Below are 114108 nucleotides of genomic sequence, written 5' to 3'. Positions count from 1 at the left end.
TTGCTTAAGTTCATATTTACTGCTCATGTTATGAGTCATGTTATTTCATTAAATTCTTCCATAAACCATAGTTTGAAACCATCATTGTCTTCTCTGATTTTACCCCAAGGTTGGGAATGACAGATCTTAGATATCTTAAATTTCAATTTCAAGAAAGTTTTTAATATTTACAAATGTCTGTTGCATTTCTAGACCTAAAGATCCATTCAAAAGTATTGTAAAGCATTTTGAGATATTTCACTTGACTTGATTTGAAAATCCCTATGTTTTATTTTGTGACATTAAAAGGACCGGAATTCAATTTCCAATAAATAATGTGATCTGTGATCATTCAAAATATACCTAGTGATCTTAAAATTAATGGCAAGGTGTTTCCAAGGAGGATCTCTCATGGCATGTATTTTAAAATAAACAGGAAGCTATTTGCAGGTATCACAAAGTAAATCTGAAATCTTCTCAAAAGAACAGGAAGTTATTTCAAAATGTCTCAGCATGCGTACGAGATATCTTAAACTAAACAGGAAATAATTCCAAGAAACTTCCATTAAATCCTTTGTGCAGTATTTTAAAATAAATAGGAAACTGTTTTAGGATATACTGAAAAGTGAAATATCTTAAAATTAACCGCAAATCAAATACTGTATATCTCATATAACAGGACCTTAATATATACAGTAATGAGGGGACATTAAAAGATGCAAGAGATGCTTGTGTTTTTAATGACTTTCAGTCTACATCTCCATATAAAGTGATAATTAGTGACCTATTTTAGTCATCTAAAGTTGAGAATTATAGTGGATATGATGATATCTGCAGATGATGGATATGATATCTCCAGTATTTCAGATACTGTATTTAGAAAGTAAAAAAATACTTCAAAGTGTTCAAGTTGTCATCAACTAATTTAGGGGGAGGATTGGCAACCCCTGTCCTTGAACCGTTCAGGAACTCCTGTGTTGTCATTCTAACTCTGATCTTAATAATTTAATTTAACTAAGTATTTGGATACAAAATCCAATCAAATGTTTTATGGACTTCATTGACAGCTAAAAATCTTTAAAATCTACAGTACTCTGACTCTAATATTGAATTTGGCTATCCTTGATTTAGAGATACCTATAAAATGTCAAGATACCTGTAGTTTGCTCAGCTTTTAATAGTAATTTGGCACATAATAGTAAGGATTAAGTATATTCTTGATGTCCTTATCTAGTTACTTGTTAGGTATCCCACATTAAAATCTGGATTTTGATAACGAGGGCAGGTCATTTTACTATAGTTATATGAGCAGCATTATCCGGTGTCTGCTTGTGTTTCTATAAAATCAATGCATATGTTTGTACTTTTATGAGCATCCTCTACTCCAGAAACATTTCCAGTATTTGAAAATAAGATGAAAATCAAGCTAGTTTTAAAAATTAAAAAAAAAAAAACAGATTGGGGTGGCTGTATGTCTGTACAATTTTTTATCTGTAGTATACAATTGTTTTGTTTGCTGTTAAAAGTCAACAATAGTAAAACACCCCCCTTCTTAATCACTGACCTTGCCAAAATGAAAAGCAATTAGTGAATCATTCCTTCGGTCTTCTCTTTCAGGAAGTGGCCTGAGGTAATGAGCAGGATAATGTCATTTCTCATAAGTGCAGACTCATGCTGGGTCATATGAAAGCTGATGTCAACTGACCAGAAATGACGGTACTGTAACTGTACAGGTATTGCTTTCTAACATTTACTCTAGCTATTTATTCAGGTATTGTTCAGCTTAGTCTTAAAAAACACACACATTTTGTTGACTATTACAAGTTTAATTGAACATTTTAAAAAAGCATCACAGATGCTGTTAGGTGTAAGAAGCTAATTACAGTTAAGATTTTGGTCAGAGAAGTATTCAACTTTCCATTGCAAATATCTGTCTGTGGTTCTAGAGGTCTAGGAAATATAATGTTGACTATAATATGACTAAAGTACTTACTATTTAATTCACAATTTAAACTCCAATGGAAAAAGTGAATGTTAAGCACTGTAGACATAGTTGCTATTTTAGAAAAATATCATACAGGGAGCATTAAAATAAAATTATATTTAAAATATTATTGTTATATGATTACATTTATTTTAAGAAGTGTATAACATTACATATTGTATTGTGAGTTCTGTATCTTTTGTTTGCATTTTTTAATGATCTGCAAAATGTGATATCTTATCCAAAATTGTTTTAATATATAGTATTCTCGGTGCTTTGTTTTGTAGTCTCAGGGCTGTAATTCACAACTTATTTTTCTTACAAGACAGCACTTGAAAAATAATGCATGGTAATATGAAAAAAAAACTAAACTATTTTAAAGGCACTATATATCCCAACCCTTGGTGCAGCTGTATTTTCTGACTTGAATACATTTTCATCAATGTACAGGTGCCTCTCTTTATACTCTATTTGTACTAACATCTTTTATACTTGTCTGTCGCTGTCCAAGGCTTAGTGGCAAAGGAAGGGAAATTGTATTTAGTAAATTAAAAGAATACTTTAATCAAGGTTTACAACACTTAATTCTAATAATGAAATGAACAGTGATAAACAGCTTCCTGTCCTGGCAAATATGTGGCAATTATGTCAAATGTGTGTTTGGTTTTCCTAAAGGGCTTATAGAATATTCTAATGGAGAATACATCAGATCTGTATAGGAATCAGGGCGCACTGTTACAGTATCGAAAGGTTATCTAAAACCGATAGTGTGCAGATGATTCAGTATGGGAATGAATCTGACAGCCCACAGTGCTGAGACTGCTGTATACAAGATGGTACAGCCCTGAATCAGCAGATTTTAATTTCTCTGGCAATCCAAGGCAGAGCTACCTCAGTGGTAAACAGAAAGGTCTTTGGTTTTACAAGTATTAGTCCACTTGTGTGGCCTTTCATTTTGGCGTGCAATGTACAGCTTTTATATGTATTATATTTACTAAGTATTAAAATAAAAAAACATCACATTTGTTTTCAGCATATTCTATACATATCATACAGATAATATGAAATTATGTATTTGGTTTTGACCTCACGTTGATAATCCAATTTTGAATTTAAAGACTATGTTTCACATAAGTATCTCTAGTGTCTGTGTATAAAGATATTGGAACTAATAGGAACTAATCTAATTTAAATGCCTCTCAGTATGTACATTTATGCCCTAGAAATGTACAATCCTGTCCTGGGGAATCAGGACCAAAAGAAAGGATAAATAAAATCACTTACAAAGATTATTCCAGTTGTTATTTTCCGATCACTTTAGGATATGTGTGTTTTTTTTCTATCGGCTGAATTTGTACTTACCAGACCAATTTCTGTTAAAATCTATAGATTTTGGGATGCCCCAAATAGCTAGCCGGTCTGCCATTTGCAGTTTTCAGAGAGGGGACATGTTTTAGCCCAAACCCCCTTCTCAAGCAGATAAAGTCCCAAAACACATAGCTTTTATTTACTCTAAGAGTTTGAACATAGCTATTTGTAGATTAAAGACTCAAGGAGCCGACATCAATGGAAAAGGTGTTTTAGAGATAAAAAAAGGAAGATGAAAGGGAAATGGCTGATGTATTAAATTATCATTTAATTTAGGTGTCCACCAAGGACAAATCAACAATATGATTCAGGCTGAGGAAAAGCAAAGTTTAATATTAATAATACTGGCATTGAAAAGGAAAAGGTGTCATCAGTACTTGATAAAGTTAAGTTTTAAAACAAATTTAAGCTTCTTTTCAGAACCTGACACTGTATTTAACGGAAAATAAAATGTTAATCATAGACCACTAGCAAAACTCTATTAATAGTCATTCAAGACAAGGAAAAAACCCACCTTCTACAGTACATATTTTTTGTTGCAGCACAAAAAGGGACAAAGGGATGACAAAACTAAACCTAGTAGTAACAGACCGATAAGTCTTTATATTATTACATATAAGGTTAGAGAAACAATCATTAGAATCAAACAAGGGGACGGTATAATGATTCTAGGAGACAGCCACAAGTACCCCATCTTCGGATCTTCTTAGATCAGGCAATAAAACTAATGGATACATATAGGGTGTACAATACGGCATATCTACTGTATATTTCTAGACGTTTTTCATAAAAGTGCCTCATTTAAAACTAATTCCAAAAAATAAGGGCAAAAGGGCATTCAATGAAAGGTATGTACTTGGGTTAAGAACTGTTTAATTGGATAGGAAACAGAGACTACAGATATGTGGTGATTGCTCATATTAGTTGATGTCAGGGATCTTCATTAGGACTATTGCACTTCTTGATTTATATCAGTTTCCTAGCTTCTGGTTATGTGAGTACAATAGTTGAGTTTGCATATAACAATATATCTGAAAATCATAAATAAAATATATATGAAAATAATGAGAATTAGCAAACATTGTAGAAGCAAATAAACATAATTTAAAACTGGGCGAACAACTGATAGATTACATTTGATGTAGACAAGAGCAGAATGTTACATACAAGAGGCAAAATATAAATTACAAGTACTGTTTGAAACAGGAAACATTAAGCTTGAAGTAAACAACTGGTCTTTATGTTGACACATCATTTATTGTTCATCTTCTAGAGAATGTGTGGAGGCAACTGGAAAAGCAAAGAGAATCTTTGGATAGGATATGTAGTTAAAATGCAGAAGGCAAATCAAGGGATGTTAAGTTACAATTGTATAGTGCACTAATTTAGAATATTCTTTTAGTCATTTAGAATATTTTGTACAATAATGAATACATACAATTTTCGAGCACCATGCTAGAATGAACATATTTCTGTTCTGGAACTAGTCCATAGAAGAGCCACCTGGTACTTTCTTGGGCTCTGAAAGACTATGAAAGGACCTTATCAAGAAAGGAACACTATCGACCTCAGAATCAGCAATGGAATGTGTTGTTAGACCGCAGCAGCTACAGTATGTTATCAAAGACAATACCATTCCTTCTTTCAACCAGTTAGATGGGTAGAATGACCTCCTCTCATTTGTAAATTTCATGTTCTATTGCATAGAGTTGAAAGACCAATATAAAGGTTAAAAATTAATAACCATTGTGTTTAATTCAAATTTTGGGACAAATAACCAGTCTGCCATCTGCAGTTACAGCCCAAGAACTAGGTCAATACACTAGTTATATTTCACAATTTGTGATTCACTGAAATTTGATCTCTAGTTTAAATATATATCATATATTTTGCATTGGGTTTGGATTGGTCAAAATTTAGAACATTTTCATGTATTTAACTCTTGTCCAAAGCAGGACTCTGAAAGGCAGAAACTTTAATTTTACGTATGTTCCTCATTAATTTTATGCATATCATAGCTGCAGTTTATTATTATATTCCTGATCAATTACATTAATAATTTCAAAGGTCATACTGTATTACAGTACAAAAACTTTAAATGGTCACTTATGGTACTGTTTTAATTATTTAGTAGCTTTAACTAAACAAACCTCTTTTACTCTGTGTGGTTGTGCCCTATGTCTGGATTTTTCTCTCATGCAATAATATTCCTTGATAATATAATTGGAAAGCAGTAGCAGACTGAAGATTCCAGTAATGTTAATGCTGATAAGCTGTTTTTTGGTCCCAAGTCTGCCTTTATCAAGATGTGACTTGAAGTACAGTATCTTTCTGATATAGCTGGATAGGTTAAACACCCAGAACAAAACTAACCAAGCTGTAAACTGCTGAAACGTTGCCTTTAATGTCAAAATTGATTTAAATGACTCTTCTCAGAGTGTATCTAGTGTCGATCTGTATTTTTGCCGATTTGCTATAAAAAGTTACATAAACAAGCAAATACTTCTTTGCAGAACGTAATTTTAATAAAATATGGAAAGTGGAGAGTTACGTCAATATTAGCTAATCAAAGGCTGCACTTAGTCTTTATTTGCTGAGAACTCTTGAGAGGGAGAATGTATAGTTATTTAGTCTTCAAGACTTAAACACCTTGTTTGTGATATCTTTTATTAATACAAGAATAAAAAAATGAATTGATTAAAAAGAAAACAAATACCTTACAGTACACATCTGTTCCTATAGAATGAAATACTGTAAAGCGTTGTTTCCCAAAGTGGGGTACGCAAAACGGCAGAACTTTTATTTGTACTTTATTATTTTACTTTATCATAGTTTATTTTTTTAGAAATGCAGATAACATTCAATTAAAATGTAATGTATGAGAATGCAGTACAGTAGAAATATGCTCGCATTTTAAGTTATTATATTTTGTACGATAACGAATGCGTTCAGATTTGTTTGTTTACATTGGAAGTGCAGAAGGAGAGAAGTGGGTGTCACCCAAGGTTTATACAGCACAACACGCAGGTTGGCTCAAAGGGCGGAGTTTCGACGTTGCACACTTGGTGTTGTCGCTAACAGCACAGCTAACGGTTCTGTTTGGAAATATATATATATAAAATGCGCGCGGAAAATACACGTGCCTTTATCGCAGATATGCAGAACTGTTAATAACTAGTGAATCTTGAACTGCAGTCTATTAACAAAGTTTCTCTCATGTGTGTTTCTTAAACCCTTTAATATGGATCGCTTGCTAAAAAGGGGGTGTTTGAAACGTACAACAGAAAATAACCTAGGAAATGCAAATGTTAGTGATAACTGTAGGAATGGACGTGGTGATATATCTGCATCAGACATCTGCAATGACTAAAGAGTGTGAACCCTCTGTAGGTTTATTAAAAGGGCCAGCTGCAAAGAAAATGAAAAAAGTCCGCAGATACGATGAAGATTATCTTTAAATTTGGATTTTCATGGACTGGCAATGAAGAAGAACCTATTCCGCTGTGTGATTTGTTACAAAACACTCACAAATGAAACTATGAAACCATCCAACCTCGAACGCCATTTTGAGACAAAACATAAAGAATACCAGGCAACGCTTGTAGAATATTTCGACAACAGACGCAAAGATTTCCAAAACTCCTAGAAAATAATGTGCAGTGTGACTGGGGGTGAAAATATGAAAGCTTTGGAAGCTTCATATCGTGCGGCGTACTTAGTAACAAAATCCGGAGCTGCTAAAGTGATTGGCGAGACATTAGTAAAACCTGCAGCCAAAGTAATGGCGCAAGTGAAGATTGGAAATAAGGCAAGCAAAGTTACAGATCGTTTTCCCCTCTCAAATAACACTGTTCACCGCAGAATCGTAGAAATGGCCGAAAATGTAAAACAGATATTATAGTCACGAGTCCGACAGAGTCGGTACTACGAACTACAAGCTGATGAATCCACTGATATTGTGAATTTTGCTAATATTTTAGTATTTGTCAGATATAAGACAAATAAAGAAGTACACGATGGTCTTTTATTCTGCCAACCTATGTCCGGACATTCAAGTGGGGAAGCTATTCTTAAAGTTACTGACGATTTTATTCAAGAAAATAATTTGGATTGTAGTCAATGTGTTCGAATAAGCACGGAAGGAGCAAAAGCCGTGATTGGTTCTAAGAAAGGACTTGTTCCACGTATTCAGCTTGTTGCGCCAGAAGCAAAATCAACACGTCGTATACATAGAGAAGCACTCACCACGCACAACGTGCATGCAGATCTAAAAAAGTACTTAATAAAGCCGTTAAAATTGTAAATTTTGTGAAACGCCGCCCTCTGAATGCCCGGCTTTTTGCTCAGCTTTTTGACGAGATGGCCAGTGATCATACTCAGCTCCTTTTTCACACTGAAGTGCGGTGACTTTCGATTGGAAAAGTCCTCAATCGCCTTTGACCTTCAGGAAGAACTTCGAATATTTCTCGATGAAACCTTTAACCTTTGCATGGCTGGAAATGGCTATGTAAATTAGTATACATTGCAGATATCTTTGCACATTTAAACCATCTCAATCTGTCCTTGCAAAGGAAACACATTTCTATATTCCATGCTCAAGACAAACGTAACGCCATGATCGCAAAATTGGAACTGTGGCACAAACATGTTAGTAGTGGTGAATTAGATTCCTATCCATCTCTTCATGAATTAGTTATAACTTTGGCTAATTAAATTGATAGTGATGTGCTGCAAACTATGAAGCTACATTTGAAAAGTCTGCAGAAAGATCTTCGTATTTCCCTGAATCGGACCACACCTTTGAAAGGATAAGGAACCCTTTCATTTTCAGTGTTCAAACTCAAATAACCTCTCACATTCAGAAGAACAGTTCTTGGAACTGGCTTCAGACGGCTTCCTGAAAACATAATTTGAGCAAACTACACTGACAATTTTGGTTGGATGTTTGTTCTATGTATCCAGCTTTGTCGGATAAAGATGTTAAGTATCTTTTGCCCTTTCCTACTTCGTATTTGTGTGAAGTTGGATTTTATGCACTTGTTGGCATGAAGACAAAAAAAACTAAACGTCTGATTGACGTGGAGCCCCATCTGATGCCGGTGTCGTACTACATGACTTGACACGACTCGTAGTCAGAGAGCATATCAAATTTAACAACTGCAGTTGCTGAATCTCGCTGCCTTTTCTGTCCTAGAGGGTGTCAAATTATACGACTAAGAATCGCAGTGGGCGACTAATTACACGATTCCCTTACGACTTTTCATCACAGTTAAAAATCTCGTATTGCACTGAGAAAGTACTGCGAGATCGCCTCATTTTGTCAGCCAATCAACGTTGAGCACACCGGACTAAGAAGAGGAGCACCACACGAAAGTAACAAACAACATGGAGAAGAAGCATGTAAACATCTTGAAAAATGTAATTTTGTCTTGAACTGTTATATCTACTCTTGTTTGTATTGTAATTTGTGTTATTCTGTTATGCATAAATAAAAATAAATCTTGAAAAATCTAACACAGGCATTGTTTTCCGAAAAATAAACATATTCATAAATATAATTCTTCTTCATAAATATAGAACAAATTTACAAAAATAAAACACAGTTAAAAATATAAAACACAGTTAAAAATATAAAACACCTTTAAAGCAAATATTATAAACAAATTAGTATTGCGCTATAATGTAATATTATAGGCACATTATCTCACAATTACCCATCTGGCTCACTGCCCCCCCCACGACTTGCGACTCGCTATGAGAAAATCAAACCGGTTTGATTTTGTCATAAGAGTTGCAGAGAGCTTAGGGGCTGTTAAGAGCACTATGACTGAGTTGCTGGGGGTGTCACACTACACAACGGACAGTAACGGGCGCGCGCTGCGACTTTCTACGATTCTGTGTGATTTTCTTAAGATTATGTAAATGAAAACTACAACTGAAAATCGTTGTGTAGTGTGACGCCAGCATAAGTCTAAAAATGACAAATATCGAACCGGATATCTCCACACTAATTTCATCAAGCAGTTCCAACCCTCACATTAAACAGTTTGTTTTATTGAAAATTTCAAAATTATTATTTTACTTGATCATTATTTTAGTTTAGTTTTTTTATTTAACTATTATTTCTCATGTAGTATACATGTTTAACGTTTATAATATATTACGTATTAAGAAATAAATACCATATTTGCTCTGCTCTAGTTGATAAAATAGTATTATTATTACTACCCCCCAAATTACCTTTGCCCAAAAATCTCAAAAGGGGTACGCGATTATTGAAGGTTTGGAAAACACTGCTGTAAAGGAAAATCATAATTAACTGAGTCCAACTGGAATGTCATCAATATCAAGTTGCAACGAAGGGCAGCAATTCGATATGGTGGAATGAAGAAAACAATATGCTTGCTTTAATCTGGTATGTCTGTCTTTAGCAATCACCTTTGGTTTTTAGCTATTTCATTTGTAGTTGTGTTCAACTTATGTAAACAGTAATTCTAGAAGGCTGTCATGAATCAGTGCTCAGAATTAAGTTCCCCAAGGGTACTTCCGAATTCTGAGAGATCCTCTCCTTTTCTGTCTTCAGTTCCACACATGTTTCTTTGTTGTATTGTGCATGTTTGTTTTTCTTATCCTAGAAAAAAAAATGTCTCCCTGAAATCTAAACAAGCCTTGCCCTGAATGTTTTCCAAAAATGGCCTTCAACAACATACTTTAAGACAATAAACCTTTACTTATTCCTCTACACTTTAAGACAAGTTCTCTCATCCAAATCCAAATCCTACTATGATAGTCGATAGCCCATCTTAGAAGTTCAAGCCTTGGAAAAAACTATTGAGGACTGAGGCAGTTCTAGAGACCGAGAGTAGAGACAACCACAGTCTTGTGTCCTTGAGTCCTTGCGATTCAAAGGCAGGATATTGGAGATGGGGTCAATGAGAAGGCAACAGTGACCACTTTCTACATGCCCATGCCATGTGCCATGTGCCATGTGTTTCAAACAGGTGTTTGGCAAAATAAGTGTGGTAACAGACTAAATATACTCTGCTTTGTCAGTGGGATACAGTGTCAAATCCTAATCAATACTCACTCAGCCAGAAGACTTGCTCTAAATCTTAACTGGACAAGTTATGACCAAATTCAAAATAAAGCACCTAAACATTTAAGCATCTCAGTAGATACTGTACGAGGTCTAGTTGACTGAAATTCATGACCTCAGTGTCTTGGGTCTGATCTGTCTGAAAGCTGTCGGGGCTACTCAAACTAACATACAGTAGCATTGCAAGTGTTCACAGTGGTGAAATCTCGGATTCTCCTTAGACCTAGTGGTGGAAGTGGAGTATCAGGAGCCAGGTAGTCAACCCTTAGCAGACAGCAAGAAAGGTTGGGTTGACAACTGGCAAATATAAAGACGAGTCTTTCACCCAAGCTTTTGCCAGCATGGGTGGTTCCATATAAATTGCTGGAGAAGCTCTGCCATGTGTCCCTTCAGGTTCATCTACCCCAGAGGTACAGAATGGTTTCACTCTGCTGGCATGAATACTGGTTACTGGTTCTGGGAACATTTTGACTCTCTCTGCAGTCAGACAAGACAACTGAGGGGCAAGAGGAGCACAGGACTGCTGGCTTTACCCAGGAGTCACCTGAGAACCCTGTTGGCTCCCTTAAGTTTGTTTCTGAGCTGGGCTGTGAGGGGAAAACAAGGATACTTTGATTTCAGCTGGAGACGGTGTAGAAACATTAGTTGACACATGAAGGCGTATTGCTTACACAGTTGGAATACTAGACTTCAGTTTTTCAAGGATGAGGGGAAGAATGGCGAAACCATGTTGTGCAGGGCTACGCTTCATTTACAGTGTTGAACACCTAGTTTACAGGTTCTGTACCTTGTTTATTTGTGTGCTCCGGATGTGTCTCCACTGGTCATCCATTTTCTTGAAGACCTCTTTTCAAGTGGTCACTCTCAGTACGGACCCAGACTTCTCTATTAAATTTGAGAATTAGTCAATTGTGAGCTACTTGAAGTGGAAATGTACATCTTTGAGTGTTGTTTTCATATGCTGCTGGTTTTGGGGAGGGGGGGGGTACGTTTATTTTTTGTTTTGCTCGTGGATTTCAGTTTCGGAAAATACCCAAGGATTTGTACACGTATGATTGAGAAGTACAGCTGCATTGTATTATATGGTGTATGCCTTTCTGTGGGCGTCTGTGGTGCGCTCTGTTTTTAATAGAAAACAGCGTTCAAACAGAGCATGTTTCCCTAGCTTGCTTCCTGTTTTACAACTTTGTCGGTGTTCTTTTGCATTGCAATACAACGGCTACCTAATAAGCTTTTATTGGCTTGTACGGCACGTGTAGGTATTATTCTCCAACATTCATTTAAAGCATTTGAAAAATATTTAATTGGAGACAGGATTACGATATAAAACCATCTCACCTGCATTTGACCGCATAGAATGGTTTAAAAATGTAGTTAATGGTGTCAAATGGCAGTTCAAATGTAGGCTACTAACAAAGGATTTGCTCGGGTTAAACTGAAGACGCAAGATGCAAGCAGGCTAATGTAATGAAATTAAAACATGTACTGGTACATCTCACAATGTTTAAATGTTGTTTTCAAACGGCACTTAATGCAAAAAATAATTTATCAATTACAGAATCAAGGACTACGGGAATAAAATGTTCTTCGTGACGAAAAATTCCCGTTTCAAATGCAATCACTGACTAAATCCCGACATTCGCCTGGCGTCATCGTATTAATAGTAGGAATTACGTAATCTAAAATTCGGCAGATATTCACATCATACACGCAAACACGTCCTCAGAAATACTAGCGAAAAAACGATTCATATCACTTGTTAAAAAGAGTTAGGAAGTGACATTGACATATTTCTTCAGCACCTACACGTTAGAGTCATTTGTTTAAAAAAAAAGTTTAAAAATCACAGTTTTGGAATTTGGAACAATTCTAAAACTACTTTTTCTGGGAAAAAAGCATGAGGGATAATCATTTGTAATTTGTTGTTGAATATAAAGATAAATTGAAATCTTAATAAATCTTATTTTAGCGAAGATTTCACATAACCGGGATGGATACAGAATACGGGCGTGTTATGTGCCTCACACACTACCACTCTGGCTGCAATTGTTTCATAGTTGCACCGCCTGAGCTCAGCTGCCGGTCCTGTATTGAGGTTGTTTCTGCATAGTCACGTGGGTGGCCCTTTAACTTTCCATAGAGAGGCCTCTGTATGTCACATGATGGACATGATAAAATGAAACAGCACAAATAGAAAAGCGAAGTGTGCCTTGGGCTACAAAAACACTGCGAAACTACGCAGTCGTCTGCAAACATCCCACACACGCACACACGGCGGAGCTGGGAGGCCGTGGCGAGGCGGGAGCGAAGGAAAAGCCCACGCGTTACGCCTCATCAAAAGGGATACCCGTCTTCGCATCACTGGAATTGCACCTGCCCGTTGTGATGTTTTGAACGAGGAAGATGAACTTTATGAGCATGGGTTTTATTCCATTTGAACCGGGAAGCGGAATGCCTGCGCAACAGGGAAACGTAAGTTTAGTCATTTATAGGATCCAAGCCGGTGGGCTAGAGTGTTTATGTTATGAATCTCGGCAGGTCGGTGCAGTGTACCTGTCTTTTTTTATTTAATAACAGGCTACAATATTCAAGCGGATTCGCCACTTAGTTTATTCGACTGATTTTATACTGATATATAAATGTCTCCATACAATTATTTGAGAGGTGGAATTCTGTTATTAGGAACAGAAGTTGCGCCATGTTTTTGTTGCTAAGAGAAGATTTTTGATCTTTTGCCACATGGCTCTGACACTCTTGTGTGCTTTTTCAATGTCCGCATTCCAGCTAATGTTGCGCAGATAAAATTCAAAGTTGAAGTAAACAGAGAGGGGGGGAGGGGGGGTTGAGATGATCTCTTTGCGTCTTAGAACTGTAGACGGAACTGTTGGTTTCTTGAGGACTGTTTAAACGTCGAGCTGTATCTAAAAGCAGCCGTGTGGGTTCTGAAATAGATTTTTTGAACGCTGGTTTCTAACATGGAATCGGTTCAACTAGACCTCTCTGATTTTAAGTGAAGAGAAATGGAATAGTTCTGCTCGCATGATGGGCTGGCTATATGCTATTACGTTGTGTGTAGTTAATTCTGTGAGTTTGCACATGCTTATTGATTGATTCAAGGTTCACCCAACATCTCTGTCAGATTACGAGGGTGTCATGAGGTTCCAACTGACGCGAATGCATTCTATACATATATATTTTACTTGAAATAGTCATATTCAAGATCGCAGCTGATAAAATACGAGCTGAAAGCACACACGCACCCCCCACCATTAATTTACCATAATTTGCTGTTGACATGCGAGTGTGTAAATTATACAGTATGACAATGAAATCTGGAAAATATATGGACATTATATGAATTCCCACGCTTACGAGCTACGATTATTTGTGATTTCCTGTTTTTGTTCCGCGAATAACAATGTTTAAGTTACCCTGCGTCACAATATCACTTTAGGGAATCTCGGTTTACGATGATCTTGATTTCTGCATTTTTTTTGCCCATTTCTAAGTTTTATGGACTCAACCAAGCACGCCTAGTTTTCTGCAGGGCTATCCTGACAACCTGTTTATGCTGTCGGATGTTTAGTTGAATTTCTTAATATTAAATAATATTTACAGTGATTTTGTTTCAGTAGTGTATTATTACTGTCTTTATCATACTTTGCATTTTCCATCGGTTCTCAACATCTAATTAAATATATCTAAAGTATCATATTAATTATAGAGCTAAATCAACATATACGGCTTTACAGACTTTGTTTGAAAGCAGAAATCCTATATACCCGTAGCAGTATTTACTACCGTACCCTAGGTGGGGCTGCTCTTTATTTTTCGTGTCCTAGATCCATCCCCCAGAATTAACAGTAGTTGCGGGTGTGTGGCAATAACAGACGTCGTCATCATCAGCTCCTGGTTGGAAAGGTACAGTGCGCCGTGATAAAAACAACAGCACCTGACTTGCCTTATGGGAGCGCGCATTTGAGCTCATGCACGCTGGACCAGCGCGAGCATCATCGTTCACGTGAACGTGCAAAGAACTGCCTAGAATGGGACATTATCCGTACACGGTATGTAGTACAGTAACACAGCAGATGTTCAGAATGCGAAGACTTTAACATCGGACAGCATTATTGGTGGTGTTTAGAGATGTGGTCGACGCGGTTCAGTTAAAAAAAAAAACGGCACGTTTGTTATTATAGCTTTTTTTTGCCTAGTCAAATTTGGATGAAAATACAGATCTTCTAAAATTGTATTGCCTACTAAGGTCTCTTAATCGGGATTGGATTTAACGAATGTGCAAGCCAGTGCCTAAAGAGGGAATGTGTACTTACTGTGTAGTACTTGAATGGGTTATATGAAGTAAAAATAACTCGACAGAGTTTATTATTCAATCTGAGCTTTTTACATCTTGTTTGGATTTCAACTACAGGTACTTGATGTTTTATGTTCTGGTTTCTAAGATGTTGAAGGTCAATTTCAGTTTGTAAATCTGTATTCTGACATTTAGATGAGGCTCAAAGCGTTATTTTTACCTTGTATAGCAGCACTGTGTATAGAAAAACAAAACGTATTCTTAATTCTTCTCAAATTATTAACCCATTAATATCTAAACTTTTCTAAGAATCTTGTTTTGGTAGAAAAACATAAATGAAGCTGCAAATAAATGGCTTTGGAATCCTGTGTGGGCAGTGGGCCTTATTATTAATATATTGTTTAAATAAATATTTAGTTTTTAAGAGCTTAGTTGAAAGCGAGGTCAGCTTGTCTTAGCAACTGTATGTTATGTAATGGTGTTAAATGCTGTATTTTGAGGAGTGCATGGTTATAATAACATCTCTGCTTTATACTTTTGAAAATGTTCCCAGCATAACTGCTTGTATACTCAACATTTATGCATTTTATTCATTTGGGAGATTCTATGAATATTTGTATTTGTTCACATGAATGTGTTAGCGTTTCCATTTTTCTAATGCGGAGGTGTTTGTCATTACTTCAGAATAGCAATCAAAATGTCTTCAGCCGTCTAGGGAAAATTCTCTGTGGGAGAATTTTACGGCTTTTAGTTGTTTTTCGTCAGTGTGCCCAGGAAGATAACTTTTCAGGCCTTCATATTTATGAATATGTCAGAGTCAGTAGCCTACAGTATAGTGCAGTTGATTTGATTATGCAGTGACTTGTGCATAAATTGGGCAGGGCAACAGCCATTAAACTGAACTGTTCGACGCTTCTGATCAGTCCATATTGCCGTCTTTGCTAGTAGGCTGTGCAGTTGTGCTGAGCTCTATGTGAAATGCAAGAGGTTCAATAATATGGCAATAAAGTTGCACTTTTATCAGCCCACCTTCTGATAATTCATTCAATAAAAGCATGGCGATGCAGAGATGGCGACGGCGAAGCACATACTGTAATTGCATTCATGTGAAGGTGTGGGTGCATAACTGTGATGTGATACGTTTGAAAACATTAAACAAATGCTCCATCAATATGTAAGCAGAAATGAGAAAAGAATCACCTGGGAGGACCGAACATGGGGAAATGTGTTAAATGGCTCTTTATATACATGATGTATAACAACAGTAGCTATCTGTCTCTGTCCATCTGTTACTGTTAGAGTTGGGACATGTTTTTGGACGGGTTGGTGTATGGCAGTCTATAATGAAATGACGGTGAACTTCTAATGATTGTACGTAATTATTCCTCATAGCTTATTTATTTTCATTACCTTATTAGCCTTAAGACGCGTGCGCTGGACTAACCAGCAAAGATGTCTGTCAAATGGAGTAACTTGTTTTCTCTTACGTTTGAGTCAAAGAAATTGAATTGTGAGGTACTGACTTGGCTTGTGTCAGACTCACAGAGGGAGGCAGTGGATGCGTTGGAACTGACAGCCAGATTTTACTGGGTGACTGCCATCTACAGCCGTTTAGAGTTTCTGGATTCATAAAACTACAGATACAGACTTCCACCCACACACATGCAACTCGTTTAACTTTAAAAATAAACAGTTTTTATAGGAATATGACTATTGTTAAGTTTTGGCACAGTGCTATTTTGATCTCCTTCATTCCTAGACAGGTGTGCATTTTTCTGCCTGCTCAGTCTCTGCCTCTTGCTCCCAGGCTGATATGTTGGTTTTGCTGTGTGTTCAGTACTTCTCGAGTAATACTGACAGGTTCAATTGAAATGTTGATGCTGTGCCCAACGCGCAGATGGAAGCAAATCTGTATGCAGAAATACATCATATTATTTAACTGTCTCAATTATTTATTCTGGATCATAACTGAGCACAAACACATACAGAATGTGAGGTCTGAACAGGCGTTCATTTATGTAACATTTATTTCAATGCTGTTCCTTGCCATGACAGTGCTGACAGTTTCTGTATTGTGGGGTAGCTGTTGGAACTTTGGACTGGTGGGTTGTGGTTTCATATTCTGCATGGGATATTGGTATATTGAACCTTTCAGTATGATATTTCACACTGAATGTTCCAGGAAATGCCCATCTGTCAAATGAGAACCTTTTCAATTAACCTATCTTGTTAAATAAAGGATTATAAATACATCCTGCACCGGGAACTGTTTTTTTTTGACAGGATAAATCTTTCACTGGAATTTGTGCATAACCGTATCAAGAGCCTTAAGAAATCACTGCTGTACTTGTTTAGATTATTTTGTATTGTTATTAGTCTTTGTCTATATTTAGCAGACTTGCTATTTATTAGCCCAAATCTTAATAAAATATTAATTTAGCAAAATCTCAAAGACGGTGATTTTTAGGTACCCCATTAATATTATTAATAATTATGATAGTTCAGACACAGAAGTGCTCAGAGTGTAGTTAGTAAGCACAGAAGTGGTTCAGTAGAAATTCAGTGCTTTGATTTTTAGGATTAAAGGCTATTTTAAAACCTATGGAGTGTTAGTCATGAGTAGTGGAGGTCTTGTAATACATTACTAATTAGTATTTATAATCCAGGTTGGAGTGCTGCTTGTTGTAGTAAAACGGAAAGCGGTTCATATTTGCAATAATTAGTTTTCCTCTCGCATGCAGTTATGTAAGAACTTCACAACACTTTATTCTAAAAATGTTATCTAATCAAGTCTGAGTTTTTATATCCCATAATGTCTTGTAGAATAAAAAGAGAAAAACAAACGAGAAAGCTAGACTCTAAATTGGGGGTGTCCAAACACTGGGCCTGAAGAACCACAGTACAGCAGGTCTCTCCTGTTCCCACAAATTTGTGCAGACTTGGATCGTGTTGGTTTTGATTAACTTTGCGAACTTGATTCACTTTAAATCAAGAGAAACCAGTTGGGGTTCTTAGATCTCACAAATTTAACTCTCCATACAGTTTGCGACAACTTGGAAACTTGCAGTACTTTCACAAAATTCAAGACTTTGTGCTTAATGTAAACTTTTTCTATGATGTCAATGAATGTATTTTGTTATCGAGATTTAATAACTGGTCTGAAAAATTGGGACTACAGTTCCCCTTTAGACAGTGTCCTACTGGCCACTGCGGGTTGTGCAGAATTATTCATTGATACCATCTTCAGTCTAACTACAAAAGCCTGCAGTGATTGTAAGGATATTTTTCTTTTTCTTTCTTTCCAATTTTTTAAAAAATGGCTTTGGCCGAAGACTACAAGGTCAAGCATCTCCAAATTTTGGCAGATGCACAAGGACAGAGAGATGACTTAATATGTGACAAAAGTCAGCGTTCCATGTCAACAAAGTCTGACTCTCGCATTTGAAAACTTCTTCAGAAACTTAGCAGCCTGTTACCACCTTGACGTTTGATCTTGATGTCGGTACCGAGGCAAGTTTGGGCCTGCCTCGGGTGAGAGACATCCAAGCCAGGTTTCTACTGTACCTGTAGGTGGTATTAGTGGACCAGTAGGAAGCGCTTTTCCTCCTGGAACAGAAGTTCCAAGGCAGTGCCCCATTATGGTGACTGGGGGCGACTGTGTGTTTTGAGTTGCCTTCTTTCAAGTGGAATATTAAACTGAGATCTTGACTGCTTGCTCATTAAAAGCCTATAGCAGTTTTAGAAATGTTAGGCATGTTAACCCTGGTGTCCTGGTTAAATTCAACTAGGGGCTTTTACAATCTGACTTGTAAAACGTGAGGTGATTATTGTATTATCATCTTTAAGAATTTAACTTTAAACTTAACTTAAAGTTTTTCAGGCATCATCCTTGTCATATTACTTTTGAATAGGTGTGATCGTGTGTGACTAAATGGCAGCACATAAAGCGATCAAGTTTAAGTGTAAACGTCAAACACTGTACTACAGAAACTGTACAGTCAGCTAAGTTCAAACTTAATTAGAACCATCCTGGAAAAACTAAAATTGGAATTCCAAAATATAATTACAGTATTATACAGTGGAATTTGTGTGTTGACCACCACTGATCGTGATCAAACACCATATAACTGATCAACTTTAAAATTGGCAAGTACCATATCAGGCACTTGGTTCTTAGCATGTGCATAATATAGTAATTGACCTTCTACATACTGTAGTTTTACTGCAGTATTTCTTTGTGGGGCTTTTTTTAGCATGTCATGGTTACACCTTCGGAGAACACACAAATAATTATTGCAACCACATTTCTGTATACTGTGCGTTCTTTCTCTTTTGTGAATGTTGTATACGTTTTTTAGTTTTGTTCTCTACTCTTTCATTCTGTGCTCGAGAGATTGTATTGTGCTACACAAAATGCTGTAGGTAGCTAATTTTTGAAGGTATCTTGCTTTCATGCTTGTATAGGTAAAACATCATGCTTATTATTTTTAACAAAGTTGCATCATATTTTTCCACATTCATGATGGGTTCAAAAATTGACATTGTTGTTATATCAGTAAAATGTTCAAGACTATTGTCAGAATGCACCTTGGAACACTACTGAATGGATTTTTACAACTGTGGTAAAGCAATAATACTTTAGAAAATGCTGCAGTGTTTTATTTTTAATCTGTGGATCAAAGGCTGTGCAGCAAAAATGGCTATAATTGAGGTCAGTGGTTTCAAGCTTGTATAGAATTTCCTGAAGAAGAAAGAGAGGTTTTTTTTTTACAGGGTTGCTTGACATGCATAATATGGCAATTCTTAGAAAAACCCAGCTGTGAATATGTTTTCTCTTAGCTTTAGTGATGTACCTCAGGACATGTGACACTGTTTACATCTCACTGCAGAGAGGGGGAAACTGGAGTGACGCACACTGCAGTCAAAGTAGCTGGTGCAATGCAAGTGTTTCAGCAAATCTCCTGTCCGAAGCACATTATAAAAGGATGCATAAAAATATTGACCGTTAGGGAAAAATTCCTGGGCATGTATATTTTTATACAATGTTAGCAGCTTATGAAACTGGCGTTTTAATAATGGAAATATTCATTACGAATTGTCCTTCTCACTAAAACCTTCCCCAGAGAGACTGTGAGTATGTCATACATTTAAAACCAGGCAATCTGCAATGGAAACACTCAGTATAGTTAATGCAGCTACAAATTAAAACAGCCGCCCAGCTAAATTAAGATGTGTGATTTCATTTATCTTTACATCCTGTTGTTCGAACAGGAGAATTTCTATTTTTGTTCGGAGTATAATATCCTGAATTAATTAAAAAAAACATACATTGCAGTGAGGGGATTGCATTTTGCTCTAAAAGCGTTAGGAAGAATTATTGTGCTTAATTAGCCAGTTATGTGTTCTGTTAGTCAAATTAATACATGCTGTTCAAGAGAATGTGCCTTGTAAGTCATGAGTTGATTTTGCACGTTATGACGCAGTTTCGATTTACAGTAATGATTGTACTCTGTAATTTCTATGGCTGTTTTTGGAGATGAGCTGCACAAATATTATTTAAATTTAATATAGCATCGGTAAAAGAGCACAATTTAGATATACAAAAGCTGATGTCTTTCTTAAAATAAATAACTGCAGGCCTCTCAGTTATGTTTTCCCCATGTGAACTGATCCCTCACATCTCTGCATCACTTAAAATAAGTTTTGTGCCGGGAGAATGTCAAATTGTCAGATACCGTTGTCCTGGTAATAATCTTGCACAGTATCCTGTAAGAACTTGTTGGATCCTGTTGGATCTCCATCGTGTCCTGGTCGATATCCTGAAGGAGGAACAGGATCCTAGCAACAATCTTGTGACGAATATGATCCTATTGCATTACTATGTGAACCCTGAATGCCTGGAATATTGATTATGGATTCTGAGGAAATAAGGACACGTTTCAAATTTGTCAGGATTCTGAACTAAATACCAGCATTAAAATCCTTAACTATCAAGAGAGTGATCTTACAAAAATATTTTTTTAAAAAAGCAGTCACGTTACATACTGTATTTTGTGTTTCTTTAGCAGATCCCCTTATTCATGGTGGCTTACAGTTCATCTATCATTTCAGCACATTTTATGTTATTCGCATAGGAAGCTCTGACATTTTGAATAAGTTAATTAAATGGTGCTTGTGAACAGGAACTGCTTCTCTGCAGTGAAATAAACCTTGTTGGTTTAAAAGATTGTGCTAGTTTTTGCCTATGCTGTCATATAGAACTTATTTTGAAAGTTTATATGCAGTCTTGCACAGCATTTACCTAATAGATTGTGAGAATAGTTTTTGCCCAACAACCTCATAGATTTTATTTGGAGTGGGCCACCTGAACCTGTACCAAAGGTAAACAATTAAAAACTTTAGTATTTTTAAACATGGGTATAATAGCATTTTAAAGATAAAATATTTCTGATAATAAAAGTGCTTGAAATTCTTGCATGCTAAAAATAAAATATTTGTTATTAGAAAAGTGGTTACTTGTAGCCATTTAAAATTACACAATAATAACATAGAATTTGATTGGAGACTAGAAATGTAAATACAAATAGCATCTTCAATTCTGTCTTTTACAACATTTACTGATTAAATCAAACTTCACCAGATATCGGATCTTACAGGGTCTTATATAGACTCCTGTGCCAAATTCCTAAAAGGGATTTTACAGACTCCTGTGCAAGATCCTGTGGGGATTTACGTTTAGGACTGTAATTACAGATGAGGACATTAGCCAGATTGCTCCAACAAACCTAACTATATACATTTTGTACCATTTTTTAAAGTGGTAGTAAGTTGCTTTGGATAAAAGTATCTGCTTAATTATTAAGGAGAATGACACCTACAAAGTATTTGATTATACCCCAGCTTGTTCTCCATGAGACAGACACAGACAGGGAGAGAAGCTTGGGATCAGGGGTGCAGGGTCAGCCATTGTACAGCGCCCCTGGAGCAGTTGGGATTAAGGGCCTTGCTCAGGGGCCTAACAAAGTAGGATTCCTCTGCCAGCTGCGGGATTTGAACCGGCAACCTTCAGGCCACATCCTGAAATGGTTCTTGGAGGATTCTGTAGGTTCCTACAGTATGTGGGATATATTCTATAGAAACGTAAGTTGAATCTTGTTTAACCCTATTGTATATGATCCAATGCAGAACCTTACAAGATCTTTCAGGATTCTGCATGAGCTATTACAAAATCTGTTGGTAAATGGTAAATGTATATTTTAAAATATCAGTATTTCACTATTTTGATTTACAGTTAAAATTGGAAACAAAATATCAGTATTGCCACTTGCTGTGCTTGCATTCTGCCCCCATTCAAATGAAGAAATGGCATACATTTTTGATAAGGTTAGCTTCCATTATTTGTAAGGTCTTCACGTTCGATCTGTACTCGTTTAGGGCTCACAATCATCAACTCCTATGCTGATTTTGCAGTTTTTTTTTTGTTTTATCTGGCGAAAGAAAGTTCGTGAATGATGACGGTAACTCTTCAGCTATCTCTTGTCCGACACTTTTTGAGCCATGCAGAAAAACATTTTTAAGGCTACGATGGTAACCGAAGACTGAAGTGCATGCAAAGTAACTATTGTTCTATAGGTAGTGAACATTGAACCACAACTTGGGTCCAATATGGCACTCTAATGCGCTATGGCAAGAAGTCTGCCAGTGTCTGGAATTGTACAGGAGGGATGCAACACCATTCTTCCACGAGAAAGTCAATTAGCTATTACCTGGTTGTTGAAGATGAAAGATACTGTCTTGGGCATCATTTCAGAATTGGGTTTAGATCTGGAGACCAAGAAGGCCATGACATATGGATAACATCAGTGTTGTATTCATCTAACCATTGCACGACCACACATACCTTCATGGATGATGAATTCATTCTGAAAGACATCCCTCCCAGTATGGGAAAAAAACCCGCTGCAACATGAGGTTATCACTCAGTACAGTTAAGAAGCATTTACCATTGACCTTGCCATCTATGGATGTGGGTTCACCCCAACCATGCTAGGACCATGCACCCTATGACATTGTTACAACCAGAACCCCACATTGCTGAAACCAAGCACTTGTGGCTGAGCTGGAGTTCTTTAGCCCCTGCTAAATCCACCCAAATAATCACCCTTCTTTTAAAGAGTGAGATCTTCTCTTGCAGCTGTACTAACAAGAATTTGAGGCAACCAGGTCTGTTCATAATTTTTCTACCCAGTGCATGTTGGGATGTTATTTGCTCAACTAACACATGAAAGCACTTCCACGCAGGTGTTGTTCTTTCAGTATGTGTTTGTGTCCCTCATTTAGCCAGGTTTATCTATTTCCAAACCCACTACTTTTTTTGCAAGAAATGGCATTAAGTTGCAAAAGATGAAATCCTACTGGAAAAGTTGTTCTCGCAGTGAGGATGTTAATTGAAGTATTTAGAAGATCATAGTAGTGGTTTTCTGTCATTGTGGGGACAAGCTGCTGTTGTTGTGATTGAAAAACGCCCATCATGGAGATTTCTGCTTGGCATACTTCAAGTACTAGGTTGCCTTCTTCAGAGCCACACGTTGCTAAGAGGGGGGACAAAAACTACTTCCTGGAGGGTTGGTTCCTCCTTGTACAGCAGATCATGATTAATTGTCAAAGGTAAGAGTCCCGCTTCTAAATTCCCGGACTTGGACTAAATATGAAGAATTCCCAGTGGGAGAGTCAGTGTTGTTCAGTAGTCTGTTCTGTTGCTTTTGCATTTAGAATTTCTGCTGTAAAATGTAAAATATATTCATGTTAGGTTACCAGCATTGTAACTGAGTTTGATTACTTTACATTTTAAGCCTTCTGTAAACATGTTTTCCAATTAACATGAATAAAACAAACACCTCAATGAGTGATGATAATGACAATTACCATTCTAAATTCCCATTAGTATGTTGTTTAATTAATCTTTATAATGATGGTTTTGTATCATGTTGAATAGTTTTGAAATGCTGAGACACTGCTCAGTGAGATAAATAGGCATTTGTTGTAAGGTTGATAAACTTTCAGTTCACATTTTCATTGCCTGAATTAAAAAAAGTAATTGGTTAAATTGGGCTGAAAGCTAGAATTCTCTTATGCCTCTTATGCAAGATACTACTGTAGGATCCTATAGAGTCGTTCAGGATGTTATATTGGATACTATTAAAATGTTTTAACTTGATGGAGAATCAGACTGAAACAGTGCCCAGTGGAATTATATTTCTGATGCATGTTAGCATACATCTAAGGAATAAATATCCTCCAAATCTAATAATTCTTTCTTAAAGAAATGACTGTGACATGTGCTTTGAAAATAAAAATGGGTTAATGGCTCTATACCGGTTTTAAATCCATACATTTCTTGAATTAAACCATTTTAAAATCGACATGAGCTTGTTTGCCATAATGAAAAATGTTGGAATTTTTTTAAAATCCATCCTTTGTAAAGTGCCCAAAATTCTTCTGGAAATGGGTGTTGCAGTTGTCCAAATTCCTTAAAAATGCGCAGGAAGGAAACGTGTACTGCACCCTTTTGAAAAGAGTTGGTTGTTGAACACATAGGACATGCCAGTTCTTTATAGATTTAAGAAATCTAAGTGATATGTCCAATGTTCAGGTTTGTATGCAACTTTGCATAAAAACACATTATGCAATTTTTAATTCAAGGCAAACCTTGCAGGATTTCGAATGTAAAATTAAATCGGAAAGGTTATGGCTTTTAAATTAAACTAAAATATACATTTATTTTAAAATTCCAGCTAAGTTAATTTATTTAATGTTTATTTTACACAAGACTACCACGCTACATAATGTGCCGGTCTTGTGAAATTAACTCTTGTAGAAAAAGTTCAATATATATTCACATAGTGGGCTCCTGTGCTAGAATTAATAAGACAAAGGAGCTCATTTGTTTTTCTTAAGGGAGGATCAAGGAAAAATACAAATTTCCACTTTCCTCCCTTTGGGAATGTCCTGAACTACAGGGATGCTTTTAATTCACTGGTAAGGTGAGAAGAGAAATTTAGAGGTCATATTAATCTTTCTTCAGTTTTGATCTGATGCTGTATGGTTATGTGTCAAAATTGTGCATTACACTTTTATCCTGTCCTGACTCATGTAATGGTAATAAAAAAGAATTGTGAAGGATATGTGTTACAATTTACAGTTGTCAGACGTATTCCTTCTATTTGTAAAAATGATAACCTGTGGTAAACAAGGAGGATGTAAAACGTTTGTACCTGTTGCACTAATTACTGTGCTGGTGATACACAAGGTGTGGTCTGTGGTCTGTCCTTTTCATTACCATAAAAAACATTTCACATTCCCCAGAGGGTGTTTGTACAGACATGCTATATTTCTAGCTTTTGCTTCTGTACTGGTATACCAAATCAACAGGAAGTCTAACCAAATGGGCAACTCAAGCAGAACAGTATTGTATTCATGTAGTGCAGCCTGTTACATAAGGTCACGCGTGCTCTGAACTACAATTCCATCAGTCATCTGAATAGCTTTCTTCAAAATGGTTTAATTGTGCTCTTTAACTCCTAGTGGAAATCAAGATTTTTCCTATGGGAGAGAAATGAAACCAGTTTTATTTTTCCCCTCTAATGTATTGCAACAGTAAGCAAAAATATTTTCATAGTGATAACATTTTAAAAGAACAATTTATTCCTTAGGAGTTTTTTGAGGAGGAATATGGGAAGAAATCTTAATTTTTGTGCTAGTTTCTGAAAACAGAAATGCGTTCTTAAGCGATTTTTGAAAAAATGTTTGTCTCTTTTACATGTCATGTCCTTTGCCAAACCGCTTTATACCATACAGTGTCACGGGAAGCTGGAGCCTACCCGGCAAGCAACGAGCGCAAGGCAGGGTACACCCTGGACAGGGCGCCAGTCCATCACAGGGCAAGTGCAAGTCAATCATACATGGGGACAATTTTGGAGGCCATGGTAAAGGCCGAGGGGGGAAATTTGGCCCGGACACCAGGATAACTCCCTTCTCTTATTGAGAAATGCCCGGGGATCTTTAATGACCACTGAGAGTCAGGACCTCGGTTTAACATCTCATCTGAAAGACGGCGCCTACTACAGTATAGTGTCCCTGCCACTATACATTAGGACCCACACAGACTGCAGGGTGAGCACCCCCCACTGGTCCCACTAACACCACTTCCAGCAGCAACCAGAGCTTCCCAGGAGGTCTTCCATCCAGGTACTGACCAGGCTCAACCCTGCTTAGCTTCAGTGGGTAGCCAGTTCAGAGCTGCAGGGTGATATAACTGCTATATTTATATTTAGTTTAAATATAAAGCATGTAAAGGATACTGCAGCTAACTGCAGCAAATGTTCACAAAATGTTATATTTTTTTAGGGAAGCGTTAAAGGTATTCAAAGGTGGTGAATATTAGTTTCTGTGTTTTTCTTTCTTGATTTTCACTGGGCTTGAGTTTCAGCAGGTTAAATTACCTCCACGTTTATCAAATCAAATCTCACTAATAAAGTGTTTTGGTGCACATGCAACAAATATGAATAATCAGTATCGAAAATGTGCATATTGTATATATTAAAAAATAAATAAATAGAGTAATGTAATTCTTTGGTTGCCCGTTATGTATTTTCTAAGTAAGGTAAGTGTAATTCCAGTTACAAACACTAGGAGGACACAAAGACCTCCAAGAAGAGCTCCAAGTATGTTATTCATGCTTTTTTCATGTTTTAAAACTTAAACATAATAAACCAAAACAAACAGCACAACGGCAGATTAAAAAATAATTTAGATCCATGTCTGTTTTGTTTCTGCCCTCTTTTTGAAATGTAAGGTCCTGCGTTCACCTAACTGGAGATAGACAGAGAGAACAGAGGGGGACTGCACTGGGATTCTTTTTCTACACTGGACAGAATCCACTCCTGTTGCCAAACTGCTGCACAGTGCAAACAGCAGGCTGAAAAACAAATGGGTCAGCCTCTGTCTGGCCTTCAAGAGTACCTTTCCTTTAGGATTACCCATGGGAGAACAGGGGCAATCAGATGTAACATATTCTTGCTTCACCCACCAAAACCCCATGGAAACCACACTGTTTTTATTCTATCTGTTGCATTTAATTGTTTCAAGCACCCTAAGTTTAAAGCTCTTTGAAAAGAGCAGTCCTTTTGGTGAGGATGCAACACACCATTACATTTAATGCAACTTTCCAGAGATAGGAACATATAACAATATTTATTACATTTCATATTGTGCTCAATTAAGGATTCCTTTAACACATCGGTAGCAGGTATGGCTACAGGATGATGTGGGTTTACAAACCTCGGTATCTACTGATGGTGTAGAGCTGAACTCATCTGTAACCTTGGCAGTTGTTTCTTCATGAGCAAAATACATGTATTTGCATCCTCTTGACAATGGGCTTCCCAGTGTTTCTTTCGATCGCAGTCAAGGCTGTTCAGACCAAAGATGTGTGTCGAAATCATTGATGCCTTTGGCCAGTACATTTTGTTCACTTCTAAATGAGACCAAGAAACGCAATACGCTTGCACAATCATGAGCTCTTAAGGTCAAACTGCAATCATGACAACTGCCACTCCACGGACCTGTGTGACATCAACAGCTTCATTTGAAAAGACTGTCATCTCTATGTACTGTACAGTACACTCAGTAAGGATTCATTTTGGGGGGGAAAAATACAAACCACATAAAATCAGGTGAAAACGTAGGCTTAAAAGGACATGAAGGAAGGTCATTTCCTGCAAAGGTTTAGTGTTGCTGAAGCCATAGATGCACCAAGACTGATTTTAATCACCCGTTTAATTAGACAGTGTTGCTAAATTTGGTGATTCTTCAGTTTGGACATGAATCGGGTACAAGTCTCAGCTTTTAAAAATGAGTATTTGTGTGGAATTTAGACACTAATTAACTTTTCTAATCAAGTAATATCTGCGCAAAACCTGGGTCATTGTCCTAGTATTTCATTGTCCAAAAACTCGTCTATGTTTGGAAGTTCTTTATCGGTAATAAGGTAGGTACTATATCTTATGTAGTTTTACTAAAGATATTAAAAAGTTAATCTGCGGTGATTTTACTTTTTTTTCCATCTTAGTGTTTTTTTTTTGCTTTTGACCAGCACTTTTTGCCTAGACTTTCACTGGCAATATATTTTTTTAAATATCTCCATTATTTAGTATGGAATATCACATATCTAATTCACAAAAAGTGAGACATACAGTATCTGTGTGGATGCCACTTGATTTTATCAGTGAAAAACAGTGTTTTTTAATATAATGTTCACTAGAGTTCCAGAACCCTGTCTGTTAAAGGTTCATAAACACGCTGAAGGCTTTTCATGTTTTTTTGTCTGTAACTGAATGCATTCTTGAAAAGTAGACTGCGGAAAATAACTGAAGTCTCTCACCAGTCAACAAGTATTCAAAGTAGCAGTGTATGTTCTGATTTTATCCTCATATTATCTATTTAGAATAATCTTAATTAATTACTCTGGAATCCTGCAAACAATTTGTATTGATTTCTATGGAAACGTACTCTATTAGGTTTTCTAACGAGATCTGTATGAATATCAACTTGGTCGTCTGTAATCTTTCCAAGCTGTTAACATGATGTTTTAGAAGTGCAGTATTTCAAACTTTAATAGAAAATAATCCCTTGTTCCTGTCAATGCGAGCATATGTACAGGGAATAGGAGGTGTAGAAAATCATTGATGGCATGGTGGCGTGACAGTTGACTTTATTGCCTCTTTTGTGGTCTTGGGTTTGATTCTGGATTGGAATACATTATGAAATATGTATGGAATCTGCAGGGTCATCTAGTGGGCTTTCTCCACATAACTCCCTGCTTGCTGTAGATGTGCAAGTTGAGTGGTGTCTCAGTGTAGTGTGTGTGAGAATGTCTTGCAGTGGAAGAAGCACTTTCCGCTAAAGAGTCGGTGGTGTGTTAGTTATAATAGCCTGCGGAAAAAGATGTGTAACTGGGTAATGAGAAATCAACATATAGCATATAGTTTTTGGAGAGGAAAAAAAAGTCAAGAGTGGGGCAATAAACTTGAAATGGTAGGTATGCCGCGACCTGTGATACAACTAAAGTATGAAGTCTTTAAGTTACATGACTAAATATTAAAAATAACCAGATCTTTGTCAGTATGCTCCTTTTTTAACTTTGAAAAGACCTTTTAAGGCTTTGCTGACATCTTGATCTGTTTTAAGAAGATTAGTCTTTTTGGTATGTTTAACCTGAGGAAAAAAGTCTCTAGGTTTCCTTAAATAAAGTGAATATTATAAAGCCATAAAGTACTGCATAAATACCTTGGGTAATCAAGGGGTGTTTGGAATACTAACTGAACTGATGGGTGATATTTAACTTTCAAAAGCATCACAGTTCAGGCTTTTGTTGCAACCAGATCCTTTATTATAGATTATTGAAGGTGTAATATAAGATCTGTTCATACCAAAAACCTACAGTATAAACATTGAACCTTCTGGGAGTTTCCAGATGGGTGAATTAAATCTTCAGTACACATGATCACCCAGTAGATGTCCCTAGTGCTGTATTTGTGACATATTCACAAGAACATTAGGGCTTGAATTGTACATTATGGTTGGTGCTCATAGAGAAAAGGCATTCAGAATTATTACTGTGTTTTCAACCATTTAAATATTTGTACAATCATTGGAGCTCTTCAATTTTACATTTAATGGACACTCTATCCTCTAGATCCTCAGTTAAAGTAAGCTTTTTTGTTTTTATTGAATGTGGAGCTGAATTAACCTTTAAATCTGTCCAAACTAGCACAATTTCTAATGGTACTCTCAGTAGTAATTCTAAACTCATTGTAAATCTGCAAAAAGCCCAAAAATAATTCAGAAAAAAAACAGAGATTGTAATTCTTAAACGGATAAAACACAATTTAAATGTTTTTTTCATCTATATATCTACTGTATGTGAATCTATATACTGTACAGCAAATAGGACTAGAGACAAAGGAAGCTTAATGTTTGCCTGCATAAAAGCGCTATTTATGAATAAAAAATAACATTTTAAGTGCTGAACATGTGCTTCTTCTAATTCTAAGAGATTTATTTATTTGCACTGAAATGTTTTTAAAATTGAACTACTTATCTTATGATGCTGTTATACAACACTTAAGTAGAAAATATGTTTGTATTTTAATACTGTGTACTTATTTTCTAGCCGTCTTCCCTGCAAATGTAATGTACAATCTGTATTGCCTCTTGAAAGTTAAGTGAGGGTAAAACATTTGTATTCTTATGTCAACTGACATACCATTTAAAGTGTTGAATTTAAATTTTGCTTAGGTCACAACTTTTTTTATTTTATATTTTTAAAGCTTTTATTCTGTTTATTGAAAATATGCAACCCTGTAGGTACTGTATGTCAGGAAATTGTTTTAAATATATTAACATGAGAATTTTAGCTTTCATAATTCATTTTTTCAGTTACATTACTGTGCTTTAAAGCCCTGGAAATCACTAGGTTTTTAGGTGCTTTATGTACACATGTGATAGCAGATAACTATATTAAGATTATTTGAAAAATAACCGTGTCTTGTTTCTCTTGCATTTTTGTCCTTTTTATGATTGCACTTCTTTTCACTGGTGTACCATAGCAATTCTGCAGTAAAAAGGTGTAAACTTTAGAGTAGACTAAATGGAGATATTGTTAGTTGATCTTAGATAAATGTTCAAGAACCACATAATGGACTAAATGTAGAAACTGGAGGGAGAGAGTTCATTTAAAACACCGTAGCAGCACCTGGTAGGTTACCTTCTGCTTTCAGCATCAAAGTGTGTGGTGGAGCCCTGAAGTACAGTATGAGACAGGCTTATGATTTCTCGGGGTTCCTCAGCCATTGGAACCAGCTAATGGTGTGAGCTAAAAGCTAGTTAAATCATCTTTATATCATTATGCTTAGGATAGAAATCATGGTTATAGACCATACTTCAGTTTGAATTATCATCTTATGTTATAGTGGTTCTTTTCTTTGTGTTACAGTGCAACTAGGCATTTTAACTGTAGTGTTCAACGCCTGTCCATGTTTAGCTAAATACTTCTACACAAGGTTTGCATTGTGGCCTAAATCATTTTGTGTAAATCAGCTCCTGTGATTTTCTCACACATGATGTAATGCAAAGTGTATTCTAGATTTCCAGAATTTGTCTTGAAATCAGAATACTCCATTTCAGTCTTTTTCTTCATGCCTTCCTGTAACTCATGTTACAGTCTGTTTTGGCCCCAGTCAAGTATGTTGAATACATATTTATGTTAAGACTTGCTTTGCAGTCCTGTGGGAAAATGTGCCCTTGCAGTCCTATTAAAATGCTACAAAACAGTCATTTAGTGGTTCTGCTGGTGATGTAATTAAAAACTTTGGATTTTCATAATGTGGGCTGCTTCCTTACACAATCTTTAGTTCTCGGATGAGATATGCATTTATACAATTTCATATTGTGAAACAGACATAAAGATTTAAACAATTCTTGCGCTGTGGATTTTTTATAACCTTGTAAAAATTCTAAAGAAACGCTCTGAAGCCCCGATAAAGCAGAAATGTTGAATACAGCTGAAGAACGTGTCTCTCTTTATACTCGCAGCAACTGTGAGCACGTCAGAGCCCAGCACCTACTCTGTGAGTGGGCCGAGAGTTCCTATTGAACTGGAAGTTCAGTGATCACTGCTGTTGATGCTGGGGACTCCTCCTACAGACTAAATTAATTGTGGAATACAAATCCATGTCTCTCCATCAGTCTCTGTGTGTCCATGCTTTTACAGTTGTTTCATTTATTTCTTGTATATGTGAGGAGGAGTCCTGAAGAGCAGTGGTCATGGCCCCTGTGAGCATGAATTTGCCTGTGGCCCTGAAAGCAGGCCCCACGCAGCAGCTTACACTGCATGTAGTTGTTTTTATCCGAGAGCCTTAAAATGTCAGAGAGATGGGCTGTAGGATGGGTAGGGAAATTGCTGGGGGTCTGACTGATGGGAGGCAACTGTGTGAAATACATTTAAATGGTCTGGCACCCCTTTTCATGGACTTTGAACTCTTCACATGGGAGAAAATAAGATCAATTATCTATTCGTAAACCATGAAGAATATTGTTTTTACATTTTTGCTCAGGGTTAGCAAACTTAAAACTGCATGTTTGTGTGTGTGTATATATAATTTCTCAAGCTTCATTGAAGTTGTCCTAGTAACATGACAAAGCCACTTGCAGCACAATGTTAAAGTAAACAGATCTGTACAAGTTATACATTTCCATTTTTAGTTTGGTGTTGATTTGGTAAATAGTTCTTTTTGCCACAAATTGCCCCCAGACTGTTTTACAATTCATTATCGGCACACCGCAGAATGCATAGTACCACCGTTAGGCATAGAGGAGTGAAAAACGAAGGAGAGAAATAAATCTTGGGGATGCAACACCTAGAAGTTTGGCACCCCTCCAGGCAATAAGCTGTGAGAGTCAGTGACTTGTAGTGAGGTCAACTAGTTGGAATTCATGGTCCCTGATGCGCAGTAGCCTAGGCACTCATTTTGATAATTATAATCAGATAGTGAATGGGCAATAAAAAGTTATCAGTCTGTTCTAGTGAACTAGTAGGCTCTACTTGTATACAGGTTAAAAAATTTAAGACTTGTAACAGACAAACATTAGTATAATGTGCCTGTCTCTAAAAGGGTGAGCAAAACAAATAAATACAGAACCAAGACTCTACTGCATGGAAGGTGCAAACAATAACAATAATAATGAAAACAATAATCAGAATTAAACTGGAGAATTATCTGTATGAGTTGGATTTTAGGTGTGTAGTCAACATAGGAAGAGCAGTGGTCCTAGTAGAGATCCCCGTGGTACTCCACTAATAACATCACTAAAGACCCTAGTGTTCTTGCCAGAAGTGTTGAGTATACGTGTATTACTCTGTAGGTGCTCATTTTTATGCATTGTGTGGAGAAGATAAAAATGAAAGTTGCTTCATAAAATTGAAGACTGATGTGATAGATAAAAATGCCAGATTACAAAAAAAAAGCATGAGAAACTATTGGAAACATGATAGAGATTTAGTGTTAAGAACGTAGGAAAATATGTTAGGGGAGTTTTGATCTACTGTAAGTACATCTTCAGGGTTCTTAACATGTATTGATATTCATTAATAATGTCCTTACTGCTCTTACGTAGATGCCTTGATGAGCCACCTTTGTGATTTAAGTATAAGCCTGTGTCTGGGGCGATAATGACCTGTTTTGATATTATTGATCTTTGTGGTCCATTGGAATGTTATTGACAGTTGGTGACAGTGTCCATTAGATTGATGATAATCAGTTAATTGCAAATGAAACAGTGATATGTAAATAAGCACCTGAGCAGTTCGTTAGCTACTAGCTACCAAACAAGTTACATGGGCTGAATGGCTTTCCCTCTTGGTAACCTTCATTGTCTTCCTTCTTATTAACAAGTGAGATTCAGTCACGGAGTTGCTTGATTGATCTCAACTGGAAGCTGTAAATCACGTTTATTTCTTCCATTTACAGTTAGCATCTTGATGGTTGCACGGCACTGAAAGAAGGCATCCACGTCATCTATCAGGAAAATCCTTACATTTTCAAAATGTTTTGAATTTTGTTTGTTCTAAATAGCAGGTCAAACGTTTTCTGGGCAACATAAGTAAAACAACGTTTACTGAGGCAATGTTGTAAAGCCAGTTTAATTTAATCAAACTATCTCCTGCTCAACTTTCAATTACAACTTGAAGGGCAGACAGATCAGTTAGTCAATCGCTAAAACTGTGAGCTTCCCAAATTAAGCAAAATGGTTTCATGTAATCTTTGAGCCATTTGACCATTAATGTTTGCGGTAATAGTTTCGTGTAAGTATTTCAGAACTCATGTTTTAGACATCTCTGCCTTTTAAAAAAATCTTTCCATTCTAATAGCATGTAAAAAGTGGTGTGGTTATTTTCAGTTTCAAGGGTCTTCAGGTCATTTGTTTTAGTTTAGGAAGACCAAGCACAAAGCGAGATCAGTGGCGTTTGTATTTTGTTTTACAAAAAACTTGAAATACATTTTGTACCTGATACAACGATGGATTATTTTTTCCTCTGTTTTCATTAACATGACTATGATGTCCTAATAGGATCTGTTACAGGTATTGTATATCGGTGAACTTTTAAAATAAAAGAAAGGGCTGCGGATGTGAACACTATCACATTTGTACCCATAGACCTGGACTGCTTGAATGCCTGTTTGCCAGTGGCTGTGATGAGTCACCAAGTGGGAGAGGACATTAGTTGTAACTCATTCCCTGAGATGTAGCGTAAGAGCTCTATTTCTACCTCTTCAGGTTTCCAAGGCAACCACCTGTGGAACAGAGAACTAAATGCAGCATTGTACAAAAGAAAATCCCACCATTTTCATTATATTGTTTTTTTAAAACCTAATACACTCCTCCACAAAGTATACTAGGCTCTTGTGTTTTTATATACAGTACTTGTAAAACATTTTTTCAAGGATTTTCAATCATGTGAGCTTTGGTATGTGTAATATCCAAGTATGATCTGCTCTCGTTAAAATCAGGTTTTCTCAAATTAAGATCTCAAGATATTTTGGTTGTGGTACCTGTTCTTAGGCAAACATGCTAACTCTGTAAGCCTGTACCTACTGTATAAATACTGTATGTTTAAATTAAGAATAAGTAAAAATGAATCGAATGTAGCCCCAGCAAACCCCAAAGATTGGCAGTTTAATTAAAGATGTTAGTGTTGAGAAGAGACCAAAGCTTATTTTTACAGCTGTAACCTTAATATAAGATTTATTGTGCTACATGTAGCAATGAAGAAACCAAAACGGACAATAGTGCGGTCATTCAGTTAAGCAAAACGTTTGCTATGAAAACCATTATATGTATTTGTGGCTACTAGTTATGTTTATTCAAAGAAAACTGGTGAAAGCAATTCAACCCCACCCAGTCAGGAAATATAAAGAGGCCACAAACAAGAGGCCATTCATCTGACACATTTGGCAGTTGGTAATGTGTTGTTCCAGGGCCTGTTCCATACTCTCACATTTTAATTCAGTTTATTTGTCATATACACAAGTGCAATGACATGCTTATTTGCATGTATGCTCCAATAAAAACACATTAAAGGAGTCATCAATAACGCAGAACAGCAGCAACAACAAAACCAAGTTAAGATAAAAGTTAAAAAAAAAAAGGTCTGAGAAGCAGTGTGAGGGGAAAAAAAGTCAGTTTGAGCTAGGGGTAGAGTTCGGAGTTCACCCATCCCTATGAGTGAAGAAATGCCTCCCATTCTTGATTTAAAAGGCACTGCTGCATGAGTTTCTCTTGACTCCACTGGTTCTTGTGTTCATTCTGAACAAATGCACTGGGTAGTTAAGTCTTTTTCAATGTACTGTAAGTGTGTGGGCCACTGCATTTCTCTACAATGCATCCAACTCATTCCCATAGTGCTGTCTAGAGCTTATTTATACATCGGCAAGAAATCGTGAAATGACCAACGACTGCCATTATGGGAAATCCTGACTGTAACTAGACCATTTCTGAAAAAGGTTATGCGAAGAAAGGAGTAGGAGGACTAGTGTTCTGAGATACAGAAATGTAGTTTAAATATTTAAAATGATTTTTTTTTACAAGTTGCTGGACATGGAGATTAATTTGGTACGCACACATGATGAGGTTTCAAAATGTTTAGTAAGTGAACCTTTGAATGCTGCCCGACATTCTTGTATTAATTTTTAAATCTTGCACTAAAGAACATCAAACAGTATTCAGTTTTTTCAAACAAAATTAAATTGCTCTATAATTGCAACTAAAATCCTACATGCATAGTAGTTTCACATCTTGGTTAGGATGTATGTTGTCTGTCATTGGCTCTTCTATATCTTTGGAAGAATTGTTAGCCTCAGTCCAGTGAAATGTTAAGTGAGCAACTCAAGACATTTGGGTTTCCACAGATATTACTTTAGATATGAGCATTGCATTCCAAAAGAATTAAGTGCATGTGATTATGATGAGTAGTACAGCCTACTGATTCTTATCCATTATATACATTTTACTGATTAATTGGATGTGTGCTTTACACAGTTGACATACTGGAATGTGAAACTACATTCATATTTCATTCAAAAACTTACCATTTCAGTTACTAAGTGCTTTGTTTTGTTTTTTTTTAAAAGTTGTTTGCTGTGACACTCATGAAATTTGATGCCAGCCTGTGAAGAGCTGTTAAATCTGGATTGCACAACATTAAAACTCTTTCCATCCAACAGAGGGGATGCAATAGGCTTCTTTTTGTGTTAATTTATGCTTTTTATCTCCATAAGATCATTAGTACCTGCTTTGGAATTTATTCAATTCTTGACTCATCCTTAGATCATAATGTTTATTTTCTAGGACCGTGTCTGACTGTGAGTGGCTTTTGAGATGCTGTGAGCACTTAGATTTGAGAAGAGGTACTGTATGCTCATTTTAGTCTGCGTAGGGTCACTTTTCATTGATGTGAGTGCATGTTAAGTAACTTGAACTGTGTCAAGAGGTCCAACATTTTGTGACTCTGCTGTTAGTCTTACTCCATTGTTTGTCATGGGGTGAGTCAATAAGGACTCTCATTTTAAAGTGTGCCGAAAGTCTTTGACAAAAAATAAGCCTGTGTTCCTTTCAACCCTTAGTCATTCAATAACTTTGCGTTTAATATTAATTCGTCTGTAAAACGTTTTGAATCAGATTATTTGTTTTATTGATTTAAAGCAGCTATTTGATATTCATCGAATTGCTAAGAGTATTATGCAGTACTTGATTGATGTCAGTGTTTAAACATGTTCTTTGATGTGTTGGCCAAGTTCCCCCAAAGAAAGATCATTCAGTACAGTTCTCTCTTAGATCTGATTCTGATGACGGTCTGGTTTGACATTATAGGACTTCTATTATGGAACTGTGAGACATCCATGAACACCTACCTAATACAAATTAAGCAAAGGTGAGCTTTAAATTCATTTTCATTCTAGAGGAAAGGCAGTGTGAGTTACAGTCAATAAATAATCAGGGGGTCACTCTTTACACTCTGCTTTTCCCAATCAGAATTACTGACCTGAAAATGGAACTTGGAATTATAATTATTTTACACTTTTTCAATGATGGTTAGCATTATGTGTACACGAAGAAATGAGCAGCAAAGATTTTGCAAATATAGGACACTCTTTAGATAGTTATACCTATATCTTATTTAGCCCCATTATGCAAGATCATATTTCCTGGGACAGCTCTAATGTAAGGTGCTGTAATGCTCAATACTATTTCACTTTTGAAACCCCATTTAAATGTGTTGTTTTTTTATAAGGAAAAAAGAAAGTGCTCAAGGATTTTTTAACTAGATGTAAAATATTTGTTGAATGGGGAAACCAGAATGTCTGATAAATAAATTCATCAAAGAAGTTAAAGTAGCATTTTCTGTTTATTCACAGTCTTTTAGTAAATTATGAATTTGTGTTGTAATATGCAACACAATCACAACTTAAAAAAAGAAGGAACCTTTGAACAAGACAACAAATGCAGGGAAGAAGAAGGGTCTGTATGAAGCAATGTAAAAAATGGCTACATGCTGAGTTGGTTCTTGGAGCTATATTGTAGGTTTCTCCAAGGGATCAAAATCTACAAATTAATGCAAGTATAACACATTGACCGTATTCTAGCTATAATCATTGAGTAGGGACTTGCTGGGTCTCATTGTGGTCACAGTGGTTAAACCCCTATACTAGCTGTATATTACCATATTATACAAATGTTCTATATCGGTTAAGTTTATGAAATATGAAAATATTCATACTCGGAGATAGTGGACACCTGAGAAAATGAGGGGCACCAAATATGTAACTGGCATTAATTAAGCAAATAACATCCCAGCATGCTTCAGGATGTGTTGCAAAATGCAGGACAGGCCTGTTTGCATATTATTAAGAGACCACAATGGCTTTGAAAGATGGGCAATTGTTGAGGGGAGTTTTATAGGAGCTTAAATGACCAATAATAAGGCACTTTTTTATATAGTGCCTTTAAAGGTGACTTCTCAAAGCGCTTTACAGAATGCCAACAACAATAATAAAAAAAAAAGAATGCACAAGATAAAACACAATTACAATATACAGAGGAGACAGTGGATGGTGCTACTAAGAAAAGTAGAAGCAGAGGGTTAAAGAATGGAACCAGTTAAGTAAACTAAAGAAGAAGGTTTTGAGTCTGGACTTGAAGGAGTTTAGAGAAGGTGACTCTCTGATATCCTTGGGCAAAGAGTTCCAGAGCTTGGGGACATAAGGAGAAGGTCCCGTCACCCATACAATGTAGACGGGCTTGGGGGACAGTTAGGAGACCAGAATTAGAAGAGCAAAGGTTGCGAGGTGGGAAGTAGGGCGATAATAGTTCAGACAGGTACTGAGGTGCCAAGCCATGCAGAGCCTTATAGGTGAGCATGAGGATTTTAAAGTCCAAACTGAGTTTTATCAGGTAATCACGTGACTATCTACAAGGAAGTTTACAGGTACCAACACACTTGGTACTTAAATTACGGTATGTGATGAAAACAATGGGTGCAATTCGTAGCACAAACGCTATTTTCAATGGGACAAACCAGCACAAATGCAGCACCAATGAATGAGGGGGGTTTCATCGTTTGTGCTGTTTGTAGGGGGGCAAACTTCACGGAACTCCCCTGCGACCCTGTATTTGATTTGTGATTAAATGGATGAATAATACGTTTGCATACAGTATATAAGAATGAGACTAGATCTCCATAGAACAGTTAGAAGATAATAGGCCACTGATAAACATAGTAGGACAGTGTTTCATGGTGCTCCAAGGGAGGAGCAGAGTCTGAGATGCAGAAAATGTTGACCCAGGGATCAAGCAGTTTTCTTTTAGATTCTGAAAGCAGCAGAGTCCGTTGTCTTGTAAGATGTTGAGAGAATCAACGTTTTTTGGACTTTTATAGGCTGGACTACGAATGACTATTCCTTTCTGGATGAATCTTTGTCACCCAGATTACATCATTTCGTTTCCAGACACATCATTTACATTTCTTGCAGAAAGTGCCTAGCCATTTACATTGTTGAGACAGGAAGAAAACTGGCAGAATGTTTCAGGGAACACGTCAGAGCTGTGAGAATCCAAGATGTCTACAAACCGATAGTTCCCCATTTCACAATCTTTTCTTCCTGTTCTGGGTATTGTAGAAAGACATCCAAAAGAAAACATACCCTTCAACTTGGATCACACCTTCCCCCTTCTCTCAATGACAGACTCATCCTCTTCTCAGTCCTCTCTTCATTTGCATGTTTTGGCTTTCCGCTCCTGTCCTTCTGTTCTCTCTGTTTGGACAGACATTCCCACCTGCTTTATGTACATTTCACCCCTGGTTCCCAGCCCTTCTCACCTGCTATCAATTTCTCTCTCTCCTTCACATCCAAAGAAGGGTCTACAGCCAAAACGTAGTGTGTCTTTTCTTTACCTTTCAGCAAGGAATGAATCTTTACCTGTTGTTCGGCATGACGTCTTTGAATGACTGTGTCAAGTTGGAGGTTCAAAGGCACACTGGCATAGCACCACTTTTTTTTTCCTCGCATTTTCTAATACTGAAAAAAATATATAAATTCTTCCAAAAAGAAAAATAAATATAAGGGAGAAAATCAGTACTTTGGTCTTCTTTTAGCCTTCAGCTCCTCAAGTTGCTTTCCATAATGCTGCTCTGCTCTGCTCTGCACTGCTCGCGGAGCCAGTGGTGAGCAGCTTGCTCATCCTTCAGCTTCTCCTTCCGCGAGCCTACTGAAGGAGTTTGTGGAGAGAACTACAGCTCCTGTCTTTCACGGCAGTAACGCCCAGCAGCTGCAGCCTCTTGGACACATGTGCTGACGGCCTGTCACTTGGACCATGGAGAATAATTAAAAATGTAGTGAACGAGTAAGTTAAAGCAGAATATTTCAGATTTGTAAGAGCTTGCAAGAGTTGAGGTGCAGTACCAGGAAAGCAGTTTGCTATAGAAGCTATCAGTCAAAGAGACCATCCTGTATTTGGGGACAAAAAAAGAAGATCCTTAAGTCTTAATTGGTTTAGTTCTTCTTCAAATGTCACTCAATCCTACAGACCTAAAACTGAAAATCACTAGTATTTTAAATTATGTACCTGATAGAAATATAGCTATTTTAATAATGGAGATCCACACCTGCAGTTTGACCTGTAAAGAAGACTACCTAATTAGATATCAGGTAATGTTTTTTAAAGAATCTGCTGGAACTGAAAGAGTCTGCATTTTATCAATTTTAGGGTAATTTGTAATTTTATCCTTATGTCTTTTATGTAGTTTTTCTGTTATTTTTTAGAGCTGTTTGAGGTGTTTTGAGTTATAAGGGTTCTTTGTAAAATGTTTATTCATCCTTTTAATATTTGACCAGAGTCATGCATAATCCTGAAATAAACAGGTTTTAAATCCAGGATATATGCTTTTATGGATGCTCTTGTAACACTTTTAAAGAGCAATGTTTTCTGTGTTCTATAAAACCTGAATTTTTAGTTCAGTATGTCAAGAACCTCGTAGTCCGGAATAACATTTAAAATTGCTTTTGAACTGTAGTACTTAAAGACTTGATATCTCCCCTTTTCATAATACGGTAGATTCATACATATCAACTTTAATCAATATTAATCACAAGCATGGTGAATTTGCTGAAGACTGAGCAAAGTATGTTGGTATTAAATTAGATCACTAAAAATAGTGAACAGAAGTCTTGAAACATAAGATATTACTTACATGCATTGTATGAAAATTAATTTTAAATTGTAGCAATACTATTTTTTAAATTATCATTTGGCATAAATAATGACTTAAGTAATCTGTAGCAAAGTATGTATTGTGGTGATCATTACATGAAAAAGTGTAATAAAGATGTTAATCTGTCTTTGGAAGTGTTGCTGCATAGCCACCAGTAGAATCCAGCGTTTTATTTTATTTTTTACACAGGAAAGGTTGGCTTTATGTAACATTAGTTTGTTTCATATATGGGGGTGGAGCAGTGAACAGTGGGAAATTTAGGAAGAAAGATGATGGAAACTTAAGCGGGTACATGTGGCAAACATTTACATGTATTCCATTACAAGTCAAATTACACGCCACTGTAAAATTTAAAATAAAAAAAAATAAAGTCAAAAACGGTAAGTGGCATGACTGTTGAGGAACAGTGTTAAAAGAAGGTGAGGGGAAACTTTTTAATGCGTTTTAGTATAAATTGAAATGAAACAAGTTAAAAATGTAACAGCTACAGATTGATTTCAGCCTACCTGAGGCTCGTCAGTGTTATGTCTTCATTGCAATCTGAGTATGATTTTTCAATAACTGAATACATTTGTCTGATTTCAGTCTTAATTTGAGTGGCATGCCTGTGTCTGCCTAAAAAGATTAAATAGAATAACAGATTATTTAAAACCGTGCATGAAATAAAACACAACATGTAAAAAAGCACATTAATTATTGATAAATAACAGTTGCTATACAATAATTATAAAAAATACTTGCCAATTATTGTTGGGAAATGAAAATGCAAAGCATTCTCAACATGGCAGTGGTACAACTAAACAGGAAAGGAATAACTAGAAACATTATTTAAGGTATTATTCACAAAACCAATATTAATGAATTACAAATACAGGTTTATTCCGGCAAAAGGTGATGTACCAAAATAAACAATGCTCATTCTTTTGTCAGTACACACTTTAAAAGTAATACTACTAAAAACATTATAATTATTTTGTTTTGCTATACTGTATTAACTTTTGACATTGTGTTTTGTGTTGATTCTGAGAATATTTTGTTTAAAACTTTTTTTTAATACTGTATTAGGGAGGATTCCTCAAAACAATGTTCCAGACTAGGGACAGAAATATAAATTTGTCTTTGACTGGATATGTAGGTTAAAATAAATGCTTGTTTTCTGTACATATTGTTTTATTAAATAAGTATATTTGTTAACAAGTATACTTGTTAGTAACAAGACACACCTGAAGAAGGCTCCACGGCCGAAACGTTGTGTTTTCTTTCTTCTTTTTTTCAGCATGGAATAAACCTATTACTTGTACTTGTTAACAAGGTTTTATTCTTTGTTTCAATTCCAGAAAATATTATTCAAATTTAAAACATTTTAAAATGTGTGGGTGAAAAACACATTTAACAAATTTTAATCCAATTTATTTCAAGTAGTTTGTGCTGAAATTAAGTACATTTCTAAGGGTTTACATGTTCTGAGAAGGATAGTAGACATGATTTAGAAAATTAAAAAATATATTAATTTCAGATTATTTTCCCACACGAGTTATTACATGGCAGTATTAATTAAAAAAATAATACATCATTTACTGCATCATTTTCTTTTGCATTTCCAAAATAAATTGTAATGTAATAAAAACTATATTCTACCATTTAAAGAAAAAAAAATATTTTTTCTACTTCTTTTAAGTGAGTACATTGTACTAACTATAAATATATGTGGAAACAGTTGATGGATGACAGTTGTTTAAATGGTTGAGCTTGTAACATAGATGATTGAAATTTCTGTGAGCCCTTATGGTGTAGTATGTTAGTAATAATTTGTCAATACTTACTGTAACCCACTGTCAATTTAATTTTTTTTTTTAATGTGTGTGCTAGCAATGTAATCCTTTGTTTTCAAAATAGTTCTCTTGAGTTTTTTGTTAGTTTTTTCTTTTGAGTGTCAATTTCTCTTTGCTACATTGCTTATGATTAGGATATTATCATTCTTGCTTTTTGAAATCTATTTTATGTGAGATACTAATGTATTTTTAGAGCCTAATGATTTTTCTTTTTTACATAGTAAAAATAAAGAAGGACATATATTATCACACAACATAACATGTTATTTTACAACAAAAAATTGTAGGTACTCTCCAATGTCTCTTTTTTGATTTCCTGAAAGAACAGAGCCATAATGTAACAACAGATAACAGTAATTGTCTTCCAAGCCCTAATGAAAGCTCACCCATGATTTTAACCAGAATTAACCATCTCTTTCCTTGCTTTGTCCTAGTTCTGATTTTGATTTAGCAGATATTTTCTTTTTCCATAGCTTTACCTTGATTCCACTAGATTTGTTGCAGATGAATCTGCTTTTGTTGGTTAAATTCTTTGTGTTTAAAATAAATTTGTAACATATTTTGCCAGGGAAAATGTGTAAATGGGATATTCCATTCTCCTCAAATGGCCCTCTGCTTTTTGTCCTGAGAAAGAAAAAAGGTATCTTGCAAATATAAGTAGCTTTTTTTATTTTTTAGATCAGTTTGAGGTTTACTGGTCATGCATACATGCGTGTTTTAGTTTTGGCATTGTAAGAGTTGAAGTCCCCCTTTCACTGGACTTCATCCTGCAGAAGAGATGTGATATCTGATTTAATGTGTGGTTTATATTCAGTTGTTGGAGACGTAAATGTTTGGAGGCAGGTGTTTTGGCTTCAGGAATACATGGGAGGGGTCATTTTCAACTGAAAGCTATTGGCACATTAAATGACATTTACTTTTATGCCTGCAGACTAGCAGATTTCACTTCCTACAGTGCAGTGAAGTTAATCTCAATTCAATTATTCTTGAGATAAGGTTAAGTGGTATTTTGAAGGAATTCAGCAATTTGATTTAATCAGTTTGACATCATAGAAGCATTTCTTGACCCTTTGCCAAGATAATAGAAATAATACAAAAGTAAGAGTATTTACATAGATATCTATATGACCTTTCCCAAATCTGTCCCTTCACAGCAGTGTTTTAGATTATTATTATTTATTCTGTAAAGCATGTTTTTCTGTTAAGAACACATTAAAAAATTTGGGAGACAGGAGATGGCTTTAAAATACTTAGGCATGTACAGCAGCCTCACAGATTATTAATTTAATCTTAATGTTGCTTGCTAAAGTGAATGCAATAAAAATGAAAGTTAAATGCAATAAATTGCAGTATGCATTTTATTTTTAATATATTCTTTGTTTTTTTTCAGCTTACAGGTCAGACTTAAAAATGATGATTTGCATTTGATCAGAAGTTCAGATTTGCAGAATATGTAATGTAAGGTTCAAGTCCTAAAAATACATTTTGGATTCTTGATGTAGTTTTACCTGAAAGATGTGTTGCACATGATAAATTACAGTAAATGCATTTGTAAATGTATATCAGTTATTTTAAATATATGATTATATTTTAATCAAATTTTGAATCTTATTTTTTTAGAGACTTTGTAATTTATAAGCTATTTCCTATTATTATATATCCTTTATTTCCTGTATCTGTTGTCTTCTTTTACCATAACAAAGGAATAAAAAAGATTTAGGTAAGGTATTTAAACTTAATTATATATATTTTTGTAATGGTTTGTTAGTAACAGTAAAGTAATTTATGAAATAGTGGTATTACCAGATTTCTGAGCAGGATTTAGTTTTGCTGTGGATGTTATCAATAGCAATACTATTCTAAACCATATATATAACTCCAGTCCTGGATGACTATAGCATGACCTTTTAATATTCATTTTCATTCAACAATTGATCTAAGTTAATTAACCAAATTACTTAAAGTGAAAACTCCTGCATTTTGATTCTTAATTTTCATCAATCTGAGAGTAGCTCATTGCTGATCTAAAGGAACAGATTTATAAAGATCTATAATTAATTAAATTAATATTTTTTTTAATTCAGTCAAAAGCTATGTATAATGGGTTGGTATAATATGAGGGTAGTTGCAAAAGTTTGGGTTTATTTTAAAAGCCATTATTATTTTTTGCATTGAATTGTATTGGTACAATATAATTGGTTGCGTTTATTAATGGGTAAGAATTCATAAACCTTTTGGGTCATTCCTTTCACATAAGAAATCTGTTATAAAGCAGTTAGTGTCCCTAAACAATTTCTTGAGCAATCATCAGTGTCTTTGTGTTGTTCAGTTTGATTTAGTTCTATTACAAGTGGTAGAGAAATTGTATTTAGGAAGTTCATGTTGCTTTACATATTCTGATGTAATGATATGTTGACAAGGAAAATTGTTTTCTCACCCAGAAATGGGGAACCACCTTCTGTCTTTACAAACATGTCACTAATGTCCCTGAATAACTGGGGGGAAATCTCAGAAAGTCTGTCTTCATCACTGTCTCTGAAAGCCATGTGTTTTCTCGGGGCTGTGGCTTTTGAAGTGTTACAGCTGGTGTAGGTATCTATGATTTGAACTTCCATGCCTTACCACAGTCCTGTTCCTCACATACCAGTAAATGCAGGTGGGGACTGTCTCCTAATAGGAAACCCATGGTGCCTGCAGTGAGTCATTTTATCAGAGCGTTAAACACTTTCTTCTCTTACACATTATTCTGCTAGTCGGTCATGTTCAATTTAGTGGTTTGTGAAATATCACAAAATTTCTGATATTGCTAAAGAACTGTGAAGGCTAGTACCAGAGTGCATACGGAGATATTGGGTTATATGGTGTGGCAGCCATATTGAATTTTTGTGTAATGTTTTAAGTGTTTTCAGATATCTTTTCATAAATAAAAACAGCTGAAGAACTTATTGTTCATAGTCCTCTTTCTTTGCTTTTGATTCTAATTAAGGAAAAATGTATATGTCACATTGCGGGGTGGAAAACTTGAATTTGCAGAAAGCATGTCAATGACCTCTTCTCAGACACCCTGAGGAAACCTAATACAGACAAGCTCCTGTAGATTGATTAAACCTCAGAGCAGTAGTGGAAGCCTATTTTTGATGTGTACTTGTGATGTACTTACTGAATACCTTTAGAATAGTATACACCAGGTCATAAAGAAGCTGGCACTGGGGGGGAAAAACTCATTTGTTGGAAAAAAAATGTTTTCTTCACATTTTACTTTACTGATCATGATTTTGCCGGTGTTGTGGGTTGATTATAATCATAACTGATGCTGTAGATCTAATCAGTCTGGACACTGTCCTGAATGTTTGAGCTCTCAGAGCATTTACACTTGATTAAATGAAATGCTTGGTAATATACAGTATATATTTTCATGTAAAGAAATCTATAGCACAAATAAATCTGTTCCCTCATTAACCTGCGGCAGGTTAAAGTCGACTATAAATTCTTCCTCACACTAATACTACAGCTTATTAATGAGTAACATCATTCTATGAGCCAGTGCTGACTTCCTTCATCAGGTTACTCATTTTTTTACCCTTCCAAAGCCGCTTAATCAGCACAGACTTTCGTGTGATTGTGAGCCCCACACGCTCGTGTTTTTGTCCCCATCTTGATGTCACATGACGTTGTGTGGTGTGAATATTTCGAGATAAAACTAGGCCCGATGTGGCAGATGACTACAGTAACTCAGCACAATGGCGGCAAAGGGTGGTGCAAGCTGGGTAGAACTAGAAATTTGTCCAGATAGCAAGATCATTTTGTAATGGCTTATGGAGAAAATGCCAGTCAGAAGAGCATTCCAGTTAGCAAAAGCCCAGATATTAAACTCTGTGGAGTTTGTACAGTATGTTCTGCTGTGTTGACAAGGTTTTCTCAAGGTGCTCCGGTTTCCTCCCACTGTCCAGAGACATACTGGTAGGTTTATTGGCTTCTGGGAAAACTGGTGTTTGTGTGTGTGTGTGTTTGTGCCTGCCTCTGCCCTGTCATGGACTGGCATCTCGTCCAGCGTGGATCGTGCCTTGCACCTGCTGCTTGTGGGGATGGGCTCCAGCTCCGCGTGACCCTGAACTGAATCAAGTGGTTAGACAATGAGTGGATGGAGTGATCAACACCATGTGAACAATTCAATGGCAGGAAAATGAACATGCTGCTATAACAATGTGGGAGTGGGATGAGCCGTGGCGGGTAAAAGTCGACTTTCCGTCTGAGAGGACGGAGGCACCGGTGTGTGGCTCGCGAACCCCAGGGAAAAAAATCAAAAGGAGGGGGAAAAAAACGGAAAACGAAAAATGCACTGCTTTGCCCAGTGGCATCCAGACTGGACAATCCCTACCTAACAGAGTCCAGCCTGAGGGAGAAGAAACCACTTGGCACAGCAGCAGGCAAACTGGACTGTCCCTATTTATCAGGGTCCAGTCTGGGGGAGGGGGGGGAAAAGGACCTCTTGGAACAGCAATTATCCCTATGTAGCAGGTTCCAGACTGAAAGAAATCAAGTGAGGCCAAAACAAAAGAAAACTGAACCTGCCCGGTGAATTCTCGCAGCGGGATCGCAAAAAAAAAAATTAAAAGAAGCAAAAACGCAGCCTCAATGCTCTTGTCACAATTACCTCTGGGCAGTCGGTAGGAGGTTCTCCCCTTGCGGGGGTCTGCTCGGCCCTCTGGGAGGTGCTCAGTGTGTCACAGCTGCGGCTCGTCCTGGATTGGTCACCCTTAATCCAGGGCTCCGCCTCCACACTGAACACGCCCCCGCGTCATGCCACGCTGTTTAAAATTCTTTAAAATTAGAAAAATACAGTATTTTATAGGAGGAAAAGAAAGCGTGTTAGCCTAACCTGCTCAAACATAACAGACCTGCCTAGTGTTTATAATATCTGTTAGGTTGTTTCAAAGATTCGGTTTATTGAAAAGTGTTTTCTACTTTCTGACTTTAATACCATTAAATGAAACGAATTGTTTTGCAACATTAAGTGAATCACGTTATTTCTTACCAGCTGTAGCTTCTTAATAATAAATTGAAGTCATACCAGCAGGCGCCATGAAACATTTATAGGTGGTTTTGTACATAAAATGGTTGATATGGTTTTCATAATAATCTGAATTTTGCTGTTTCTTAAAAGAAAGCCCTCCAACATGTTTTTCATGTTTTCTTTTCACGTCTATCTTATTATTTTTTATTCGGTCTAGAATCAGTTACCACCTGTTTATCCCTCATTGTACATGAAAGTTGAAATGAGTAAAAACCTGAATAAAGAGTAGTTGGATAGTTTCTGTTGTGTATTCCCTTTTAAGATAAAAATAGCCATACATTGTTTCAACTGAAGTTTAAGGTTTATTGTAAACATAATTGAAAAAGTAGTTCTGTATAATCTACTGAATAGGGTCACAGCAATCGAGTGGGTGGGGGAAATAGCCCTCTCAATAAGTAAGAAAAAACATGGGCTTTTTTGAGCTCGCTCTTTGGTATGTCCTATTTCATTTGCATCTTACTAAAATGACAATGTGCTATGTACAAAAGACTAAATCCAAATGTAATATTATAAGATACTTTATTTGCAAGACATAGATGTATAATAGTTTCAAACAGCCCATTTAGGGGAATTCCACTTTAGGGAACTTAGAAATAGAAAATATTTTTGAGTACTGTGTGTTTATAGATTTCTTGTGAAATGTTTAGTCTTTCAATTTACAGCAGTTATATGAATAGGCGATTCATTATCCAGAAAAGGTATTTTCTTGTTTTGTTGTTGTTTTTTTTTTATCTGAGTATAAGAACATGTAACCAGAAGTACAGCGGAGTTGCATCATCATTTATAAGTACTAAGAAACTAAATTACTCTTTTGAAAAACTTTTGTTACCCAGCTTTAGAGGGGCTGTAAACGGTGTGGGTTAATAAAAAGAAAATGCAGATGAATCATGCAGGTATTTTCTGTCGTTTTGTAATCCTTCAGGCACTTCCTTATGGTAGGTTCAAAGTCACTGCAGCTCAAGGCTAGGTATGTGTCATGTCACCTTTATAAATAAAATAATACAAGGATCTATGTTATTATCCCCACACATCAGTCCCACAGTTCGTGATAGTTGTTTCAGACCCCTCCTATGTGGAAGGCTGTGTTTGGATTCAGCAACCTTTAGAACTTACCTCATCAAAGCCCAGTGTAAGCAATCTGTAATACTTCAATACTTTGCCGGAAGTTACAACTTTGACCAAATCTGATTTGTTTAAAGTTGTGAATGACATTTTCATGTTCCATTTATGACCGAGAGTGCCTACCCTGACCTAGTTCCAAGATGAGCAGGTAACCCCTGAATCAAAATGTGTTATATACCATTCATTTCTGAAAACTCAGATGTGAAATGGTATTATTCAAAGCTGATAAAACTAGCAGAGCCCTCCTGCTTGCAGTTGTGTATTATGGCACAGTTTAAATGAAATTCAAATGACTTCATTTCATAATGTGGTACTTATAGTAGGTGAATATTGCCTGAATCCCTAGGTAATTAAGAACAGAGACAACTCCATTTTTATTTTTAACATTAATCTCTTCCCTTAACATTAATACCTCGATTTGAGCTGGTCACTGACCCCTGGTGGGTGACTCTAATGGGTTCGGTTGATTTGTTTGTCAGAAGGTTCAGCGATCCATAACATAATTCTACTTAATACTAAAATACTTTCTTGACTACTTAACCTCCAGACGTGTGCCATCCTCAGAATATAGAATTGGATCCCCTGAGGGTTCTCTAGAGATACAGTTGATATCATAAGACTGTGTGTTACCTACAAAAATTAGATTCAATATTGATAAGAAACTTGACTCCCTAGGTAGTTTTATTCATGAAAACAAAAAAGCTATTCTTTCTGGACAACAGTAGTAGTATTATTTGGAAATATTATTGGAGTTCATGAAGGCCAAACCAATTTCGTGTTCCTCATAATTTTTTTTTATGTTTGAACACTTATTTTTCACAAGTTAATTTCCCTCTACTGTTGAAATTAATGCATCTTTGTCCTCCTTCAGTTCTCAGGGCTCTTTGCGTGAACATTTTAGCCTGTGCGACCAGTCTTGCATAAGAGTATAATATTTCTGTGAAGTGTAAAATATTAATTGTATTTTAATACACACTTAAAATAAGACAAATAGAAATCAAACCCCAAAATGTGTAAATCATACCTTGCAAATGCTTAGTGGTTTCCCGACACATTTGTTGGTTTTGTCCACAGATGTACTGTATATGTAACGATTTCCCAGCCTGAATGTGTAAAGGCAAGTTTAGTCATGTTTTTTTCTTGTGCAATTTGTTACCGGTACTGAATTTTAAGTCTCAATTTGACTTGTCAGTTTCTATTTATCAGCATTGGTTTTCAAATAATCCACTTCATACTGACCAAAACAAAACTAGTCTGGGTTAAATTTCTCTCTCCCCTTGACTTTTGAAACATGCATTCGAATTGAAACTGTCTGAATTACATGGACTAAAAATACATTTGTATCACTTGAAGCTGAAATAATGAATCTATTCATTATTCTTAGTGGTACACTAAGACTAACCTGGTCTACTTTCAAATGACATGTTTCAGTGGTAAGAGGTTTTTTTTTATTCGTATCCTGTAATGTTGATGATGGTGGGAAGTACTGGCCAGACTTAAATTTCTTAGAAGTGCTACATGATTGACATGATTGAGGTTTTTCTAAGAATTAAACACTTTAAACGCTTCCAAGTTTGAATTGTATTTATTGTGTCACACCAAATACGCATTACTGAATCTATTACTGAAGAAAAATAATCATTTTGGAGGAGCGGATTTATAAAAAGAAATCTGCACTGAATCATTAATACATTTCTTCATAAATCTGCAGATCAACAGTAGTAGAGCATGAACATGATTAAGAGCAACTCAGAGCCAACTCTTCCTTATTTACCAAGAGTTCTTCACCATTCTTCCAGACAATTCCTGGGGCAAACTTTTTATGGTTTGGAACAATGGATGTCATAATGTCCTTTACTACTTTGAAGTGGTTTCCCCAAAGTGACTGGCTATGTTTGTACTGACAGAGCAGTTCAGGGACAGAGCATGCTTCACAAGCATCGCATGCTCTTTCTGCATGGTGGGCATGAAATTCACCTCCAAGACCACGAGAGTACAGGCAAAAAAGTCCCATACAGTATCTGTATGGATTCATTATTGCTACATTACTAAAAATGAAGCCATAGTTATTACTGTATGTGTCAGTTGGATTTATTTCAATGCCTATTAAATAATAAGATAATAATATTATTGTTAAATTAATACAAAAATTGTAGATGGTGCTTAATTTTAGATGTCTCATTCATACATTTTTGTCCTGCATATGTGCAGTGCAAATAAAGCTTAAAAAGTTAACAAAATTTAAATACTGTTTTCTTAGCCACTTGACATGGCTTACAATAATAAAATATTAATAACCGGTTACCTATGGGAATAATTGATTGTTGTTATGTTAACTAAACGCAGAGCAAGATGGGCCAAATGGTCTTGTCCCATTTCGATGCTTATGTTATTATGTTTACTACAGTACGCCATCCTTTTGAGTAAGAAGATGTTTTGTGTTGTACTATCTTTGAAACTGCTAAATAAGTTAAATGGATTTCTAACTTGTTTTTGTTGTCTGTATAATCTGTTCTCTTATGAATTTCAGATAAAAAACACTTCAGTCTTTTCTCTTGGCACTGCTTAGCCCCACCCTTATCAAGATAACTTAATATTGACTGGTGAGAATGTGTCATACCTGCTGTTTGTTTATAAATGTGTTTACGATTGCACCAGGTTTTTTTTATTTTGCTGGTCTACAGAGACCTGCATGTAGTACTGACATATAGAAGACATGATGGATGGATGGATTAATATCCTCTTTCATTTATTTCCTTTTTTTAAAATTATATAATGTTAGCATGCCCAAGAGGGTTGGGCAGCCAGTTGACCTTTTTTCTCCTTACTAAGGAGTTTTTGGTTCCTCTCCTCCATTGTCTTCTGTTCCGTATTCACAAAATGTGTGGTTACTTGCATTGTTACGCGCCTTGGGGCAACCTTGTTGTGAAAGGCACTATATAAAAATAAATTGAATTTAATTTCGGTTTTATTCCTGAATCACGCTCATTCTTCTTTAGGCATAATTGAACTCTTACCCACTGTGTTTACTATGTCCTGATCTGAAGGAATTTAAGAATATCTGTAGGGGATGTTGGTTTGCAAAAACTGTAAATTCGAAAAATGATTTCCAGCAGGACGTACTCGGCACCGGGAAGACACCTGGCGAATAAAATCTAAACCATGCAGCTTATTAATGCACTCAGCAAAAATATACAGTACATTGTAATTAACAGATGGGTGGCATGTCAGTGTTTGAATCTACAACAGATCTTACTTTCTTTTCTTGTTTTCAATCCTGTGCTCACCCAGTTAGGAATTGCCAATAGTTTTATGATTTCAGCTTTCAACGATTCCTGCACCCACTCATGAAAAAAAAAACAAGACAACATTGTGCTCTTCCAAAACAGCCACCTGTCTGTTATGACATACTGAGTCTGGCAGGAGAAGTAACTTCAGCAGAGACAATCTTTCATCGACATCACTGGAATTTCGCAGCCACCCATCAATTTGTAGGAGTAGCAGCTCAACCTCAGGTTTGCTTCCATTTTGGACATCTTAGTCTCATTTATCTAGTGAAAGGACCCAACCTTTAGCTATATTAAGTGGACTTCGGAATTATTAACACCCCTTGATAAATGAACAAAAAAAAGAAATGTAACACAAATAATGAGTTCATTAAGCACTGAAATATATTTCCAACATAAGGAATTAATTACCCTGAATGAATGATTCAATGGAATCAACCAAGACAAAAAAAAATACATTATAAATTATTTCCTTCAAAGTAAAAGAAACACAATTATTGGCACCCCTGTTTTTAGCACTTGGTGGAGCTTCCCTTGGTAGGGATAATAGCAGGAAGTCTTTTCCTGTAATGCTTTATCAGGATGTAACAGGATGGGGAACACATTGGGTGGGATCCTAGACCATTCCTCCATGCAGAACCTTGAGGTTTGTACTGTGGGGGTGCGCTTATGGACATCCCTCTTCAGCTCAGACCACAGGTTTTCAATAGGTTTCATGTCAGGGGACTGAGATGGCCAAGGCAAAGTGGTGATTTTTTTTCTGCCAACTATTTTGTTGATTCTGAAATGTGTTTTGGATCATTGTCATGTTGAAAGATCCATCTTCGTTCAAGACGCAGCCTCCTGCAGAGGCAACCAGGTTTTTGGCAAAAATATCCTGATATTTTTGAGAATTCATGATGGCATCAGTCTTGACAAGGGCCCCAGGACCACTGGCAGCAAAGCAGCCCCACAGCATCAAAGATCACCCACCATATTTTACAGTAGGTACAGTATGATGGTAGTAGGTAGTCATGGCACCATGGGTGGGGCAGCCTGTTGCAGCTGCTCCAGTTACTTTGTGATAAGTATATCTTTTTTTTTGTTCACTACCTGTTGTTTATATTAGTTTATATAGTTTAGTTTTGATTATTGTTTACTTTCATTGGGTTACTTTTTTACTCGGAGTTATGATGGTCGCTAAGCAACTTTTTAAACCGGCATGTACTGCAGGCAAGTCGGGCTCTTTTGTTGACACCAGAGACCACCTCTTCATGTTATGGAAGTTGGCAGTGTTCTTGGGTGGGTGATTGGAGATCCCCAGAGAACTAATACAACAGAGTAGAGGCTGTAGATTCGGAGCAAAGTGTCTGGCTAAAAAAAGAAGGTATAAACCTTTTTTCACCTCCGTCGTGATGGTGGTATGGTGGGAATGTACGATCTCTTGCCAACAAAATGGAGGAGCTAGCGACGCTGACGAGGAGCCAGTGGGAATATTATGAGTCCTGTATTATGTGCTTCACGGAGACTTGGTTGAACGAACTGATGCTACAATAAGGGGTTTCCCAATGATGCGTGTGGATCGGAAAATCAAGGAGAACGGTAAAAAGAGAGGAGGAGGGCTGGCAGTGCCATATTACCTACTGTACCTAGGGAGTTCTCGCATTTGTTATTGTTGTGTTGGTGTATGTCCCGCCCTCTGCCGACGCAGCCTCAGCGTGTGACGTCATACACACTGTTACAGCTGGACTACAGACTCGTCACCCACATGCTCTGTTCCTGATAACTGGTGATTTTAATCATGTTTCGCTCTCCTCTACTCTGCATACTTTTAGTCAGTTTGTTAAATGCCCTACTGGAGATAATAAGACTTTGGACTTGCTGTATGCTAATGTCAAGGATGCGTACAGCTCCTCATCACTCCCCCCACACTTGGCAGATCTGACTACAACCTTGTTCATCTCCTATTCCTGTACAAGCCTACGGCAACCAGTGACCACCAGGACAGTGAGGAGATGGCCAGTCTACACAAGAGGGGTCTCACTGATGACCCAATTTGCGAATGCGGCGACGGCAAGGAGCAGACGGCCGACCACATTCTATACTCCTGCCCCCGCTTCAGGTGCCCCGGCAACTTCACTGATTTGGATGATGCCAGCCACGACTGGCTGAGGCACCTGACTGTGACAATATAACTATGTGACTTCTGCATGTTAAGCTCATACAGATGCTCATACAGAAGGATGGATATATACCATCCTTCTCACTGTGCGTTGGGACAAGATGGGCTTGTGTTCTCTTCCTGGCAAGTTAAGCACTGTTCCAGTGGTGTTGAATTTTTCAGTTATTGCTCTGACGGTCAATATTGGTATTTTTAAGGTTTTACTTATTTTATGTACCCATTATTTGCTTTGTGAAGATCAACAATGGTTTACCTCATTTCTGTTGTTAGTTCTTTGACCTTCCCCATGCTGATGGATGACGAAAGGTTTTCTGTGCGTCATTTTTATATCCTAGAGAAACAGGAAGTCACTAAAGTACACACATTTGTTCTTAAGACACAATTGAACTCGAACAAGTATAAATATATTATTTTCTCAGATGTATTTGAAGGGATCTTGAAGAGTGCCAATAATTTTGGCACTCATGTTTTTCAGGTAAAACACTTGAACCTTGAAAAGACAGAAATGTTTTTAGAAAAAAAGTATTCCCCTAACATATGAGTATGAAATATTTGTCATTATTTAAATGGTTATTTTCTTATGACTTTTTTCTTCATACTTATCAAGGAGTGCCAATAATTCCAGAGTCCACTGTAGTATGTTGATTGGTTGAACCATTGGGGATCTCTTCTAAGTGGAAATGTCCTGTGATTGAGTAAAATAAACAACCCTGTGCATCAGTTAAAGCAGATGTGCAAACATGGCTTCTTGCATTTTACCCCCTGTACCTCATAAGATCATGACTTTCTGTATATACAGCTACAGGAGTGACACAGCATCCAACTGGGTGGGCTGGGTGTGACAGCATAATAAGGGGATTCCCAAAGGCACTCACAATCTCTGTGATTCTTGCTACTGGATTCTTTTTATGGTTTTGTATTGGGCTGGGGTGTGGGGTGGGGTTCCCCTTCCATCTTTTTCACTTTTCTTATGTCATTTTAATTTTATAGGGGTCACTAGGGGAAATTTTAGGCAGCCAGTCCTGTTCACTAGAAGAGAAGCATTTAGCTGATAACATCTGTGTGTGATTTGAAGTCTGAAAGTGTATCCTTAATTATTAGTAGGAAATTGGTAAAGCTGTACGAAGCTGTAAATTATCAGTATTGAGAGGAAAGAGAGAGATTACTGTGAGTATTTTGCACAGTATTCGAAAGCTTCAATGCTTTTAAGGTTTCATTAGCCAAGGATAGAAAAGTAGTTCACACAGAAGCAGAAACTACCGACATTCCTTTACATTTTGTTTTACTTTACAGAAATTCTCCTATAAATTACAATTCATTTAAATAAGAAGTATATTTATATGATATGCAGATTGTTCCCGTATTCCATAAAGAATATATTTTCCTTATGGAGACATCAACCATGGTTTCACAAATACTCTCACCCAGTTAGATATGATTATGTTTGGTAAATTCAAGATCTCTTTGCCCCTACTATAAAACCTATTTTAAAGTCTAACTGTTTTAAAAGTAATGACCAAACACAGTAGCGTCACAAGGGATTCCATAAATCACTAACAAGTAAAAGTCTAAAGGGTTGTATTCATCATATAATGTTTGACTTGTAATTCTTTCATATTTTCCGAATCTAGATGTAGTAAGCAAAATTACCCATGAAGGAAATATGTTCCAGAACGTCAATCCTGGTTGTTTATTTGAGAAATAAGATCTAAGAAGTGGGAATAGAAGAATGGAGTGAATAGAAGGAGGGAAGGGAATAGAAAAGTGAAGATGAATGGCAACTGAGTTTGAAGCAAGTCAATGAGAAATCAGATGCTGGAAGCCTTTGAGATGACATGGAGATGACAGTGGCACCTCCTCTGAGACTGGTCATGCATGTCTAATTGCTTGATTTTTGTTCTCTACAGAAAGCAGTTCCTCCTCCTTGTTATGCACATGAACGAATGTGTTACATATACCTTGTTTGATTTTTACTAAATTATATGAGTATCTCAGAAAACTATTTCATTAAAGAATCAATGGCATCAGTAACTTGTTTCAGAATCCAGCGATCTTTTGTGTATAGCTGTGCCCTCTGGTTTATATTTTACTACTGATTCTAAACAAGTCCATAGGGCTGGTTGCGTTCGTTTCTCTGAGAATTTTGAATATTTTCCATAAGGTCCTTTTCATAGTATTCTCTGTTCAAGACTAAATAGTTCTTTGATTCAGGGACTTATGCTGGAGGAGAAATCTCTTTATCACATGGTGCCCAAAGTTTTACACGGTATTCTAAATGAGACCTTACCAGGACAATGTGCTACGCCAATGTGATACCTTAATTTAATTTCTACAATTTAAACTACATATCCTAGCATTCATTTTTTTGCTTCCCCACATCGTTTACAAAATGTGTCAATGTCTGAGTTTCATTATTAATTATTGCTTCCCATAGCATATTCAAACCTCTCCAAGAAATTTAATCAACATCAGCATATATATTCCACAATAGAGAAAGAAACATTGGCTCTTCTTCTTGCTCTTCAACATTTTGAGGTTGATGCTGGGTCTGCGTCCACACCAGTGATTGTTCACAAGGAAAGCAACCCGCATGTGGTCCCATTTTAAATCGTAATGGGTGAGCCTTCTCCCTGAACTCTGTGTGTGGCTAGAAACCATTTTAGAGTGAAAAGACAGGCAGGCATTTGCACTGGTTTGCAAGAATCCAATCTGCTGCAACTGATTTCGATTTGATCTCTGTATAAAGAGCTGAAGAACAAAGGCGAAGCTGTTTAATCATGGAGTGGGACTAGTCTAAGGGTTATTGGTTAGACAGTAGACCAGGGTGGAGCTAGGGTAGTCGTTAGTGAAGGGAGGAAAGGTTGTGCAATGTTTACCCACGGACTGACTTTCTTACCACATGTCAAGTTAAGAGCAGAGAAGCACAGTTCATTCTCCCATAGGGAGAACCGTGGTTTGGTCTTCCATAGGGTTATTGGTTAAGTGGGGGGAATCATGGGTTAAGAGGGGAGAGCGAACCAAGCTTGTAGGTTTAGTAGTTAAACAGGGAGAAGCAGGGATCACTTTTTCATTGAGTTAAGGGTTATGTATAGAGGGGTGATCCAGGGATTGGTCTCTCATTTCACATTTAGACTTAGGAGGCGGGAAGTGTGGTTTGCTGTCCAGTCATAAGGTTTTGGCAAAAGGGGAATCCAGTCAGGAAGTGCAAATCCAAGACCAGGTTGTCATTTCAATGGTCAGGTTGGTACAGTCTTAGCTCAGCTACAAAGTTTTATTATTATTGGGTTATATTAAATAGGTAAGTAAGTCTCAAATAGGGATCTGTAACTTAGGGTTGAAGTGCATAGATCCTCCAGAGGTATACTACCAGGTTAAGGGGGTTCTGCCACAATATTATAGCTTGTTTTTGCTACTTTTGCATTTCGTCTACATCAAAAGTCATCTTCTAGGAATTTTTCCATTCCTGAATTTGTTTTTGCAGCTTTAATGGCATTTTTTAATCATCTTCTCTGTAAAGTTGAGTAGTGCACTACACTGTATCAGAATGTTCTGTAGGTCTTTAATATCCTTTAGGAAGAGCACTGGTTCTAAAAAAGATTCCTTTTCCCCCCCACTGATAACTAAGTTCCAACCTGAGCATTTGCTAGTTAGAGAGCAAAGTTGTCCGGGATTAGCTCTTTAAGAAAAACTTTGATAGCCAATAACTGCAACTATTGGAAATGCTTAAGAAAACCTTTATGAAGTAACCAGTTACATGAGAGTTCTTTTCAAATACTTAACTCTACTATAGAGGCAAATGTAAAAATATTTTTTGTAAATGCAAACATTCTGAAGCTGTATTTAAAATTAGTTAAAGCCCTGCTTTGCCTTATATTTTGATGCAGTTACTGAATGTTTTATATCCTCTAAAACCAATACTAAACTAGGATATTATGTAATAAATACAACATAATATCCTGAAGATTTATACAGTAAAAATATAAAAAGAAGTAAAATTTGTTTGTTGTCAGCATGTTCTTCAGACTAACATTTATGTTTTACTGGGTTTATACCATTGAATTCTTGCTTGTGGTGCTGTGATCAGGTTAATTAATGCAGCTAGTACCTCTGAAATAATTGGGAGAACGATATGGCTTTACATATGTTGGCTAACAGTCCTTAACTGTGATTGGTTGCTTTTTATTATAGATACATTAATGTTTCATATTTCATGGTTAAAGACTCAAGCTAAATTTCAAGCATCATTGGAATGTGTAGACTTTGATTCATGCTAATGTTAAAACTCAGTGAATGTGTTTGAGGCTGCAAGAATATATACTGTATATAAAGTACTGTATTCTGAAAAGTAATTAGAGGTTATTAGAAAAAGAGAGTTTTACATGCACAGTTCTATTCTATTTTTAATCACTTGCTGTATCGGTTTCAAAGAAATGTGTTAACTGTCTTTATATAATACAAATGAAAATTAATGAAACCCCTGAAAAAGTCAGTGTAATTTGCATTAAGGTTTCAGTAATTTTCCACTGGAAAATACTTTTTGAAGACTTTCATTTCACATTTATGATAATACATGTTTTATCATTTTAATGTATTATTATAAATAAGCTGTCTCTGTCAGGTATACATTTGCAATCAATTAGAATGTGGGTCTGAGTGCAGCAGGAAATAGAAATAACTTTGTTTAAAGCTTTTAAAATAGCTTTTTTTCCAGAAAGTAGTGGGATGTTGAAGTTAATGTTAAAAGATGTTAATGGAAAAATTAGTCTTATTAATTGTGTAGATGATTTTTTTAAAAGGATACGATACACTTCTTTTATCAAAATCGGCAATGTTAAGCTAAATTCCCTAAAGCACTGGTCATTTTTATCAGTTAAACTACAATAATTAACAATTATATAAATCTAATTTAAGTTGTACAAGTAAGTGTTTATATAATAGTTACTTGTTTTACAAACAGTTTAATAAAAATGGATATTTAAATTGTCACATTTACTAAAATAAGAATAAATAGGTAATCAATGTCTGTGAATTCATCTTTTTACATTATCTGTCTGGTCACTGTGTTTGTGCCAGCACCTTTTGAAACATATATGCTCTCTTGCTTTTCAGTATGATCATAGGCAAAGTGCTACAGTATCTTAAAGTATTTTATAATCCATGAACTGAAGCTACCCACCTGAACTACTATTTTATAAGTAACCATTCACAATTATGGTTTCAAAAGAAAAAAACAATCTGCCTCTTGTAATCACAGTAAATGTATATTTTAATAATAATTCTAGATCTTTTATCTTCAAATTAAAGGCAGATTTAAGTTGCAAAAAAGAGATATTGTAACTGTCATGATATTCATTGCACAGGAACTGGGTAATATTTTTTTCTGACCTTATCCTTTTCTTTTGGATCAAAGAATGCTTATCATTCTTGTATAGGAAGAAGATAAAAAAATCATCTGGATTTTGCTTAATTGTGAAGGATGTGCATGCAAATTTTAAAAATCCCAGTGTTTTCTTTTTAATGCAGTACCTGGTATTAGAAAGGTATAGAATAAAACAAACGTACAAGTGAACATTAAACAGTAAAAATATATGAAAAGCCCTGGTTCTTTTATTGACAAAAGAGAATTAAAATCTTTAATGAAAAAATAAAAATACCAGAGTTTGTATGTTACAGTAATTTGTTTTTTATCATCAGCTAAAGGTCGATGTGTGCTCTTCTGCTAGTAGGTGGGTAAGGGCAATTCAAATGCAAATCCACTCTACACCCACCCAGTAGATGCTTGAGCCTATTAAGTAGACTAAACAGTTCCTGGTTCACCTGATGCCACAGCAACTACAACTGAGCAGGATAAATGGTGAGCAGTATTTTACAGTTTGCAAGGCATTACAGTTAAAATATGAAGGTGCTACGGAAATGTGCTGGAAAAGAAACAGGGTTGAAACGTGAATTCAGATAATGGCTCAGATAAATTGACACAGTCCCTGACTGTTTAAATATGGTTCAAAAAGGAATGATTTATAATGACTTTGAGAGACAGAGTCTTGATGCTGGGGCTGGACACATTAAGTTAAAAAGTAATAGCCTCCTGACTGTAGGAGTGATCATTTTCATGATCAGTTCAAAGTTAAGTGTTCTGACTCTGAGAGTAGCTCTGTCTGTTGTCAGGTTTTTAGAGCTGTGTTGTGCTCCATGAAGTATTACATATTAAGATGCTGTATCAGTGCCAGTGGGTTCGATCAGTCATTTGTATTCTTATATAGTGCCTTTCAATCAAAGGATTCTCAAGGCAATTTACATACGTTACACATCGGGGGAAAAATGAAACTGTACAGAGGCAGAAAAAGGAGACTCAACAGTGTATCAATAATGAAATTAAAAGAAAGAATTATGTTAGGAACTGAAGGCTATCAAGAACAAGTAAAATTAAAAAAACAAAAGCAGAGGGTTTATGATCAGGAAGTATCAGGGCATTAGTAACAGAAATCTGGCTGCCATGAAAGGTATCAGAAAACTGAAATCTTGTTTCCAAGAAAGTGCTCAGATTTTTTCCAGAAATGCTGGATTTTTATGTATCGCATAGTATACTGTATTTTCTGTAGAGACTGTTTTCCACCTTAACAGAAGGCTCTCAGAACATTTCTGGTCATGCAACGGCTTATGACTGTCTCTAGTATGCGTATTTTATCACGGAAGCGAGTCTCCCAGCAGTGATGTTTGTAGAGTAGCTTTGCAAGCATGCCGAGACATGGCCTTCCACTGAGTTTAAGTTCTTCGTACTGTATGTATTGTAAACAGTGACATACCGGTTGCCATGACAGCACAGTGTCATAGGCAAGGCTGTGTTTGATTTGATCTGCTTTCCTGTTTTATGCCCTCTTTAGCGGGAAGAGGCAGTCACTCAGCTGCCCCTGATAACGTCAGAATGGTTTTTCCTGGAAACTTGTGCCTTTGATATTCAGTGTCACATGTGTAGGAGGGTCTTCCAGGCCTCTCTTTCTGAGATAAGGCGCCTCTTTTGTAAAGTACAATTTGGATTCTTTCATTACAGTTTGGTTTCTTTCATTATTTTAATTAATGAGGATGCCAGTTTTGGTTCCTTAAATCTCACTTAATACTTTGTGTAGCAGATCTAAATTTTTTTGTTCCTTTTATTTTTTTTAAGCTAAACATGATGCATATTATGCTGTTCATGTTAACCCTTTAGCTGCAGCTCAGTAACAGAATACACTATCCTTGTGGTACCTCATAATATTCCATTAAGGTTCTTAGTATTTTTAGGATTTTGAATATGCCCCTTTACAAATTTCAGCATATTCTAGTTTCATACATAAGCTACTTATTTTGGGACATTTATAGATATATGTAATTGTTACAGTTGCCCTTTTTGATAACTAACAATGAATGCTTTGGCGTCATTGCCACATTCTTTGGAACTGCAAACACAAATCTGTCCATTTTTTTTTTCCGTAGGACCTCTAATAAAATGTGTAGTGAAAAATTAACACTGTACCTGACACATGTTATTTGTCACGTTCTGTGTTAATTTGTGACACCAGCATACTATATGTAGAACTTCTTTTAAATTATTTTTTTATTTAAGGAAATCCTGTGATCTGCTTCAATAAAAATGTTAAGATAATATAAGCGTTGCTGCAGAATTAATTTAACTGTTGTTAGAGCTCTACTTATGCTCTCAGGTAATAAGAATGATTATTTTAAGGCAGAAAGGGAGGAGTAATGTTTTTTTACAGCAGAGATTCGTCAGTCTGGGAATTAAGTAGTGAGGTCAATGTTGATCTGGACCTTTATGGTTGGGATTAATAATAGTGATGTTAAACTTGTTTGATGAGTAACTTAGTTTTAGCCAAACCATTTGTTTTTCTCCTGTATTTGCTATTCTTTATTTTAGTGGCTTTTAATATTAAGAAAGCAACCACCTAATGTGTATTTGAGAAGAGTTTGTAAAACATGTTTCCTTTAAAACTAATTCCTAGACAAACATTTACTGTATGTCTAAAAGGGTATAAAAAGGATTCAGTTCTTTTTGTTAATTTAGTGGTTGTATTGTTGGAACAAAGCTAAAGCAGTTGCAGAAGTGAACTGCAAACTTATTGGATATTTTCTATAGCCATTTTATTTTATTGTATTGGCTTTAATTTAATTTGCTTTATGTTCTCATAATGTTTATATAGTGATTTTGTTCATATTTCTCATTTTTAAACTATGAAAATTCTAGAAAAGTGCTTAAGCAACTGCACTTAAAGAGTCACCCAATGTTAAATGCTACTGTATAATGAAGCTGTGGTTGTGATTTTATCTTCTTAAAATCTGTTTTTCTTGTTACAGAATGCTCTAATTTCCTTTTTTATAGAAAATTTGTGGTTTCCGCATAGTGTATGAACTTGTTGGTTTAATGTGTGAGGTGCATTTTTTCTCAAGATATTTTGTTTTTAGCTTTAAGTTAAAGAAGCTTCAGTGTGAACAAAATACGAATCAGCAAGAAGACCCAGTTAGTCACCTGTGAGACTGCTCTTTGAGTGTAACCTTCATTTGAGTTTTATTCTCTTTAACTACTCTCTATTTTGTAATGGCAATAGAATTCGATTGTTTCCTTTTTACTTTTTGTAGAGTTTCTCCTCACTTCAATCCCAATCATCATTATTTAATCAACAATCAATCAACAAGTCCCCAGGAAACTCTTCATCAGGGAAGTGTGTGTAGTTTAAAAAAATAGTTAAAGGTTTGCTTTGTGAAGTTCTCAAGCTGTTGTGTTCAGCAATTGAAGAATCCATTCAAGTTTTAGTTCAGGTAGGAATTCTATGGGAAGCCTTGTAATGATATTTATGACAAAGGTTGTTAGAGCATTTTTGTTCTACTAAATATATGAAATATATATAGAGTGAATGCAGACTTTGTTGTGCATATCACAGCTCCTGCATTATCTTTGCCTTAATTCTTAGAGATTTTTATACATTGATGGCAGGACTGGCATCACCTGATGATACTGCTAAAAAAAGTTACTACCGTTTTTCAGAAATGTAAATGTTTAAATGAAATTTAAATGTAACAATAAGTGTATTCTGGTAGTTCTGAACCCTGTGGAATGGAAAACTAGTGAAATTGGAATATCTTTTTTTTTAAGGTTCTATATGTGTGGTTTAATTGCATTAAAATTTGTAGAATTATAACTTTACTCCAATCTGTATATTATATAATTAAATATTTATAAAACACAATTAATACTGTATTATTGCACCATTGGCCAATCTGGACAAATCACTGTTTTGAGAAGCAGAAAACAGCACAAACATGCAGAAAAGAGTGCTTGGGGTTATTTGTGTTCTTAAATTGCCTGTCGCATTCCCTTCTTAATAAAGTATAATGCATTTATTTTGCAAAATATAATTAAAGTACATGATGTTCAGCTTTGTTTTTTAAGATGCCTAACATCCAAATATTACCGGAAAAATATAGTGCTCTGTAATGAAGCTGCAAGTCAAAGTCATTAGCCGAACACATTTGCTAAAAGAGAACTCCGGGGGGGGCACAAGACGAAGGAATTGGATTTAGCATTTAGAGAAAGGTACTTACCAAAGATTACTACAGCATAAAACAACTAAGGATCAGCATCAAATTAATAGTATAAAATCCACAATTAGACCAATAACCAAGAGTGAAGTCATCTGAAACGTGAAAAATGTGGATGTCCAGAGTAAAGTACATGTAGGTGCTGGTAGGAGTATTGTCTGTGCAGCTTCAAGCTTAAGAACATTACTAAGGTTACAAAAGAGATGAGGTCATTTGACTATATTTTCCCAATTTGTTAGTAACTAATTCATCTGAGGGTCTTATCCAGTTGTTTCTTAAGGATACCAAGGCATCAGCTTCAGCTACATGACTGGGTAGGTTGTTCCTTACTTCCATAGTCCTTTAGGTAAAGAAGTGCTTCCTGTTCTGAGTCTTAAATGCACGTCAATGTAGTTTCCACCTACTCTATACAGTACCTCTGGTTTATGTTTCATTGTCGATACTGAAGAATACCACTGGGTTGACTTTGATATCCAAGCCTTTTCTTTTCTTTACATTGTGTAGAAGATGTAAGTGATGTGTAAAGATAAACACATAAGGTGTTTAAATTATATTTTTTAAAGGACTTTCTTGAAATTAATGTTCTGCATGTCTACATTAAATGTCACCTGCCAGGTGTTTGCCAAGTCTTAAAATTCAAAAAGATTTAGATAAAATTATCTTTGTTGCTTCTACTGTTTTGGTAATTTCTGCACACTTGACTAGTTTAGTAACTATGTTGGAGTCTGGATCATTGACATAAATTAGGAATAGCAATAGTACAGATCCCTGTGGTAATTACATGATAATCATTACATTAGCCATTTTCAATCCAGACACGTGTATTTCCCCAAATGTTTACCATATATAAGTTGATCATTGTTCTTTATTGAGAAACTTTTATCACAGGCTTTCTGGAAACATATAACGCACCACACATCAAAATCTCTATGTAGGCATTATGGTTGGGTTTTTTTTTTTGGTCAAAGAACTGTTAATAATTTAATTAAGACCCACCATTTCTAAATTTCTGCTTATTATCCTATTCAAACTTATTTCCATATAGGTAATGCTCTAGATCAGTTGTACTAACCTTACATGTAATAGCAGTTAGACCCATTGGTCTGTAATTACTTGGATCAGTTTTGTCACAATTTCTATGGATGGGCACTACATTGGTAGCTCTCCATTCCATGGATACTAACCCTGTCTTGAGAAATTTGCTTATGAATAACATCTGTTTCCTTATGTATAAATGGTCTGTTATTGTCCCCGATACATTTACGATTATTTTGATATTGTAGTACTAAAAAAAAACATTTATTAATTATTTTAGCCCTTTATTCATGCAATGTTTCTTTTCATCTCTCTTTTGGCCTTAGTAATATCTTTTTTCTCCTTTTGCTTGCAATGCATTGTATGCATTTTCTTTAACTGGATTCTACTATTGTTCATTCAATTTTAAACATTTAAGTTAACATCCAAAGACTTCATTAAAGACTTGAAACAGTGAAAAATTGAACAGAGAAAAGACCCTTATACCTTGATGTAGATCGTTTAAAGAACATTAATTAACCAATCAACACTGTCTGTGGCAAATCTATTATGAAGGAAGGCATTCCATTGTAATATTCTCTCTGATGAGATTAAAGGAGATGTTACCAACCAGAAAATAAAAGTTAATTCATTCAATGGAATGGAATTTGTCTTTGGAGATCACAATGCAGAGATTGTGATTGAAGAGTGAATTAATGCGGATTCAAAACTTTCTACTGGGAGCACTGACAAAGGTCCAAAGCATACAGTCAAACCAATTCTGGATTTGCTTCATGGATTAAATAATACATTTTCTGGAATTGCTTTTGCAATCACAAGGAAATAACCCAAGAAACATGCTGATGACCAATGTTAAAGTTGCATTCAAGCTATTTATGTCCAGTTTATTTGAGCTGAAAGAAACAGAAGAGGGCTTTCCCTTTAACATTGTGCAAGGGATTTGCTCAACATTATATGTATTCAAAGTAAAAGGGGAATACACAAAATCTTAATGAAGGGGTGGCAGTATTTGTCTTGAGCAAAACTGTAAAATGTTTCTTTGAATGATTGTTTGACAGTTTGATTTTTTTTCATTTGTATGTCACTAAAAGTAAGGGAATGTCCACACAATGTTGATCCTTAATCTGGTGCTATGATTTATGGTCAAAAGAATGTTACATAGTATAAACATCAGTTCAGTTAACTTTGGTTTTGTTAGGAAGAAACGTGGTTTAGAATGCAAAAAATGCCAATCATGAAATTGGAATAGCAAAGCTTTTCATTTTCTTGCAGACACAACTGTTATCACTCCATATCATAAATAGTAAATCACATTTCTTGATTTAAATACTACAACTTTTCTTGTTAACCATGGAAAGTACTATTAAAATAGTGTGATATTCAAAACGTTGAGTGCTTTAATACAGTGATATGTGCAAGTATATATACATTTCTCCTGCACAAGAATGGCTTGACTGGCATATAGGCAATCACCTGATACAAATGGGCAGACCCACAAATCTGAAAAAATGGTTTTCTAGAGCCTTGTTTAGGGCCAACAATATGTATGGTATTAATACTTTGTGTCCTTCCTTCTGCTTACAAATTGTGTGGATTAGATCAGCAATCCAGGTGTAAGAAAGTACAACACATTCCTAGGATGTAACCTTTATTAGGGACCCTGACTAATGAGTTTCCTGGATCGCATCACATCTTCCATCAGTGAAGAGCCCACATGTGCCTCCTGAACTCCTTTTTGAGAGACTGGCTATTGCAGATGACAGGGGAATGTAATATTTTTAAATTAAACTCTTGGACACATCCAGTTTTTATTTTTCCAACGTAGTGTTTTTTTGTGAAGATAATAATAATAATTATTATTATAATTGCTTACACTTATATAGCGCTTTTCTGGGCACTCCACTCAAAGCGCTTTACAGGTAATGGGGATCCCCTCCACCACCACCAAGATGCTGTCTTTCAGCCTGAGCTTGTGTAGCATCTGTGCTATAAAGGGTGTGTGTGTGTTTTGCCAAAAGTGGGACAGGTGTTGGTCTCGTCCCACCTCTTTTCTGCATCCGAGGAACATCAGAAACTACATACTGTATATGGTTATATTATGTGGCTGCTGTGAAATCTGTTGTGTGTTGAGCGATTTTGTGGGAATGTTGTGATACACCATATTGATGTTCTTAAAAACAATTGACACCTGTGATTTATAGAATAGTGGTACTATATTAAATTACAAGCATAAAATCAAGTTTTAAGTCTGAAATGCAGAAGCACTAGTTGTATTTGCTTCTTCAGTATTTTTACTGTAAAGTAACGTTTGAATGAGAAAGCAGTTCACGTAAGAATAAAACAGGTAACATTGTGTTTGTAGCATTTTATATTTATCTTGTGTTGATAAAGTACGTTTTCAAAAGTTTATTTCAGTTAAATACAGTAATGATTCTATTTGTTATAAAGTTGGGTGGGGATTTATATTAAATTTAATTGTCCAGTTTATACGGTCAAATGACATTGAACTCCTTTTAAGGGTGTTAATTTGAATGAGTTACATAGTTATAATTCAGACTACTAATTTTTAAATAAAGCAATAAGGAATAAAATAGCAGTAATCAGACTTTTTTTTTAATCTGGCATGTCCTGAAAATGAAAGTTTGAGCCGTTGTCCTATCTTGTTGAACAGGATAGAGCACTGATGTACATGACAGTTTTTGATTGTTCAATTAGAAACTTGTACCTTAGGTGTTCTAACTGTTTCTCAGACTTTTGCTGTGTAGATAACCACAGTTTTCTGTTATATTACAGAGCACAGTGTTTTTCTGTCGTAAAGGAAAAGTACCTTCTAACCCTTTGGTCTGTTAAAGTGAAAGTTAAAATTTAAATTGTTGACCAGTAAATTTCCATTAGCTGAAAGCCTTTTCCTCCAAGGTAAAAGTCCTCTGCTAACAGTTGTAAGTGTAGGTATCTGGATTTGTGGTGTATGTCTGCACATAGTCATGCTTATTGATTAATTATTTTCAGAATACTGTTTATATATACATATTTTATTTCTTATGGTCATTTATTACAAAAAAAGATCCCTTTTCTTTTCAAGTGACCTGTTCATTGCAGTTTTACGTGGGAATTATCAGTTGAATATGAAGAAATGAATGTAACTGAAAGTAGTATGACATACTGTATCACACATGGCAGATATCTATTGGGTAGAAGCAATCTTCATCAGACAAAAAAAAAGTATGAAAAGCTCAGTCCATAATTTGCAGCAGGTGGGAGGATTGAAATTTTAAACCGGTGGCAGCAATGAAAGGCGTGGTTATGAAGGGTGTGTAGAATGCTCTGTTGCTGGTCAATACCTTTTAAGGGCTTCCACAAAAGCGTGTGTTGTGGAATGTCTTTCTCTTAAAGCTTTTAAGCTTCCTTAAAATTTGAAGCTGCAATTAAATAAAGAAAGCCATTTAAATATTGTAAATCTTTTAGCATTGTTTCATTCTATTTAACAGTTGCCTAACTGGATTATTTTTTACAAAACTGCAATGTTCATCCTTTTTCAGGTTTATTTTATGTATCTTTCTATTAAGAAAAATGTATACATTTATTTAAGAGCAAAGACAAAACTTAATGTTTATTTTCAGCAGGGTATTATTAAGTTATTTTGGTAATATATGCCACATGTTTGAACACACAGAAAAAGTCACAAAAAAGACTTTCAGTTCTTGTTGCTCATTTGGTTACTAGCAGCTGATCCAAAGAGATTGTCCAGTAGCAAACTGGGTAGTGTGTTCTAAAATTTCCAGACTTCAACATGTAAAGAATTGCCTACATCTAATTCTTAAATGCACTTTCCCTTACTTTTCCAGTATGTTCTCTGGTTAATGTTTCACTGATCGGTTGACCTTTTCAATACCTTAAGACTTTAATTACATCTTCTGTAGTTTTCTATGTTCAAGATGAAGGTGTCTCAGTACTGTCAATACTTAGGATCTACCTTTCATTCAGCTTTTTTCTGAATTTTTTCAGTTGAGCTATTCGTAACATGGTGACCAAACCTGTACAAACTCCTCTTCAATTTAAGATTAAGAGAGAGAGAGAGATCACTTTATTAGCCATATACAATTTCTTGCATTAGGAATTCTTCTTTTCGCATACCCCAGCTTGCTCTCCATGAGACACAGGTGCACAGACAGGGAGAGAACCTTGGGGTCAGGGCGCAGGGTCAGCAATTGTACAGCGCCCCTGGAGCAGTTGGGGTTAAGGGCCTTGCTCAGGTACCCACTGGAGTAGGATTCCTCTGCCGGCTGCGGGATTTGAACCGGAAACTTTCCAGCCACAGGCGCAGATCCTTAGCCACAGAGCCACTGCTCCGCCCAACTTCACTGCCCTCTTATATTTGGTCTCAACATATTAATAACTGGTCGGTACGGTGGCACAGTGGTTAGCATTGCTGTCTTGGAGAGCTGGGGTCCCGGGTTAATTAAATTCCTGAAGTGCTATCTGCGTTGTGTTTGTATGTTCTCCCCATGTTTGTGTGGGTTTCCACCAGGAGCTCCATCCCACAGTCCGAAAACACTGGGAAAATGAGCCTGTTTGTGTGTTTGTGTGTTTGTGTGTTTGTGTGTTTGTGTGTTTGTGTGTTTGTGTGTTTGTGTGTGTTGCATTGGAATGGTGTTCCATCCAGGGTGTATCCTGCCTTGCACCTGTTGCTTGCCAGGATAGATTGTCTCCTCTTGTGAACCTGTATTGGATAAACTGTTAGAAAATGAATGAATAGATTGAGGGATGGAGATTAGTAACCTTTATGAAATATTATTTGTTAGATGTTTGTGCAGTTCTGAACATTTTCCAGAAACTTTTCTTTATTTTTTTTCTGCAGCTTCAACAGTGTTTTCATTTCCTATTTCAGTATTGTGCAAAGCTAACAAGTTTACTAATTAATATACAGAAATCAGAAAAAGCAGAGATCCCACTACAGATTTCGGTGTTACTCTGTCATTTGTACACTACATAGAATTAATAATGACTAAATTATCACTAATCACCCCACTCTCAAAGCAAGATTAAAACGTTTGTTGGGTCAGCTCAACAAATGAATTTTGTACTTCCATTTTCATTATGTTCCATTTGGTGGTGTTATTAGTGCAGGTATCTGTTCCAGTGAAAGAAAAATTAAAAACTCCTTATTAACCTTGGAGTGTTGTGGTTTTCCTTCTTCTTTGTCCACAAAGTGTAAAATACAACAGTTCTCTTAAATATAATTTTACAGAAGTTAAGTGAGGTAAACTACAAACAAGCCATAAAAGCCACACCTGTCTGTGTTAATATGGTAGATGGTGCTGGATGCTGCACATTGGTGGTGGTGGAGGAGAGTCCCCATTACCTGTAAAGCGCTTTGAGTGGAGTGTCCAGAAAAGCGCTATATAAGTGTAAGCAATTATTAATTATTAATATTATTATGATGATGATGATGATTGCAAACCAATCAATCAAAATACAAACCTAAAAACATACAACAGACATGAAAAGCAAACTTAAAAAATACAAACAATCCCTTTCATACAATGCTGGTAGTTACCAGTTCTGGTCTTCTGTTGCCATTTTCTTGAGAAGTCAATGACTGGATTCAATGCACAGCACAGGATAATGGTTAGGTCTTTTTTGACCCATTGTCGCACATAAAATATGTATAACATGTTGTAACTGCAGCAATGAAATGTGTTTTTCACAGTTATAAAGAATAATAAGTGCATAACTTTAAACAAATCTGAAAAAACATTGTTTTTGATTCAGGTATGATATTGTTAATATTATTCTTACCTAAATAAAATACTGTTTGCTTGTTACATTACAAAACATTAACTTTTTACATAATTGTTAGACTACAGATGCATGATATTCTTTAGATTATTTTTCGTTTGGTTCCTAATAAGATGCTATACTGCTTATACAGGAAAATGCATTCCATTTTCTGAGGGTAGGCTATAATATACAACAGCTGTTTGTAGCAATATACAGTAGGGCTGTTTTTACAGTAATGATCCTAGTTACTGGGTTATGGAAAGGGGAGATTGTCTTGAGCCACAGCTTCAGAAAACTGACAGCAGCAGAACAAAATTCTGAAGGGTTAAGGCAAAAGTTTGTGTTCTTACCAAGGTTATTCTCCAATCAAAATATTCATTTTTCATTTTAGGAGTGCCTTAATTTTACATATACTACACCATGAAGTGACCTATTGTGTGACCTAAAGATGTTTTGTTTCCACGTTTTACGGTCTTATCTATTGTACGGAACGTACAATAGATAACACTATCATCAATTACAGAACGTTTGTGAAACTTTAGTTCAGATGTTAGATTGAAGATTAAATGTGAATGCATAATATGTTCTTTACACATACAATAGTGCAAGCATATGTAAATGGTAATGTATACTTGTACACAAAAGATTGCTGTGTATACGTATTTCATTTAGTATTGCAAACGGCCCTGTCGGAGAGTGGGCCAGATGAGATTGTTAATCTAACACTGTTCACTCTTTATCTGAGCTCTCTCGTTTCTGCCTATCACCCATTTCTTAGTCCATATACATGCATTAGTATGGATGATACGTTTTCATTTACATAGACATTTAGCAAAAACCTTTTCGAATCTAAATATACTCTGCAATGAACTCATTTTGCATTCAATTTTACTGTTGCTTATTCAAATAAAATGTTAAGATCTGCTATATTCTAAATGATGTTGAATAACCCCAATGAATCATATTAATATACACAGCTATTGCTTTAGTTCAGCTCTAATTACTGTCTCCATAACTTTACATATAACAGAAGTAAGGCTTGCTGGTCTATAATTACCTAGATGATTTTGTTTTATAAATGGGTGCTGCGTTTGCTGTTTCCAGTCAGTGGCCAGTAACCCTGTCCAGAGTGGCTGTTAAAAGAGCCCTGTTAATGGTCTATAAAAGCCTCATTTCTTTTAGTACATTTTGCAGAATTTCATCTGGCCCTTGAGAATATTTTAAGTGCTCCTTATACCTGTAATGCTTGCGTCTTCTGTGCTGATATCATTCAGAACTTTTGTGTTCCTTAACCTGAAATGTACTGCACATACTTATTTAAACATACACACTTACTGACTCCTTTCTTAGTAAACAACAGTATGACATGTTAATATGATTTGTTTGCCATTTTTCTTTCCTTTTGAAAATATAATCAAGTATTATCTCTGAGAGACTACTTCTGTTACCTAATAATGTATAATTCATTTGTTACATTGGATCTTGTACTCTTTACTTGCCCTGTCAAGTGCTTTCTTTCTCCTTCCAATTTTCGTAATTAATTTGTTAAAAAGAATAGTCAATTTCTTTCTAGAACCTCAGTTACTTTATGAATTACTTCTAGGACTTGGGCAGAATTTATTTAAAATGCTGACATTAATTCGCTGCTAATTGAGTTGGAAGATTTTGAATTCTTGTATTAGGTCCCCTTATAGTCTTGTCTGTTTAAGACTAAGAATGGTCAGATCTTGCAGCTTAACAGTGTAGGGCTATGTACCTTAGCTTTCAGCTCTACCTGAATTGCTTTAAAGTACATGTAGCACAGATTTAACAACACAAGTTTTAAAGGCACAATCACTTTCACCACAACATGAAATAGCCTACAATATATCCTGTTTCCATAAATCCTATTTCCACATTTTACGTTCACGGTCACAGTTCACTTGCATTGTTTTAAAAGATCAAATGGGCAAACTGTCCTTTCCAGGTTAGATTCCCTTACTTAAGAACTGCCCCTCAGCTGTGCATCTTTGTTCTAGTAACAGGGTCAGTGAAACATACTACAAAGGGATTTCACACCTTCAAACTTGGACAGTGTTGACTTCTCCCATGGTAACAGTCGGTATTTTCTGTTCAGAGGAGTTTTTCTGTGATTATTGATGTGACAAATAGTAAAACTGACACTGTTTTTAACTCAGATGGGTTAACTGAGCCCATTCAATTCTGTTGTTGAAAGCTGAGCAAATCATGCCCTGAGGCACTATTTTAAATTTCTTGTGTTTTTTTGCTAAAGGAAAATAAGGTGTAGTGCAAAGTACAAAACATTGAATTGTCATTGTTTGTTTCTTGGGCCTACTTTTAAATAATCATCTATTATCTGATCATCATAGCTATCATCTTACAGTCATAACGATATGTTCTCCTCTCTATTTTATTTGGAAATCCTGTGTTGAATCATTGAGGAATGCAAAGCTAAATCTGCTGTAATCGCAAGGCAAAGGTTTATTGTGTAATAAGGATGGCTCTGCAGCTGGCTTATAATAAAATCTGGTATTTTGAAAGTGCGCCTCGGATGGAAAGTTTGTAGGTAGAAATCTTTGGGGAAAAAATGTACCTTGCAGATGGACCACACCTGCCTTTTGAAAATTCTTTTTGCTTTACTGTATCATTCATTGGTATGGGAGAAAAAAGAACAATAATTGGAATGGAATTAAAAAGACATTAGCAATCTGCTTTGTGAAAAACATCATGAGTCATGTTCCTATTTCATTCATGAAGTACAGAGTGAGAGTGAGAGAGAGGGAGAGGGAGGGAGTATACCAGAGAAAAAGAACATTGTATTGCACTAGCAGTCACTTACTCACTGCTTCTCTACTCACAGCTACTCTGGTGCTGGGGCGGACACATCTGATCGAGAGAATATGAAATAGTGGCAGAAACTGTAAGTTCGCTTGAAGAGAATCTCTTATTGTCGGTTTAGGACGAAAATAAATATATATAAAAAATTGGTGTTCACCATATTTTCAAATTACGCAATAGATAATATTTACTGTAAAACCTGTTTCCCATTCATCAGTTAAGATCTTATTTCTAAGATGAGTTCTTACCATTGTTAATTAACATATTTTATAGTGGGTATTTGGTTAAATAAGCTCATCTTTTTCTGTTGTTTCATTTGGAGAATGTGGTATTTCCTGAACATTAAACATAGTTTTACTAGCACATGTAATGTAGTGGAATAGAAGGCATTAATGCATTTTTTAAAATCTTTTGCGTAGCTTGTGCAATGGCTCATGAGGGAGCTTAGATTTCTAGTCTCCGTGTGCTGGTAAAGACAAGTCAAAACTTTCTTCATTAGGAGACATTTGGAGGACATATTATTGCATTTAGTGCTAACCGCATGCATTTTCACAGTTTATTACATCTTTATCGTCTTATTATTCAGTTTATTATATATTTATGAGGACATTGTAAATCTATTGGTGACTTAGAAAAATGCTTTTGACTGAACTGCTTCACTTAGTATTCAGAGCATTCCTTTCTGCATTTATTTTTTTCTACACTTTGGTTGTGAATATTTTATGTATTGCAGTTTACAGGCAATGAAATGCTGTTACAGAAAATAAAAAAGGCCTTTTGCATTTAGTCCAAAAATCTGGAGGCAAAGGTTATTAGTACATAGAGGCTCAGAGCCTTTGGTTGGATAAGAGTTGCCCTTTACATTTTATATATGTTCAGGTGGGTAGCTGCGTTAGCATGCGTAGTCTGCAAAGGAACAAGTAATAGGTTTATTCCATGCTGAAAAGAGAAGAAAGAAAACAACGTTTTGGCTGTGAAGCCTTCTGCAGGTGTGAGGGAAACGTGTTTTTCTCTCTTCTCTTTTCAGCATGGAATAAGCCCATTTATATATATGTACATGAATATATACATCTTTCTATTGACCTAAGCAGTATATTATTAATAAATATTTTTCTTACTGAAATATAAATGCACAAAATGGAGCATTTTTATTACTTATTGAATCTAATAAAAAGTGACATTGTAGAAAATGAAGCAAATTGTTTTATATCCAGCTTTCACAGAACAAAGGCATGTATAAAAGTCTCAGTTGTATTTTATCATCTTCAAATTTCTGACTGGTCAAATAATAATTCAGAAGGTAAGTTCTGGAATTAAAATTTCTTAAAAGCACCAATAATAATCGGTACAGTGCTGTGCTACTTTGCTTAAAATCTAGGTAAAGCACTCAAAAGGCATTTGTAGGAAACCGTTGCTACTGTTTCTGATGTAATTACTCATGTAAGCTATGTAGGAGGATAAGCACCACACTTGTTTAACCTCCTGAAAAAGAACCTTTCTCTTTGTTAGTTCATTGTTGAAATTATGTTAAATTGATGATCACAAAGGCTTATGTTGCACTGTAGTTTAAAATGATTTTAAGGAGTATGGTGGAAAATGTAATGGATTAATGTCAACCTTATTTACTCCTAGTAGAGGGCTTTTGTCGTCCATACAGCTTGAAAACTTGCATGTGAATTATTACAGATTTTCTGGGTTGTGACATTTGCAAAAGTATAGTTTCTGGCAAAAGTATTCACCACCTCCAATTAAATCCCATACATCCATTTTCTAACTACTATATCTTGTACAAAGTCTTGGGGGAGCCAGAGCTTATCCCAGAAAGCAATGGGTGCAAGGCAGGATACACCCAGGAGGGGATGCCAGTCCATTGTGGTGTACACACAGACACCAGAGCCAATTTTCCCAGAAGCCAATTACCACTCTATCTTAGGACTGTGGGGATCCTTTGAGTCAATACTTGATAGAAGCACCGTTGGCAGCAAAATTACTTTGACAAGTTCCACAGATAGTTGAATGGCCTCCATCTATGTGCAGAAATAGTGGTTCAAATGATTTTAGAACAAATACATCTATTTCTGTAAGGTCACTCAGTCAGGTAGTGAATTACAGACAATGATTCAGCCATGAAGAGCGAGGAGCTTTCAAAACAACTGAGTGATAAAGTTCTGCAAAGTCTCAGATCATGATGTATGCATACATATTTCTGTGATATTTAATATCCCTTTGAGCACAATGAGGTTAAGTATAAAGAGATGGTGGTACGATGAAACTGCCCCAGATACTGCTTTATATAAGTTTGTTCCTCATTGGACCAACCGAGCAAGGAAGAGACAGGTTTGTGATGCGACTATGAAAGAGCTACAGTTTAATGGCTGAGATGAGGAAAACAGTTTAGAAAACCTATGAAAAATAGTTGGCATCTGTTTACTGGAATGAACCTTCTAAATTCTCTGAATGCTTTGTTACTCGGAGTTTTCAAAAAATCTCTTAAGTGATACTGCAAACGTAGCAAAAGCTTTTGCGGTCAGGTGAAACAAAGTTGGGACTTTCTAGTCTAAATGCAAAGCTGTATTGGCAGAAACGTAACACAGTACATCACGTAGACAACACCGTCCTTGCTGTTAATCAAGTGATGGGGCTGCTTCTCATCTGCAAGGACTGGGAAGCTTGTCAAGATTGAGGGTAAAATGAATAGAGCAAATCTTGCTTTCAGATTTCTATGGACCTAGAACCTAAATGAAAATTCATATTTTAGCACTACCATGAGAACAGAACACAAGGCCATAGCTATACTGGAGTGTATAACAAGAAGAACGTTTTCCGTTGTGCTTGAAAATGAGACTTGAAAACTGTTGTCCATCAGTGGTTGCCAAGTAAATTGACAGAGCTTGGGCGAGCTTACAAGGAAGAAGACTGCACCTTCCCAGTGTCTAAAGTTGGCAGCACCTTATTCAGAAAGACTCGCGGCTATAACTGCCATCAAAGGAGCTTCTACCAAGTATCGATGTCGATTTTTTTTAATAGACCTATTTAAGATTTTCATGTTTTCTGTAGTATTTGCTGACATCTGAATTCTTTCACCAAGAAACATTCAGTTTGATCGTCCAAGATTTGATTAAAAATATTTAAATGTGTATAACATCCATCCCATTTTCTAACTGCTTCTCCCAGTTCAGGGTCACAAGGAGCTGGAGCCTATCCCAACAAGTAACGGGCACAAGGCAGGGTTCACCCTGGACAGGATGCTAGTCCATCACAGGGCAGATGCACAGACACAAGCATGCACACACTCGCACCTAGGGCCAATTTTCTCAGAAGCCAATTTAGATATCGGTATGTTTTTGGACTCTGGGAGGAAACCGGAGCACCTGAAGGAAACCCATACAAATAAGGGGAGAACATACAAAATCCACAAAGATAGCACCCCAAATCTAGAATTGAACACCGTAATCTAGCACTGTGAAACAGCAATAATAACCACTGTGCCACTGTGCTACCCTGAATGTGTATATATCACTGATAATTCAATTTAAAAGAAATGGGAAGTGATTGGAAGGGTTGAATGCTACTTCAAGGCACTATATGTGGCCTCTGTTTGATGCTGAGCGTTTGAAATGGAAAGTACAGCACAGGCTTCAGGCTACTTTCATACTGTAACATCTTGATTTACATAATCATCGCTCTTTTTTTGTTTTGCCTTCAGAGGTCGGAGGGTAGATGTGAAATTTGTATTATATTTCAGTCCGCATATAATAAAAGTCCAATTATCGCCTTACTTGCACTTTGAGGACCGGACAATAGAAAGAAAGGGCTTCACAATACAGTGCAGTGAACAAGGTGAGTCATGTGATTTTAGGGTCACAGGGAGTCTTATACTGACCTTGGCTGGCCTGTGTAACAGGTGTCTAGTAAAGACAGGGTAAGTGCATGAACTGAACTGGCCATGCTGTTTAGAGCCATAGCAGCATCTGGTGGTGAAATCCATGTCAGCAGAAGTAAGTATCAGGAAAGAAAGGTGGGTAGGTGGGGTGATTCATCTGAAAGGTCTATTAATTTTCAGTTCTATTTTGTCACACAGCATTGGACCACTTACATAGAAAAACATTAAAATAATTTGAATTGCTTAAAAAATAGCATTGATATTGTTTTCCAGCCTCACTGTGAGTAATCATACTTGAAAGTCAAAGGTGTACTTATGATGTCTTGATAGGATTACTGTATCTGTGGGAATACAGAGGATTTTTCCATCTATTCTATGCTCTTAATGTTTCATAAATAGTAAAAAAAAAATATGAATTTTAGTTTTTCACTTTGTTGTGTTCACTTTTTAGAAAGTATACTTTATGAAGTACACATATATGTTTTATGTATACAAGTATGTTATAAAATGTTGCTGCTCTATACCATGTTTTGCATGTAGACAGACTAAAAGAACTAAATCTCTGTAGTCCTAAAAAGAACAAAAGTTTCAGATGGATTTGACTCGGCTGTTCATTACTGTAAAAGTTATAGGTAAAGTTGGCCTAAGGGATGGTTTAGACATAAGAATAAAATAATGGCCCAAGGGCACAAATTTACAAAGATAGGAAGCAATGCATTGAGCAGAGTGGAGAGTGTTTGAAAACAACTGCACAGCCAGTTTGATGAAGTTGAAACAAATGGCTAAAGTACAAGAGACCTTTGGCCTTTAAGCTATGGGTGACAAAGCAAGCAAGACAGGCTGAGGTTTAGTTGTTTCACGTTATGAACTGATACAGGTTACCCCAGATTTCAATGTGTGCAAGTGCATACAGTTGCTGACCGCGGAGACTTGCTGATGACCTAACTGACTAGCATCACATGATGCTATTTCCAGTTAAATGCTCTGAATAAATCAACTAAATTGAAACCAGGGAAGCAAGAACAATAAAACCTCTGTTTTTAATTCCAAAAACAGGACAGAAGAAAATCTCTTCTTATTTCATTTAGTAAGAAGGAACCGTTCTAGTCTGCAGTTGTTACCTTTAATTTAATCTGGGATAGAATTGTGACAGAATTCACAAGACTCAGTTTCAGATTTGTGACTGCTTCTCCATGGCTTGAAATGTAAATGAATGGAAAAGGTTAAACCTGCTGAAAAGCAAGCTGCCTCTACATGACATGTAGACAAAATAGGGTCCAAAGTCTAAAACGTCAAATTATTTATGTATATCAAAATGTTTAAAATCAGTTTCAGTTTCATCTTGGAATTCTTTTGCAAATACCTTGTAAAAGCAGTACCCTGTAAACTTTCAGCAGACGACATTGGAAAAAATTGTTTCTGAATTCCAATAATTCAATTCTGTCTTATAAGAAGAAGCACGCCATGTTTCTTCTTTAAAAGGTAAACTTCTGCACTGTACTGTTGTTCATGATCTCAGCAGACAGAAAGGAAAACCAAAAAGAAGTGCAACCCTCTCACAAGTGTGTCCTAATGAGTTGATTACTTTTATAACAGCTGTTGCTTATTATGAATGTTTTATGGCTTATTTGAGACTTCCCTGTAACATTAACCATGAAATAACAATCTGGAATCAGTGTATTTATAAGAGGGGAAAAAATACATTAAACCACACACATTTTGGGATATGTTGGTCCCTATTTCCTGTTAAATTTAAGCTGCCAAGTTTGAATTTATGAATGAATCAGCCTTCTGGGAACAACAGTCATCATTACTAAAGTATCTTACTGTCTAGCCCGGTTTTCTTGGTGATTTCCTGGAAATACAAGGCTAGGCATCATGGTTCAAGGCTGGGGTCCTTATAAAGAATACTCAGAACTAGTAAGACTAAAGGTAAAATAAAAGATCTGGCAGCTATTAATAATCTTTACTTTAGAAAACTGGTTGGTGATTTGGCCTAATGCTTATAAACCAGTAGTCATTATTACATCACTTGGCCATGTAATATTCTGTACTGCTTGCATCCTTGCCATAAATTAGAGCAGACCATACTCTATTACTTGGATAACTGAACAAGTTCTGTGTTTCAGGGATAACTGAACAAGTTCTGTTTAATCCCTCAGCCATTATGTAAAATAGCAATACCATGTTAATTGCCAAATAAAAGTAACTGCATTATGCTGTGTTGTAAGTGCTGTTTCTGGATAGTTCCAGATCCTGGTGAGTAGAAAATGTCGCCAAAGTATGAGTCCTGGAACTTGTGGTGGCATTTGTGCCAGCTCTTGTATATATGGCCTACATGCATGCTTATCCAATAGTAGATAATTCAGAGATTAGAATTCCACAAGACCTATTTTTACTAAAAATAGGTCTTGTGGAATTCTAAAGTTCATAGATAGGTACAATTACCTGTCAGTTGTGGCTGTGATAAAGAAAGAGGTGACTAATGGCATGGGGTTAGAAAACTGACAGGATTTCTTTTCCTTTACTAGAGCCAAATGTCTTGGTCCATATCCCCCAATAGTGCACATCAATTAATTACTTGTCATAATTCTGTAAATTGAAAAGGAGAAAGCAGTCAAGCAAGCACTTAGCACATTTGTTCCTTTTTACTGATAACTGTTGGTTTGAATTGCCTTTCACATTAGATTGGAAATCCCAGGAGAATTCATGTCCCGTCTATGACCACGTTATACCACCTGTAATAATCCTACTTGAAGTAGCTTTCTGTCATTTTCAGATGTGCAATGAAGGTTTAAAGACTTGGTTTGAGATAAGGTCTCCAATATTTGAAGTCTCCGGTTTGCAGCAATGATAGACATGGTAGTTAATCATCTTACAATAAACCAATATAAAGGCTTCTTTTCCTTGAATGTTATTTAGGATGCTGTGTGTTGTTGCTTTTGTGACCATGAGGGTTCATTTTATTGCCTTCTAATTTATCTGTATCTTCACGTTCAAGAGTTTTACAGGAATATAAGGATTCCTTTAGATAGGTACTTTATTGATCCCGTGAGGGAAATTGCAGCTTTAAATGTGGTAAATATTTTTTGGAGTTGGAAAATTATTTTGCTTGTTACATTTCAGTTTGAAATGACCATTTTTAATCCGCTTGAGGGGGGGAATGGGATATTTTAAACTTTTTTGTACACTTGAACAAAATGACCAAAATGACACCAGTTGACAACACATCAAACTCACAGGCATGAGGCTAGTTCCAGGGATTATTACAAGGATCCGCCAGCCAGCTTTGCGTTTATTTAATCCCACAAGTCCTGATGAAAACCATAATATATTATCTTAAAACATTGATATTTTGGAGCTACAGACTAAAGCCACTGCCCCCAATAACCACCAATAGCGATTGTCTGGTCATGTGATGCTTTTTACTCACATTGTGAGCATCATTTAAAAACTTCTATGGAGCTGCAGACAGAAATATTTGCACCCCGGTTTTAAAACTAGTTAGTCCTGAACTTCCATTTGGTGGGATGAATGGGTTTTCAGTAAAAATAAGCAGGACTGAAGCATGTCTCTGTCAGTGCTGAATATTCCATGAATGTGTCGTGTCATTGTCTTTGGTCTGTTTCCTTCATCAAACCTGCTTTCAATTTCAACTGCTTTTTAGTAGATTAAATGTTGGGTATAGGTGGGGTTTTATATTTCAGTGGCATATGTAATTATTTTATTAACAGTAAATCACAATCCATTTGAAGTGCTTTACTTTTATTTGTGTTTTTATTTTTTGGATCTAAACGTACTCACGAGTTTAAAGTTGTCATAAATAGAACTACGCTAGTGCTGCGTCTCCTCAGACAGGCAGTGGACCTGAACTGAAGTGAATACCATACAGTTACTGAAAGGATCTAGTGGAGATGTTTACAGTTTCTGTAACTGTGAGTCAGTAATCATGAAAGTGCGAAAAACTCAATTCTTTCAATAATAGCATTAAGATTGAGCACATCATCAGTCTCATGTGGCATGCTCAGTTTCCAAAAACTGAGATCTGGCCACAGTGCTAGCAATAGTCAGTACTTGGACTGAACGGCCGTGAACTTCTAACTAGGAGTAGGTGTAGAGGTGATAGAATGGGCATTGTATACTGAGTGATTTAATGGAATTAATTTTAAAGCAGACATTACCTCAATCTATTTAATTAACCAGACAGAAAAAGATATGGAGTGAATTGCCTTGTACAGCATAGTCTTTTTCCTATGAAAGTGTCAGATTAATCTTTGCTGTATCTCAATATTTTTCTTTCTGGCTAAAATACTTTAGTGAATGTCAGGATTCAGTGAGGAAGGCTAAGACAAAATTGCATTCCATAAAGGATTTTTATTAAGAAAGCAAAAGACATACAGGCACTAGTTTCATTTTTATAACTCAAGCTCTCACCACTCAAACCAGTTTTGGAAAATGGGCATGGAGCATATGGATACTGCATTTAAATAACAGAATGTTTTTTTTGGGGGAGGAAATAGTAGGAATAGAGTCTACTAAAACAACTTAAACAATTCAAGGACTGGTATTTTAAAAACTAGATGTAATGATAATGCTGAACGTATTCAGAACTTCAGAATAATTCAGAACTTATCTAGGCTTTATTGTGTCTCCTTATTTCCTTTTACAAATCATTGTTTATTTTTGTTCTTGGATTTTACATTCCCAGATGCTTTTATTTGATACGCAACATTTATATTGATATGAGATAATTGTGGTATATTATTCTCTTAAAAAATAAAGAAATGTTTTTTTCCCTTAGGAAATCCACAAAATTGTTTAAAAATTAGCCATCATAGCTATCAAGAATTAAGGACTCAAAAAGTTATAATTATAATGAAAGTTTTTTAGATAGATAGATACTTTATTGATCCCGTGAGGGAAATTGCAGTGCAACAGCAGCTTAACACACACAACACAGCCACAGTGTAACCAATTATATAATAATAGTACAATACATACAATACAATACAATACAATACAATACAAGAGTTACCCACAGTCCGGACACACAAAGAACAAACTAGAACAGAACAGTACACAGAAAATCGTATCACACATATGAATATAAATATAGATGTAAATATAGATGTAAATGTATTGCACAAGTCCCTGGCATATATTGCACAAAAAACAGTTGTAAATGGGGAAAAGAAAAAGAAAGAGAACAGATGTAGCAGTAGATGTGTAGATGCGTTGAGTCCAGAAACAGGTCACTGTCGATGTTGCCTCTGCCCAGACGCAAGGTGGATGCGTTGTACAGTCTTATGGCAGAAGGCAAGAATGACCTCCTGTAGCGCTCCCTGTCGCACCGTGGATGAATCAGTCTATTGCTGAACGTGCTCTTCATTTCTACAAGCCTGTCATAGAGGGGATGGGAGATGTTGTCCATGATGGCCTCTAGTTTGGACATCATTCTCCTCTCAGCCACTACCTCCAAGGGGTCCAAGTCAGCCCCAATGACGGAGCTTGCTCTCCTGATGAGCTTGTTCAGCCTTTTAGAATCCACTGCTCTAATCCCAGAGCCCCAGCGCACCACTGCGTAGAAAATGGCACTCGCTACCACCAACAGATAGAACATATGTAGCATCTTACGACACACATTGAAGGACCTGAGCCTCCTCAAGAAGTAAAGTCGGCTCTGTCCCTTCTTATAGATGGCCTCGATGTTCTTAGACCATTCCAGTCTATCGTCGATGTGCACTCCCAGGTACTTATACGAGTCCACCATCTCTACGCCACTCCCATGGATGTAGACAGGAGTAGGTTTGACCTTTTTCCTCCTGAAATCTACCACCAGTTCCTTTGTCTTTGTTACATTCAGTTCCAAGTGGTTCACCCCACACCACTCCACAAAGCTGCTGACCACTCCTCTGTACTCCTCCTCCTGCTCACCCTTGATACATCCCACAATTGCAGAGTCATCTGAGAACTTCTGCAGGTGGCATGACTTTGAGTTGTACTTAAAGTCCGAAGTATAGTGGGTGAAGAGGAATGGAGAAAGAACTGTCCCTTGAGGTGCCCCTGTGTTACTCACTACCTGTTCAGACACACAGTTCTGAAGTCTCACAGACTGTGGTCTGCCTGTCAGGTAGTCAGTGATCCACGATGTCGTGGAGGCATCGACTTGCATCTCCTCCAGCTTCCTCCTTAGAAGTAAGGGCTGGATGGTATTGAAGGCACTGGAGAAGTCGAAAAACATGATCCTTGCAGTGTTGCCAGCCCTGTCCAGGTGTGAGTAGGCCCTTTGCAGCATGTAGATGATCGCATCCTCCACACCAACACTGGGCTGGTAGGCAAACTGTAGGGTGTCCAGTGATGAGCTGACCAGGGGTCTAAGGTGGGATAAGACCAGCCTCTCCAGTGTCTTCATGACACTCACTCACTCACTCTTAGGTTTTAAACTTGGAGTGCTCATTGCAGCACACAACTTTGGTATTGTACGTACATGGTTTTTAGAGACCACTATCTACTGTAACTTCTTGAAGTCATTTTCTGAAAGATGAGAACAACTGAAAATGTAATACTTGAAAGTAAAATACTGTATGTAAACAGCAATTTAATAAGGCAGTAAAGCTACATAGCCTGTCTTGTTAGTCATGTTGGTAAAACTTTTACAGAGTGAAATGAGCTGTAAGTTAGTCATCCACTGCAGAAAGAAAAGAAATTGTGGTACATATGTAAATATTATACTACATGCCTAGTCTGTTTCATGATGTTTGTCACTCTTTAGAAAATTCTAGAACTGTATCCTTTCTCAACTCGTAAATATATCCTACTGTTTATCTACTCACATTACTTTAATAAAAAAGGCAGGAAAGCAGAGGCTGAAAGTCTCTCATGATAAATGCTTTCAGCACTAATGAAGCCTTTTTTAATTCTAATTTATTTTCACTCTTTTGGCTCAATGAAGTGATTGAAAAGTCAGGTGTCGTTCTACATGATGTTTAAGCAAACCACGGCATCATTATTATTTAGTTCTTGAAAAATGTAAGTCGTTTTTGAAGAAAAAAAGTAAAACTGATCTCTCTACTTGTTAAAAATAAAACATCTTGGCAGAATATGTCTGTGCCACGTGGTATATGTCATTCCTGAGTTAATGCCAAGGAGATGAACACTGTAAGGAGATCAAAAGAAACCTAAACTGCTCTAGGAACAGAGGGGGCTGGAGGACATTTAAAAAGGAATCCCTCAGTTTCACTTAATTCCTTTATGTCTGTGCTAGTATTTTAGCAAATCTCTTTAGATTTTTTCCAGAAAGCACTGCAAAACTGTATAATCACATGATGCAGGTCCAGTAGCTTTGCTCTTCACAACAGGCCATTTTACTGCGAATGATTTCAATGGCTTAGAAAGCAAGTGAGCTAGGAAGAGGGTGGCATCTCTTTACCATTGGAGCAGACAAGGACTGACCCCTATGAAGACGGTAATAAATCTGTGCAATGCATAGTGCACGTTTTAGTTTTGTGTCAGTTTTAAAATTTTAAAAATCCAAATAATTAAAAAATATAGATTGTGTTTTTGTCAAACGTGTTGATGTGCCTGGCCCTTAGAACAGAACGCAGTACAGTACCTCACAGTTTTTTCCATTTTTCATTGGTGTTCAAACTGTGTGTTTTGAAGTTCTATGCTAACCTATGATTTTGTTAAATTACACTTGCATGATACGTTGTTTTTTTTCCTCAGGAATCATTGTAGACATTTTACTATCTGAGGAACTTGATTTCAAATTACATGGAAAACATCTAAACCCTCCATCTTAAAAAAAAAAAACATTCAAAACTGATCCAGGATTCCCTATCCCCCAACTTTAACCCCAGCTGAGTGCTTTATCACGGGTTCATTTCAGTTTTCTGCTTTCAGGTCTTAAAAAGTTGGATGAGATTTGTTTTTGGTATCAGTCCTGTTTTAATCAGCGAGTTTATTTGCCAAGGTCCCTTGCTTTAATGTGCAGATTATGTAGTGAAGACATTAGAGATGCTAAGATGAAATTCAGGTCTCACACACTTTTTAACTACAATTCTCAACATTTATAAGTATAAATAAAGCCTTTTATGTTTTAACACTAGTATGTATCTGCTATACATATTCCAATCACAATGCTGAGATAGTGCTTGGTTGTGTTACTGGTAGTAAAACTGTATCATTGAGCTGTAGAACCTGGAATATACTGTAAGGTTTGTAAGTAGGAATCGCCTTCTGTTTTTAGACGCAATTCCACTAGGAGTCCACTTGTGCGCTCTAGTCCATGTTTCACTGTTCATCCTTTGGTGTAGGAACACCACATGTACTGACTGCTTGACTTACTCTATCACCAGCAACATGAAGTTATTTTCTTTAGAAACCAACTCGGCACTTAAATCACGTGCAATGGAATGCCGACATGGTGGTACCTGTTGTGAAAAGGAAGACTTCATGAGATGAAGGGTGGTTTTATATTTCGGTTGGCGTGCAAAGCTTTATCTCTGTAGTAATAATAATAATAATAATTATTATAGTAAACTGTACCACTAATGTAACGTACTGTATCAAGGCTGGACGCCAGTGCTTTCTATGGACGTTTAACATAAAACAAATACTTTGTCAGTTAAAAAAGGTTTCATCACTGACCTTCAGTGCAACTATGAAATGTAATGAAGAAGTTGCATTACCCTCTGTCATGATAAGTGGTGATGTATTGGATCATTACAATTCAGCAAGTTAGCTTTGGAATGTCTTTTAAAAAGCCTGATTGAAGTTTAGTGCATCATACACCATTGATTCTTCTGGAGTTCTTTTGAAAATCAGGTTATTTCATTGCATAGCATTTTGAAACTGATGTAAGAGATTTAAATTGAAAGACTTCTTTTACGTTTTCTCCCAATAAGATGCAGTATGGGCAGCACAGTGGTGCTGTGGTTAGCGATGGCAAGTGGCCCTTGCAATGCTGGGCCCTGGGGTCAGTTCTGGGGTGCTGTCTGTATGGGGTTTGTGTGTGTGTCTGGTTTCCTCCCACAGTCCAAAGACCTACAGGTTCTGTCTGCGCTTCTGTGAAAATTGGCCCTGGTGTGAGTGTGTGTGAGTATGTGTCTGTATGTAGCCTGTGATGGATTGGCATCCCATCCTGGGTGTACTCTTCCTTGCTCCCATTGCCTGTAGAGACCCTGAATTTGATGGTAGTGGAATAGTTGATGACTCTGAGCTGCCGAATACTGCCACTCCATATTAACTAAAGCTTCTTTAAAAAAAAACTCAACATTCGCCTTGTTTCACATCATGATTCTAAGCTCAATAGATTATCGGTGATAGACACTACTATTTATTTTAAGAGTTCTACCTTTTTCTCTGGTGGTAGTGTTAAGCATAGTGTTTTACAGTGTTTAAGGCAGGATATAATCTGGTCCGAACCACTGGAAATAGTCAACTTCTGAAAACCTGTTGAGGATTCTTGAGCTCTTCGTATTAACATTTAAATCAGCCAATTCAGAGGTCTTAAGATGGAGCCGATAGAGAAAAAAATTGAGCCCGAAGACTGGGGATCTCTGGTTTAATTTTTTTTTCTGAAAACTGTGTAGGCTGCATATAACACACTATGTAAATACCTTTTATTTGATTTTTTTTTTCATGTGAAGCACTAAGATGTAATGAAATGGCTCACGTGGAACCTGCACGTTTCGCAGTAAAATACAAGGAGACAGTTCTCGTATATTTCCTGACTTTAGAGAGGCAATCACTACCATGAAGCTGTATATTGTTGTCTGCAGGTTATTCAAAAGTCATTTTCTTCACCATGTTAACTCATGCAGCACACATGCTCAGCATGCTGTTGTTTTTTGTTTTCATCTGTTTTTACACGTAATGAGTGCATGGGTCTTGCCCAGCTTTCAGTTCATGCGGGTTTAGGAATTTGACTGCCTCTCATCATGTGTAAAGAAGAGAAATCATGAAGTGTCAACTATTATTCAGAAACAAACCAGTAGAAATTAATTCCACACTGAAAAGTATAAAGGAAAAGTAAGCGTAGAATTTAATCTAGCTGTTACTTTGCAGCTTCTAGCTCTGAATTATTCTATATTGCAAATTTCCTCATGTACAGTATATTGCAATGTTGTCATCAATGTCCTTAGTGTTTAAGCCTGAATAAAAATTCTGAAAAGTTAGTAGCTCTTTTGTTTTGTTTTGTTTTGTTTTTTTAAGGGCATACATATTTTACTGGAGTTCGGCAACTACTTGGGTATATGAAGAAAGAGCACTGAAAAGTAGGTTTTTGTTTAATTTTTCCTTATGTGCTTTGAACATGCTGGGAAGACATCTGAAAAATACAGTACATCAATGTTATCTGAATTGCTGCTTTAACTTCACAGCAGAATCTCCAGAGATGCCATGGGACTGTCACTACTGGTTGTGATTAATTTGTCGTAGTGCTAACATAAACCTGTAAACCTGCAGCCCTGACTTCCTTCCACTACCCCCCTCCTCAGTGGACTCAGTGGACTTGTAAAAAATTAATGGAGTTTCAAGAACCCTAATGAAATCATGGTGATTTAATGTGTTCATCATTATCCAAGTATTAAGTAGTGTGAGCCTCCAAGTGATGTAGAGATAGTGCAGAAACGTTGGCTTGATGCTATTGTTAATGTTTTCTCTGAAGTGTTTAATTTAGATGGGCAAACGTTGAGGCCAAATAGATCGATGAAGGAAATGTCCATTTCATAGATCTTACATGCAGCTATTTTATGTTTTATTTATGTTTAATGAAAGGCAGTGGCACGCAGTGAGGTGTAAAAGTAGGTGAAGGTTCAGGGTCATGTTCTGCAGGAAGTAATGGGATATACTGTAGATGACAGGTGATTCAGTGCAGTAGCTGGCACAGTATCCACATGAGCTTGAGGGCAGGAACTTGACTCACTTCATGCTTGAGATGAGAAGCCCTCCCGGAGGAGTTAGCAGTAGTTCTGGCGCCACAGGGAGGTCCAGATGAAAAGCATTGAAGAAGAGCGAGTCATTGTGTGGTCAGGTGATTCAGAGGACAGAAATTGATGGTTAGTGGGGCACGTGTGACGAGGGGTCTTTGTTTTTATTGCCAGCTTCAGAAGGTTCATTATCCAGCTGCAGAGTCACTTCAGCGAATCGGATTCCTGTCCCGTGAATCATTTCCACAAAGAAGCGGGAACAGTTGTCATCTCGATCAGATCCAGTTACGCCGTCTTGTGATAGGATGAGTGAATAACCAAACGGCAGGTTTTAGAAAATCCCCCTTGAGTGAGCATTAAGGGTGGTATTTGATAAAGCCTTCAAGAACTCGATGAGGCGTAAGATGCAAGTGTTCACTTGTTTGTGTTTTTGTCTGTTTCAGGCTTTATTGCTAAAATCTTAAGTTTGATGTGAAGTGTATAGACGTCACATTCATAAAACAGTGATTTTGATTCTGTGCAAATGTAACAATTTTAAACCACCTGTAATTGGTTCTGAAAATTTAAAGAAAACCGTGAAAGGATTATCACACTAGTTCTGTCTGCAAACGAAATTTGCCAGACAGTTTTGATGGATATCAGGAGCTGTAAGTTTCTGAATTGTCACTAATGTGAGAACTGAACTCAATTCAATAAACACTCTTCTACAGTATATGTGATGGAGGTAAGTGCTGTTAAATTGCATTTATGAAGTACTTCTGTAGTTCATTATTCTATGTTGATCCATAATTCTGGCTCATGCTTCAGGTCTTGATCCACAATCTGCTTTATTACTATAGCCTGGGATTCTATTTTGTGATATGAAAAGCAAATGTATGTAATAACATTATTGAGATATGATCTGCATGTTCAGATTTAAGCAGAATAGTCTATTACTTCAGTCACCCAAAAGATTTTCTTTGAGAGAGAAATGTGTATATCTAAATTATGTCAACATTAGCAGCTTTACATATATATTAAAATAAACGTTTTAATAATAACCTCAATACATATACAGTAATAAATCTGTGAAGCAATGCATAGTGCACATTTTAGTTTTGTGTCAGGTTAATCTAAATAATAATAAAAAATGTGAAACGTCTACTTTTTTCTATACTAAAACGTAACTATAAGTTTTTTTTTTTTTTTTTTACAACATGCATTTAGCTCATTTTTACACTTCTGCTAGAGAGAGAAGAAGTAAAATATTGCAAGCTTTACCAGAACAACTTAAAAGTGTCTGTTTTAGTGAGTTCAGGCCTTGTCTGTTCGAAGGGCGCCCCCCAGCTGACAGAACACAAGCAGCACGTTCAGACTGGTAGTAGGCCGGCCTTGGGGTTGTATGAGAGACTGAACTGGCCCTCTCTATTGACTCACTAGAAATGAATTACTTCATACCAGTGTCTTTCTCATTCAACCCAGTGTGGTTGCCTGCTAGCATATGAAGTGGATTAGAGCTCCACAGCTCTTGTTCCTCTTTCACTTGATACCAGTGATACATTTCAACAGACATAGGAGAGTGAGAGATCCTCAGACGGTGCTGTTGCCTTAAATAGACTGGATGGACCATCAAGTGTATACCGTGAGTTCAGATGGCTGTTACATGGCCAATTCGTTCATTTCTCTGCCGTACGGTCTTGGTTTGTCTTGAGCTATGCACCTGTAGGGAGGTATTTTATATAGAAAGCTAGTGATATCTGAAATCAGGAAGAAACAACAGGTCTGATATTTATGTGTACATAGACATGGTTTTGTGAGTAAGGCACAAGGAAGCAGCTTTCAAGTTAATGCTTATTTTTAAGCCTTTGTTCCGGTGACATATGGCAATACAAATCTAGTAAAGATCATAAGAACATCTTTCAAGCTTCTGTTATTTCATGTATGCCACAAGTTTTTGTTTGCCTTAACTGGGTTGATTATTTTATCTTGCATTCCAAATTAAAACTGTTTAAGATGATAAACAAAAATAAGTGTGGTGGATATGCAACATATACATTTACAATAGTATGTAAAGATTCTGGTATGTTACACTCACGGATGAAAGATTCAAGGAATAGGAGTGGACAGGGGGATGACAACCATTCCTCTATTCTTTTCCTGCAGCTCAGCTATAGATGATTTATGTAACAGTAACTAAACAGTTAGTAAAAAATAATTTTGATTTTAAATTATAACTGAAATAAAAATGGTCAGTTGAACCAGAGAAGATTTTTTTACATTTTGCATATCTGTAAAGCCTTCAGTATTATAGACACATGAGTGTGACTAGTTTTTAACACCACAGTTCAATCGATACCCTAAAAAACAAAATACTTTTCAGTGCAGTCTGGGTAGCTCAAAACTTTCACTGTGTTTCTAAAGCTGGGTGTGAGGATATTTTCTCTAAAAGTGTTGTGGACATCCCACTGAGCATGGAGTCTTTAAGGAAAAATGTTTAGAAAAAAAGCATTCATCCTTCTTGATTTTATTTAATTTCAATAATAATAATAAAACACCTGATTTTGTTGACGTAAAATGTGTGCACCATGTGTTTGGTTATATTTTAACATCTTAAATATGTTTAATTATGTGCCAGGAGTATGAATGTCTGCCCTTATTTTGATAAAAATAAAACAATGACTTCTTACTCTCCACTTGTGCCTAGGGAGTGTGGTTATCATCACTCTTGTTCATTTTTTCTTTCTAATCTGCCTTAGGACTGGGTGGCTAACTGATTAGTAGTAATGTTGTCTAAATGTAAAATGTTACGTCAGTGAGATTAGTTTGTCCAAAGTCAGTGGTTACAGTTTTCTTTTTCTAATATAGTAAGCTTCCACCAGTCTCTTGAACCTGTCCTGAGGCATCATTTGCACAGATGACAAGCGTATAGCACAGGGTGATTTTGAAATGGTTTAAACGTTGTTTAAATTGCACTAGTTCTGGAGTTAATTAATTCCCGAACATGACTCAGAGCTTTCTGAGAATGATATCATTATCAGAAATGGTAACTGGAATTCCAGGCACCATTGTTAATAAAAAGGAGGAAGGATGTGTTTGAGCATTATCCAAAAGCCACCAAGCTTTTCTTAGCAAGCTCATATATACTCAGTGACTGGTTGCATCTGCTGTTTATATTGATTAAACAATAAATGTTTAAATGTTTGCCTAATTATTTTTTATATTGTTGTGTTTTCAGTCCAGTCTTTTAGATAATGTAGCTCTTATGAATTTTCCATTATAACAAAGGAAAACCTCCTTTTATTTGTAACCTTTTTGGCCCCTCCACTGTGGTGGTTTCAAAAGTGTGGCTGGGTAGCATGTTCCATACCCCTACACCCTGTTGTGTAAAGAAATGTCTCCTGTTCTTAGATAAGAAAGCATGTCCCCTTAGTTCCAAATCTTCATTGGGTCCCTCTTTCACTTATATTCAGACAGTGGTCTTTTACAGTTTTATTTGTATTCTATACTATATTATATCTTAGTTATTGGGTATTTTGACATTTTGTACTTCAATACTTGTAATTTCTAGGAGACTTGCCAGTATAGTGACATTGTGCTTGAGTGTGTCAATGTGTTGTGTGCCTGATATGGGTACATTTTTAGGTCATCACAGGAACAGCTGAATACAAACAAAGCATGTATTGCTTGAGGTTTTGGTAGCTTTATCTGCATGCTGTACCTATGAGTTCATTGCATTGCTTGTAAGGATATGAAAGGCAATGATGAGGATAACAAAATTTAGGTTTTTGGTTCCTCTTCCTGTTCTTTTGCCGTTAGATAATTTTCTTCATTATCATTATTGTTGCTTTATGTAAGTGTTTTCTACATAGTAAATGCAAATAGTGATTCCAATGATTTTGTAGTTTTCTATTGGAACGCTTAATCAGGATTTGAATGAAGTGTCTCTTTGCAGCAGCATCACAGTCAGTCTGCAATCCCAGATATTGTTAGAATTTTAATGTCCCTTGTCCATTCTATAAGCAGACTTCTAATTGTCACTGCAACAGTAGTGGAGTGGCAAGGAGCTCACGCACCACAATTCTGTGTTGAATTCCAAAACTAGTGTGTTGGCAGCATGATATTGAGCATGTCATTTCTTTTAATTTAGTTTAAATAGTCTCAATTGAGACTAGAACCAGATTTTAACAAATAATTTGAGATCACTGTTTCCCCCATGATGTCCAGGTGCTTCATGACTGAATTGTCCCATTCTCCTTTTCCTCTAAGTTTCACCCTGTACTGAAAGACACAGTTATGATGGAGCTTTACCTTTAAGAAGCTGAAGATCTCATGCGACATGCTTTGTAAGCAACAGAAAAATGTGCATTGGGTGTCATGAACAATAGCTACCCTAAATGATGTGTTCTGGAGCTGTTCAGGGGTGACACAGTTGTGATACACCAACATTACAATGACATCTCTAATCTCTGATTGATTTGAATTACCTGAAGTTTTATCTTGTTTCCATACCATACCAAGTTTATCTGAACTGATTTTGTACTTCTCTCAATTTTATAAGATGCCATTCATATGATTCAGATCCAGATGATATTGCTCTGTTATGTGCTTTTAGCAAACCTTTTGCAGTGTCACATTAATTTCTACATAAAAACTCAGCCCTCAGCCATGATTTTTTCTAAAGTGTGTGAGTTTCCTTTTTATATACAGTACATAAAGTATGACACCTCTGTGTTAAGAAAGGGATGCAGATCAAGAATCTCCTTCTGTTCTCTTTTCAAAAATGCAAGTAAGACAAGGACTGTGATGACATTCTTAAGAAAGTGTTGGTAGATGTTGGCTGAAGACTCTTTTCTGCATTGCTTTCAAAGTCCCTCCCTGTACAGAGAAAGAATAATCTGTCACAGAAACAGAATGTGTGTCACAGAGAAAATAGCACGTATCTAGCAAGCTGCTCCTGTACACCAACACCTTGCCACATTTATCAGATTTACCATTGTAATTGTTTGGCTCTATTGTATTTAACTTGGGGGAAGCATTTTGTGTGGTAATCAAGCTTCAATTTGGATAGAACTGGATGATGCTGGCTTTGCCTCCTTAAGGTTGATTTTGGTCTTTTTTTTCTTGAAATGAGTTGGTCAGAAGGTAGACTGACATTTATGTCAATGGAGCGAATGAGTGACTGCACTGTGAGATATGATGAATGCTGGGAGCAAGCCTCTAAATCACACCTCTCCCACTGTCACAGCAAGGTGTGGAAAAAGGAAAGCCATACTTGCCCTGTCTCTAGGAAGTGGAGGATTGCAGTGCAAGCTGATTTATCTCTGAAGGCAGCAGGAAGCTGCTGTTTCATGCATGAATATTATCTAGAAGGAGTAACACATAAGTTTGTTTTCCTTAAGCTTCCCTTCAGATATACTTGGCTGTGTTTTAAATTTAAAAAAAATACAATGTGAATTTATCAAAGAGAATGTTTGTTATGCTCATCTTATATCTGTGCTAGAGTAATACAGAAATTGTCAGACACCGCATACGTCTTGCTTAAAGGTCTCCTTATTATTCATTGTGCATTCAGTGTGACCCCCATCTGTCAGCAGCGCATCCGTGCGCTCCAGCTGCTATTAGCGGATTGCAACATTACTGCTGGAACTGCATGAAGTTCTCATGGGGTGCAGTTACACAGATCTGAAAGCATAAGACATCTTAAAGAAACACCTCGGCTTCAGATAAGCTATAAACGAGGCCTGCACCACTTGTGTAGCTTTACAGCTGATGCCTGTGGTGCTGCCTTCACATCTTTTGAAGAATAAATTGATGCTGAACCTCATTGCCCTGTCTGGTTAACTGTGGTGTAGTTTATGTGCCAGTATCCCCACAAATATTTTAGATTGCTTCTCAGAAATTGTTTTGAGAATCCCAAGTATGGTTTAAATTTCGTATGTCCCATTTGTCTTAATGAATACTTTGACTGTTGGTATTTAAAAGAATGTTCTTTGGGAGCCATGCATAGCACTGGTAAAACATGAGTGTCATTCATGCTTGAATGTGCCACCATGTACGTTCATTTCAACACTCATGTTGCAGATGATGTCAATGTTTCTGTCTACAGGGTGGATGTCAGGGACAGGGTCTGTAGAGGAATTCCTATATTGTTTATTTGCATGGTATCATGGTCAGTGAAAGGTAGATTACAGCTTAAACGTGATGCCCATTCCTGGCATATCCTAACATTACTGAAAAAGTATTGTATTAAGGATGTCATGTTAAGCAAAATACATTATAAAGCTGTGGGTGGCCGTGATGACATAACTCAGTAAACATATTTTGGTGGAGTAAAAATAATAATTACAATCTTCTAGTCAAATAACTGTAAACAAACATTACCTTTTACTAAGCTCAGATCTCTAAAATCTTATTTTGACTAAGGATGTAAAACAATTTAAAGGCATATCTTTTTCATATAGCTTTTGTGGCATGTGAACTTTTATCCTCTGGTGTTCATTTAAAGTTATTCATTCCCGAAAGTAGGCTGAAATCCTGTTTTGGCACACTTTATACAGGCATGGCATAAACATAGTAGATTTGAGTCATCACGCAGTACTTTGTATTTTCTATTAAATCCTTTCATTCCAAAAAACACTGTAATTCAGACGAAATCAAATTGTCTTCAGTACCTGGAATTTGCCATCATTTAATATAAAATCCTGGCTTGGTTCCTAACACATTTTCAGGTTAATTCTCAAATTTAATAAGGCTTCATTATTGTGAGTTTTATTTGAAATGGATATACATTCTGCAAAAGTATTGTTAGCTTTAGGAACAATTTTATTTTAAAAAATTACTAATATTACTACTAGTGTTAGATGATCACTTCTAAAGTATCCTGTCACCAAGAGTTTGTGCTCCAACAGGTGGGTAAGATTGTGCTTTGAAAAATCCATTATGAAACATTTAACATTATGACAGTTGCAAGTATTATACAATATAAACCTTCTTGACAGTTAACAACAAACTGGCACATAGAATGCTTGCTTTTAGACTTCTTCACTCAATTCAAATTCTAGTCCCTTTCTAGGACTAGAAGTACATTTTAGTTTTATAAATGTCGAATGTTTTGGAGTGCTGCGTGTATGAAGAATAAAATTAGGGTACACTGTGTATGTGATCAAAGTAACAGATGATGAGTTAAATGATAGCAATTCAGGAAAACTGCTTGATTCTGTTGTAAAATGTGAAATGCAAATGCAGCAGAAATCTGAAATTATACACAAACTAAAATATTTTTGGATCTAAATGAAACTATATCAGTTTTATCACAGACAATTGGTCATTTACACTGAAGAAAATGACTATTTGGTCCCACTTCAATGCAATTCTAACAGGGTAGCTTGTGAAATAGCACTGAGTGTCAGACACATGGGCAAAATAGAAATTCTTTTGTCTTAGCAGCTGACCATACTGTAGTTCTCTGAACACGCGCAACAATTATTGAAAGACAGGTAAATAATACTGCTTTTTTAATAAATTCTTTCCTGTTCAGTTTCTGTGGAAAATAAAATGAGGTATTCTTCATCTTTGTGATTCAGGAAGCATAAGCAATCACTGCACCATTCTTTTGATGAAGATGAGTGCTGAACTGTTATTTAAGGGACATCTTTCCATCACCTCTATTAAATTACCATTCACTGAAACTGATAAGAGCCTCACAAAATTGTTGTTTCTATAAATGCATGTTTCATTGAGATTGTGAAATGCAATTTCTCTGCAATATAGATAATTTGTGAGATAGGAAAGGGAATTTTTAAACCTGTCACATTACTCACCACTTCATACTTTTGACCCTGCAAGGAAGGAAGATGAATTCAAGTTCCAAAAGTACCAAACAGAAGGCATAAGAAATCCAAGACATTGTTTCTGGTAAAAATTGAAATGAGGGAGATAAGTTCTTTGTCAGAACCCACTTGAGTTTTGATCCAATGCTCTATAAATCTTCTTTTTATAAAGTTTATAAGACACATGAGGCATCATCATACTGTGAGGACAGACTCTATTGGAACATAAGAAAGTTTGCAAATGAGAGCAGACCTTTCAACTCATTTAGCTTGTTTGGCTTTGTAGTTGCCAGTCGATCAGAGGATCTAATCCACCTATTTCTTAGAAAAAGTGGTGGTATTCGCTTCAACAACATCTGAGTTTCTTGTTCCAGATGCCCACAACCCTTTGTGTAATTAAATATCTCCTATTCTCCGTTTTCAGTTCACTTTCTCTTTGTTTCCTAGCTTTTAACCAGTTCCTTAATCTGTTTTAATGACTACTGCTACTGCTACTGCTACTGCTACTTTATTAGCCCTACTACTGCTACTGCTGCTACTACTACTACTACTACTACTTTATTAGCCCTACTACTGCTACTTCTTTATTAGCCCTGCTACTGCTACTGCTACTGCTACTGCTACTGCTACTGCTACTGCTACTGCTACTGCTACTACTTCTTTATTAGCCCTACTACTGCTACTGCTACTTCTTCTTCTTCTTTATTAGCCCTATACAATTTCTTACATTAGGAATTCGTTCTTTTCGCATACCCCAGCTTTTCTCCATGGAGACACAGACACAGACAGGGAGAGAAACTTGGGGTCAGAGCGCAGGGTCTGCCATTGTATGGCGCCCCTGGAGCACTTAGGGTTAAGGGCCTTGCTCAGGGGCCCAACGGAGTAGGATTCCTCTGCTGGCCGTGGCAACCTTCCAGTCACAGGCGCAGATCCTTAGCCACAGAGCCACCACTCCGCTCCGCTACTATACTCTAGTAGCTGTAAACAATTGCAGTCTTACAACTTTCTGTGCTGGTCTTGCCTGTATCATTTTGAGATTGGTGACCTCTAAAGAAGGGCCAGGTTGCTTTTGTGAGGGGTATTGGACCAGGTGTCACTCTTCCCTCTGGTCCAGAATTTCCACACCAATGTCCCTTTCTTGTAACTGGGGAAAATATACTGTAGTGTAGGGGACAATAAAATGAGGTCCTGACTTTTTGGTCATTAAAAATCCAATTGCACTTTTCGGGTCACTTTGTGGTATCCTAGCTAGGCTTCTCTGTAGGCTTTCACAGTCTTTCCTCTCGCTTCATTCCCTGTTTCTCGCTTCTGTACCCGATTAGCACATAATGCTTGCCATGCATCTCCCAGAGTGGGTACTGTACTTTAGTTATGGATGAAGTGGACTCTTTCTAAAATGCACAGTGATTTTGGGGTCATTTGGGCTGATAAGCACCACATATATGCAATTTTGTGTTATTATTAGTATCAAATAACGAGCTGTTTCAAACCTTATTGTCTTATTCCCTTCATTCCCCTCCACAGAAGGGGAAGTCATTCTGTGCCTGTTTTTAGCATTCTAATTCTTTTCTCAAATTTTAACAATCAGACAAATTTGTTTCAAGCTATGAAGCAATGAGTAAAAACCTTACGTGTAAACCAATGTACCATGGAATCCCCTTTCTGCACACATGTATGTATGCAGGTAATTTTGGTTTAATAATACTTGTACGTAAAGCATTCAGTTACACATCACATTGTACTAAGGGGATTTCTCTGATGGCAGAAGCCTATTCTGAACTACGTTCTTCATTTTAATCAACCAATTATGGTTATATCACATATTCAGGAACTGAGTGATTCCAGGAAAACAGATTTACTGTAAAATCATTTTGGGGGGCAGGGGAACTGTTCTTACAACACAGGAAAAGAAAAATTGTAAATATTTTACTGGTCTGGCTGTTTATTAATTGGCATACAAAAAATATTACAGACTGAAGAGGCGCTGTAGTAAGAACATCTGTATTCATTTCATCAGCATGCTGTTTTGTGAATTAAAGTGCAGCATAGCTATATTCTGTGTAAGCCCTGGTATGTTGATTTTATTTTTATGAGTAATTACAAAGTTCAAGTTAATACAGAATCTGAAAATATATTTTGTGTAAACACCATCTGTTGAGGAGAGAACTTAATGGTTATTTATGGTTTCTGAGACTTTTTTTTATAGTTTATAGTTTCCATTCATTTTCTTTGCTCTTTTTTCATTCTTCACAAAGAGCAGAGACCGAGAAACACATCTGCTCAATCTTATTTACAGCAATTGCAGGTAATATAAATTAATGACAAATTATGAAATAAGAGTTTAGTTTTAAAATTTCTTGTGTATCGTGTACAAAAAAGAACACGGTCAGGTTTAGGTCATCTATAGTATTTCACGCTTTAGCCTCTGTACGTAGACAAATACTAAAATACATTGGTGAATTAATGTCGTGCTCTTAAGGAAACTGAAAGTTTATTTCTGCCGACCAAAGTAGCTGCTGAAAAATGTGTGATAGACTGATTTGAAAGAAAGATTTCTTCTTAAAGGACAGCTGTCTCTTTTATTAGCTTTGTTACAGATATACATGTTCCTCTAAAGGTTTTGTTTTAAAAATGTATAGTCTGGGTGAATAATAGAGGGCTGCTTAAAGATGTAAAATATTTTTTTTCTTAAACTCAAAAGCTGTTGTGAAATCTGTAGCCCTGGAATCGTAAGATTGAATAAATGTATTAAGACATTTGCCAGTCTTCCTGAAGCATCTGTTACTGCATGCTGGTGATTTTGAAAACAATATTTATTCATGTGTCATGAAGATTAAAGTGGCTTTGAATTCTAGACTATTTCAAATCATTTCATTCACTGTAGCTTGACTTTGAAATATCTTATTGCATTAATTTTTTGCCCTTGGATATTCTCTGTGTTTGAAGAAACATGTAAGCAGTAGTACAGATGAAATTATGGAAATATTTATGAAATGTGAATACTCCAAGATAAGTAACTTCCTTCAGACATGCAAGTTCCTCGCAGGATGATGATTCAGGGCTGTATCATCTTAAAAGTAATTACATATGCATTGGAGCAACTTAAAATGAAATTGAAAGGGAAGTAAAAGGATGAATCTATGGTTCTGAAATGTATCCCTAAGTGTTTAATGTGCATTGCAGGAGTAGTAGTCATAATTCCTATTTCCTGCTACTACTAAAGCATATAAATAAATCATCTGCAGTAACAGCTTGAACTGATTACGCTAACCTCATGCTACACTTCCTTAATTAAATTTGAATTTTTTCTTACTTGTTGAGCTAATGTGTGCTAACATGACACTACATAATACAGTTTAAAGCATGGTATGTTTAACTATATGTAGTGCATTATATGTAATGCAGCTACCCACCTGAACTACTACAACCTTTGGGTGATACAGTATTTGATTCAAGCTTAACATTCGACCCACATGTGTATCATATTGTCAAAACATCTTTTTTTCACCTCAGAAATAGCACTAGACTACACCCTATGGCTCACTAACTGTGGCTGAAAAGCTGATCAACACATTTGTTTTCTCCTGAATTGACTACTGTGATGCTCTACTTGCTGGGGTATCTAAATCCACATTGAACAAACTCTGTCCAAAATTCGGCAGCCAGAATCCTGACCAGGTCTCGTGCAAGTGATCATATTACTATCCTGGAGTCCTTGCACTGACTTCCTGTCAAGTTTCGTGTCGACTTCAAAATCCTCATGCTCACTTATAAGGCTCTGCATGGCTTGATACCTCAGTACCTATCTGATCTATTATCACCCTACTCCCCATCTCACAACCTTCGCTCCACTAATTCTGGTCTCCTAACTGTCCACCCAAGCCTGTCTGCACTCTATGGGTGACAGGGCCTTCTCCTGTTATGCCCCTAAGCTCTGGAACTCTCCCCCCAAGGATATCAGAGAGTCACCTTCTCTAAACTCGTTCAAATCCAGACTCAAAACCTTCTTTAAAAATAAAATAAAGTTAATTGTTTGTTTATTGTTGTTGTTAGTTATGTAAACGGCCACATGAAGTACAGGTAGCTAAGTGGTACTTAGTTAACCACATATCACACTTGAAGAAGGCTCCACAGCTGAAACGTTGTGTTTTCTTTCTTCTCTTTTCAGCATGGAATAAACCTATTACTCGTTCCTTTGCACCCCAAGGTTTTGCAATTTAGACTGAAGCTCAAGTACAGTACCATCTTCAGTCTTGTCACAGTTAAGATGAATTAAATTTTGAGTCACCCCCATTTTTATGTCAGAGATGCAATTTGATAGAATAGAGACAGCGACATCAGTGTCAGGTTTGGTATGGATATATATTTGAGTATCATCGGCATGGAAATGGTAGTTGAGGCCATTTGATCTTAAAAGCTGACCAAGTGAAAACATGTAAATGCTGAAAAGTAGGGGATCCAGTATCAAGCCCTGAGGAACACCAGACTTAACGAATCCAATTCCAGACCTAAATCCACAAGAAAGACAAAGTGACAGAGATCAGTGAGGTAAGACTTGAACCATTTGAGAGCAGTGTCAAACTCCAAACACAGTCTCAAGACAAGAACGTTGTCATGGTCAACAGTGTAGAAAGCAGCACTGAGATCAAGAAGAATGAGGATAGAGAGAGAACCAGAATCAGAAGCTATTAGAACATCATTAGTAACTTTGAACAGGGCAGTTTCTGTGCTGTGAAGTTGACGGAAGCCAGATTGGAGGGGTTCAAAAAGGTTATGTACAATGAGGTGGTTATGTAATTGAAATGAGACAGCACATTCTAGAATTTTTGCAAGAAAGGGTAAGTTGAAGATGTGGTGAAAATTGTTTAGATTGTCCAGAGCCTTGTTAGGCTTTTTTTATATGTGGGTAGTGTTAGCAGTTTTGAGGACCATTGGTACAACGCCAGTGCTCAAGGATTCATTTATTATATTGAGGACAATGGGGCAGAGAGAAGTGAAAAAGGACTGAAATAAAATGGTGGGAACGGGATCTACTATAGATGTGGTGGATTTCATGTGTATAACTAGTTTACTGAAGGATGCAGAGCCAAGAAGAGAGAGGTTGGAGAGAAGGGACCAGAAAAGTATGACAGGCAGGGAGGAGGTGTGAAAGTGACATGCGTTGTGGAGAGAATGTGATGCCAGATGTTGTTGATCTTGGAGCTAAATACATTTAAAAATATGTTGCAAAGTTGCGATGAGGTACTGTAGGTAATGTAGTGGAGGCAGTTTGGCTTGAGCAGTCTGTTGATGGTGGAGAAAAGATGTCTGGGGTTGTTATGGCTATTTTCAATGATGTGAGAGAAGTAGATGGATCTAGCAGACTCTAGCGTATCCTTATATTCAGGCAAATAATCTTTCCAAGCCTGATAATGTACATTTAGGCCAGAAAGACTCCACCCATGTTCAAGTTTCCGGGAGACTGCCTTCATAGATCGCAGATGGTCAGTGTACCAGGGGGCAGAGCGAGAAAAAGAGATGGTGTGAGTTTTTAGAGGGGCAAAGGTGTCAAGGGTAGATAAAAGGGCACTATTAAGCAAATGTGTTTTGTCCTCTAGGATCAGAGGTAGAGAAACAAGATAAGGAGGATAAAACAGAATTAGCCAGAACCTTGGCTGATCAATCAACCACCAGTTGCAGAAATTTACAGAGCATGAGGGGGATGTGTTGGAACAAATGAACCTGTGTTTTTGTATTCTTCTGGTTGGCGCCATCTAAGTTGCTACTTTGGTGTATGACCATCAGTATGATTCATATGCTATAGACACACATGATGAATGTTTAAAAAGATCTCAACTCACTTATTTTCTATACTACCTTTGTCTCTGTGTGATATATGGTATTTCTCTGTGCATCTATATAGAGTGTTCATGTACAGTAGTGTCTATACCGTGTTTACCTCCCTCCTTCGGTGTACTGCAAATTACAAGATTATTGTAGAAAAGAGAAAATAGGTTTTAGTTTGAGTAAAAAAAATTATCTGCATAACGCTGGTGATCCAAAATATTTTCTCACTCTCCGCTGGGCTCTTAATATATAAGCCTAATATGAATCTAAATCTGTTAAACTGTCATCCAGGGCTACAGCTATTGTCATCAAACATTGTTATCTTGCCCCTTGTTTGAATTTAAATCAACATTTTGCACTGTGTCCTTCTGATTCATTATTATAGTGTTATAAACTCAGAATTAATTAAACCTGACAGAATGTATTCATATTGCCCCCATCTTCCAATAACTTCAAGACTGAGGTCCCAAAGCTTAAGATGGTTGTGTGTTAAAGATGATTAAGAATAAGAGTTCTGAGATGTTTGCATTTTATGAGTCACTTAAACAGTTTCCATGATGAATATCTCACAGCACATTTTTAAATTGACGTACACAGTGCCTTTCATCCTGGAGTTGACACTGTTGAGTACAGTTTGTAAAATTGAAGTTACACATTATAGTATTGTGAATTAGAATGCTCAGATTTGGTATCTCTTGGTCTGTCTATTAGAGTTTTGTCTCCCTTTTTATTCTTTGATCAGTGTTATTCCTTAAGCATAATTTGGAGAAGTTAACTATTGAAAGAATATTGACAGATCCTCTTGAAAAACAGTGTATTTATCAACTTAATTTTATCATTTCAAATAACTATTTATACTTAAATACTGAATTTGAAGTACATTGAAATTAAATACGTTTTTATGATTTTCATTTTTCCCAGTTATGTTGCTCACTCAGTAATAGCATTGTACAGGCTGGGAGCAGTAATACAGTACTTTGTAATGGTTCACAGAGCCAGCTCTTTAGGGTATTAATATATTGCCCTTCAGAAGAGTAATACATTCAGTCACCTTGAGGTCATTGCCAGGGACAATGAATTGAAATTCAATTTAGTTTAATGTTGTCTGCAGTGAACTAAACCTTGGAATAAACCTCAAAGTTATTTGAGTCATTTCTTTAGGAGTCAGGAGAAAGCAGTTTGGTTTAGCATTATTTTAAAATATATTAATATAAACGCAGAAATAAAATATGAATGTCTGGAAATTGAATCGCTACAGAATCTTTTTCTAAATGAAATTGGAACTTCTGATCCAGGGGAAACCTGTACCCAACACCAAATCTGGTCAGGGGTCCCAAATAATCAGTTTCCTAAAAACATTTAAATTGGGTCTGTACAAGTCACTTATGATGACATGTTAGAGTATAGAACTTAGTGTGTTACATGAAATGTTTGTGCCACACTCTTTGTGTTCCATTGCACCTTTATTAATAATCTGCTTGTACAGTATTTGACTCTGAGCAGCACATTCATATTCTTCCCCTTTTGCCATTACTTCTCTTTAATGTTTAGGGAACAGAAGTGTATCTGAATGAATGTAGTTAGGTATGACAAGTATTTTTTATACATGATTAATGTTTATAGGATGCAGTACCTCTTTTGTGGCAGTGTTGACCTAAACATGTCTACAAAGGGACAAGTAAAGGTTTATTCCATGCTGAAAACAGAAGAAAAGAAACGCAACGTTTCGGCTTCTTCGGATCAAGGGTGAAGGCTCCACAGCCAAAACCTTGTGTTTCTTTTCTTCTCTTTTCAGCATGGAATAAACCTTTACTTTATCCTTTGCAGCCTACGCATGCAGATGCAGCTACCTACTTGAACTAAAAATGTCTAAACGTATAGAATCAAGTAATAGGTTTATTCCATGCTGGAAAAAAAGAAGAAAGAAAACGTTTCTGCCATGGAGCCTTCTTCAGGTGTGAGAGAGATAAGGCAGTAGGCAAAGGTAATGGAGCAGGAGAACAAAGGCTGAGAGAGAGAAGGAGCGAGAGGCGGGAGCAGGGGACAGAAAGAGAGGCCAATCAAGAGGTGCGAAGTCAGAACAGGTGTAGAGAGGTGTGAAATAAAATCTCCAATGAATGGAGAAAATTTAGTAGAAAAGTAGTCTGTCGTTAAGAGAAGGGGGAAGGTGTGATCCTAGCTGCAGGATAATTTTGGTTCCGGTGGTCCTTCTGATGTATGAGTTCGGAAAACCGTCTTTGAGAACACAGATGGAGAGATTAGAGTCGTCATGGCCATCAGAGGTGAAATGAGAGCAATGGGCTTGGAGAGATCTTTAATCTTCACAGCCCTAGCATGTTCTCTGTATCAATCTCCGAGTCTCCTTCCTGTTTCTCCAATGTACGTGGCTGGGCATTCACTGCAAGACATACAGTAAATAAGGTTGTTGGAGGTATATTATATATACATTATACATTATACATTATATATGTCTGAACATATAATAGGCAGGACATTGTATGTACTCTTTACACCTTTTTCAGTCTACATTAAAACTTATTGCAGCTTGCTTAAAATAAATACCAAGATATTCGCCCAAAGATCTCTCCAGGGCTGCGCTTTACATAGTTTCCCTTAGCTGGCTGTTGAAATTTATCATCAAAACGAATTGTTCTCCGCAAGAATGAATCAGTATTCCTTAAGTGACATTACACTGACGTTTACGTTTTTAGGAACAGGCAAATAAGCAGTAAAAAACATTCTAATGCACAAATATGTTTAAACAACTTGGATACAAACATATTACAAGTTTAAAATTATTAACATAGATTATCCCCATGAGCTTTAAAGTATTTCATACACTAAAAATATCCACCATAAATATCTTTAAATATATGCAACATGTATTTGAAACATCTTGCAGCATGTTACCTTAACAAAATGTTTTTTCTGGGTTGCATAAGAAAGCTCTTAACACAGAATCCGAGCGATTTTGTATTTCCCCTGGTAAACAGAGATCAGATTAGTGAGCTGAGATCTTTAAATTTGGTATTGTAGTGCCAAAAAATCACTTTTTTTCAAAAGATTTTTTGCAATAATTCTCCATGTCCCTGTTAGATAAACACTTGGATTTCTTGTGATTGTTATTGACCACAAAAAGGGAGACATACGTGTCCTATGTAATCAGCTTCATCGGAGCTTCCTGTCGTCTAGTGCTGATATTGATTTCATCCCTTTTCTGTATTTCATGTCGTAGCTGACAGACTGATTTCAAAAGCACAAAGCCTTCTTCAATATCATCTTACCCTGTTTCAATAGCCATTCACATTCTCTGATCGAAAACAATTATTGATAGTGTTAACCTGTAAAAAACAATCAGTGCAACCATTACTCTTTCATGCTTGAAGAATTCCCAGAGATACGAGGGGTTAAAACAACAATTAGTGTTCCAGATTTATAGAAAGCTTCAAAGGTTGAACTGTGTTAATAATGCTTAGTATTCTTATTCTGAAAAGATAGTGTTTGGAATCCATTTACATTTCAGTGGTCATAACCACCAATGCCATGATGACATTGCAGTTCACTTTGTGCATCAATGTTTTCGTGGTTCTGGGTTTGATACCAGACTGGGTGGAAATTGCATGTTCTCCCCATCTTATTTTCTTACTCTTTTCTGGTTTCTTGCAGCTTCCCAAGATATGCTGGCTAGGTTAATTGGTGTCTGTAAATTGTTCCCTCCTGTGCGTGGCCTGCAATACTCTGGTTGCCCATAAAAGTATTGCCACCTTCTGGCCTGTTCTTCTGGTATAGGGTCCAGTTTGTCATGAGCCTTACAAAGAACAAGTGGCTTGGTGACGATGGATGGGCGGTCATTATTTGCATTGCTGCACCTTACAAATTTAAAACTAGACTGTAATTGATGGTTTGCATTTAATGCGAAGCCCCATTTACCTGCCCCTGTTTGGGCTTACAACTAATTTTGATGCTGTCAGAGATGAGTATTTAACAGCACTGAAGATCTAAAAAGTGTATGAGGCTTTAGATCATCAAATGCTTGAGGTGCCTTGTTTGAAGGTCCTGTGCGATAAGAATCCGTGATAATGGCAAAGTCTGTTGCACATCCTACTTTAGATCTCCATGTAATGGAATGTCTCAAAGATTACTTAAAACGAATTAACCTGAAAGGTGTTTTCCGGTTTGGGTGGTGCAGTGGATAGCGTTGCTGCCGCGCAGCACTGTGTCTCCGGGTTGAGTTGCTAGGGTGCTATCTACGCGGAATTTTCCATATTTTCCCTGTGTTTACTTGGGTTTCCTCCAACAGTCCAAAAACGTACTGTGAGGTTCGTTGGCTTCTGGGAAAATTGGCCCTGGTGTGGGTGCGTTTGTGTCTGTTTGTGTCCGTATCCACTCCAGGGCGTACTGCCTTGTGCCTAATCATTGCCAGGATTGGGTCTGGCCTCCCCAGGGCCCTGCATTGGAAGAAGTGATTAGAAAATGGATGGATGCAAAGTATTGTCCAGTTAGTACTATTAGAGTAAAGTGAGAATGTAGCTTTTCCATTATGTGATCTTAAACAAAGATTTTGATCTACGTCTCATTCCTGGTGTGCACTAACTGTACAGAGCTGTAAGGCAAATGTTAAGGAACAGGGTGGTGCGATTCAAACAGGTCTGTTTTTTCATAAGCAATGAAATCTGACAAATTGGTTAGCAAGTTATCAGGTTACTGAAGTTTATCTTGACACAAAATTCTTTGGTTAGTTTTGCAATGTGTGTTTTGCTGATTTAAAGAAATTCCTGTAACACAAAACAGGGAGCCCACAACAGACCCCCCCCCCAAAAAAAAATCTTAAACTATACTGTGCTGCTATTGTTAAAAAAGAAACCGTTATAGTTACAGTCCTACTTAATTGACTATAAATGTGATTTAATTAAGAATGAAGAAATTTATGGTTTCATTTTGAGGAAGAAAAAGTCCCATGTAGTTGCCAAACTAAGAACAAGGAGACAGGGGGTGTAAGTGATCTCTGTTTCAGACAACTAATGGTTTGTTCCTGTTCATCTAGAGATCAGTCATGTTAACAAACACCATCATTAAAAGGGATTTTCCTCTCATGCAACTAGCAAATACATTGGTGTTGAACTCTTAAATTGAGAATACTCTTTTCAGAATCAAGGGGGCAGGCACTTTTTGGATGATCTTTTGAAACTTTTTCATATTTCATTGTTGTTTTCAGTATTTTCTGGAGAGACCATTCACTTTATGATAGTAGAGCTACCTTTCAGTTTTTGTTTTCTTGAGTGCTGGATCAGGGAGACCAATTCTGGATTTTTTTTAGCGGATGGTCAAGTTCATCAGAAGATTGCCTAGTTACAGAAAGTATTTAGTAGTTGTTCTGTGAAGATTAGTGTGAACAATGGATCTACAGCATGTGGTAAGTTCAGATGTGCTTCTTTATTAAAAATAATTAACAAGTCTTGTTTTGTTCTTAGACCAGTAACTAACAAAAAACAGGACACATTTTTCATAAAACATGGTGGTCTGTATTCGATCGCTTGCTTAACACAGATGGGCAACAAACAGACATGAATCTTGCTATGTATGTGACCTCCAACCTTCCCAGTCATTTTTAGGAGGAGAAAAAGAAAGTCTTACTGACTTGGGGTTGTGCTCTGCACTATATGTATTAAAACATGATGGCTTGTACAAATATATAATTTTTTTTAATTTTTTTTTTTTTTGCGTGCGTAGTATTTACTCCCCCAGGTTAAGGTGTGTTATTTTAAGTCATGTAAGCCTCTGAATCTTGTTCTGACCAAAGCAGCTGTTACGAAAACCACTAACGCCCTCTGTTGTTCAGTTTTAGATTCACAGCTATGGTCTAAAACAATGCAAAAAGAACTATAGGTTAATAATTCAAGTCACTACTTTCATTTATTTGTTTACAGAGAATTTTGAGAAATACTATTATTGGTATGACAATTGTCTGTTCTTTACAAGATAAGAATAGGACATTTTTTTTTTGTTTAGTACATTCAGTCAAACTATATGCCTGAAGAACAGGGCCCTTCTGAGAGAGATGTAGGAAGTGAAATATGATCTGCTGTTTCCATTCTTTTCAAAAAAGGATAAAATTATCAAAGCTTTTACACCTGCTCTTCTAAAATTATTTTCTCTCACTATGTGTTGCTTCTTGTAGTTTATCTATTTGTAAAAATAAGACCCATCAAAAACAACAATATTGAATGTAGCCATTAAAGCCAAGTATAATATTAAACTTTCGAGAACACCACTCAACCACACAGAAAACCACCCACAGAGAATTATGGTAAAGTATAATTATGCCTTACGCTGGTGTATCACATTGGATAGTCAAAAATGATTTATCAAGTACTTTATATTTTATAGCTTAGTTGTATCCAGGCTTAAAGTACAGGATGTAAAATATGAAGACACTTTATCGGTCTGCATTCTCCGAGAGCCCTAAAAGCATTCTTCCTTTGCTATACAGAGCAATTATTTATGATTTGAAAGCACTCCTAATGTCTTCTTAATATTTTGCATTATAAAGTATACTCAGGTGGTGCTGGTTTGTCAGGAATTAACTGTAATTCAGTGTTTTTTCTTACAGTATTAAAAGAAAATATTAAATTATCAAGTGGTAGTTTGCTCTTGATTTTTGTTTTACTTGTGTGTATTTTCATTTTGTTTTAAAGAAAAAGCTATTAAAGGGACCACATTGTCTTAAGATTGTTGTTTTTGATTGTGGGCCAAGTGTCACGCCCTCTGCAGCCAGAGGGCGCTCCTTCTCTGTCCTGTCCCTAGTTTCCGGTCTGCTGTCCTTCCTGTCCCTCTCTTTCCCTTGGGCTATATATTTCCGGGTCTTGCACTCTGTCCTCGCTCAGCATTGATGTTCGGATGTCCTGAGACCCGCCTAGCACCAGGGCGCCCCACGTCCGCTCCCTGAGGGCATAGGTTTCTATACGGCATTCCTGAACTCTTTGCACTAATGAGCCCGGGCCTTTTTCCCGTCTCGCCGCTACACATATGGTCTTTTTCTGCTCTCCTGCTCCCCACGGTTAGTCCCTTTGGACGTCCGTGACACCAAGTCCTGTAAGAAGTGAAGACCGAATATCTCTGTATTTTGAATTTTCATTTGATCTGTTCCATTCTTCACCTGGAAACAAACTGTATCACTAGGATGTGGCACTTTTTGACATTTCAAGAATTATGTTTGCCAGGCAATCGTTTGCTCCACATAACCAATTAATGGAATGCAGAAACATACAAATAGCTTTCCAATTGCACTTATCCATTTGATAAGTAACTTGATAGTAATAAAAATATGATTATTATTTAAGCAGTTTCTCTTTTTGTAAGCGATGAACAAGACATCCAAATCAAAGTATGAACTTGTTGCCTGAACTGTCATTCACATTTCCTTTTTGAAAATGTGAGAGAAGCTGAAGACTAGTTTGGTCTTCAGCCTGGAAAGTCCAGATTTTTTTTCAGCTTATGACTTTACCTCTAAATGAATGGTGGGATGAACCGCTGAACTAGGCCTTCAGTGTGGAAACACTGCCTTTTATCCAAGCTATTGGAATAGTTTCTCATCTTAGGATTTCCAGGACCCTATACAATACTCCCTGTGTTTGACATGTATTAACTACAGGTTTTAGGGATGTAATGGATAAACTCCTTTTAGGAACCTGAGCAGAATTGGATTTTCTGAGAGCTGTGAAGTAGCACAGTGTGGCATTAGCAAGGACTGTGATTAGATCTCGGTGAGATGCAGAGCAGCACGCATTGCAGTACCTCGCGTAAATTGAGAGGGTTTAGAAATTCTGCTTTTCGAATCTGGAATGTAAAAAATAACAATGAATTCAACACATCTGCGAAACGGTTTCTTTGCTAAGGTTACTTTTTTTTTGTTTGAAAAATCAAAAATGTGTTTGGATCAGTAGTATTAAAAACGGGTTACTACCACCTGTGATTGTCTTTTTAAAATGTGTGGTTTTATACACTCTATTTCTTGATTGCATTTATTACTACATTAACCTGTTATTTTAAAGTGTCAAAGGTAAAAAAAAATGTGGACAGTGTTTACAGTGCAGTTGTTTAATTGTTTCCTCCCATTATAATAAGAACACACCTTGCTTAACAGCTCTGTTAGCTAACTCGCAAAATAAGGAATGTCAGTCATGTGGCAAATATAGTGTACTTTGTGTCCATAGAGATCTATCTTGTAGGTAGTGTTTACATGGATTGTAGTTGCCAGAGGACACACTGTACGTTCATGTACAGCTTAAGTACACTGTCACTTTTTTCTCTTTTTTAGGTTCCTGAAAATAAAGGCAGTAATTAATCTTAAAAAGCCCAGTATTGGAAATCTGGTAAGTACTTTTTGAATAAAATCTGCATGTATTCAGTGAGTGTTACAGACTTTGATATTTCCCACACAGCTTTGTGCTCCTAGGAATTGAAAGATATATGTATAAACCAAGGATCCACATTTTGTGGCCTTGTGAAGTGACAGGATGATTTTGTTTTTTTTATGTTTCAATGTGCATTAGAGTTGTGATACTTTCGCATTGAATAAAAAAGCCATAATGCTCAGTAACATCATGTGAAAATAAATTCTCTACCATATGGATGTCAAATGAAAATGTTTTCTCGGGCGTTTATTTCCATTACGGTGTTCTTGAAGAGCACTTTTTTTCTCCAAATTCATAAGTAACATCTAGACGTTAACAAACCGGAACGGTTTTGTTTTTCAAAAAAAGTTTTTGTTTCCAATTACAGCATGCTGTTTTACACAGACAAACTGCCCTTGTGTAGTGCAGCAGTGAGGAAATATCAATCAGCACTAGAAATAGCTCTAATAACCTGTCAAATCATGTCAGGATATAAAAAAAAGTTAAAAATAAGAGGAGATATCTGCAGCCAGTGGCACACTTAGCTCATAAGTACAAAAGGGGATGGGAAGAGAAGAACCTGGAACTGTCCCTACATTTCAGCCTACCTGCTTAGGAAGAGCTCTGAGTGCCACACTGTGGTCAAGATTTTAACCCTTTCCTTTCTGCAGTTTGACCTAAAGAAGCAGGAAAGTTCCTCTCACTCAGTGGAGGCCAGTTCTGGTCCCGGAGTGCTGCTGGCTGTGTAAGTATGAATTTAATCAACAGTTTAATCAGGTTTCAGACCTGGAACCAGTGCTTTGTTTGTTCACTCACGCAAAGTATCGGTTCCATAAAGTAATTTGACACTCTGGAAGGAAAGCCAGCAGCCCCTGTATCTCTACAAGGTCTTGTTCAAGGTCCCCCACAACTGCTCTCAAACACAGGAAAGAAAAATTTAATATTCTAGTTTTAATCACAAGACTGGGGCTCTTCCTGCTGAAGGTAGCGAGCTATGGTCTTCACAGGGATAAGGTTAACTACAATCACAACAAAACAAAAACTAGAATTTTATATGTAAAAATCATATATTAAACCATGGCCATCCATTATAGACTTTCAGTGGAATACAATTAAAATGTCATTGTATTCCACTGGTTAGATTAGGTAAAACCATCATAAAGAGTTAAATAATACTTTATCTCTAATAGCTGTTTGGCTCATAGTATATGCATTTTTTTTTTAGTTATACTGTTTTTAAAAGATACACTGATCTTTTTAACTTAATCACTCCCTATACACAGCTCTGTGTGGCAACCCACCATTTCATGACCAAATAAGGCTATTGAATGTGATTATTAGTACTTTAGGATCAGTTGTTTTGTGCACTCCCAGACAGATGGAGACTGCACTTCAAATATTATTAATTTGTACGACATGTTTGTGGCATTTTTGTGAAGCGGGTCCTCAGAGCACCAGAGTTAAATGTAACTGTTTCTTACAACAGTGTGGTTACTGAAAATGGCTGTATAGATCAGTGCATCCCTATAGTAATATTACATAACATTATAAGCAGAAAGGGGCTTATTAAAATAGACTATTGTTACCTTAAAGGAATGTTGTTCTGTATCAGGCACAGGCTTAGTTCATTTGAAAATGCACCGTCATATAAGACTTAGCCTTTGTTGAAATATAAAAAAGTGTCTTTCATTTTAAGACAATTTAATACGATTTCATAATCATTATTTTATCTGTTTTATTTTTCTTCTGTTTTTATAAACATTAATAAAATCTGTTCTTGTCCCTTTAGATCCAGAAAGCTGTAATGATCTGACAGACATCTTAAATGCCAGCATTCTTCTCATGCTCCTCTTCGTCATTTGGTGATCTTCCCCAGGAAGCTGGTTTCATATGGTGGTTTAGATTTATGTTCCCAGTGTCTAGCACCATTTGAAATCAGTGTTCTTGGAGAAAGAATAGCAGCTGTGTGATTAAAGTGTGCACATATGTTTTTCAATCTTCTTAGCGTGCTCCATTTGTCATTGCAGATGCACTTTGTTAAATCCCAAATATTTGTGCTGAACAGTCTTGCCTTTCTAAATCCTATGATTTTAATTTTAGCAAAAATAATCTGGATTTGGCAAATGCTGTACAGTGTGTGGAATGTTGGTGGAATTACCCAAATGGATAGATCTTTATATGTTATATTCTTTGGAGTTTTGTATCGTCATGTCATTAAAAAGTATCCACTATTTTTCAGTTGTTTTATTCTTGAAAAGAAGGAAATATTTATCAGCTGACACCCACAAGGGCTTCACACTAGGAGGGATTGTTTATAGCTATGTGATGACCCTGAGCAGATCATTAACCAGAACACACTGTTCCTCCAAGGCAGTGCTAGAACTGATACAATAAATGGCTCCCTTTGCCAAGGTATGCCTTTGAAAGTTACTGCTGTGTTTTTACCACCAGAACGGTTGAAAAGCCCCTGAATCTGGCGCATTCTTCACAAAAGTCAGAGGGTTTTGTTTCAAATAACACCCAAGGCTGCAATGTGTTAAAATGTTTGTCATAGAGCAGAATATAAACCACTTGGACAGATAGTGGTGAGAATTTAAATGTAGTATTTGCTTAATTTTATGTATCAACTAAGGTGAGGACAATACTCTTCTTCTTCAGTATTCTTTATCTAAAGTAATCTGTTTAAAAGGCACTTCTTCGTGTAGGCACTTCCTCCTTCTTCTTTTTTCCCCAGTTTCACCCCTTTTGAAGGATGACTGATTTCCTCTGGTGTTCAGAGTCCACAATGTTTTCTAGCACCATTTGAAATCGGTTATAATGACAGGGGATAAATTCATCTGCTTGAAATCTGGGTTTACAATGAAGACTCTGAAATGTACCAGTATACAGTATTTCAACCTAAGGGTTTCGTTTTAATAGCAACTGCTAAATGGATTATTGATGTTTACATTGAGTTGATATATTTGATAATCAATCAATTACTATGCCATGCATTTATTTACAAACATAACAGGTTTAAGTCTGGCTTTGAAGTTGAATGTAAATTGAAAAATTATTTCCTGCTTTATAATTAATCTCATACCTGCAAACACATCTCACTTCAACTTCACACATGCTTCCCTTCGGAATTCTGTAAGGCCTAAATTTCTGCCACCTCTGTAAATTTTCCTCCTAGATGAGAACATTTCGAACCTGATAAAAGGCTACTTGTAATGTTTGATTAGATAAGCTTCCTGTTTTCTTTGTGCAAATGAATCTAGCCATGCTAAGCTTCTGAAATGCCCGCTCATACCCTCTGAAAACATAAAAAAGTAAACATATCATAGTTCATTAAAACACAATTGCATATGATCTGTGTGTAAAATAAGCTTCTTCAAGCATTTGTATGTGAATATACAGTGCACGTAAATCTATAGTTTTTACATATATGGAATTTCCTATTTAAATACTTTTTTCTTATACTTCAACTTTTGAATGATAGTAGCTCCAAACCTTTTTAAGAATAAGCCCAGAATGAAACCTACAGATCAATGTATTCACTTCCAGCTGTGTTTAATTTGTGTAATATTATAAATAGTTAAGAAGAAAAAATGTTCATGTGCAATTCTTTAAGAATGGCTTTATGTTTTGCGTTACTGCTGAAAGGATCAAGCAGTATTCTCAATTTGAGCTTTCTTAACAGTGAATCTGTTCAAAAGGTACATATTCCAAGTACAAACTGTTTTCATAGCAGTTAGAAAGGGTGTGCAGCAGTGTGCAGGTTGAAATGCATCATTTTGGATGTTAATTCCAGTCTGCAAAATAATAAGAAAAAATCTGTGTTTTTGGTTATGGACACACCTGAAAAAGCCTGAAATGTTTTTCTTCTTACTTTTCATTACTTAATTGTGAATTTGCCCCATGCATACATGATAAAAGCATGTCA

General features: G+C 36.4%; 1 long non-coding RNA gene across 2 annotated transcripts; it reads left to right on the top strand.

The window, feature by feature from the left end:
- The first annotated feature begins 12585 nt into the window (after positions 1-12585).
- Positions 12586-112416, top strand: LOC107077993 (uncharacterized). Of its 2 annotated transcripts, XR_011190093.1 has the most exons (6): positions 12586-12899; positions 73365-73424; positions 87441-87502; positions 110108-110162; positions 110855-110928; positions 111973-112416. It is a non-coding gene; the product is annotated as an uncharacterized lncRNA (long non-coding RNA). The 2 variants fall into 2 exon arrangements; XR_011190094.1 differs by lacking the exons at positions 73365-73424; positions 87441-87502.
- Positions 112417-114108: the final 1692 nt, after the last annotated feature.

Source organism: Lepisosteus oculatus, chromosome 7, assembly GCF_040954835.1.
Source record: "Lepisosteus oculatus isolate fLepOcu1 chromosome 7, fLepOcu1.hap2, whole genome shotgun sequence".
NCBI classification, from domain to species: Eukaryota; Metazoa; Chordata; class Actinopteri; order Semionotiformes; family Lepisosteidae; genus Lepisosteus; species Lepisosteus oculatus.
Note: the sequence above shows the minus strand (reverse complement) of the source record. Positions and strands in the feature narration are given on the sequence as shown.